Genomic DNA, 141,845 nt, shown 5'->3' with positions numbered 1-141,845 from the left:
TTCCTGTGTAATTTTTTGTTTATTGGTGGCTCATTTAACTTAGAATAAAATTCAAATTGCACCAAGGCCTATAAGGCTGTGTACATGAGTTGAAGCCTGACATTTCTCTATCCTCTGTTATTTCCCTTCTTATTCATCATGATGTAGCCACCTTAGTCTCTCAGTTTCTTTTTTCTTTTTTTCGGTACCGGATATTGAACTCGGGACCACTGACCTAAATCCCCGGCTCTGATCTCTCAGTTTCCAAGATATCGCACCCTCTTCTCAAACAAGAGTGTCTGTGTATACATTGTTTCCTTTAACCTGAATTCTCTTTCCCAGTTCTTGGCAAAGCTGCACAGGCTGTTCCATATTATTCTGCATATGAAGAAAATGGGGGCTGGGGATTTAGCTCAATGGTGCCACCACCTGCCTCCAAGCACAAGGTCCCGCGTTCAATCCCCAGTACCAAAAAAAAAAAAGAAAATGGGCTGGGTGTGGTGGCGCAGGCCTGTAATCCCAGTACTTGGGAGGCTGAGGCAGAAGGATTGCCAGGAGTTCAAGGCCAGCCTGGGCTACATAGTGAGTTCAAGGCCAGCCTGAACTATATAGCGAGACTCTGTCTCAAAAAAGAAAAGAAAGAAAATGGGGCGGTGATCTGGATAAAGTTGTGAAGAGGGAGCTCCTAGAGGATCTGCATTACATCAGATTTGCACAGCAAACACACTGCCTTTACTTAGATTAAGTACAAAGTCAGTGTTTTCTAAAATGCTCTTATTCATAAGATTAAGAAAATATCATCTGTCCATAAAAGTATAATTTGGAGTACCTTGGGGGAAGTGGCAAGTGATCCAAAGAGGATGAGAGGTTGCTAAGGAGTTTTTCTTATCTTGGTGATAAAAGTCTATTTGCATCTTTTATGAGTGAAGACTGATTAAAGACTGACAGACCAGTAAAAACAATTTTTTTAAAAGAAAGGGTCTCACTACATGGTTTAGCTGTCCTCAAACTCACTATGTAGCCCAGGCTGGCCTCAAACTCACAGCAATCCTCCTGCCTCAGGCTCCCATGTGCTGGGATTACAGGTGTGAACCACCGTGCCCAGCCCCCATTTTAAAGATGAGGGAACAAAGGCACACAGAGCATAAAAGACATAAACTAGTGAACTAGAGCTTAGATTTAGACCCAATGAATCTACCTTCACACAAGGCATAGTGGTGCACACCTGTGATCCCAGCACTCAAGAGGCTGAAGCAGGAGAATAGCCCCAAGTTTGCAGCCAGCCTGAGCTACATAGTGAGTCCAGGGCCAGCCTGAACTGCATAGAGAGAACCTGTCTCAAAAAAAAAAAAAAAAAAAAAAAAAAGAATCTAGCTTCAAACCTTCTGGGTATAGTGCATGGTTGTAATCCCAGCACATGGGAGGCTAAGGCAGGAGCATTCCCATGAGTGTGAGGCCAGCCTGGGCTATATATTTCAAGACCAGCCTGAACTACACAGAGAAACCTTGTCTCAAAAGAAAAAAAAAACCCTCATGCTTTTGGGCTGGGGGTAGAGCTCAGTAGTAGAGCACTTGCCTAGCACAACCAAGACCATGGGTTCAATTCCTAGCAAAATCCTCAAGCTCTTCATCAATATGCTACCAAAACAGGAAATTGAAATTGAAATTGCAAGCACCTGAACTAATTAAAATGACAATAGTGACAGAAAGGTGGGGAGACATTTGAGATTCTAGAAGTAAAAGTGCTGATACTGGGGAACAAGCATGGAACTTAGGAGAGCAGAGTTTAATTTGACTCTCTGACTTCTACCTTAACTGGGTAGTTGATGGGCTAATCATAGAAATGGAAAACACAGGAGAACTCTGGAAAAGAGAGAAATTACTGTTCACTTCATATTTGATATGCCTGTGAGTCAAAAAGCATAGCCAGGAGGCATCAGAGATCGGTGTCTCTAGCCCAACAAAGAGATCTGGGCTAGAACTGTAGATTTTAGAGTTTACAGACTTAGGAAGTGCATGTGGAATCAACAGAGGGCTGAGGGTGCAGTTCTAGGGGACATCAACATTTAGGGAGCAAGAGGGCTGGGGATTTAGCTCAGGGACACAGCGCCTGCCTGGCAAGCTTGAGGTCCTGAGTTCGATCCCCAGTACCAAAATTAATTAATTAATTAATTAAGAACATCTAGGGAGTGAGAAAATTGAAAGCATCCAGCAGAGAAGATTAAAGTAGGTGGTCATGAAGCTCAGATACTGGAAGAGAGTGGTTGTGGAACCCCAGGAGTTTTAACAAGCCTTTGTCTTTAATCCCACTAGAAAGTAAACTCTTGGCTGGGAGTGATGGCACACACCTGTGATCCCAGCACTAGGGAGGCAGGAGGATCACTGTGAGTTTGAGGCCAGCCTGGGTTACACAACAGTGAGTTCAAGCCAGTCTAGACTATATAGCGAGATCTTGTCTCAAAAAAACAACAACAACAACAACAAAAAAGTAAGCTCTATGAAGCCATGGGACATATCTGCTTTATTCAGCAGTGTATCCCAAATGTCTAGAGGCCTGGCACATAATAGATGGTCAAAAACATTTCCTGAATGAATAAGAAAGGAAAGCAGGGCCAGGGATTTAGCTCAGTGGCACCATGCCTGCCTTGCAAGCCCAAGGTTCTGAGTTCCATCCCCAGTACCAAAAAAAAAAAAATATTAAAAAGAAAGGAAAGCAACTATTAAAGACGGATAAGTAGCCGTTTCATTTACCAACCTTGGGTGTCACTGATGATCTCCTGAACAGGTTTATTCAAATAGCGAGGCAAAACAAGGGGGGAATGGCCTAAAAGATTAAATGACAAGAATGCTTTTGTGTATTGTTTTCTACATTTTTTGTTTGTTTTGTTTTTTTGGAGACAGGTTCTTGCTATATGTAGCCCAGGCTGGCCTGGAACTTGTGGCAATCCTCCTGCTTCAGCCTCCGGTGTGTTGGGATCACGGAAGTGCGCCACCATATTCGGTCCTTTTTTTTTTTTTTTTTTAACCTGGTACCAAGGATGGAACTCAGGATCTTGCGCTTGCGAGGCAGGCGCGGCGTCACTGAGCTGAATCCCCGGCCCCTATTTTTTTTTTTTAATATAAAAAAAATCGGACAAGCGGAGTAGCCCAGAAGTAGAACTCTTGCCTATGGGGCCCTGGGTCCCATCTCTAGCACCACAAAAAAGCAAAACGTCTTAAAAGTTATGGAAGCGAAGCCACTGAGAGAGTCCATTCATTCTTGGGTGAAATTCTGCTATGTAGGAAGAGGAGCATGGAACTGCAATTACAAGAGGCATGCAATCAAAAGGGATTTTCCTTAAAATGGGAGGAAACCTGCTTTGTTCACCTCGAAGTCACCTGAGCCCACCGGGCACAAAGCTAGCCACTTTGCAGGCCCATGACAGGATAGTGAGGTGCTGTCGGACACGGATGGGCGCTGGAGTCTGCTTTTACACTAGGCAGAGACAGCGAAGGCTCGGGCTCTGTCCCTCAGTACAGCGCCCAAGCCCTCGGCTCAAGGTGCCCTGGGCTCAAGGGTAGCAGAGACCAGGAGACCGACCGGCCGGGTGCCAGGTGGGGACACCAAGCTCCACCCACCGACCGCAGCTGTCGGCCGCCTCGCCACTCCGCCGTCCCCTCCCTACGCCTCCAATTCCCACTCCCGTCGCACGGAAGGGAAATGACGTCTCGAGCCCCAGCCGATTGGCGGAAGCACAAATTGCTTGGAGGCCGGCACGGAAATTGCTTTCCTTTTGGTTTCCACCCTTGACCCATGTGAGCGATGCAGGCTGCCGAGATGAACGCGATCCGGGCTGCGGAGGGGTAAGGAGTAAAAGGGAAGGGGTTCGGAGCCTCTTTGGGGGCTGCGTTCCCTATCTTTTAGGAAACGGGAGTCACCTTTCAACAAACAGCAGTTGTTCCTCTCATAAGACCTCATTTACTATTTCTGCGAACCAGCCGCTAAAGCCCTTTCATTTCATCTCATTCGTGCCCACGGCTTCTCAGCTTTTAACTGTATCCTTGTTGGCCCTGACGCAGGCTCTTCCTCGGCAGCTAAGTTAATGTGTTACACTTTCCTCGTCACGTGACCCCTCTTCTGCCTGGGCCGCAGCCTGCTTTAACCCTCCGCGTTGACGGTGCTCCGAGTTAGACCGACTCATCCTCGACATTTTCGCAACCCTCTAGTTTTTCATGTGCCCCCCCCCATGGGGAAACCAAATGTAGTGCGTTTGGTAATGTTTGTCTTGCAAATACCTACCGTGTACTGTTAGGTCGTAGTAGATCTGTTTCTGGGTACCAGGCCTAGTCAAACACCTACTTTGTCAAGCAAATCCCTAGAAAAATGGCTTACTCTGTTGCTTTCCACCAGTTCCCTATATCCCCATTCCTGTAAACATGATCAAGGTAACACTTTTGAGTGGGCTGCACCTGTCAAGATGTCTAACGTGTGGAGGATGCCTAGAAATATTAATCATTAACTGTCTTGCCTCAGGAGCCAGAAGCAGTGTCTTTGGCCACCTTACCTAGGTCCCAGAGGTCAATGGGAAATGTAGGTAGCACTAATGGCAAAAATACTGATTCTTTTCCATGGGTATCACCAAGCGCTGCTTACTTTGGAAGCGATGCCTGACTTTAATTTAAATTAGTCTAAATATGATATCGTGACACATTCCCGAAGGCATTCATACTGCTTGGTTTGTACCTGTGTCGAGGGACAGGACTATCCCTTTTGGGGCGGGGAGTACATGTTTGCGATACATAATATACTCATTGAAGGGAGTTGATACATATAGATAGCACGTCTTAGTCTTTTTTATTTCCCCTCCATCTGTAGATTGAGATAGGGCTCTTCTGTGCTGAGAACTAAAGGTACAATGTATTAGAGATTGTTTCATTAGAATAAAAGTTACTTTAAATGTTAATGTTTCTATTACCTTTTTAAAACAGCCTTCTAGCTTTGAGCCAGCAAGAAGAACTAGTGGATTTGCCCAACTATCCCATGAGTGCTAGTGAAGATGAGGTGGGTGAAATTTGCCAAGTCTGAATTTCTGTAGAAATTTATCTGTCTGCAATGTACATACGTATTTTAAGCTAAATTTCAAACAAATACTATAGGAATTTTTAATTTACTTCCCCCAACAAAACTACTTAAATTTTTTTCTAAGTGGGGGGGGTATACACACAGACCAGCTATTTTAATAACAAGGAGTTAGGTTTTTATTGTTGGCTCTTTTTTTCCTGGTGATTGTTATTTTCCCCTTGGAAAAAGCTACCTTGTATTTGTGGCTATGACTTACACTCTATGCCAAGGTTTCTGTGTCAGATCACAACTATTTATCCTGTACAGATACATGATCCTTGTAAACCCTTTTCTTCCACAAACAAGTTAGAAGAGAGTCATGACGTTAACTCTCAAGTTACTAAGGATTTATGTTTCTTAAAGTGAGAGAGTTTAGATTTTGAAATTCTTTGAGCTTGGGCTAGAATGTTTGTGCACAAAACTTTATCAGATTGCCCAGTCCTCCACGCACCAGAAGAACCAGGGCTTTTACATGAGCCTCGATTTCCATGTTGTTGTTTCCCTCCCCTCATTGTTTTAATGGTTTTTCCTTTTCTGTGTTTAGGGGGACAGTGATGGAGAGCGAAAGCATCAAAAGCTTCTGGAATCAATTGGTTCTCTTAATGGAAAGAATAGGTAAATTCCCATCGGCTTGGGCAGATTATAACTAGCTGACTCCATGAGACTTCTCTGCAGTTAACATTTGTCACGTGCCTAATGTAATGATTTAACACCAGTGCCTATTGTATCGTAAGCATTATATAATTGTTGTTAACTGTCATTATCCTTATTACTATTATTGTGTTAGGCCTTCACACATTGGAATTTTTATTTAATCCACACTTAAAAATCTTTTGAGCTGGGCATGGTGGCACATGCCTGTAATCCCAGCACTCAGGAGGCTAAGGCAAGAGGATCACTGGGTTCAGGGCCAGCTTGGGCTACATAGCAAGACCCTATCTCAGGGCCAGGGATTTAGCTCAGTGGCTCTGCCGCCTGCCTCACAAGCGCAAGGTCCCGAGTTCGATCCCTGGTACCAAAAAAAAAAAAAAGACCCCTATCTCAAAAAACAAAAAAATCTTCTGAAGCATTGATTATGCATTTACTTAACCCCTTTAGAAAAGTTAATTGAATTACTCCCAAGGTCACCCAGCTCATGAGACTCAGATCCAGGATTCAAATCCAGATGTGTTTGAATCCAAATCCAATGTGTTTGCCATTATGCTTTCTTTGTATTGCCTTGTGTTTATGACAGGCTGATTCTACATAAAGAGAGGAGATGAAGGTTAGATTACCAAGTCCCTATTAGGAGCGGATTTATTGATTGATTTGTGACAAAACCTGAGCCTAGGGCCGGGGATTTAGCTCAGTGGCTCTGCGCCTGCCTTGCAAGTGCAAGGTCCTGAGTTCGATCCCCAGTACCAAAAAAAAAAAAACCTGAGCCTAGTAGAAAAATGCATGAAACCAAAGCCTTCTTTGAAGAGAGAAGTATTTGTTTTCCCTCATTTCTATTACATTGTTTTGCCTAATTTTAGGTGGAAATTGGCGGAGAGATCTGAGGCTAGTTTGAAGGTATCAGAGTTCAATGTCAGTTCTGAAGGTAAGTTGAACAAAGGAAGATATCTATACATGGCAGCTTATGGGTTCCAAAATCATAGTGGTCACCTCAGCCCCTAGAAACTGCTTTTAATGTGATTACTGTTGTCATACTATAAATGTTCACCTGGGAGAGTGGGTTGAGAAGGGTGGTCAGATACCCTTGAGTTTCATCCATTTTTTTTAGAAGAAAGCCTAGGAATCCAAACTCAAAATCTTTTATGAAGATTGATGAGATTATTCTAGGATAAGGGAACATGAATGAAGACAGTGCCCTCAGCTGGGTGTAATAATGCACACCTGTAATCCCAGCACTCTGGGAGGCTGAGGCAGGGGGATCACAAGTTCGAACCCAGCCTGGATAATTTGGAATTCAGTGAGACCCTGTCTCAGAATAACATTTTTTAAAGGGCTGGGGGTATGGCTCAGTATGACAGCCCTGGGTTTAACCCCCAGTACTGGAGGGAAAAAGTCAGCTGTCTCTTACTTAGTCATACTACATATTTGTGTGGCTCTTTAATGACCAGTTTCTTTTCTTTTATGCAGACCTGGGGATTAAACTGACCTATGTCTCTAGCTTTTTTCTTTTGTTTTTTCTTGAAGACAGGGTATTACAAGTTCCCTAGGCTAGGCTCAAACTTTTGATCTTGTTGCCTTGGCCTCCAGAATAGCTGGGATTACAGGGCCATGTGCCACTATGCCCAACACAATTTCCTTGTATTTCAGTTCTTATAACACTGAGTTAGAACAGACAGATATTCTCATTAGCTGGAGCTCAGTAAAGTCAGGTTATGTATTCAAGGGGCTTCACCTAGACCAGTGGTGGCGAACCACTGTGCCACAGTGGGCTGATTTAAGTTTTGGGGTTTTTTTTATTGGTTTGGTTTGGTTTGGTTTTTTGAAACAGGGTCTCAGGTCTATGTAGTTCAGGCTAGCCTCTAGTTTGTAGCAATCTTCTTGGCTCTACCTCCAGAGTGCTAGGATTACAGACAAACATGCACCACAACAGTTTAAGGATTGAGATTTTGTTTGACACATTGAGCCTTGGTGGTACACAAAAATTTTGTAATATCTAAGATTTTTTTCATTTTTTTATCCTCCCCACCCTGGTTGGGGGGGGGGGGTAAAGGGGAAACATCATCCTTGTTGAAAATACATGACGAGTAAATGGCATTGTTGAAATTTTGACCTCATACCAAAACTAGACATCAATTTCATCACTGTAGTCACAATTTTGGTAGCTTGAATGAAGTTTGTGTTTGTAGTAAACTCTCAGAGCTGGTAACCATGTATTCATTCCAAGCTGACTCATTCAGCAGATAGTGTGTTTCTATGAAGTCTGAGATGCCAAGGCTACAGTGAAGCGAAAGACATGATCACATGGACCTTGCTGGGGGGGCAGATATAAGAATTGATACAGAGTAGCACGATCAGGGAACTGTGTGGCTACTTTATATTGGCTGGTCATGAAAGGTCCCGAAAGAGGCAGAATTGAAGCTGAGATCTGAATGACAAGAAATGATGCAAAGATGAGAGAACACAGTGCAGGCAAGGGAACAGCTGTGTAAGGCTTTCAGGAAAAAGCACACAGCATGTTGGAACAGTAGGAAGAAGGCTGATGTAACTAGAGCATAACAAAGTGACATGAGGTTGGAGAGGCAGACAGAGACTGAATCTCATATCCTGTCATTTAGGTTGATGAGATTCCACATATACTGAGGAGGCATTTTCAGCAGGACCATGACATGCTGTGATACCCATTTTTAAAAGATCACTTTAGCTATTATGCAGAGAATGAATTGTAATAGGGCAAGAGTGGAAGCAGAAAGGCTAGGGGAAAAGTAAGAGACTATAGTTAGAGTAAATATTTTCCTCCTCTCCCATCCCCCAGCACATTTGAGGATGTTGGACAGTGATGATGTCAGGATTGCTAGGAATAAGGGAGTAAAGTAAGAATTATCCCTGCTTCCCTGCACATTTGCCAATCAACAGGATTTTCTACTGAGCTGCTTCCTACATTATGTTGAGATTTTTGCCTGTCTTAGTCTGACAAGAAAATTTGGCCTTTCCTCAGGATCAGGAGAAAAGCTGGTCCTTTCAGATCTTCTTGAGCCTGTTAAAACTTCATCTTCATTGGCTGCTGTGAAAAAGCAACTGAGTAGAGTTAAATCCAAGAAAGCTGTGGAATTGCCCCTTGACAAAGAGGAGGTTGAAAGGGTAAGTGACTGAGAAGTGAGTTAAGGAGAAGGAAGTGAATAGACCAGGGAAAATAGGGTGATACAGGAGGGGAGGAGAGGCCTGGAAAATGGGAGGAGGGAGGATTATGATTTCTTTCCCAAGGAAAAGATTAAAAATAAGCTCAGGAGGTGTGGGAGCAGAATAGGAGCTAGGGTGTGGGACCCTGGTGACTTCCTGGGCCCCATAGCCATGACTGCAGCAAGGAGCAGTGTCAGGAGCTGGAAGGGCATTTCAGGATGGACAGGTGCCCCTCTCCTGGGGTCCAGGAGGCCCTGGCTGCCAGGTCAACCTGAAGGAGTTCCACGCGCAGGTGTGGTTTGAGAGGCACAGGGCCGCCTGCCCTCCACAGAAGCTTGGTGCCAAGGGTGCAGTGTTTACAGGGTCAGTACCCCCTCCCGTGCCCAGCCGAGTGCACCCACTTCCTCCTCTGCTCGGGCCCCCAAGGCTGATCAGCTCTTGCCCCACACGAGAGGCCAGGGCTTAAGGGTGAGGGGAGCCCTAGGGCCGCACCCCCAGCCCCTGAGGCCCAGAACACTTTCAGGACCCCCGGATTCCAGGAGGGGGTGATCTCTGAGGACCAGGAGAAGTCAGGCCCAGGAAGGCTGGGCTTCAACTCATGATCCTTGTGCCCCAGCCTCCTTCAGTGCTGTGATTACAGTTGTGTGCCACCTCACCTGGCTCCTTTTTAGTATTTTTTATTTTGATATGAAGTCTTGCCAAAATGCCTACACTGCTCAAATGTGCAATCTTTTTTTTTTCTTTTTTTTTTGAGACACGGTCTTACTTTGTAGTTCAGGCTGACCTCAAACTCGAAGCCTCTCGAGTACTGAGATAACAGGCATAACAGGAGTGCGCCACCACACCCAGCAATGTGCAGTCCTTCTTCCTGGCTTCCCAGAGTTGCTGAGATCACCGGCCTATGCCACCATGACTGCCTCTTGTTCATTTTGAAACAGGGCCTCACTAAATTGCCCAAGCTGGCCGTGAATTTGAAATTCTCTTGTCCTGCCTCACCCTCCCATGTAGCTAGGATTACATGCAGGTGCCACCTCCACTCAGTTTCTCTTATTTTAGCTGCTGCTGCTTTTTTTTTTTTTTTGAGACAAGGTCTCACTAGATAGTTCAAGCTGGCCATGAACTTACTGTGTAGCCCAGGCTAAAACTTGAGTGATCCTCCTGCCACAACCTCCGAGTGCTAGGACTACAGGCATATGCCACCACTCTCAGCTAATGCTTTTGGTTTTTCTCCCCTTATTTAAGAAATCTACGGGGGCTGGGGATTTAGCTTAGTGGTGCTGCTGCCTGACTCGCAAGTGAAAGGTCCTGAGTTCGATCCCTGGTACCAAAAAAAAAAATCTTCCTCACATAGCCACAAGGGTATTCTGTAATCTGTATATTCTGCCTGTCACAAGAAGGCTGCCCTGTAGAGTGGATTGTGTACAGTGTGGGATAGGGACTCTGCCTCCATGGGTTTCCAACTGAGAACCCATAATTACTTTGTCATAAATCAAAGCTCCTTCCAAAAAAAAAAGCTAGGAACAGCCAGGCATGATGGCACATCCCTATAATCCTAGCATCCTGGCCAGTAAGGCAGGAGGATAAGTTCACGTACACCCTGAGCAATTTAGCGACTTAGCAAGACTCTGTCTCAAAATAAAAATTTTAGAAGGGCTGGGAATATAGCTCAGTGTGAAGGCCTTCTAGATTCAATCCCCAGTATTACCACTGAAAATAACAGTAATGATAATAAAATAAAAATAGGAGCAAGGGCCAGGGATTTAGCTCAGTGACACTGTGCCTGCCTTACAAGTGCAAGGTCCTGAGTTCAATCCCCAGTACCAAGGGGGGGGGCAGTTGCAGTCCTGAGAAGTAACCAAGAGTTAACCTCTAGCATCCTGATGCTTTCTTGGGCTAAGAAACATTGCCTCCTGACCTGATCTCATGTTAGTCTTTTGAGTTTAATGCATAATCTCATGACTCTTTCCTTTTATGTACTGTACTTTTGCCTGCTTCAGATCCACCGAGAAATAGCTTTCAATAAAACATCACAAACCCTCTCCAAATGGGATCCTATCGTTCTGAAGAACCGGCAAGCAGAGCAGCTGGTGTTTCCCCTGGAGAAGGAGCAATCAGACTCTGTTCCCATTGAACACGTGTTCAGTAGCTGGAAGGTGAGTATCACAAAATAAAACCCAACCTTGAAAGGTGAGATTGGACAACTTGGAGATTTCAGACCCTAAAACTGATTTGAATGAACATGTTAAGCCTAAGTAACAATTTTAAGACATTTTACCTTAGTAATCAGAAAGGGAGAGAGGGGCCAGGGATTTAGCTCAGTGGTTCCGGCGCCTGCCTGGAAAGCACAAGGTCCCGAGTTCGATCCCCGGTACCAAAAAACGAAAGAAAGGGAGAGAGGTACTGGGTGGGATGACACACGCCTATAATCCCAGCCCATTGGAAGGTAGAGGCAGGAGTATTACAAGTTCAAGCCAACCCTGGGCAACTTAGTCCCTGTCCCAAATTTGGGGTGGTGGGCGGGGTGTAGGCAAGGATGTAGCTCAACGTTAGAGCCCTTACCTAATAGCATGCACAAGGCCCTGGGTTCAATCCTCAGTACTGCAGAAAAAGAAAAGGAGAAAGGTAGCATATCTTCATTATCTGTCATGCAAAAGTCAATCCAGGGCCAGGGATTTAGCTCAATAGTTCCGCGCCCTGTCCCACAAGCTCAAGGTCCTGAGTTCGATCCCTGGTACCAAAAAAAAAAAAGTCAATCCAGTAGCTCTATAGTCATTTTTCGTTCACTTACAGTATACAGTACTTGGCTATTTCTAAGTTTTTGTGTTAGCATCTGACTGCCAAGATAGAGGGAGCATACTATGTTTTCTTTCTTATCCCCTTGTTTTGTTGTACTGGGTGGTAGAACTGAGGGCCTCACACATGCTAGGCAAGCACTCTACCACTGAGCTACATCCCCAGCCCGCTTATTCACTACTTTTTTAAAAACCACTTAAAACCTCATTCCAAAGGTTAGCATCATTAGAAATGCCTTTGTGAAGATACAGCCTGTGAACAAGTGGTTTAAAGTTGTTGGTGCTATGTAGTTCGTAATGGGACTGTCTGTCTTCAATAAAAATAGTCCAAAACACCAGCACCCAGACCATGTATAGATGCCTCTTTTTGCTTCTCCTCTGTGCTTTCTGCAAACCCAGGAATGATAGTGTCTTCATGTTGGGAAGTTGAGCTAATTAAAGTTAATCAAAATAAAATTGCTTGCCATGATAGCTTGAAATTAAGTAGTCACTTATTATGGGGATAAGCTGTATTTTCTGGTGTTGTTTTTGAAGTCACTACCATTCTCTTTCTAGGATGCGTCCTTTTCCACATGAAAAAGAGGTCAGGTATAAAGTGTGGCTGCAGAATGAAGGGAGACTTTAGGAAGAGGTAATATAATTTGCAGGCTCAAAAATAAAAAGTATAGAAGATATATAGTGACAAGTCCAGCCCCACCCATCCCTGTATGCTCATTTTTATCCCCAAAGCCACCCAGAAGTAACTACTTTGATAAGTTTTTTATTGTTATTCACTTAAGAGTTTTTGTTTTGTTTTGTTTTTTGGGACCGGGGATTGAACTCAGGACCTTTCGCTTACGAGGCAGGCAGCAGCACCACTGAGCTAAATCCCTGGCCCTGGAGTTTTATTTATACATGCATGTTTACCTCCTTTTTAAATTGGAAAAGTAGTAGTATGCTACCATGCACTGTTCTGCACCTTGCTTTTCCAAATGACTGTAATCTTGGAGACAGCAGGAAAACGCTGAGTTGGTTGTTAAAGGCAAAATACTGGTAAAACAGGTTGCACTGAGAATGACACAACCTCTTCAAGATGGAGTGGGGCCCAGATGCCATACTTTGGGTATATTATGCCCCTCGTTCACTCTGAGATTTATTTTTGAGAAATTTCACCAGTGTGGCTTAGAAGTACAGAACAGAAAGTAAGTCTTCACTATAATTTTGACCTATTTTCTAGAATGTCATTTAACTGTAGCTCAAACGTGTTAAATGGGATGATGTGTGAGAAAGTATTTGTAAACTGCAAAGTGCTAGAAATGATGTAAGGTAACTTCTTCCACCCTCCCCCTTTCCTCTATTATGAGTCAACACTAGCATTTCCCAAAGCATTCTCCTCTAAATCTTGGCCTCTCAATATGCTCTCAAGGCAGGTGGGGTGTCCATTGCTTCCCACACACACACTGGGGATCGAACTCAGTACCTTGTTCTTGGGAGGCAGATGCAGCGCCACTGAGCTAAATCCCCAGCCCCAAGGGTGTCCATTGCTTAGACAGTGCTGCAAGCCCTCCCTGGAGATTGGAGAGTCTCGTGGTATACTAGCATTTTAAAGGCTGTAAACAAATAATTAAGGCACCTGTTGGACCTAATCTGACCCAGGGTGTACAAACTTGATTTTATTAAGTTGAATTTTAAGCTTTTCAGAAATGAAGTAAAGCTTGTTATTGCGCTGGTGTCTACCTTCTCACCTTCCCCTGCTGAAACTTCTCTCAAAGAAAATTAGTGACGGGCCTCCAAATCGATACATCCCAAGCCCTCTTAATCTTCAACCTTTATGACAACACTATTGGCACGTCACATCCTCAGAAACTCTCCTGCTGGGCATGGTGGCGCATGCCTGTGATCCCAGCTATTCAGGAGGCTAAGGCAAGGTCACAATTTTGAGGCCAAACTGGGCAAGACCTTTAGCAAGGCCCTGTCTCAAAATTAAAAAAAAAAAATCTAAAAGGGCTGGGGGATGTACCTCAGTGGTAGAGTGCTTTTGTGTTCTGTGACATACTTCTGGTGCTTTATTTTTATGAGTTTTCTTGGGGCTTTTATTTTTGCTCTGTAAACTCCATGGCTTGTTTGGTTGGTTCTTTTTTTTTTTTCTGCAAGCTAGTTGTTTATTTTCATTTACATTAGAAAATAAGATGACCCCCCTCCTGGCTTGATTTTACATGTGTAAGGATGGTTACATGAGTGACAGAATCATTCCAGGTGGCATTTCAACAGCTCTGTTCAATTGTTTTTTGTGTTTTGTTTTGTTTTTTGGTACCGGGGATCAAACTTGGGACCTTGCGCTTGCAAGGCAGGTGGCACCATTGAGCTAAATCCCTGGCCTACTGTTCAATTGTTTATAATCAGCAACCTGTGTTTTATATGCCCAGGACAGCAAATCCCTGGCTGAGATAGTTTAATATAAACAGTGTCGCTCACAGTCTGTTTCTGCTTAGAGTGCTCCATTTTGTACTGTGTCACCAGCACATAGTTGTTATGTGTATGGGTTTTCTGCTGCTATGACAGATAATCCCAACCCCGGTCTTATGATTCTGGAGAAATCGGTCTCACTGACTTGGCTAAAATCACAGTGCTGGCAAAGCTGGCTCCTTCCTTCATCATGTGGTTGTTGGTGGAACATGGTTCCTTGTAGTGGTAGGACTAAGTTCTCTGTCCCCTGCCATTTGAAACCACCACCTTCCTAGACCTGTGGTCCTTCCCCTAAGGCCAGCAATGCAGGTGAGTCCCTCTCAGTCCTGCAGTCCCTCCTGCCTCTTCTATCTCCCAGGATTGCTGCCAAGACAAACCTGGATGACCCTCCACAGGAGGCCACTGTCTGCTTACCTCACTGTTTCCATGGCATCTGACTTCCTAATAAAAAAGCTAAAACTGGGCTGGGGATTTAGCTCAGTGGCACCGTGCCTGCCTTGCAAGCGCAAGGTCCTGAGTTTGATCCCTGGTTCTGAAAAAAAAAAAAAGCTAAAACTGCTAGAAGGTGTAGTAAGCTAGACGATGGCACCTGCCAGCTCACAGCCTGCCTGACTGCACTCATACCTGCTCACTCCTCACGTATTTTTTAGCAAATATCAGATATTGTGTAAACTTTTTCAGGAGATTTTGCTAGAAAGGCCCTTTTGAAAAGGAACCAAAACCAACCATAATGCCATTACCTCACCTAAACACAAGGATACTTTCTCATTAAATGTGTAATCTGTCAGATTTTCCTGGCTGCCTCAGAAATCTTTTGATTCAGAGCCCCTCTCTGTGATAGTATTCCCCACCGCACAGCAATGCCCTGTTTCCTGCTGTGTTGACAGATCCTGGCACCTTCCAAACGTGGCCAGGTAGGGGCTGCTGTTTAGGGCACTCTTTGAGTAGCCAGACATGGTCAATGATCATCCTTACCATGCACCAGCTGCTTGGTCTGTGGATAGGGCCTCTCAAGGGGACTCTGATTAATGATATTAGATTGATCACCTCAGCATCTCACCCTCCAGTAGGTCAGGGTGGTACGGTGCAGCCTCTGTGACTCTTGCTCAGACCTGGAGGCAGCCCTTTTCTCAAGACGCTGAGCTCCTGAGCTGGTCACACAGCTAATCTCAATTCTCTTGTCCTATGTGCTGGCTGTACCTCAACACTATACATTCCAGGCTTTTGGGTCTGCCCTCCAGGTCAGACAGTACCACAGTGACAGTAACAGGGACCCAGCAGTGATGCATGCTCTGCTTCATTGTGGATACAATCACTCACCAAAGGGGGACCCTGTGATGTGCCTAGGTGTGTCCTCAGACCTGTGGAGGCTGGCCAGGCGCTGGCCAGAGCAAAGAAGTGAGGGGCACACAGGGACAACAGGGCCTTTAAAGTAGGGGTGACAAAAACTCCTCAATGCCCAGAAAATGTGAAGGCTAGCTAGGACAGAGAAACATGAAGCTGGGGGGTCATCCAGAAGTTAGAGGGCAAAGCAGATGTGTGAGGGCTTCTAGGGAGATACTGGCCTTGTAGTGGCTGTTGGTGGCATTGCATTGCTTAAGGTCATGTGGTCATCTAGGCCCAAGATGTTCACCCTGCACTTGTGGCCAGCAGTGCTTGGTGACACTGTAGTATCCCCAGTTGTATAGCTCATGCAGCACTGTCCAGGCTGCAAAGTCCTTGATGCTGATGTCCATGTTCTCACAGACAAGCTACCTGATGCACTGCACACCCGCCCCCCATAGTGGCATGGTGCAAGTGGGTCTCTCCTCACTCAGTTTTCTTATTCACTTTATGTTTGATTTGTGGGGCAGAGTCGTACAACCCCTTCTGACACTGTAGAAGGGGGAGTGCTTTGCTGTTGGGTCTACTGGGCTGTGTGAGGAGAACCACCTGCTGGAACTTGGAGAGAGTTAGCGGGCTTGGGTGCCAGACAGCCCCACTGCTCCTAGGAATCTCCGTTTCATGGCATGGTGCTTCCAGGAGCAGCATAGCAGCCTTACGGTTCACAACATGGACTGAGCTGCTGCATCTGCTTTCCATTGGCCCCCACAGTGAAGGGCAGCTTCCACTTATTTGCTGTCTCACTTCTTTCCCTCCATCATTGTGGTCTAGCTTGGGGTCTTGGTTAGAGAATCCTTTTTCCCAGTTTCTTTCTCCCCAGTGTTGTTGCTGAGAGTAGAATACCCACCCTTTGAGCATCGTTCCACTCCTATCACTTGGTCTTCATTTATACTGCCGTCACTTCATTGTCAACTGTCAGCTCCACATCGGGAAGTCAGCATTGCTGAGCACTGTGTGTCAACTGCAGCAGGGTCGTGTGTTCAGCTCCATCACAGCTGGGCGTCAGGTGCCGGCCATGCAGCCTGTAGCCATGGTTTGCGTGCTCAGGCAGGAAAGGATCAGCTTGGGCTGCAGGGAGTGGCCAGGTCCATGCTGGGGGGCGGGGTGTGGAGTGAGCCCACCAACAGCATGCACCAGCTGGCAAAGTAGCCTCTAGCTCTGGTTGGTTGACTTTTTTTTTTTTTTGGTATCGGGGATTGAACTCGGGTCATTGTGCTTGCACAGCAGGCGGCAAAACCACTGAGCTAAATCCCCGGCCCTGGTTAGTTGGCTTTTTGAGACAGGGTCTCACCAACTACTCCAGGCAAGCTATGAACTCACTATGTAGCCAGGAGTACTGGGATTATACTCATGCACCACCAAGCATGACATAAACTCCATGGCTTTTGGTTTTTTGAGACAGTCTTGCTATGTTCAAGCTGGCCTTAAACTCAGTATATAGCCCAGGCTGGCCTTGAACTCATGGTGATCCTCCTGCCTCAGCCTCCCAAGTGCTGATATTACAGGTGTGCACCACCATGCCCAGCTAAACTCCATGACTTTTGACTGTCATTCTGAATCCCTTCTAAGCTGCAGTCTCATATTCCTTGTGACTAACAGGCGTCCCCTGGGTCTCCCATATGCATCTTAAACTTGGCGCAGTCCAAATTGAGTTTCATATTTCCTTTCCCCAGACTCACTAAACCTTTACTACCACCTTCATTTTATGATTCAGTTAATTGCTTAACTCTTACCCTGGTCACTTAGGTTGGAAACCTCAGTCATCTGCTTCTACTTGTCCCCTTAACTGTTCTTTCCCTAGCCCATACAATGGGCTAATCCTGTAAACTTTGTCTCTGCTATGACTACTGGATTCCTGTTTTCATTTTCACACCCTATTTGAGACCCTCATCACCGTTCATTTAGAACTTTACCCATATCCTTCACACAGTCATCAGGATTTTCTTTCTGAAACACAAAACTGATTATCACTCTTCTACTCAAAATTCATCAAAGGCTCCTCAATTAAAGACCATACTGGGCAAACACATTTTTCTCTTACATGCCACTTGTTTTCTGATACCTGTTTTGCTTATGCTTATTTCTGTTTTGAGTTTTTTCCCCTCCTGAAAGAATTATACTTCAGCCTTAAAGCCTAATTCAAAAAGTCACTTCCTTTCCCCACTCCTAATCAGAATTAATGGTTCCTTTTTCCATGTTTACCCCTAGAAAATAACATTTAACCTGTTATCTTATTAGTAGCATATGTGTCTCTGTGCTCTGAAAGGTTGTGAGCTCTATGAGGACAGGAACTGTCTTAAACAATTGTGTATTCCTAGCATCCCACGCAAGTGCCTGGAATGTAGCTGCAATCAATAAATGTTGGTAAATTGAATTGAATTGAAGAGAGATTACAACATTGTAATATAAATCACCTTGTAGCGTGTGATTGATCACTACTACAAATACTAAAAATGGAAGAACATGCACATTTACTATTCAGTAGAATAGGTTTATGGGTAAATCAATGGCATTGTGTAACACGTGATGATGTGTGTTTATATGTTTGTCTAGATATTTGTAAGTTTAATACTGGCCATGATGAATACGGCTGTTGAAGAAAAACACACACAATGTATGTGTGAGGTTTGAAATTGGCTCTGTTGCCTTGGGCTGTCTTTGTGACTTGTCAGGGGGGACCATGGCATGATCAGTCTTATTTTAGCCATCCTCACAATGTCAGTCAAGCACCAAATGGGGTCTTTTGCTGACATGTGGATAATTAGTTTACAGTTCATTCATTTTATACATACAGACACTACCTACCATGCAAAATTAAATGGAAACTAAGGAATTGGAGCCAAAGTTAGAAAAGAGTACTTAAATTTCTGTGGGGTTTATTTTGCATATCTAATTTTTTATTGGTATATGTTTGTGTTACATAATAATTTCAATCATCTTGGGAAAGAGTTAAATTTGAACTGTCAAGAAGCAGGCTAATTACATGATAATCATTTTTTAAGGCAGTGTCCTTTTTGTGTTTAAGAAATGAAACTAAATTTGTAGAATGTGCATAAGAATGCCATGTTTTTCCTTTCATCAGTAATTAATGATACCAAGAACACTTACATAACATGATTTGCAACAGTTGGCTGTGGTTTTAAAAGATGAGGTTCCCCTCTGAGGTCTAGTTCCTTTTTTTTTTTTTTTTTTTTTTGGTACCAGGGATCGAACTTGGGTCCTTGCGCTTGTAAGGCAGGCGACGGAACCACTGAGCTAAATCCCTGGCCCTCTAGTTCCTTTTTATAACATCAGTGGTAAATAATGCTTAAGATCTGACCTCTTCTTCCTTCTAGAAGTATTCCTTAAAAGAACTTATATAGGGCCGGGGATTTAGCTCAGTGGTTCCGGTGCCTGCCTCACAAGCACAAGGTCCCGAGTTCAATCCCCGGTACCAAAAAAAAAAAAAGAGTTTATATGAATCTGAGACTCCTAACTATAAAGTAATAGTTGTATGCTTCAAATACACATAGTATTACAAAGACCACTTTGTTTCTGACTATCAAAATTGTAAGTCTGGTACATCTGTTTCTCTGTCCTGCCATCAGTTATCTTAATGGCATCCTGCTTAGATTCTTAAGAGACTAGAATTCTGTTTTACATGCTGTATTGATAACCTGAACACAGGGTGATCCCCCTCAGTAATATTAGAGTAGCCTTGGAATCCCCATGCTGAAGTTGTCTTCCATCAGGATTTTTTTTAATTAGTCATAGAAATGTATAGAGAGAAAACCGTAAGAGGATGGCATAAGAGTTAAAATGTTTCGTTACCTCCTTAAGCCAAGAACCCCCCTGGAGCAAGAAGTTTTCAACCTTCTGCATAAAAACAAGCAGCCAGTGACAGACCCTTTATTGACTCCCATGGAAAAAGCCTCTCTCAAGGCCATGAGTCTGGAAGAGGTAAGTGTCACTGGCCCTTTCACACCTAGGCATGCTATGCTTCTCCCAGCATCTGCCTTCAAGTCCAGGAGGGCACTGTGTAATCACTGTAAATGCCATTGGTTGCAGGCTAAGATGCGCCGAGCAGAGCTTCAGAGGGCCCGGGCTCTGCAGTCCTACTATGAAGCCAGGGCTCGAAGAGAGAAGAAAATCAAAAGTAAAAAGTAAGGAGGCCCATGGATGAAAATGATACAGCTAATGATGAGTTCTTTAACATGGCAATTAGGGTCATGTTCAGTGCTATGGCACAGGTCTATAATCCCAACTACTGGGGAGGCTGAAGTAGGAGGATTACATGTTTGAGGCCAGCCTGGGCTACATAGCAAGATTCCATCTCTAAAATAAAACATTTAAAAAGAAAGGTTCCAAATAAGAAAGATTAGCCTCTTTTGCCCCAAGCCAACCTGATAGTTTTGCCTGCTTTGTTAATATCCACTCTTCTGGCTTTGGCTTCCATGCTTGACTTTGCCAAAAAGAGGACTATTTAGTTGCTTTCTCTTCCTTCTACCTTTTGCCTCTCTGGAACTCTTTTATTCCTCTCTTGGGCTATAGAAGCAGAGGGGACTGTGCTCTGTAGAAATCTGTCCCCGGGGCTGGCTGCAAAGACCAAAAGTCCAGCCAATCCTCTCAGATCCCAAAGTGGATCACTACAGTCAGCTAGCTTCGAGGTAGCCATTCTAGAAATTCAGAGGGTTAACCCTTAGGTAGCATGGGCACTTTGGTGTCTGACATCAGTGCTTCAGCTAAATCTATTAAATTCTTCCCTCCTACTCCTCTCTACCCTGTAGGTATCACAAAATCGTAAAGAAAGGAAAGGCCAAGAAAGCCCTAAAAGAGTTTGAGCAGCTGTGGAAGGTCAATCCTGTTGCTGCAATAAAAGAACTGGAAAAAATTGAAAAGGCCAGAATGATGGTGCGACTGCCTCTTGCCTCCCAACCCTTTGAGTCAGCTTCCCCTGCAAAGTGCTAAAGATCTCACTCTGTCCTTCCTTTCCAGGAGCGAATGAGCCTTAAACACCAGAACAGTGGGAAATGGGCGAAGTCAAAGGCAATTATGGCCAAATATGATCTGGAGGTAAGAGACCATCAGGGTAAAGGAAGAAATGAAATTGGAGGAAAGAAAACAGGAATCTATAAAGGCATCAGAAAAATCACTAAGGCAGAGAAGAAAATGATCAGAAACAAGGTGGAAAAAGAGAGATAAAAGGGAAACAGTATTGAAGGAAAGTCCAGTAAAGCAGAGAAGAGCTTTTTTAAAATTATGTTTCACGTATTGGTTTCCTTTTTTTTTTTTTTTTGGTACCGGGATCAAACAGGTTCTTGCAATTGTGGGGCAGGTGGCAGAACCACTGAACTAAATCCCCAGCCCGACATATTGGTTTCTTGAGAACAAAGAATCTATCTTCCATTTTATTTCACAGCTATTGATACAGTAATATATGTGCAGTTTCAACATTAGATATCAGTAAAAAAATACTTAACAAGTTAAATGAAGAGGCAGCTTTAAGAAATGGAGCAGGGTGGTACAACCCTGTAACCCTAGCACTGAAGGAGACTGAGACAGGAGGATCACAAGTTTGAGCCCAGCCTGGATAATGTAGAAGATCTTGTCTCAAAACAAAAGGGAGGGGAAGGGGCTAGGGATGTAGCTCAGTATGAAGGCTCTGAGTTTGATCTCCAGTACCTCAAAAAAAAGATTGAAAGATAGAGGAAGGGACAAACAGACGGATGTATGGACAGATGGACCAGAAAAGGTGTTACTGTGGTCACTAATGACAGGGCATTCTGCTGTTGTAACTCTTTTCCTCCAGGCTCGCCAAGCTATGCAAGAACAGTTGGCTAAGAACAAAGAACTAACACAGAAACTCCAAGTAGTCTCAGAGAGTGAGGAAGAGGAAAAAGGTGCAGAAGAGGAAGAACTTCTTGTCCCTGATGTAGTGAATGAAGTACAGATGTTTGCAGATGGATCAAATCCTTGGATGCTCAGGAATTGTAACAGTGATGCAAAAGGTGAAATCCAGAAGCCTGAACAACCACCTGAGCCTGTGGTACAGGAGTTTTCTGAAAGTGAAGAAGATGAAAGACCAGGAGCAGAGGAAGAAATTCTGTTACAGGAGTTTGAGGAAAGGCGATCTCTCAGAAAAAGGTCTGAGCTCAACCAGAATGCTGAGCCAGTGGGCAGTCAGGAAACAAAAGGTGAGCTGTGATGAAATAGGACAACTTCATATTGTTAGGGACAGGTAAGAGAAAAGCTGTGTCCACCCACACATGCTGCCTAGTGATTAGGCTCTGCGGACTTTCAAAAGTGAGTGTGCTGGGTCCTTCAAGTGAAATTAGATTCATGATAACCATTTTTCTTCATTTTTCTTCTACATTTAATAAGCAGTCGTCAGTATGACTGTACAGTGTGTTCGGACAGTTTTCTGCTCTGGGGGCTCAAGTCTTCAGAGAGATAACTGTACCATCCTTGAAATAAGGGCATGACTTAGCATTCCTGGTACGTATGAATCAGAAAGACACATCTAATAAAATGGTAAATCTGAAAATCCGTTCGCACTTACATATCCAAGTGGCTTTTGAGACATTATAAGACTTCAGACTTCTAGAGTTTGTCTTGTTTTTAAAGTAGGAGTGGCATCTTTAGCATTTCATATTGCTACATTATATGTATTTGTCTATATAGGGTGAGACTTTACAAGAATGAATAACTCCACAGGCTGCTTGGTAAATTAGAGTTGTGGCTTTGTGCTCAGACTTTATGAATGTTTTCTACCTGTTATTTGTTTGGCTATCTGGGCAAATTCTCGGGCTTGATTTGATTTTATAGAGGAACAATACATTCAAATGACAGCAGAAATCTCTTTCTTGTGGTAAATTTTATTTTAAAAGAGCTATCATTTAGAATGTATTGTAAGGACCTTAAGTGCTCTCAGCTGCAGATTTCTGGGGACTAATAGTTATAAGTAGTCATTTCTGGAAGGATTTTGGAAAGTAGCACTGCAGGCTGAGATTGTGGGCTGTTCTCTATACAACCACAGGACAATAGCTGTGTCCTGAGCCCACTCAAAAACTGATCGTCTAGCCAGGCACAGTAGCACACACCTGAAGTCTCAGCTACCCGGGAGGCCAAGACAGGAGGAACCCTTGAGCTGAGGAGTTCAAAGCCAGTCTGGGGAACATAGCAAGACTCCCATCTCTTAAAAGAAAAAGAAAAACTGATCATTTAGCTCTTGGTTGTAGTATGAACATATGAAAGGTGGATTTGTATTTCTGTGAATCATATGTAATAGAATGTTCCCAAACCTTCTATGAAACAGTGTCATTCAATATCAGGAAGTCATGGGTCACCACCAAGATGAGCAAGAGAACTTGATTTTTTTTTTTTTGAAACTTGATTCTTAGTCCAAAGGCTAGATCTGAGAAGTTGCAGTGGCCTCAAGCCAAAGCTAGAGAGCAGGATCTACTTGAGAATGGAGGCAGCTTGAGTCATCACAAAGGGCAATTCGGAAGAACTGTGTGTTTCTGCCGTGTTTCCCTCAAGGCTCTTGAGACTAGAGATGTTTGCTCAGATTTTGCCAGTAGCTGGAAAGTGCGAGCTGTATTCAGTATAGAAAGTAGCTACTTATCTCTTCTTGACTAGGCCACAGCAGATTATGAAATACTCCTTTAAGATATGAAGATTCTTGTGTCAAGACAAAACTATCCCAGAGAAAGTTTTCATAAGCAGTAAAGCAAACGATGAAGTTATACTCAGAGTCTACCTGTTAAAATGGCTCCACCTCCTCCTTTTTCTTTCTTTCTTTATTCATCTATTCATCAATTTATTTATTTTGGCAGTACTTGGAATTTGAACCCAGGGCCTCTGTACTAAGCTTCATCCTCAGTCCTTTTTTATTTTGAGACAGGGCCTTGCTAATTTGTCCAGGCTGGTTTCAAACTTGCAGTCCTCCTGCCTCAGTCTGCCAGAGTACTGGGATCTCCAGGCATGTGCCATTATGTCTGCCCAAAATATCTACTTTTTTAAAAAAAATTGTGAACATGGGGAGATCTTCCCTTACAGGGCTTGCTATAACTGGGAAATTAAGCCCCTATCCCAGTTGTACAGCAAGTCTCTGGCAAAGCTGGGAACGGGACCCAGGACATCTGCTTCCCAGTGTGGTTCTTTTTAACTCCCCAAATCCATTACCCTGCTGCTTGGCAGGTAGCACTTCGTGAACTCTCCAAGAGATCCATCCTGTGGAGTCTTCTCTTTCCTGCTTTTCCATGTTAGAATGCCTTCTGTGATGTCTGGCCCCCATGAGGGCTCAACAAATGTTCACTGACTGGGGAACTGCCAAGCTCCTTTGCCGACGGCTCTCATTTCTTCTCCTCAGATTCTGGCACCCAGGAGGTATTATCTGAATTGAAGGCATTGACTCAGAAACTCAAACAAAAAAAACATCAATCCAGCAAGCAAAAAGTGAGTTCAGGGGGGACTATTCTCCAGGTCCAGAGAGAGGAATGTGCCCTGGAGGAAGAGGAACCTCTGTTGCTGCAGAGGCCAGAGAGAGCACAGACACTGGAAGATCTAGAAGACATAGCCCACGAAAAATATTCTCAAAATAAGGAGCTTCCCAGACCTGTGTTAAAAGGGGATCGAACAGAGAGAAACCCAAATAACCAGACTGATGCCCCTAAGGGGAAGAAAAAGAAGGAGCAAATGATTGATCTTCAGAATCTGCTAACTACAAAATCTCCTTCCGTGAAGTCATTGGCAGTTCCCACAGCAATAGAGGAATTGGTGAGCAGACCCTGGGTGGTGGGTACTGTAGGGGTTGGAGCTGGTGTAGAAAATGTCCTTCCTCTTTGGGGAGTGGAATGAGCCAAGCTTTGTTCTGCTGGAGGCAAATTTCAGTAGTTGTGAGGTCTGGAATACTTAATACTGTGAGGTCAGATTGGTCCCACTGACAGTTTAATAAATGCAAATATATAGGTGCTGCTGAAAACCCCCCTCGTCCTAAACTCTGAGCTGCCAAAACCTCCCAGGGGTGACTCTAAAACTGCCCTCAGGGGAAGGAGAGATCCACTCAAAGTTCTGACTAAATCTGAGGCAGGACAATTTGAAGTAAATCATTGACCTTTTTTACTCCACTCAGGAGGATCTTGTATGGTCGGGGACTCTCCAGTTAGGTAACTGAAGCTGCTAAAGGCAAGACGTCCTGGCACCTGCTTTTTTAGCGATTTAAGTTGGAGGAAGCCCACATTCCTGCCTCCACTCTGAAGTTTCCTTACTGAAAGTTTAAAATTATGTCAATTGATTATGAGTTAGAGATATTTACCCCCAAAGAGAAGGAAACTGGAACAGGACTGGCTACTGATTGGTTTGTATTGCAAGACCCTCATTGTTCAGCACTTCCCCCTAGGGGGCGCTAAAATGTCATGACCCAAAATTCAAACATTCATGATCCGCACGCTCAAGGTGAGCTGTAGCTTGCTTTCTTGTTTCTTCCCAGGAAGATGAAGAGGAGAAACACCAAAAGCAGATAATAAAGGAGGCCTTCGCTGGGGACGATGTCATCAAAGATTTCTTGAAAGAGAAGAAGGAGGCTGTGGAAGCAAGTAAGCCAAAGGATGTAGACCTGACGCTTCCTGGCTGGGGCGAGTGGGGTGGTATAGGCCTGAAGCCCAGTGCCAAGAAGAGACGCCGGTAAGAGCAAGGAAGATAGCCTGGCAACAGGCACTATCACCCACCTCTCCTTTTAGTGTCCTCCCTGCTCTTTTGGCTAAGTCCTTAAAACTCCTGGTCCTGCCATTTTGCTTTCCAGATTTCTCATTAAAGCCCCTAAAGGCCCTCCAAGAAAAGACAAGAATTTGCCAAATGTGATTATCAATGAGAAGCGCAACATCCATGCAGCAGCTCATCAGGTGAGGTTTAGAAAGCTTGCAATGGCTTGAAAGGAGCATTCTGTAACCTGTGGCCAAGGGGGATGTGTGATCTTGACCACAGAATCAAATCCATGGTTTTCACTGACAGGCTATAAGGTAAAAAGTTACAGATACATTTGTGTTATTCTAATTTCTGACTGGGAGGAAAGTTTAGACTGAAAGGAAAATCTTTGCAAGCATTTTCAACTGATACTTCAAATCATTCTGTTACAAATGAGTCTCACTAATTACTATTTTGTAGGCTTTGGGGTGGGGGCAGTACTGGGAATTGAACCCAGGGTCTTCACACTGAGCTACATCCCCAGCTCCTTTTTAAATTTTGACACAGGCTCCTCCTAAGTTCCCTGGGCTGGGCTCAAACTTGAGATCTTACCTTAGCATCCCAGAGTGCTGGGATCACAGGTGTGTACCACCATGCCCGGCTTACAGGCATGTATTTTAATCAAGGTAACATTCAAACAAGCCATAAGGTTTGAGCTACATGTTTTTTAAAAAAAGAACAAATCAGAACCTGTTCAGGGCAGTAAAAGGATTTTAAGTCATGTCATATGATAAACTAGGGATATTTATAAGACAGAAGAAAATTTGAACATGATCATGGCCTTCAAGAGTGTTAAAGGTATCCAGGCATGCTATCACATGCCTGTAATCCCAGCACACTAGGAGGCTAAGACAAGAGAAGATCACAAGTTCAAGCCCAGCCTGGGTAACTCAGCAATGGTAAGACCCTGCCTCAAAATAAAAAATACAAAAAAGGTCTGGGGATGTGGCTCAATGCAAAGACCCTGGGTTTAATCCCTTGTAGCTTAAGAAAGGGAAGAAAAGAAAAGGTGCTTTCTGTCCTGAAACAGAAAGAACCATTTAATTGTTAAACAAAACAGTGGTTAAAAAAAATACACATTTCAATAATACTGTATTTGATCTCATTTGTGAACCAGTCATTGCAAAAATTATAGCTACTGTGATCCGAGTTGAAGATACATAACTAGAAAATAAGCATTGGCCAGGCAGTTAGAGATGAGGGGAGAGAGGGTGCTTTGACAGGCCAGGATTCCAGGGGACGGAAGATCACCATTCCCTTCCAGAGCTCTTACTTGATTTTTAAATACAGTCACAGCAAGCTGACAAGTGGTTTTCCAAAAACCCCCCTTGATTTTGCTCATCAGTTTAATAAGCAATACACTGCAGGTTCCAATGTGCAGTAGAATAAAGTGCTTCAAGGTGGTGGGGGGTGACTTTTATTCCTTGCCCTGCAGGAGATACATAGATCAAGCATTGACCCAAGTAAGACATTCTCTGGTATAACCTGAAAAGAATCTATTTCCTTCACTACTACCAGGACCACTGAGCTTCTCTTGAGAGTTCCATTGACTAGCTCCAAAGAATACCAACTGTAACGTCCCCATTTTTCTACTTATGGTTTTTCCCTCCTTGGACCATTGGGGGAAGTGTTTACAGATTGTTTACATGTCTGAAGCTGAAGGTAATGCTGTGGTGGAATGGAGAAGAGCACTAGGCAAGGAAACACCCCTGGGGTCTGTTTTACTTAGGTAAATCACCTCCCTTCCCTAAGCCAAATCATTGATCAAGGAGAAAGAAGTAGGGAATGCAGACCATGAGGAGGGTAGAGAGGTCATCAAATCCATATGAATACACAACTGTCCCGGCACTTCATGCAGCCAGTGTTCTATAGGAACAGCAGCCTTGGAGTAACTAAAGCTAGAGAAGAGCTATCTTGGGTCGTCTTTCAATCCCTACATTGCTGGGTAAACCTTGGAAGGTCCCAATCCAATGTAGGCCCTTCTGCTCCCAGATGTCCTCAAGTAGACCGGGACTCCTAAGGTTAGATGGGAATGTCGGATGCCTTGGCCTCTCAGAAGCTTCTGTGGGTGTCACATAGGACTGTGCCTGTGCCAAAACAGTATATGCTGTGCTGTGGTTAGAGGCTACTGTCTCGGCCTGGCTCACCACCTTGCTCTTCCTTTCCAGGTGCGGGTACTTCCATACCCATTCACCCACCATAAACAATTTGAAAGGACCATCCAGACCCCTATAGGATCTACGTGGAACACCCAGAGGGCCTTCCAAAAGCTCACCACTCCCAGGGTTGTGACCAAGCCAGGCCATATCATTAAGCCCATAAAAGCAGAGGATGTGGGCTACAGCTCTTCCTCAAGGTCGGACCTCTCTGTCACACAGAGCAATCCAAAATGACCCACGGGAATCACAAGAAACGGCTGAAGAAAAACTGTAGATTGAATTGCCACAGGAATGACACCTTGGTGCCCGGGACCAGGAGACCTGACTATGCTCCTCCTCTGGTTGCTCTGTGCTGCAGGATCACTTCCAAAACCAGCTTAGCACATTGGGAGTGTAATTAAGCCACATTTTAGAAATAAAGGCATTTTTATCTATTTAACCGGACAGCATCTGTGTTAGCTCCTACTTAAATCATTTTCTTTGAATCTGACACCTCTGGATGCACCAGCTTTGCATTTCTTTAGTTGCACTTTTCAGACCAACCTCATTCCTTACCAAGACATATGTCATCAGATATATATATATAATTTTTTTTTTTAACTCAGGACCTTGCACTTTCGAGGCAGGTGGCGGCACTACTGAGCTAAATCCCCAGCCCCATTGTATATTTTAATCTCTGAATTTAGGTGCTGGATACAGTTGGATTCTGCCCTAGACCGATCCTGAGGTCAATATGGTGCTGAAGCTCAGGGTTCTATACCCCAGGAGTCTAGCTACTGTCATTTGTGAGTGGGAGCTCCCCAGCTCACACAGGTGGCTGTCTCAGGTGTTACTTTCACATTCTTTCCTCAAGAGGATAGGTTTTATCATTACTTTTTAGGTACAGTGGATACAATCAGAATGAAACCTCCATTCCCTTTCTTTTCTAACTCCGAGCCAACTCTTATTGATTCAAACTAGAGTTTAGTTAAGTAGTACCTGCCTGTATGATAGTTTACAGGGGCTTCTTAGCTCCAAGGAACTTGCCTTCCTTTGAATGGCAAGAAATATATGGAAAGAGCCTCCTTAACCCCTTAACCGACATGCCTAACAAGGAATTTGGGAAACTCCTTATTCCAAAAGGAATGCCAAACTGCATGCACTGCACTTTCTGCCCTGGAGGTTCACCTCCCACCACTTTTGGGGCCAAAACAGGGCTTAATTTGTCTTTCTCACAGGCCTCTCAGAATTTGCCAAAAGTTATATGAACCCTCCCCAGAAAAATGCACAAACATGCAGCATTTTACATAGAATTTCAGGAGCTTTAGAGACATTTGGGATCTCTGGATCTATCACTCCCAAGGTTTTTTGTTCTTTGTTTGCAATCCCCCTCCCCATATGGCCCCCTTTTGCCAAGCATACCACTCTCCAGATCAGTTCCAAAATGGCTACACTTTAAAGTTAGCGAGTCCCAATACCTTTATTTTATAGATGAAAGATAAAGTGATGTATCCATTAATACAACACAGTGAACTAGTCAGTGAGTAGGGACTAGGACCCTAGGTTAACTCTGAAGCCAAAAGCCACGCTATAAATTTCTAGGAATTTCCCACTGGTTACTGTGGGTTCCTACCATGCATATCCTTAAGAATTACCCGGGACTGGCAGGCAAGGGTAATGAATATGTTGAACAGTGTTCAGTGCCCAAAGGGCATTTTTAAATTATCCACTGGCTTGAGATTATCCATGATCCACAATCCACTTGCTGGTTGACACGTCAGTAGCCAGTGGTGGGGAGTGGGGACCTCTGCCCACTCCTGCCTCCGATTAAGACATCTCAACATTTTCCTTCGCTCTTTTAAGCACAAAACTGCCACCTCCGTCTCACCCACCCGCTAAGTGGAAGTGCTCCATCGAGTGTCCCCCAGTCGGCTAATATCCTTGTCTACTTTCCCGGGACCCTCCTTAGCTCCATTTGCTCCCCACTATCCAGGAGTGATGCAAGCGACCCCATCCTTCAAATGGGAGAGCAGGCACCTGAACGTCCCAAAAATGACGCCCGCTCCCAGACTTCCAAGCCCCCAAACGGGTTCGATTGTTGTTGCGTGGGGCTTTTATTTCTTTTCTTCCTCTGAACCTCCGAAGTGTTCTCCCTTCCCATTGGCCGAAGCTGCCCCTTGACGCCACCCTGGCCTTGCTCGCTGATTGGTCCATTCTGGATGTGCCCAAGCCTTTTTCCCAGGGTGTGGCGCACCCCCACCCCACCCCCCGTCCCCAACAGGGTTCTGACCCCTGGCTCCTCCCTTCCCCCCAAGCCCCCCTCTCCGTTCCGAATGGTACCGCCCTGGCTCGGCTCCCCCACGGCCCAGGCCGCTGCCCCTAGGGCCCCCGGACGGGGCGGGGCACGCTGGGGACGGGCAGAGGGCGGTGGTGGCGCCTTCCTGCCGAGCTCTGGGCCGCCCCCGCCACCCTTCTCCAGCCCTCATAGATCCCACTTTCCTCTGGGCAGTTTTCTCTTGCCTGGGTAGTCCCGTCCCGTCTGTGTAGCCCCGCTCCCCGTGGTCTTTCGCCCATCCCGAACTGCAGCATTAAGTCCCAGCCCACAGCGCTCCACACACGCCCATCCGCCTCCACCCTGGGGTTCTCGCAGCACTCCCCTTCCCCGTGTCCGCCAACCCTTCCCCTCCCGAGCCCGCGGAAGCCCTGGCCCCCTTTCTCAGGGACTGTCCCTCGCCGGTACCCCCTCCCCGTGTGTGGCCGGTCCTCGCAGCGGCCTCCCCTCCCCTTCGTGGCCGGCGTGGTGGAGTGCTCCTGGCCCCCCTTCTCCGTTCCCCCTCGCTCCCTTCTGTTGGCCCTTCACGTCCCTCTCTAAGTCCCTCCCACACCATCCCACACCAGGCCCCCCTACACACACACACACACACACACACATACCCCTCCCTCCCTCTCTCTCTCTCCCAGGCGTCCCCCGGTGCCCCTCCCCTACTCGGCTTGTCTATGCCCCTCCCACCCACCTCGTCCTTTTGTCTCCTCTTTGGTCTCTAAGTCCCCCGCCCCTCCCTCACTCCCGCCCTCGCTCCCAGTGAGCAAGCTCTTATCTTCCCCAGGTCTCGGCGCCCCGCCTCCTGGCCGCGCCCCGCTGGCCCCCTCCCTCCCGCCGCCCCATCTCCGCCCTCGGCGCTCCACTCCCCCCCCCCCCCGCGGCTCTGGCCCGCCAGCCGGGCCAGCCTGCCCCGTTCCCCGATCGCTCCTCCCGCCGCTGCCGCCGCCGTTCCGACCCACCCTTCCCAGCCAGGGCTCGCGCTCCCGCGCGCTCTCCCTACACACGCGCTCCCTCCGCCCTGCCTCGCTAATTCCCTCGCCCAGGCCCTGCAGCGGCCCGGCCCGGCCCGGCGCTGCGCTGCGCTGCGCAGTGCCCGCCCTCGGGGAGCCACGGGCATCTCACGGGCGGGCGCTGGGCCCGGGAGCGCGAACCTGGGCCGGGCCCAGACGCTCCCGCTCAGCCCATCCCTTGGAAGCCGGCCGGGGTACAGGCTTCCGTCGGAAGTGTTGGAGGGACAGGCCGCCTGCGGCTCCTCCCGCCGCCCAGGCCAGGCCAGCGTGCCCTAGGCGACGCGGCGACCTGACCGACAGGGACGACTTTACCCGGAGCCTCCTCAGGGTTCCCACCCCAAACCTGTGCCTTCAGTGCGCATCACGCATCTGGGACTAGCACCTGGCAGGGCGGTTGAGGTTGGGAGGATTGTCCTGAAAATGCCCGAGCCTTGAGGGTCCTTAGCTGAGGACGGTCAGGCCCCGGGTGGGGTGGCAAAGGCCAGTGACACCCCCAGGGCACCCAGGGAGACAGGGCAAGCCTACACCTAGCGCCTTGGCCCCTGCCTCCCCTCCTGGAGTTCCCACTATGCGTGCAGAGCCAGAGCGACTCTGCCTCTGGCCTTTTGTACGGACCCTCTGGGTGCAGGGCTGGAACTAAACCCTCGACCCCAAAAGAGGGACATAGCCCAAGTACATACACAGAAAACCCAGCCACATGCCAGTAGGTACTTTAAAAAAAAAGTCTACTTGATAAGCCAAGATGCCCACGTTAACCGTATTCCCTCACCTGAATCTCTTCTCCCAAACCCTCCGTCTGTCTTAATCTATTTACTCACCAGACTGGAAGCTCTTTGAAGGGGGCCCCAGTTCGTCACAGCGGCTCTCTCAGTGGATCCCTTGTGATTGGCCGTTAAGTAGATGTATTTGTTAGCTGCCCGCCTTTGGGATCTGTTATTACTGTGTTGCTTAAGGTTGTAAACTCGCGAGGGCGGGAGGGCCGGACCGGGTCAGGATTACTAGCTCATGCCAGGCACAGCATGATGCCCAGAGGGACTGGCCACCAATGCATATTGCAACTGATGTGACTGTGCAGGAGGCAGGCGCCTGCCTCTTGGTCTGGAGAACTTTGTCGCGTGGCAGTGCGTCCTGAGTGAGGAGGAAACTTAGAAGCTGCCTTTGCTCATCCCCAATTGAAGGCACATTTGCCAGTGCCAGATGTGCCTGCAATCACCATCAGAATACAATGGACAATGTGACTGTCCATTACTGAGAATGGGTTTGCAGGGAGCCATAACTCTGGATTTTAATTCCAGTTTGCAACTGGAGCTGGGAGGGGGAAAGTAGTCAGGTTTTTCTCAGTGTGAAGTGAACTGTCCCATATAAGGATGAAACCTGTGGCTTTTCATCTATTTACCCCAAGGTCGAGCTGAACCCCAAGCTGTCAGAAGAGGGAGGCTGCAAACAAACTGGACTCCATCAACAGCAATTGTCCCAGGGGAGGGGGACAGCGGAAGGGCTCCTTGCTCCCATTTATGGATGCAAGATTCACCCTGTACTTTTCAGCAGCTTATTTGTAACCTAATCACTTTACAGTTAGTTCAGCTCCCTGCCCACTTCACACCCAGAGCCCAGGACTATGGGTCTTCTCTGTCCTTCCTCAGACCTACCCTGTCTTCACCCAAGCCAGCCTGCTCTAAATGGACAGGGTCAGTGACCCAGGCAGAAACTGAAACAGTAACAATTGGACAGTGTCAAAAGACTCAGGCAGAGATGCCTCGGGATTGCCCGGCCTCCTCTGCCCTTGGCACAGATCTTCTTATTGTCCTGGACAGAAATACCAAATGCTCTCCCCTAGTGTGGAGGGGCAACACTCCAGGGCTTAGCCACCAAGGTCAGAGCCTGCCTGCCCAACCCACTTCCGGTTCCCCCTGATTACATAGGTTGAGACTGTCACTATCCCTCTTGCCTAAACTAGCCAAGACATCTCCTGCTCAACAAGGAGATGAAGGGAGGTGGAACTGGAGCTGCACAAGAAGATACTAAACCATTCTGCAGTTCTCTTTAGGGACTGTTAGCACATCAAAATATATATTGGAAAATGCTCACATTAACACTGGGAGAAAAATAGTAAACACGGTGTCACTTTGCCAGGCTCAACAGTTTTGTTTAAATGCTAATGGCCTCAAATGGGGACCAGCATCCATCGGTTAAATAAACAAGCCATTAGACTGAGGCTAGAAGTGTCAACACATGACTAATCTACTAATTGGGAGAAGGCTTCATGGAATGAGGAACAAGACAGCAAAGCATGCTGGAGGCTGTGTAGTGGATGGACAGTGCAAGCACCAGGGGGCTCGGAGCCAACAAGACCTGAGTTTGAATCCTGCTTCTACCACTTGTTAGCTGTATGGCCTTCACTGAGTTGTTTCATTTCTCTGAATCTCTTGTTTCCCATTCTGTAAAATAGGATATTGATGGTACCTACATCACAGAATTGTTATGGGGATGAGCTGAGATGATACGAGTAAAGCACTTGGTACTGAGCCTTTAAGCATTCAGTGTGTTTGTTGTTGGATATTATTGATAATATAAGGTAGCTTGTACATAGTAGACAAAAAGGATGAAAATAATTGACTTACGATTGCTAGATATTAGTCATAAAAGGTAGACAGTCTGCAAGTACAGACATCTGGTGCCCCCCCCCGCCCCAGCCAGGTACTTTTGGGATAACCGATTTTTGGTTAATTTCGTTTTTCTTTTTTTTTCTTTTTTTTTTTTTTTTTGCCATGCTGGGACTGAACCCAGAGCTTCACACATGCTAGGCAAGTGCTGTACCACTGAGCCACATCACTAGCCCTTTCTTTTAAATTTTATTTTGAGATAGAGTCACTGAATTGCTCAGGCTGGCCTTACACTTGTGATCCTCCTGCTTCAGTCTCCTGAGTAGCTGGGATTACAAGTGTGTGACTCCATACCTGGATAATTCCAATGTTTTAAGGCCATCCTTTAACCCGGAATTCACCCAGCCCTGAAGGACCAATTGTCCTGTCCCAGGGTTGCTGTACTCCGGGGTCTTCGGTCCTGGCACCTGTGTAAGAGGCTTGGGGTAAGCTGGCCCTCCTGGTGGGGACCAGCTAGGTATCGTCCTAGGTGTCCTCCCCCAGCCAGTCAGATGCACCCTCCTAGAGAGTGTTGTAGAGTGTTCCTGGATGTCTCCTTCCTATTGTGTGTGACAAGGAGAGGCACACGGGAGCCTCAGAAAAAATAACTGTGACCTAGACAAAGAAAGTGTTGGTCTTTGCCACCTTGCCCCACCCTCTCCTTCTGAAGCCACTGTCCTCCCAGGCACCCGCCTAGAAGGCCTGTCCTCAGCCAAATCCCTCTTCACCTACCAGCTTTGTGCTCCTTCATGAACATTCTGTCGCCTTCTCTCCTCCTTTCTACCTGAAAGGTTGGAAAGTTGGAGGATTCCTTCTGCACAGCTAGGAGGTGAAGCTGACAATTGGCTTAACCAGCCACTCCCTTCTCAGGTCTTACAAAAAAAGCCATAATGTGCCCAGAAAGGAAGGAAAACAGATTTTGAGGGATTGCTGTCCTTCTGACAGGTTGAAAGACATGGGCAGGAGAAAAGTTTTACCCTCCAGGGCCCATCATGCTATCTTGGCTCCTTGAAAATTGGTCCTGAACTCAGGCTCCTGAGCAGATGCCCAGCGATACCAATAGGCACTCTCTTCTCCAGCTCCACACCTGGGGTATCTCCTCCCCAGCACCTAGATTAGTTCTCAAACTCACTTCTTCAGCCACATCGCCCAGCTGAGCCTCCCTCCCGAAATGAAATAGGTCCCCTCCTGGCTTTGCACTTAGCTAGCAAACAGCAGGCTTACCTAATCCATTGAGGCCTCTCTCCGGGCTAAGGGGTTATTGTGCTCTCTCTCCCATCACACCCAGCTGAAGCACACTTGTTCTGCACCAGAGTCTGTGCTATTGGCAACTGTTCTCCAACCTGGACCAAGGAAAGGCAACCTTTACACTCCTACCTTGTTCTCTCCAAATTTTAAAAAAAAAAAAAGGTTTTTTTGTTGTTTTGTTTGCAGTTCTGGGGATGGAACCTAAGGCCTTATGTATGCTAGGCAACCTCTGTACCACTGAGCTACACTCAGTCCCTGCAAATCAAATTGTCCTCCACAAAGGACCAGCTGACCTGGCTTTGCCTCCGGGAAGCTGCCCCCAGCCCTCCAGGCGAAGTGGGCTTCCCACCACCTATGGGTTTGCATCCCCTTTGAGGTTTCCTTGCACATTTAGCCTGATGCAAAAACTATTTTTTTTCCTGAGACAGATGTAACCTTTTTAAGGACTCAAAGTGCTTCCACTGCTTTCTGTAAGTTTGTTTGTTTCAAAGCTACACAAGGGAGCGGATGGCGCCACCATCCCCTATCACCTAGACTCCCTAACTGTCAAGATTGGCCACATTTGTATCTGCTACGCGCGCGCGCATGCACGCACACACACACACACACACTCACACAAATGCGTGCACACACACAGAGTGCCTAGCACCATCTTGAACAACATTTTGAGCAAAGCAGCCAGGACATGGGGGAAAAAGAAGGGTGTTCAGGCTTGCAGCACAGGTTCCTGGGGGCAACACGAAATGAGGGAGTGGGGAACTAATCTAAAAGGTTGCCCATGCTTCAGTACTTCTCACGAGCAGGTGCTTGGCAGGTTATCTCTCATGCCCCCTCACCACAACTTTGTGGAATAGGTATTAGTATGTCCATTTTACAGATGAGAAACAGAAGCTCAGGGAGGTGAAGGCACTTACCTGGAGTCACCCAGATAGGGATTTGAATCCAAGCCCTATGCCCTTCTCACTGTGCCCTGCAGCCAGCCTCAGAGGTTGCCAAGCAGGCTGCCACCTGCCCTGCTTCCATTTTGCAGCGTACAAGACATACTTTGTGTGTGCCCTTGAGAGAATAGTATGCACGTGCACACATACATGCACACCCATGCAGTGACCTGCATGCTCACAGTGTGATTGTAAAATAATGTCTGTGGGATCGGTCTCCTTGTACAAGTCACCTCTTAGCCCTGCAAGTGTGAAGAAGAAGGGGAGAGAGACAGGGGGCTGGGCCCAGGAGTTGAGGGGAGAGGGACACCCCCTCCTAGGACCATAAAGTTCCCCAAAGGAGTGCAAACTCCTTCCTTTCCTCATCCTCACGGTACAGTACACCCTACAGTGCCCTTATGCCTGCAGCTCCTTGTGCAGCCATGCTAGCTGCCAGCGCCCTTGCTCTTTGCAACCTTTGTTTCATTGCTTTATTGTACCCCTTGCATGGATTCATGATGGTCCAATAGCCTGGGGTGCTTTCCCCACCATTCTCTATAGCTAAATTCTCCAAGTCAAGGTTCAAGTCTCACCTCCTTCTAGAAGCTTGGCCTCCTTTCTGACCACCTCAACTTTTTGATCCAGTCTGGATTTTTAAACCTGAATCTAAGCCAGGTGTCGTGGTGCATGCCTATCCCAGCACTTGGGAGGCTGAAGCAGGAGGATCTCTGTGAGTTCAAGGCCATCCCGGGCTACATAGTGAGTGTGAGGCCAGCCTGAACTACATAACAAGACCCTGCCTCAATAAATAAATAAATAAACCTGAATCTTGATGCTCTGCCCTCTCTTCTTGTTCTCTACTTGGTTCTTATAAGCTGTTTCCTTGGCCACACCGTGAGCTCCTTGAGCTCAGTTTCAACTAGAGAGAAATAAAGTCTTTCAAGTAAAACATGCGGCCAGCTGCCTTTTTCTTCCCATGATCTTTGATTCCTCCATATTGTCTCCTGGGTTTCTATCTTTGCTGCCACCAGTATCTCAGAGACCATTAGGTAAAAAGGAGATTCACATGTTTACCTTGATCTCTCCTTTTAATTTTTTTTATTCTTATCTTTCATTTGCCCAGGTAGGCAGAGGGCTAACTGGGATCTGAAAAACCTTAAACCACAGAAAATTCACCCTAAAACCACTCTGAGGCTTTTTTGGGAGGGTCTTTTCGAAGTATTTGTAGGAGGGGAAACAAAATACTGGGCATGTTAATGCCTGCCACACCACCTCTCTCCTTGCTTCCTTTATCTACTTCACCTCCTCTCCCCACATGTTCCCCCCAAAACAACCCATATACAGACACACATGCACATGAACATCCATATACACATACTCAGTTCCATCCCGGCACCAAGATTGAGGTGGGGAGTCCATTTTCTACATGGCAAATGCTGGGGACAAAGGGGTCACATTAATCTTTGAGCAGTGACAATACAGATCTAGGACCCCCCCAACACACCAGGCCAGGAGGAGTGAGAGAAGTAAGGCTTGCTGAGCCCACCCACCCCCCGCCCCACCCCCCACAAAGTTTAAACCCAGGAAGGTAGGGAGCAGTGTCCTAGACCTTAAAAGAGTCCCAGGCCAGCTAGGCATGGTGGCTCAAGCCTGTAATCCTAACACTCTGGGAGGCTGAGGCAGGAGGATTGCAATTTGGAGCCCAGCCTGGGCAATTTAGCAAGACACTGTCTCAAAAAATGGCTGACTATGTAGCTAAGTGTGAAGGCCCTGAGTTCAACCTTCAGTAGCACAAAAAGAAAAAAAAAGCCAAAATGCCCAGCCTTCTAGTGCCTGTCAGGAAGTGACTGCCTGGAAAGCACAAGGTCCTGGGTTCAATTTCCAATACTGAAAAACAAACAAACAAACTGTGCTGGGCATGTAGCTCAGTGGTGCCGGTCCTGCCTACCACCTATCAGTAAAGGAGCCAAAACTAAACTCTTGGTGCTATCCTGCCTCACAGTTGGGTCTGAAACTAGAAATACTTCAAGCCTGCCATAGGCAATTCTGTCTTATGCATTCTCACAAAGTCCTGCTCCCACCCCTAACCCCAACTACAAAACACAGGAGGAGCAGGAAGGCTCTTGGCATTCCATTGTACAGATAGGGGAACTGAGGCAATGAGGGATGACATGAGTGGTCCAGTTTTCCCTCAGGAAGGGAACTTCCTTTCCAGTTTTGGAGACCTCCTTATCCCTGGTGAGCCCCAGTCATCTCTCCTGAGCTTCCTAGCACTGAGGAGTTCTGCCAGAGCTGCTGAGACTGAAGCTAGAGATGAGAAGGCCTGTTCTTTTCTGTCACTCCAGTCCCGTTATGCAGGCATCACAGATCGAATCTTCTTTTCCCTCCATCTCTTCTGGCACGGGTCCAACAGTTCTCTCAACACTCTCTGCCCTGTGCCCCGCCCCTGCTTCCCAAAGGCCTTTCAAGAAGCTCCCAGATCTGGGCTGCTCCCTTCTCTCTGCCAACTCAGGGGATGTAGGAAAAGTAAGTCCTCTGAGCCCGGCCCTTCTGATCTAGCAGGCCGACAGCTCTCAGTATCCACATGGACTGGTCAGAGAGATTTTCTCAAGAGAAGCCAGGTTCTCCCCAAATTTGATGCTGGCTCAGAGCATCCTCTATTGGAGCTCTGCACTTGCCCTCACCCCTCTAATTAACAGGTGCCTGCTCACCTATAAGAAAATACCACCCTTGACCCTAAAAGGCGATTGTGTTGGTTCACCCATGTTCTGCCCAGTACTCATTTCAACCATAGGATTTGTATGATGGGGGCCCAGGGGTGGAGAAGGGGCTCATTGTGTGACACAGATCAGGAGTCAGACTGGTCAGGTTGGGGAGACTGGTCTGTTTAGGGTATGTTGTGGCCTGGATTAGAAGTCAGAGCAGGTGTCCTTCTTCGGGTCACCATATTCAAGGTGTCAGTCATAGGGCTGAGGATGTAGGTCAGTGACAGAGCATTTGCCTAGCATGGGCTGGGTTCAATCCTCAGCCCAGGGTGGGGTGGGGTGTCAGTCATGGTCCCTGTCAGGAACTGGGTTTAACTGAGACCCCTTGTTCTATGAGGCAGTGAATGGTCCCTGGAGTCAGCCTCAAGGGGTTTAGCTTCTAGTCCTGGCTTTGACACCAATGCTTTATTGATTGATTGATTGATTATTTTTTTATATATATATCAGGGATCGAACTCAGAACCTTGCGCTTTCAAGGCAGGCGCGACGTGACTGAGCTAAATCCCTGGCGACACCAAGACTTCAATATTTTCTGTGGTCATGAGCAAATCACTTCCCCTCTCTGATCTTCAGTGTCCTCATCTAAACACTGGAGAATCAGTCTTAGTCTCTAAGGTGCCATCTAGCTCTGAAAATACACTATTTTCCATCTATGAGCATATAATAAGAGCTATTCAACAAATTTCATGGAGTTACAGATAAGATGCTGTAAGAGAAAAGAACCTAGAAAAATGCAAAGTAGCAAAAAGAAATGAAAGACTATCTTCCTCCATTAAATATATAAAAGTATCACATGCTCATTGTACAAGTTTTGAAAATATAGGAAACCATAAAGATTATAAAACTCAGTTGTAAGCCAGACATGATGGTCCATGCCTGTGATCCCAGCATTCTGAGAGGATGAGGCAGGAAAACTAAAAGTTCAAGCCCTGCCTGGGCAACTTAATGACTTAGTGATACCTGTCTCAAAATTTAAAAATAAAATAAAAATGGGTTGGGAATGTAGCTCAGTGCAAAGGCCCTGGGTTCAATTCGCAGTGCTGAAAAAAATCAGTTGTAATCCTACCACAGAGCTGGGTGTGGTGGCACATGCCTGTAATCCTGACACTTGGGAGACTGAGCCAAGAGGATAGCAGGGAGGTCAAGGCCAGCCTAGACACAGCAAGACTAGATCTCAAAAAAATAAAAATCCTACCACATCGAGTTTACCACTGTTAACATTCCAGTATTTCATTTATATTTGAATGAAAGTAAATCATGCTGTACATGACTTTTATAACCTGCATTTTTCATATCATATAAAATATATATTGCATTTTTCAATGTCATTAAATATCCTTTGAAAACAAGATATTTTTTCTGTGTACTGGGGATTGATCCCAGGGCCTTCATACTGAGCTACATTGCCAGTGCTTTATTTGTTTATTTATTTTAATTTTTGAGACAGGGACTTGCAAGTTGCCCAGGCTGGGCTTGAACTTGCCAGCTCCTGCCTCAGGCTCCCAGAGTGCTGGGACGACAGGTGTGTGCTACCATGCCCTAGTGAAAACATGATTTTTAAGACTCCATATGTTCCCTTAATGAATGTGCCATAATTTATTTACCCTATCTTTTGCTGTGTTTTTTGAGGTACTGAGGATTGATCTCAGCACTTTTTATTTTGATTTTGAGACAAGGTCTTGCTAAGTTGCCCGACTCTAACTGCAATCCTCCTGCCTCAGTCTCCCAAGTAGCTGGGATTCAGGTGTGTGCCACCATGCCAGCCTCATTGGGTGCATAGGTTGTTTATCTTTTCCCCTTACTATAAATATAATTTCTTATTAACACCCTTTGTACATTTGTGATTTTAGAAACAACTAGATCCAAGGTATGTTTATTAAAATTTATCATGAGAGGCTGGAGGCATAGTTCAATTGTAAAGCTCTTACCTAGCATCTGTGAGGCCTTGGGTTTGATCCTCAGCACTTCAAAAAAAAACAAAGTATGACAAACATATGCAAAAATAAATACAGTGGTACCTTAAGCTCTCAAACTTAATTCTTTATTTTTTTAAAATTTTATTTCATTTTTATTTTTTGGTACCGGGGATTGAACTCGGGTCCTTGCACTTTCAGGGCAGGCAGCGGAACCACTGAGCTAAATCCCTGGCCCACAAACTTAATTCTTTCCATGATTCTGGTCACAAACTGAACTGCACGAGAACCAAGTCAAATTTCCCAACAAGATCAACATTGAACCTAACCATTGAATTTGGTTCAGTTCTCGTCCAACTTGGTTCAGGACCAGAATCGTGGAAAGAATTAAGTTTGTGAACTGAGGCACCACTGTAGTTAAATCAACCCCCATCTTGTTTCATCTATATTCTCACTCATTTGCCCCTGCCAGTAGATTTTTTTTTATGCTGGGGATTGAACCTGGGACCTTGTGCATGCTAAGCATTTGCTCTACCCCTAAACTATAACCCCCACCTCCATAATGAATTATTATTATTATTATTATTTTTTTTTGGTACCGGGGATTGAACTTGGGTCCTTGCACTTGCGAAGCAGGCTGCGAAACCACTGAGCTAAATCCCCAGCCCTGAATTATTTTTTAATGAGATCCTGGGCACCCTTATAATTCTGCATACACATTTTAACATGTATAATCCCATTATATAAAATTCTAGAAAAGGCAAACAAAAACATAGTGATGGAAGACAGATCAATGGTTGTCTGGGGATAGAGCCAGAGGAAGAGATAAACCATCAAGGGGCATGAGCAGTTTTGGGGGTGATGGATAGGTTCTGTATCTTTTTTTTTTTAGTACTGGAACATTTTTTATTTAATGCATAAACATATAACTCCCTTTATTAGAGAAATTGTACATATTGGTAAATATGGTCAATGGTCACATCTATGGGTTAATTCTTTAAAAATCAGAATCAATAATTAAGATAGATTCTACATTCTCTTTGTTACATTGTGAAGTGTCTTGTGTAGTCATATTCTATTGTTGGAATGACAGCTTGTACAAATTTCAAAAAAATTAGCAGATACATATGAACACCAAGCTCTCCCCTTCCTTCTTCAACTGTCTCAATGATTTTCTTTATCACGTCAGCATGCCTGCATGGGTGAACGGAACACATGGGAGATGGTGGGAGATGAGGGTGATTTTCAGTGGTCACTGTTTTCTTCACATGATCTTGACTGATGTCTTCATATACGTGCTCAACTCTTAAAGGTTGCCGTTGCTCATCATAGCCAAACAACCATAGTCGTGGTGTCTGGTAATATTTATCATAAGTGATGTATAAGTCATAAGTTCTGGTCTGTAAAATAGCATCTTCACCTCCTGCATCAGTTTTAGCTTTACAAGCTTCTACTATTTTCCTTGTATCTATAGTAGCCTCATCTGTTTCCAAAAATCCACTTTCTTCATATCCTTCCATGTCTGCAGCTTCTCCTTCATCTTCCTCTTCTTCCTCTTCACAGAGTGCTGAGCAATCTTGGAGTTTTATACTGTCCTTGTTTTCCAATGTAATCTCCTTAACTGCTGCAGTTATTCCTGCAATACCTGTGTTGTGATATGTATCTACCCATCCCCCATCACCATCATCTTCTTCAATGATAGCTTTCAATTCATCTGAATATTCCATCTGTTTGCAATGTTTGTAGCGTGGCACATTTTTGGTTACCAAAAATTGTTTGCCTGTTGGTAGGTATGCTTTCACTTTTAATTCTTCCCCTGTAGACCATTGCCATGTTGGGCAGTGGTGGACTAAGTGATCTCCAGCTGCCACAAACTCTTCTGGGGTGATTACTCCTGTTTCCTTAAATTTTGATTCCTTCAGGACTGGGGTCAGGTACTCAGCCACTTCCAGTGCCTTTCCCTTCACTGTGTTAATCATATTCTGCATCCTGGGGCCAGAGCAGCAGCCAGCCCCAAGATACTGTGGGGAGGGCAGCGGAGAGGGACCGGTGAGTCAAGAAGTGTCCCCTATGCTAGGTTCTGTATCTTGATTGTTATTTCAAGAGTTGAATTGAATGATTTTTTGTTTGTTTGTTTGTTTTGGTACCGGGGATCGAACTCAGGACCTTGCGCATGAGAGGCAGGCGCGGTGCCACTGAGCTAAATCCCCGGCCCTGAATTGTACGATTTAAATGGACTAAGCTGACTGAAGATATAGTGCAGTGGTAGAGGCTTTCCTCATATGCATGAGAACTTGAGTTCCATCCCCAGCACCAACAAAAATGAAATAAAATAAATGGACTCAGTTACTTGTAGCTAAATTACCTAAACAAAGCTGATTTTTAAAATGTGCATCCCCAAACTCTGACACTGCATATTATTAAAATAAACAACCCGGACATGGTGGCATATGCCTATAATCGCAGTTCTCACTGGGGAGGCTGGGGCAGTTGGATTCCTGAGAATTCAAGGCTAGCCTGGACTACATAGTGAGTTCAAGGCCAGCCTGAGCTATATAAAGAGATCTTGTCTCATAAAACTAACTAACTAACTAAATATTATTAAAATGAGAAACATACACAAATTTTTCCAACTTCATACGTAAAATAATTGCATGATGATAACGAATTTATACTTTTAGTCAAATTGAATGTTTTCTTTACTTTGTTGACCATTAGTATGTCCTGTACCTAATTCCTCCGCCTTTTTTTTTTTTGTGGAACCAGGGATTGAATTCAGGACCTTGCGCTTGCAAGGCTGGCGGAGGCACTACTGAGCTAAATCCCAGCCCGTCCTCCCCCCACACACTTTGGTTTTTGAAACTTGGTTTCACTGTGAAGTTCAGGGTGGCCTTGAAATTGAAGCGATCCTTCGAGAGTGCTAGGATTATAGATGTGTGCCACCATGCCCAACTCCTTTCTCTACTTTTCTAATGAGATGTTCATCTTTTACTTTTGGATTTGTAGATTCTTACACCAAGGGTACTAAAATTTTGTAACATAAAGCAAATACTTCTTACCCATTGGCCTTCTGATTTTGCTTGTGGTGTTTTTGTTTTTAAAATAAGTTTTACATTTTTTACATTGCCAAATCACTTATTTCCTCTTCCTCTTCCTTCTGTTCCTCCTCCTCCTCCTTCTTTCTCTCTCTCTCCTTCTCCCTCTCCTGCTTCTTTTTTGAGACATGGTCTCCCCATGCAGTTCAGGCTGGCCTTGAACTCACTATGTAGCCCAGGCTGACCTCGACCTCACAGCAATCCTCCTGCCTCAGCCTCCTCAATGCTGGGATTACAGGTGTGTGTCACCACACCAAGCTTATTCCATTCTTTATTGTTTCTTCCTTTACCTTTATGCTTGAAAAGACTTTCCTTCTCCCAGGATCAGAACATTCATCTATTTTCTTCTAGTTTGCTTATGGTTTGGCTTTGGGCCATTCTTGACCACTGTGAAACATAGTAGATAAGAGCAAGCAAAGGCACTGGGGTCAGATGAAACTGGAACCAATTCTCAGCTCCACCTCTTACCTACTAGCTGTTTGACCAAAGGGATCTTCAGCTTCTTTGTTTATAAAATGAAGATTATGGTCAGGTGTGGTGGTACACACCTGCAATCCCAGCACTTGGGAGGCTGAGGCAGGAGGATCACCTCTAGTTTAAGGCCAGTCTGGGCTACATAGTGAGTTCAAGGACATCCTGAACTACATAGTGAGACCTTGTCTCAAAATAAATGAATAAATAAAATGAGGATGCTAATAGTTTCCAATGTGGCATTGTTTTAAGGATTAAATGAAACAATATGTGTAGAGTACTAGGCCAGTCACCTCAAACATAGCTAGTGCTCAAGAAACACCAGCAACATCGGGGTGCTGAGGCGGGAGGACCGCCGCAAGTTCAAGGCCAGCCTGAACCACACAAGGGAGACCCTGTCTCAAAAAAAAAAAATCAGCAACTGTAATTGATATTTTGGGTTTGGGTTGCTCATTATCTAAACAGCCTGATTATTTGAAGCAAATGATGACAAACATGGATGTCAGATATTGCCCCTCTCTCCACTGGCAGCTAGGTAGAGAGGATGTGACCCAGCTTTGCCAGACATTCATTCTCTCTCTCTCTCTCTCTCTCTCTCTCTCTCTCTCTCTCTCTCTCTCTCTCGGCTTGATCATTACAGTACCGCAGGGGATAGCTTCTCGGCCTTTTGGCTAAAATCAAGTTTAGTACCACAGGGACAGCAGCAGCTACTCTTGGAGGTCTCCATAGCCAGGTGTTCAGAAGTGTCGAGAAGAGTCTCTGAAGGGGGCTATACCTTCAGGGCATCCTAAGCAAGCCAGGCCTGTGCCTTGATCCTGATTGCTTGCTTCCCGTGCTTCCTTCACCCTTCCCAAGGCTGGTTCTTCATGTTTCCAATCACAGAGAGATCCCTGATAGCCTTCAGCAAAATCCTTTTCTGCTTAAATTAAAATTAGATTGTGATTTGCAACCAAGAAGCTGACTGAGAACCTCAGTGGTAGAGTGCATGCTTAGCATAAAAAAAAAAAAAGATTAAGTAGTTCTGCTGCCTGCCTCAAAAGTGCAAGGGCCTGAGTTCAATCCCTGGTACAAAAAAAAAAAATTAAGCCACCCTTGGATATGCTTTGGCAGATGGCATGAGGTGTTACCTTTCCCTAAATATTCATATCTCCAAACCATTCATTAAATAATACAGTCTTTCTCCACTGATTTCAGATGGGTGACATTTTCCACTGATATGAGTGCTTGCCCTTGGGATTGTCCCTGTTGACTAGAATCCCATGCCTCTCCTGGAACCCTAGTATGGTTTTTGTTCTATTTGCCACAAGGACAGTCTCATGTTCTAGAGTCCAAATCATGCTGCTTGATACTGGGCCCTCTGGATAGATAAGAATTACTGGATCTGCAAGCTGGAGGTCTGCCAATTTGGAACATGCCTGAGCTCCTGGTCCCCCACAACAAGCCATCTATTTTACAGTCTTAGCCCCAGTTTGGAAAAACTTAAAGGCATAAGAAGAGTTTATCTAGCAAAAGCAATCTTGAGAAACAAGAGCAAAGCAGAAGACATTACAATCCCGGATTTCAACTTATATTACAAAGATACAGTGATAAAAACAGCATGGTACCAGCATGAAAACAGGTATGTGGACCAATGGGAAAGAACAGAGGCCACAGAAACATCCCCAGGCATATGCAGCCATCTGACATTTGACAAGGGAGCTAAAAACATACACTGGAGAGAAGAGAGCCTCTTTAGCAAATGGTACTGGGAAAACTGGCTATAAAAACACAGAAGATTGACACTAGACCCATATCTCTCCCCATGTACTAAACTAAAATCAAAATGGATTAAAGATTTAATGTTAAAACAGAAACACTGGATCTGCTGGAAGATAAAATAGATAAAACTTTTGAAGTCATAGGTGTAGGCAAGGACTTTCTGAGGAGAACCCCAGTTGCACAAGAAATAACATCAAGAATCAACAAATGGCCAGGCATGGTGGTGCACGCCTGTAATTCCACTCGGGAGGCAGAGGCAGGAGGGTATCTGCGAGTTACAGGCCAGCCTAGGCTACATAGTGAGTTCAAGGCCAGCCTGAACTACATAGTGAGACTCTCCTTGTCTCAAAAAAAAAAAATAAACAAAAAGAATAAACAAATGGGATCACATCAAATTAAAAAGCTTCTCCACAGCAAAGGAAACATCCAACACAATGAAGAGACAACCTATAGAATGAGGAAAAATTTTTGCCAGCTACACCTGGGACAGAAGGCTAATATCTAGAATATATAAAGAATTCAAGGCCGGGGATGTAGCTCAGTGATGCCACACCTGCCTGGCAAATTTAAGGTCCTGAGTTCAATCCCCACCACACATACACAAAAAAATCCCTCAAAAAAATTAGACCCCCCAAACAATAAAAGACCCAATCAAAACATGGGCAACTGAAATGAACAGACACTTCTCAGAAGCACAAATAGTTCATAAATACAGGAAAAAAATGTTCAACATCACTGACCATTAGAGAAATGCTAATTAAAACAACACCAAGATTCTATCTTACTCCAGAAAGAATGGTTATCATCAAGAAATCAAATAATAGGGCTGGGGATTTAGCTCAGTAGTGCCATGCCTGCCTCACATGTGCAAAGTCCTGAGTTTGATCCCTGGTATCAAAAAAACCCAAAACAAAAATCAAATTACCGAGGGCCTTCACACTGAGCCTCATCCCAAGCTCCCTTTTTTTTTTTAATGTTTTTGAGACAAATTCTCACTAAGTTACCAAGTTTCCTAGGCTGGACTTGAACTTGCAATCCTCCTACTTCAGCCACCCAGAGGTCTGGGAATACAGAGATGCACCAACATCATTTGTTTGTTTGTTTGTTTGTCTGAGACTGGATCTTGCTATGTAGTCTAGGCTGGTCTTGAATGCTCTATGTAGCTCAGACTGGCCTGGTACTCTTGATCCTCCTACAAAGGCCTCAGTGCACTGAGACTAAGGCACATGCAGCCATGCCCGATCAAGGAATCCTTCAGGAACCTCCCAGCCCAGGGTCAGAGGCTAGGACCTGGGAAGAAGCAAGGTGGTGAAGGGAAGCAGAAGGTTCTCTGAGGCCAAAGTTGAGTTGAGTTACAACATGGTACCACAAAGTCTCAGACTGTCTTAGCTGCCACCAATGTAAGGATAGACAACTGTGAAAATGCCTAAGTGAACATACGGATCTCAGTCAATGTCTTGGTAAATAATTGGATCTGAATGTGGCAGACAGGAAACAGGTAGTTCCATGATTGTCTTTGGCAAAGACCTGTCATCAGGGGCATTGCTGGGGTGGTCATGAATGTAGGACAAAGGAGACAGTAGGCCTGGGAGCTTTTTAAAAGCTACAGGAGGGCCAGGGGCCCCACCACCTGCCTCGAAAGCACAAGGTCCCAAGTTTGATCCCTGGTACCAAAAAAAAAAAAAAAAAACCCAAAAAAGTAAAAAACGTCTTTGTAAACATCATTTTAGTGGGCACATAATAGTCCATTGTGTAGATTCCTATAGCTTTTTTTGGGGGGGGGTACTGGGGATCAAACTCAGGACCTTATGCTTTCGAGGCAGGCACCAGAACCACTGAGCTAAATCCCCAGCTGCAAAGACCTTTTTTAATAACATGAGGAAATTCTTGCTACAATTTTAAGTAAAAAAAGGCAAGCTATAAAATTGTGTATTGAGTTGAATCACAAACTATGTGGGGAAAATATGCATTAAAAAAAAATTAGAGTGGAAGGAAATGCACCAAAGGTTAACAGCAGTTGATTGTCTTTGAATCACAGTTATGTAACAATAAACTCAAAAAAATGGTTAGGAGCTATTGAGACCTAAATTCTTTGTTTAGCATTTTTTTACATAAATTATCACCATGGGCCAGGGATTTAGCTTAGTGGTTCTGGCGCCTGCCTCGAAAGCGCAAGGTCCCAAGTTCGATCCCCAGTACAAAAAAAAAAAAAAAGTTTGGGCATAAATGGGAATATGGTGATATTGAATAGCTAGCTGTTTGTGGAATAAGGGACTGAACAAAGGAATAAATTAGTAACAGTCACAGAAAGGTTGTTTGTGATGATGTTAATCCCTTGTATATAAAGATTGAGAAGGGTGATCTTAGTCCAAAAAACTTCCTTGGCCTTTGGTTCCCTTGTTCTGAACAACCCAGCCAGCCATTTCTCAAATGGTAATCCTACCCTTGGGGACCCCTTGTTCTGGGCCTGCCACTGAAGGTTTGTAACTGCCATGTCCCTTTTCCCACTAAAATATCCTTGCTCCTTGTTCGCCCTTTGTTGGGTCCCAACTTTTAGCTTCAACGAGAAAGGGGGGCAGTCTAATATTAGGGAGATTCGGGGTTCTCAGGCCCCTTTCAAGCTTCCTGTGGATAATGGGGAGTATTTAGCCAAGACAGTAGGATAACAAATAAAGGAATTCACATGAATAAGATGTCAATAAGAAAGAGCCAGGATGCCCAAGGAACACCTGATCTGCTCACAGGGACCTAGAATGTGGAATTAGAGATCCTGTCCTTGCTGTTCACCTTCAAGCACTCCAGTGGCACTCCTTAGCCCGGCTGTCCAACCCCAGTGATTTCCATGGTGAGACCCTGAGTGCATGAGTGTGTGTGTGTGTGTGTGTGTGTGTGTGTGTGTGTGTGTGAGAGAGAGAGAGAGAGAGAGAGAGAGAGAGAGAGAGAGAGAGATGAGCCCAGAAGGCAATGCCAGGGAAAACCTCTCAGTGCCCCTGGGCCATACTCACTGAGTGGATGGCCACCTTCTATCCTTGTGGGGCAGGGGCACAGGATACTGACTTCATTTCCTCCTGGCCCTCACTTCCTCAATGGGAAAAGCAGGCAGAAAAAGTTTTCATTGAATTGGTAGCACTTTGGAAAATTATAGCCAATTCCCAGTAATCAGCACCAACAAGGGGCCAGCAGTAGGCCCTGCAATTAGATAAAGAAAAATAGCAATGTTTACAATCCAATTTGCTTTAAAACGACAGATTTACCTTTATAATTATGAACTAGTAATTGGCTAGAGGGAGCTGGCCTTTGCTCCAGCCCTTCTGCTCAGAATAATCCCTCCACCTGCCTGCCCCTAATTCCCGTGGACTCCAGAGCACTCCTTACCCTTCAAGGCCTTGCTCAAATCCCACTTCCCCCAAGAAGACTTTGGTGGGTACCTCTGACATTTCTAGTCCCTTTCACAATTAGTGTTTTCTGTCTGTCTGTCTAACTGAAACCTCTTCTTCTAGAACAAAAGCTCCCAGGAGCTTCTCAGCAGGACCTAGCACAGTGCTTGGTGCAGTAGCCAAAGCTTCATTTATTGTTGCCCAGTGGAATGGACTGGGCCTACCCAGGGTCCCAAATCCCCGTGGACTTGAAGGAGACTCTAACGTCAGGGGGATTCTAGATTCCAAGGGTCCGGAGGAAAAGCCCCTTGTGGATAACAGAAACCTGCCTGTATTTTGCAAGCTAAAAGGGAGTATTGACCAGGTCCAATTACAGCCCATTTCGTTGTTCCCTGTTGTTCTCCGTTCCAGCAGTGGGGAAGCCTCAAATGCAGTCACATGGACAGAGTGAGAGAGTGGGGAATCTGGCAGGAGGACAGGGCCTCCAGCCCCCTGCACTGGGTCACTGGGTCCCCAAGTGACACCAGAGAGTTGAAGCTGGGGAGGAGAAGGAAAAAGACGGGAAGGCCCAGGGCCGCATTTCCCTCCTCCCTCCTGCCCCTCCTTTCTCTCACGGTCCAGGCTGGCCTCTCTCTTGGGGTCTTTGTCGGTCTGTCCGTAGGCTTTTTATTGCGCTGGCTTTCCAGCGCTCTCTCTCGCTCTCTCTCTCTCGCTCTCTCTCTCTCTCGCTCTCTCTCTCTCTCTCTCTCTCTCTCTCTCTCTCTCTCTCTCTCTCTCTCTCTCTCTCTCTCTCTCTCTCTCTCTCTCTCTCTCTCTCTCTCTCTCTCTCTCTCTCTCTCTCTCTCTCTCTCTCTCGGTTCATGTGACCCGCCTGCTCTCAACGGCTCTGATCACCTCTTCCTGAGGCAGCACCTTTCGGTTGGTAACAGGAGACACACTCGGGTGTTGAGGGCAGGATGGGTTTCCTTCCTTCGCTTTTTCCTCCGCGCTTTCTCGGGCTGCTCAGGCCGCTCTTCAGCGCTCGGCCTCGGCCCTCCACCCCTCCAGTGTCTCCCAGCCCCCACGGCGCCCAGCCCTCTCCCACCCCTCCCGCCCTCCTCCCGGGCAGCCAGCCCTCTTTGGGGAGAGGGCTTCGGCGCAGGGGACAGACAAAAGGACCTGGAGGGACTCGGGGCACCCCTCGGCAGCTCCCCACCACGTGGCTCCTCCCTCTTCGGGCTACGGGCAACTCCCCCGCTCTCCTCCCCAGCCAGAGGTCTGGGGAGTTCGGGCCCCAGGCTTCCATTCCGGGTCCAGTGCGCTCTGATCGCTCCGCTGCGGGGTGCAGAGCCTCCGGCTTTTAGAACACCGAGGAATGCGCGGGGCTAGGGTGGGGGAGTCGCTCCACGAGCGAGCGCAGAGGCTCGGTTCCCTGGCTGGAGAAAGGCCAGCCTAAGGGAGGAGACTCGGGCCCGCCTTCAGAAGGCTCCCCGGTCCTGAGGGGGTGACAGGGTCTTCAACCTCAGGGCGCCCTGAGTCTGATGAGAGACACCCAGCCACTCTCCACTTTGTAGGCAAACCCAATAAACAAGGACTGATCCCAAAGAGCGCTGAAAGCGCCCATGTGAAAATAAAGCTGGACCTACACATCCGTGAACTCCTGGCAGAACTGGATTGTGTTCCCCTGTCATCTTGCCCAGCACTAAAGAAGCTGCTGCTCCCCATTCTACCAAGCCCCACCCCCACCCCCGCGCGCGCCCTGGCAAAATTTGGAATCAAAAGTGAACTTCTCATTCTCTACCAGGGTAAATTTTTAAACAAAAGCTATTGAAGATCGACGTTATCAAGCGAATCAAAGAAAGCATTTCCAAAGCTGCCTTGGTAAATAAATGTACTCTTAGCTAGTGGGGAAAGCCAGAGTACTAGCCTAGTTCTAGATACCAGACCCTATGGAGGGCCTATTTCCCTGGGCCCCCAGCTGACCACATAAACCAGTTTGGTCAACAAAGCTAAGTCCCCTCAGGTGATACTGCCTGTAGCCATCACCACACTTGCTGCACCTTAAGCAGAGCTCTGGCCAATCCCAGAATAAATGACCCAAATGCTGGGAGGGGAGGAGTGCCAGAAGGAATCCCATCTCTCCAGGATCTTGGGGAGGGACTTGAGCTGAGAAGTGCCCCAGGACAAGTACCAGGCAGAGCAGTACTTGTTTGCAACAAAACTACAAAGAACGGCCATCACAGCTAATATTTCTTGAGAGGTTCCAAAGTCCCAGTACATCAAATGGCACACATCATATTGAATCCCAATAATAGTCTTATGTGATAGGTACTATTATTATGCCCGTTTAACAGATAAGGAAATTATGGCTCAGAGAAGGTAATTGAGGAGGTAACACAGCTGGTTAGTGGCAGAGCTGGGTTTAGAATCTGGCTAATGCCCAAATCCGGGCCTTTAACCACTACACTATCCCACCTCTCCCATATGGAGTGATTCTAAAACTCTCCCAGAAGGAACAGAGACAATGATGTGCCAGGTGAAATCTTGCTGGAAACTTGGAGGGGTCAGCGGGGGCCCAAAGTCATCCTGCTGGCTCTCTGCAGACATCCTGTGGCTCTGCCACAGTCTCCTAGATTCCTCACCTAGAAAGCAAGGGAGATGTCCAAATGCTCAGCCCCATAGAAATCATCCCACTTCTGGTTTCTGCCTTTTCTGGGTAGTAGTGAGATTTGCAGGATCCCAGGCCTGGGTTGAGCTTCTCAGAGACAGTGTTGTGGGGGTGGGCTTGATAATAGACCCCCACTGCCCTACCCCCAGTTTCCCTGGAGGGAGGACAAATAGGCCCATTGATTCAGAACTCTCCCAGAGGGCATTAGAGTAATGACTCTGGACTGTGTGATGCCCACACCCCCTTTGACCTCCTGACTGACCCCTGCCCTGGGAGGTTCCAAAGGCCACAAATCTCTGTTGCTTGTGGGCCATGTGGTTTGTGGCTGTTTGTAGTTTTGGAGGGGAGGGGGAAATGAGGTGGGTAGGGGAGATTACTTCTCACTGTTCTGGGCTTCCCAAGAGAGCCAGCAAGTGTTGGCCAGGGCCCCTTCCAAACCCTGCCAAAACACACTGCAACTACTGATATGGGCTCCATCATTTATTTTTGAAAGCAGCAGGGCTCTTGGCTCATTTGCATCAATTTGCCCAGCCTGTTACATTTTGGGATGGGAGAAGGGCACCAGGGCACAGAACGGACAAAAGAGATTTGTAACTGGGCTCCTTGATCCTGCCCCTGGCTACTTGAACTAACCAACCAGCCACACATGGCTCCTCACCATCTGTGTATCTTTGAAAGTCCCTCAAAGTGCAAAGCCCAGCACCAGGGCAATGAAGCAATGGAAAGATCTTTCCCCTCAGGTAGTACTAAGCCAGGTGTGTAGGTGGATGGGTAGATAAGGCAGCATTTTGACTTGAAAATGTCCTGGGAGTCCACTTCTAATTTTGATTGTTCAAGAAAGAAATATGCATTGAGTCTCTTCTACGTGCCAGGCATTTTACTAGGCACTGAGATAAGCGTTCAAGTTTATGATGGGTCCTATGTCCATCATTGAGGTATTCAGAATCTAACGAAATGACAGAAATATAATCAAATAGCTCCATTGGCCAGTTGGGGTGGGGATCTGGAGTCTTAAGAATTAAGCCCCCTCTTGTTCACAAGCCATCTTTTTAAGTTCTATTACTAACTCCCTGTATGAGTTCAGCAAATGATTAGGCTCTCCGGGCAACCTCAGCTTCTTCATCTTTAAAACGGGGACAATAATCTGTAGAGTGGGCCCTTGTGTGTCCTGCATGCCCTTTCTGTCATTTTGGTGCTATATTCAACGTCCATGCCCGAGTTAGGTTGTGTAACACTAGTTTCCTCCATACACCTAACAGTAATCTCAGAGCTGAAGAAAGAGTATGGGAAATTGGGAGGTGGTAGGAGTGGCTGGGAGATTCGGTTGCCGGCAGGGGATTTGGCCCTAAAGAAAGATGAGAGTAGAGGTGACAGTTAAACGTGTACAGTATTCCGATTTAAGTATCTTTACATATTTGATCATCCTTGCAAAGCCCCTCTTCTTCCCCACTGTTGAAGCCGGAGCTGAGCAGCGGCGACGCCCCCTCCTCCCCACGAAGTCCATCTGGAGGACGAAGGCACTGAGTTATGCACTGCCTTTTCAGATCTCAGTCCCTCAGAGGTTGGGATTGCCTTCCTCTCACTGTGCAGTCGAACCGACCGGAGCACTTGCCTGCACTTTTTTTTTCAATCCCAAGTGTGATCCACCTTTGGGGAGGGGTTACCAGTTGCCTTAAGTTTTGTCCTCGCTGAGTAAAGAAGGACTTCCTCTTACTTGTCCTTTCCTATCCCTTTGGGACTTTAAAGGGGCGCGAGAGCTCCGGTCTGGTCCAGGGCCGAGCAGGCTGCGTTGCTCCTCCAGGATTTCCTGCGCTCGGCGCGGCGAGGTCGGCTCGAACTTCGGCCTGGCCTCCGAAGTAGGCGACTGGGCTTCCCTTTAAAATGCAGAAACTCCCGACCCACACCCCCGCCCCTTGGGCCGCCTCCTCCCTCTTCCCCCTCCGCCCGCGCCCCAGCTCAGGCTCCTCCCAGAGCCCTCAGCGTGGGGGCCTCTCTGCCACCTGCCCGCTGCCCATCCCACATGCAAAGCGTGACCGCCGGGGAAGGAAGCCGAGCGCGCGCCCACACCGGCCCCGCGCCGGGCGGCAGTGAGCAGCTCGCCTACTCCGTCCGTCTGCGCTTACCCAGCATGCACTTCCAGGCCCTGAGCTATCTCAGAGCCGCAGCCCTGGGGTCAGGGCGGCCGGAAGAAACAGGAAGTTTGGGACGGTCCTAGTCGTGGGGCCGGCAGTCCTAAACGGCAAGCCCTTCGCTTGCGCTGCCTCTCCTTTTCTCCGCTCCCTCCCTCTGGCGCACTTCCCTGGGGTCCCTTTCGGGGGCTGGCCTGAACTCCAAAAATCCAGATGTGTTTGGGGGTCATTCAAGGCACACTCCCAGGGTTCCCTTCGCGGTAGCATCTCCTGGCTTTATGGATCCAGGGGTGGGAGGGGAGGGAGTGCTCAGGTCCTGACAGGGTGGCAGGGCCCGGGGCGGAGAGGGGAAAGGACGGGGGCTGTTGGGGTGGGGGTGGGCGTGAGGGTGGCGGGTGGAGATTCCCCTCCCTCTGCCATGCCTTGGGTAGGTAGGGCAGTGGTTAGAGACTGGCACGGAGTCTAGGGTTATTGTTCTTCCTTCCCTATTGCCAGTTAGCTTCGCCCTCCACACTGCCCTCCGCACTGACTTGGGCTGCCCCTTCATCCTCAGCGACCATTTCACAAATGTGCACTGCTGTTCACCAGGGGCGTGAGGCAAGGGAGTGAGGATACTTAATGCTGCATCCTCGTCCCTGTGCAGAGGACACAAAGGGTATGCCCTGTTGAAGGCAACGTCTGTTCGTTCGCACACCCTTTGGACAGGCAGGAAGCACTGGCCTCTTTCTCAGTCCCCACCCCTACCTTAGCACTAGCTAAAGCAGTGACACAGATATCCTTAACTGTTCCCACTCGAGCTTCTCACTGGCCCACAGCTGAGAGAGGTAAGGATCACAGTTGCTCCCAGTGAGCTATTTGATCCCAGTATGCCATTTGGTCTGTCCTTTTCAAATTGTGAAAACAGGCGCTTTGTATGGTCACACTCTTTCCATAACTTGACACTTCCTGCCGGGGACTTCTTCTCTGCTTCCTAGAGGTTTCTAGGTTCTCCTCAGTGCCTGGACTCTGCATCTTCCTAGATTTGCTGGGAGATGGGGAGAGGTGAAGAACAACGTGAATATTTTGGAAGCAGGATCTTGAGGGTGTACACTCATTGGCTATAGAATTATTGTAAAGTAAAACTGTCACAAGCATAGTTTCAGTCTCAGACACCTCTAGGCAGAACTAATTGGTCTTTCCCCTGTGCTACTCTATATTGCAGGATTTATACCTCTATTATCACATTGTATTGTAATTATTTGTTTATGCGTTTCTCTTTCCATAGAAGGTGAGCTCTTGGAGGGCAGAAACTGTGCCTTATTTATCTCTGCAGCGCTCTGCATAGATCTAGCTCAAAAAAGCACTGTTGAATAACTGAACTAGAAATGGATCTCATTTGGCTCTCGTATTCTGTGATGCAGTTTAAACAAGCATGGATACACTCACATTTGTGTAAATGCACAAGTATAGCAAAAACACAAATACCATCACACCACAGTCTGGGTGTCCACAGAAGACCACTCCTTGGAAAATGAGCAGATGTTACATGATGCCAAGTAACTGGTCTTTTGAAAGTTGAATCTCCAAACCTAAACATCTGAGGTGTCGACAGCCAACATCACAACTGGTTTGGCTGATTTTTTTTTCCACTGCCCTGACTTTTTAAGCAGCCACAGCTGTATGTGTAAAAGCATTGAATATTCAAGCTAAAAGGGCGCTCTGAGCTGTTCTAGTACAAATCTCTTTATTTTTCAGATGAGAAGTTCCTGGTCCAAAGTCAGAAAGGAGCAGAAATATCAGTCTTGTATTGTCCATACCTGGAGCATGCACACGTGTGGCACATGTTTGTATGTACATACTTGCCTGGACCTGTGCACATGGCTACTGACATCTATAGATTTGGGTGCATCCTGAAACATGTCCCACCACTACACATGGGCAAACCCTCCCCCCAACACCCACTAAGCATGTGAGGGTGGCCCCATCTACTTGTGGAAGGAGGCAGGGCTCCTGAAGACTAGAGAAGGGAGGACAGGGGTCACCAGTACAGGCGGGGCAGCCGTAGCCAGAGTGCAAAAGGGATAAAGAACCCTACAGGTTTGCAGCTGTCATTTAACATGCTCAGCTCACCCAGCTCTCTTCTGCTCAGCTCTCCGCTGTCTGCAGAGGGCGAGGAGAGGAGACATTCCCTGCTCATTCCAGCGAGCATGTGCGTGCTGCAGGCTTGGTATGCAAGTAAGCGTCGCACTTCCAGCTGCCGCCTTACACTCTGAGGGCTGACAGGCCACCCCCTCCCCCCAAAGGAAACTCATTACCCCTCGATGGCCTCTCTTCACCTGGGCATGATTAAGGCAACCAGGACCATGGCAACCCCTTCTCCAGAGAAGTATTATGGCTTTTTCTCCACCTAGCCTGCTGGCCTTTCCCTTGGGGATCTTTTCATCCAGACCCACCTCCAACTGGAAGCCTAGATGGGCTTAGCCCCCACCTCTGATAGCCCACTATAGGGAGCCCGGGCATTGTCTGCCCTGGTGCCTGCTCCTATTTCTCCATTAGGGCCCTCTCTCCCATCTCCACCCCATTGAATGTCATCATCCATTCCTTGCCTTTGCATAGTGTTTTAGTGTTCAAAGCACTTTCCCACTTTTACCACAACCTTGTAAGGCCAGTAGTAGTAGCTTTATTTTACCAAGCAGGAGGCTGAAGCTTGGAGAAGATAAGCAAAGCTGTCCAAGGTCACACAGCTAATACAAGGGGGTGGGGCGGGGCTGTGGTATCCATCCTTGATTACAAAGAGCATGCTTTCACTACTCCGCCACCCTAATGCCCAATTGATGTCCAGGCCCCCCAAAGGTAGGGGGCTGTCTTTCTGCTTCTTTGGTGCCTCCAAGGTGCCTGATGGAGGACTAGCTCCATACATACTGGGCAGTATGAGGCCAGAGTAGCCAGAAAAAAAAGAGGATATAACATGCCAGCGAGTTCTGGAAACTCCAAGAAAGGAAAGGCACTTGCAGACTAGTGGGGTGGTGCACCCCCAGTCTTTTCAGCAGCGCCTGCCCCTTGCCCCTCTTCTCTGCCCTGGAGTTGCTCAGAGCGACAGCATGGGAGCATAGGACAGGAAGGAAAGTATTTCTCTGTGTAGACCCCTGCTAGTCCCTCCTCCCCTCGTCTGGGGCTTCCCAGTGTCCAGAGCCCATGAATAAAACTAATATTGGAATTAGAGACGAAGGGAGGACTGTTGTCTAGCTCCTTCCCTTCGAGGACAGGTTGTACCAACAGAATGCCTCAGGCCCCTTTCGTGCCAGGGGGCTCAAGCTGTGGGCACCTCCTTCACCCTTTTGTGAGCCTCAGCTAATTTCCCTTGAGGGCAAGCACCACTAGGCAGCGGCCCCCACCCCCACAGACTCCCTTACTGTACCTGGGCCCCGCCCCGACTGTCCTCAGGGGCGGGGCCAGCCCTAGGGCAAGCTGGGGCAGGAAGTGGTTGCAATTACACACTCCGCCCGCCCGGCACTGGCTGCTACTACCAGAGCGACAAAGCAAACTCGGCCAGCCCCAAACCTCAGGACAGGGGCTGCAAGAGAGTCTGGCCAGGGCCTCCTGGGCTGGAATGAAGCTCCTTTCCAGAGGGAAGGGAGTTCCCAAGCCTAGGAGAAGCTAGAAGCCTCAGTGACTGCACTATCATCCAGGGGAATGGGGAGGGGGTCGTGGGTCCCTATCCCTACCCCAGTGAGACAGCCACTGGGTACCCCTCATCCCTTTTTAACCTTCCCATTAGCTTAAAAAAGCAGCCTTCCCCTGCTCTTTGGGCCTCCTGCTCGAAACTGCCAAGATAGACCACTTGGATCCCTCCTACCAGGAGGGGACAGGCTTTGATTCTCTGCTACTGCAAGCCACCAAGCACAGTGGTTTTATATCCCCTATTCCTTAGTCTTTTTCTAGGCATTCTCAGCTCTGGGCCAGGTGGAGGGTGGGGCTGGTGGGGCCACAGCCATGAGGTTTGGAACCATCTAGAGAGAAAGGGATGGCTGGTGGAGTTTGAAAATGTTTGTCTGAGGTGGCTTGGGGACTCTAGGGCGGGCTTTCACCAAAACCGTTTTTGTTTTTTTTTTGTACTGGGGATTGAACTTGGGACCTTGTACCTACAAGGCAGGCAGCGAAACCACTAAGCTAAATCCCTGGCCCTTGTTTTGTTTTTTGAGACAGAGTGTCAGTCACTATAGTTCAGGCTGGCCTTGGACTCACTAGAAAGCTTAGGCTGGCCTCGAGTCACAGTGATCCTCCTGCCTCAGCTTCCCAAGTGCTGGGATTACAGCTGTGTGCCACCATTTCCAGCTGAAAGCATCTTCAGTTAAGAAAACTAGGGCTACGTTAGAGGAATGGAGGTAGAAGGCTACTCACTGAAGAAGTTGGACAGGGGAGTCTGGGGGCCGGGGATTTAACTCAGTGGTACCGCCGCCACCTGCCTTGCAAGCACAAGGTCCCAAATTCGATCCCTAGTACCCCCCCAAAAAAAGGGGGCAGTCTGTGAGGAAATGGGGATGAGTTGAGTAGTTAGGTTTAAAAAGGCCTAGAACCCCAGGAAATACCATGGGCTCTCCTGTTGTGCAGTAGGATCCTCTCCTGGGAGCCTAGGTTTCCTGTGTATGTCTGCACCCTGCAAAGCCTGAACTTGCTAGCAGTTATGTCTCAGCTTCAGAGCCCCATTTCACATCTTCCTAACAGCTCTGCGGTTCTATGGAAACTGCTCCCTTTCTCCCAAATCAGGTCTGTGCAATTTGCCAAGGTGAGCTGGGGCTTGCCCAAAGACGAGGGTCCCCCTACCCAGTGCCCCCATCATTGTAGGAGCCAAAGGTTCTGCATTTCAGCTTGAGGGGCTAGCTGCCCTTTTCCCCAGGGTCCCCCTCCCCCCAACAGAGGCTGGGAACCTGAGTCACAGGCAACTGCAGGCTCCACAGGCAGCACAACAGAAACAAGAGAAGAGAAAAGGACTAAAAAAGAAAAACCCACGGTGATATCTGCTGCCCCTTGATCTCACCTTAGTTTTGCTTCACTACTCCCAGATCGAGATCACAATCAGGAGCTTGTCTTTGAATATGAAGGAAGACGACAGGGCACCAGATCAAACAAGGGAATAGGGGTGGAAGTGTTTTGTAAACTATTAAGTTCTATATAGATGTCAGGGATTATTAGTGTGATTACTATGCATTCTAAATGTTCATTTTTCTCCCGTGGATCTGGTTTATTCACTATTCTCCTTAATACAGGAGCATGACAGAGCCTTTGGGGGCCCTGGGTAAAGTGAAATATTATGTGCATGTGGGAGAGAGGGGAAGGAAGAGGACCAGGAGCAGGAGGGAGATGAGAGGGAGCAATTGGGTAGGACATCTTCCCTTAACATTTGTACCTTGGAAAAATGGGATTATAGTGAGCAAGAGTGAGAAGACCTCACAAATCATACAGCCAGTACCCTCAGTACCCAGAAGAAGCTGGGGCAAGGGGCTCAACCCCTCAATGTCTGCTGACCCAATGACTGCTAGAAGGAAATCGCCGAGGCCACTCCAACCTCTTGGCCTCCTTTGCTGCTGCTACAGTACTGGTTTTGTGCAGATAGGTCTCAACTCCTTTCAGCTGCAGGAGTCCTGTCGTCCTAGCCTAGTTCCCTAGTGCTGGTGGTCTCTGCAAGCCCTTGGCAGCCGGCACCATACCCCTGTCCTTGTGTGCAGAGGCCCCGCACCCAGCCAGGGCCACTCACACCATACATGTCACTGCTATTTGAGTCTTCAAAAGCCCTTCAGGATCCTCAGGACAAGTCGAACTTAAATCAACAAACAAATGGGGTCATGGATGGAGAAGCATTTTGTGACCTTCAAAGGCCCATCCAAATGTTAAGAGAGTACTGCATTCCATTGAAAAGAGACCACTGACAGGCAGGCCTGGTGGCGCAGGCCTGTGATCCCAGCACTCTGAGAGGCTGAGGCAGGAGGATTACAAGTTCGAGCCCAACCTGGGTGACTTAGTAACTTAGCAAAACCCAGTCTCAAAATAAAAAATAGAAAGGGGCGGGCGGGGATTTAGCTCAGTGGCACCATGCCTGCTTTGCAAGCGCAAGGTCCTGAGTTCGATCTCCGGTGCTACCAAAAATATAAATAAATAAATAAATAAATAAATAAATAAATATAAAAAGGGCTGGGGATGTAGTTCAGTGCAAAGGCCCTGGGTTCAATCTCCAGTACCCCCCCCCAAAAAAAGTACTCAGATTCTTGGAGGATTGTGGTTACTTGGATTTTGGCAAACAAGAATTTACTACGTTATGAAATGTATATGTGTAGGGGTGTCTGCTGCACACATGAGTGTTTAGTATTAAGGCCCTGAGACAGAAACCTACCTGGCCAAATGGGATGTACAGTACAAGGAGCCACCTGGACCATGTAAAGCCAATATTGGTGAGTTAACCAGAATTCCTTGTCCTCTGTCTTTTTCAGTATGCTTTTATGTAGGTGTTCTCCTTGGATTCTCCCCACAACACTATGCCACTGTTACGTCCCACTGAGCTGAGTCCAATAGAATAAAGTACACAGTGAGCTTGAAGGAATCTACTTTTGAGATTTGCAAGCTCTTCAAACTTTGCCTGGGAGAAATTTTCAGGCAGAGAAAAACATGGCCTGTGTAGGTCCTGGCAGGGCACCCCAGGCCCATGCCTTCCTTCCATTCTCTATGCCCACAGAACAGCTCCAAGAGGCCTGAATATGATTTCCAAAATCAAGAAGGCTCTCTTTTAGTCAGTCATTCAACCAACAAACAAGAGTTGAGGAAGCTATCTCATCAGCACCAGGTCTTCTGGTAGGCCCTGGGGCAACAGAGATGAACCCTTCACCCATCAGGCACCTCTAATCTCTCAAGTGATGTGTGTTTTGTGGCACCTTTCCCCCTTCAAGGCTGCCCTTGGTGATCATTTGAGTCTGCTGAGGGAAGTCAAGACTAATGGTTTTGAGTACCGCCCAGTCTCTGACAGGATAACAAGGGATCCCCCTGGGGAAGGCGATGCTCAGCACATCAAATGGCGCTCTCAGACATGGGCCAACTTAGAAGAGGTGCAAGTGTGCTTTTTTTTTTTCTTTTGTCCATACCCTTAGGAAGTCAGGAGAAAAATCACGCGATCAGTGCTGTGTTGGAATAGCAATCTCACCTCAGGTTCTGTCGTGTCTGGAAGATCTCTGGTCCAGCTTAGGCTGTCACCAGTCAAAGGGAAGTTGAAGGGCTGCCTTACCAGCCCCCTGGACATAGCCAGTGCACCCTTTTTTTTCCTCGGTGCTGGGAATTTGTCCTGGGCTTCCTGCATGCTAAACCAGCGTTCTGGCCCTGAGCCACGCCCCCAGCCTCCAAGTACTTTTTTTTTAGTACTGGGGATTGAACCCCAGGGCTTCACACACTCAAGGCAAGCGCTCTGCCACTGAGCTACAATCCCAGGCTTTGGAAAATTCTCATTTTGAGACAGTCTCATTAAGCTGCCCAGGCTGGCCTTGAACTTGCAAACTTCTTGTCTGATCCTCTCTTTTATGTTTGTTTGTTTTTTATTTTTTATTTTTTTGTTTACTTTTTGAAACAAGGTCTCTCACTATGTAGCCCAGGCTGGTTTTTATTTTTTGGTACCAGGGATCGAACTCATGACCTTGCGCTTGTGAGGCAGGTGCAGTGCCACTGAGCTAAATCCTGGCCCTGTTTTTTATTTTTTTGAGACAGGGTCTCCCTATGTAGTTCAGACTGGCCTCAAACTCACAGTGATCCTCTTGCCTCAGCCTCCTGAGTGCTGGAATTACAGGCATGCACCACCAGGCCCAGCCTGTTTGTTTTTTGAGACAGGGTCTCACTATATAGTAAAGGCCAGCGTTGAACTCATTATGTAGCCCAAGCAAGCCTTGAACTAGCAGTGAACCTCTTGCCTCAGCCTCCCAAGTGCTGGGCTTACAGGCATGGGCCACCACACCCGGTTCCAGCCTCTTGAGTAGCTGGGATTACAGCCATACACCACCATTTGTGGTCCACACTTAGTGGTGAAGCTCCAGTTTACTAGAACACGAAGGCACTTACCGGATTTTGGAATTTTCTAATTTGCTGAAGGTTAATCTCCAACTCCTTTTTGTTTAGCTGTTTGGTGTGGAAAATCTTTCTAACACGCCTGAGCTCACTTGCTGGATTGTCATTACAGTCTACTGAACAACTTGATGGAAACTCTTTGTTGACTAGATGTCTTATAGGGACCCGAAAAATGTTTGTGGGAGTGTCTATAAATTATGTCTCGTATTCCACAAAATCTAGGGAACTATACACGAATGTGCCTGAGGTCGCAGAAGTTAATGACAACATCAAGTGTTTTGCGTTTTTGGCTGGAATTAATGATCTCAGTGTGGCAAATTTCTGATGCAGTTATATATATACTTGAGGACACCCCCACCCAAGTACTGGGGGTTGAACCCAGGGCTTCTTCTGTGAGCTACATACCCAGCCCTTTTTTATTTTTTTACTTTGAGACAGGTCCTCACAAATTCACAAAGTTGTCTTGGCTGGGCTCGAGCTTGCAGTCCTCCTGCCTCAGCCCCCCAGAGTGCTGGTATTACAGGCATGTGTTACTGGCTCAGTTTGATACATTTTAAAGTGGCAAATTAATTATTACTTGAAAATACATCCTCTTTAAGTAGAAACATTTGTTTTATTGGTACTGGGGGTTGAACCCAGGGTCTTCATATGGAGCTGCATCCCCAGCCCTATAGTGTTTTCCTTTTTATTTTGAGATAGAGTCTAAATTGCTAAATTGCTCAGGCTGGGTTCAAACTTGTAATCCTCTTGCCCCAGCCTCTCAGAATGTTGGGATTTAGATAAATATTTTGTATCCAGGAGATAAGAGCACAGATGCTGGAGTCAGACTGGCTGGATTCAAATCCTAATTTCAAAATTTACTAGTTGGGAATAGGTAAACAAATTGTGGCCCATCCATATAATAGAATATAATTCAGGCACAAAAACGAAAGAAGTATTGATACATGTTATAACATGGATGAAGCTTCTAAGTGAAAGAAGCCAGATACAGTTGGGTGTGGTGGTGCACACCTGTAACCTCAGCTATTTGGCAAGAGAGTTGCAAGTTCAAGGACAGCCTGGGCAATTTAGTAAGACTTTGTCTCAAAATAAAAATTAAGGGCCAGGGATTTAGCTCAGTGGTTCTGTTGCCTGCTTCGCAAGTGGAAGGTCCAAAGTTCAATCCCCAATACAAAAAAAAAAAATTCAAAAGGGCTGAAGAGGTAGCTCAGTGATAGACCACCTCTGGGTTCTATCCCAGTACTGACAAACAAACAAACAAAAAAGCCGGGGGGCCGGGGATTTAGCTCAGTGGTTCTGCCGCCTGCCTTGCAAGTGCAAGGACCGGAGTTCGATCCCCGGTACCAAAAAAAACACAAAACCACAAAAAACAAACAAACAAACAAAAAAAGCCAGATACAAAAGGCCACTTATTATAATTCCATTTAAGTGAAATATTTAGAATAGGTAAATCAATACAAACAAAACAGGTAGGGGTTTCCAGAGGCTGGAGGTAGAGGGAAATGGGAACCACTGTTTAGCAAGAATGAAGTTTCATTTGTGGATAATAAAAACATTTTGAAACTAGATAGACGTTGTGGTTACACAGTGTAGTGAATGTACTAAATGTCACTGAACTGTATACTTTAAAATACTAACATTCTATAGAATTTGACTTTGATTGAAAAAAACTTACTATTGGATGACCTTGGGCAAGTCACTCAATCTCCCTGTACCTTCATTTCTTCATTTCTAAAAGGGGGGAAATAATCAGGTGTGGTAGGGCATGCCTGTAATCTCAGCTGCTTAGCAGGCAGGAAGCTCAAAAGTTTAAGCCCAGCCTGGGTAGCTCAGCGAGAGCCTGTCAAAAAAAGGAAAGATGGAAAGATAGGAAGGAACGAAGGGAGGGAGGGAGGGAGGACATGAAAGAAGGGAGGGAAGGAAGGAAGAGAGGGAGGGAGGGAAGAAAGGAAGCTAGGGAGGCAAGGAAGGAAGAAAGGGCTGGGAATGTAGGTCAGTGATAGAGCCCTGGGATTAATACTCAGTACTGCAAAAACAAAAAAGGAGAAAATAATAGTGTCTACACTATGGGGTAGTTATGAGGGGGTCTTTTTTGTTTTTGTTTTTATTTTTGCAGACAATGTCTCGTTATATAGTTCCGGCTGGCCTCAAACTATGGTGATCCTCCTGCCTCAGCCTCCCAAGTGCTGCGATTATATAGGCCTATGCCACCATGCTCAGCAGTTGTGAGTATTAAATGAGTTAATATTTGTAAAATCCTTAGAACAGTGTCTGGTACGTACTAAGCAATATATAACTGTGCGTTAAATGGGAAGAGAAATAATCAAACCCTTAGTGGTACCAAGCATGGTAGCACACACCTGTAATCCCAGCACTCTGGGAGGCTGAGGCAGGAGAATCACAAATTCGAGCCCAGCCTGGGCAACTTTGTGAGACCCTGTCTCAAAATTTAAAAAAAAAATTAAAAGAAAGAAAGGAAGAAGTGAAGAGCAGAAGGCATCACCCCAGCCCTATTCAATAAAACCTTGTGGAGCAAGGGTACTTTGGAACCTGAATTATTTTTTGAGTGTTGGGAGTCAAACCCAGGGCCTTGCACACACTAAGCACATGCTCTACCTCACCTTTTTTTTTTTTGGTACCAGGGATCGAACTCAGGACCTTGCGCTTTCGAGGCAGGTGTCAGAACCACTGAGCTAAATCCCCAGCCCAAGCACATGCTCTACCACTGAGCTACATCCCTAGACCTGGAATGTAAATTTAATCAGGCTCTCCACCCCCCAGCACTGGTGATTCTGCTGTGTATTAAAGTTTGAGAAAATTTGGTGTGAGACCATGAACTGAATATGTACTACAGGCAAGACACACATTCCCTGGACTTTGAAAAAAAATCCAAATCCCAGGTTTTAACTTGTTTTCAAATCATCTTCTGACTTTTTCACAAAATAGATAATTCCTCCTCTAGAGTCTCTTGTAGTTTGATGAGCAAGAGCAGACACATGAGAATACATATAAACACACACACCCAAAATAAGAATGGTATCTTTACCGAGTTATCTATAGCAGCAAGAAACTATGTGCTTACACAATGCTGTGAATGTCAGAAGCTCTAGGCTGGGCTATGTGGACCACACAGTAAAACATGGCCCTTGCTGTCTAGGTGCAAATTCCCTATGATGAGTGTTATCATTATGTATGCCTAAAATATACAAATAAATGTTGTGCTGTCCAGAGCCCTAGAGATTCTTTTTTTTTTTTTTTTTAAACAGGGTCTCACTATGTAATTCAGGCTGGCCTTGAACTCACTACTAGCCCAGGCTGGCCTCAAACTCATGGTGATCCTCCTACCTCAGCCTCCTGAGCTCTGGGATTACAGGGGTGCGCCACCACATCTCAGAGCCTTAGAAATTCTAAGAGACAAGATGGCTGGAGCTTCGTGCAGGCAGTGGGTTTGAGAAGTGTGGTGCTGGGGCGAAGGATGGAAGGTCAGTAGGAGGCATGGTAGGCAGGACTCAGGGGACCTGTGCCCTCGTTGCTCCCAATGGCACCTACTTGTCAGTCAGCCCCAAAGCACTCATCAAAAGCACTCAAGTGCTGTCTCCTCAAAGGCTCCCCAGCATGGCAGGGGTGGGGGGTCACTGCCTTCTCTAACAAGGTACATGGTCCCAGAGGCACAGAGCATGGAAAAGCACTAGGTGCCAAAATGTACAATATTTAGCTGCAGGGCCAAGAGATCAGAAATAAGAGAGCTTCTCAGAGGCAAAAGCAGGAGGAAGTTTCATGGAGGTAGGGCTCAAAGGACTTGGCCAGGTGGAAGGGAGCTCAGGCAGAGACACATGGAAAGGATCAAGAATGGTGTGTGTGGGAACACTACATGCTGTATGCTTTTTTTTTGGTACCAAGGATGGAACTCCGGACCTTGCACTTGTGAGGCAGGCAGTGGAACCACTGAGCTAAATCCCTGGCCCCCATGCTGTATGCTTTTATAAAAAAATAGTATATGTAGAGTCATACCGCCATTCAAAGCCTATAAAGAGGGTTCCTGGAGGGTGCAGTTGCACATGCCTATAATCTCAGCTACTCAGGAGGCTGAGGCAGGAGCATCACAAGTTCAAGACCAGCCCGGGAAATTTAGCAAGAACCTGTCTCAAAATAGAAAAAAATTTTAAAGGGATGGGACTCAGTTCAGTGGTGAAGTGCTTGCCCTGAACACATGAAGCCCTAGGTTCAATCCCTAGTACCACTAAAAAAAAGGGTTCTTAAACTTATACTGTAGAACCACTTCCACAGCCAAGAGGAATGCACCACCTCCAAGTTCAGTGGAACTCGGTGAGTGTCCACTAACAGGGGCTCCTGATCTGGGTTCCCTTCTCCATTTCCTTTAGGTCTTTTAGGGGAAGAGGTAATAGTCTTAGTGAAAGGTCTTGCTCAATCTTATTCCATTCCCCTTGCTAAATATACCCCATTTTTTCTTTATGTTCAGGTTGTAGTGTTTATTCCTGTGTTCCAATGAAGCAGATGCTCTCAAATTCTGAACTTTTAAAAAACTCCTTCCGTTAAAAATTAAAAAAAATAAAAAACTACAGGGGACGTGGCTCAGCGGCACCGTACCTGCCTCACAAGTGCAAGGTCCCGAGTTCAATCCCCGGTACCAAAAAAAAAAACCTACCATAGAGCATCCACTGGGTTCCAGGCACTGTTCAAAATGCTTAAGAACCAGGTGTGCTGGTGCATGCTTATAATCCCAGCACTCAGGAGGCTGAGGCAGGAGGACTGCCATGAGTTCAAGGTCAGCCTGGGCTACATAGTGAGACCCTGTTTCACAAATACGAAAACCAAAACCCAAAATGCTTAACACAGAAGAATTTATCTGATCCTTGCAATATTTGCAGGAGGTATTGTCCTTCATTTTATGAAAGAGGAAACTGAGGCTCAGAAAGGTTAAATGTCCAAGTCAGTGTCACCAAGAAGTGGCAGAGCTAGGATTCCACTCCTGTCTATTTAACTTCAGAGATTGTGTGCATAACCACTAAATGGGAAGAAAAAGACTAAAAGAGACCAAGACTTAAAATGAGTCTTTGGCAAAAAGGGACACCAGGTTTGGATCTCAGTTTTCCCACTATAAGAGGAATGGAATTTTCTGAGTGTGGTGGCACACACCTATAATCCCAGCACTCAGGAGGCTGATCCAGGAGGATCACCTGAGTTTGAGGCCAGCCTGGGTTACATAGTGAGTTCAAGGACAGCCTGAACTATAAATTAAAAGGGGGGTGGGTGGAATCCATCATCCATTCATCCATTTATTTGCTTACCAAGCATTTGTAGAGGTCCTGCTGTGTGCCAAGGCAAGGAATGTTGAGGGGGAGAGAAGCAAAGTCTGTTACACAGACGAGAAATACTGGGTCCCTTTATCCAAAGAATTTAAGACCAATTTGGAGAAATAGTTAGGCAGAGAGTAGAAGTGCCAACAAAGGGATCAGGTAAATAGTGTGGGGGAACCAGGAAGGAGCACTTAACTTCCACAGAGAGGGCACAGGGGTCAGGGAGGGTGGCATGAATAGCCTGAGGAAGTGCAGATCCTGTCTAAGGAATGGCAAAGGGACTGCTTTGGTCAGAATAGAAGGCTTGTGGGCTGGGGATTTAGCTCAGTGGCACTTTGCCTGCCTCACAAACAAAAGGTCCTGAGTTCAGTCCCCTGGTACTGCCAAAAAAAAAAAAAAAAGAAGAAGAAGAAGAAGAAGAAGAAGAAGAAGAAGAAGAAGAAGAAGAAGAAGAAGAAGAAGAAGAAGAAGAAGGTTTTTGAGGGACATGGAAGGAAAGGAGGCTGCAACCAGACCAGGGAGGGCCCAGAGAGCAAGGTGAAGGCTCATGGACTTGATTTTTGTCAGGAGTGGGCAGCCACGGCCAGTTTTTCAGAAGGACAGATCATTTCTTAGGGTCCCATCCACCTCTGACACAGTATTTTGTTTAAGAACGCTAAGAGTCTAGGAGCCATAGGGAAGAGGGGGAGTAGTCAGCAAGCTTGGGGGCTTGACCTGGTGAGGTCTCTGGGGCAACTTTCCCCTCATTTGCTATAAAATCCAGAAATGTTGTTTATTTACAAAGTTGGATTTAACCAGACACCATGCTGTCTCCCCATTCAGACTCCGGTCTATGAGAGGGAGGAGATCAGGCCTTCCTTAGCTGTTTGCTCTCAGGGAGCCAGTACTTAGTCCTCTACACTCAGTGGCTAGTGGAATGCATCTTCTGCACCAGCCCTGCCTTGCAAGAGTTGTTTGTGCAGTTGAGGTTTAGGAACAGCAAATAGGGACAAGGAATCCTCCTCCACTCCTATTCCCCAACATAAAGTGAAACACCAGAGAGCACATGGTGCAACACAGAAGCACTCCCCAAATGAACCTTTAAGCTGTCCAGACACTGTATTCTGCATCTGACTTCACCTCCAATTGACCTATCTTTCTTTCTTTCTTTCTTTCTTTCTTTCTGAGATGAGGTCTCACTATGTAGCTCAAACTGGCCTTGAACTCACTTTGATTTTCCTGCCTCAGCCTACAGAGTGTTGGGATTACAGGCATGCGCCACCAAGCCTGGCTCTACAATTGAATGAGGTGCTGCAAATCAAGGGACATTCAGAAGTTCCAAATTGCTTTATTCTGATAACTCTAAAGATTTGAACCAGTGGGATTTTTTTTTTTGGTCATAGAGATATGTTGTTTTACTAGTGAGACAAGGCTTCTGATTGCAGAACAAAGCAGAGAATTAACATATTTATCCCGTGGATTTTAGCCAGAGGTTTGTTTGGATCCTAAATTACTCTGGGACCCTCAAATGCCCTGTTTTGTCTAGTAGGTCTCTGCTACACCTAGGGAGGCTTCGATGCCAGTGCGAATAATAACAACTCTTGCTGAAGTCCAATCGCTTACAGGGTGCTAGACTCTTTCCCACCCATACCTCATTTGGTGTTCATGGGGTATCCCTGTGAGGGAAGTGGGTAGGTACCCTCAGTTCCATATTCTAGAAGGAGGGAGGAAGGATGACCCAAAGCACAGTATCTGGGATCAGGCTGGCACTACTCAATTAAACGTAAGGGCTTTCGGGACATGGTGATGCACGCTTGTAATCCCAGCACTTGGGAGGCTGAGGCAGGAGGATTGCCACAAGTTCCAGGCCAGCCTGGACTACACAGCGAGACTCTGTCAAAAAACAAAAACAAAAACAAAAACAAAAAAACAAAACACCAAGATATAAAAAAAAAAGTTAAGGCTTGCTTGAGGTCCTGCTGCTAGCTCTTCACAAGATAGGTCTAGGGCTGGGGATTTAGCTCAGTGGTTCTGGCGCCTGCCTCGCAAGTGCAAGGTCCTGAGTTCGATCCCTGGTACCAAAAAAAAAAAAAAAAAAGACAAAACAGGTCTAGGATCTGGTTCTCAGAACTTCCCCAGACAAGTTGAGTGTGGTGGCGCACACCTATAGTCCCAGAACTCAGGAGGCTGAGGCAGGAGTACTGCCTGAGTTTGGGGCCAGCCTGGGCTACACAGTGAGTTCAAGGGCAGCGTGAACTACATAGCAAGACCCTGTATCAAAAAACCAAAACCAAAACCCAAACAAAAAACAAATAAACTAAAAACCTCCCCCAGACAATCTTCCTTCCATTGCACCAAGTTGCCTCTGTAAATATCCCAGCCTGGGTCAGTAGATGCAGTAGATATTATCGATGGGAGAAATAATCAAGAAGAACAATCTGCCTGGAAAAAAACCATTGTGGAATTAAGTGGAGATGCTATGTATGCCACACTGAAAAGAACTCTGGATAGAGGCAGGACTACTGAGGTTGAGTCCTGGCTCAAGAACTAACTACCCATGAGCAAGCCACTCATAGAGGCCCAGAGACTCAGTTTCCTCAATTACAAAATCAAAAGTTGCAGTGAGGCGAACAACAAATGAAGTAGCAAGAGTGAAAGGACTCCGTAAACACTCTGATGCTGTACAAAGGTGAGATATTGTTATGGTTATGTTGTGGTTCTAGCCTCAAATAAAACAATCATTAATATCTACATTCACTACAGGGTTTCCTACAGCCCTCTCCACCCAGCTCCTTGGTTTCCCATCATCTCCTATAGGGCAGGAAGCCTGGCCCCCAACAGGAAAGGGCTCAGAGAAGCTAGAGCTTCAGCCAGGAAACAACCATCTTGCCCCAACCTTCATTTCGCCGGATAAATGATGCAGCCAAATGGTGAGACACAGATTAGTGCAAACTGAAGTGTCCGGGATCCCTTTCAGCCGCAAAGCAAGGAGCTAAGTTGCCCTAAAATCCTAGGACCTTAAGAGAAGTAGTTATTTAGTAATTACTAGATTACTTAAAATCAGTGAAGACAATCAACTTAAATCAAAGCAGAATTGGCAGGGTCTGCATTATCAGGCCTCATAGAGGCGATTTCCCCCTTAGTAATGTATTTTGAGTTTATATGTCAATTAGTTTAAGCACACCATTTCCAAATCTTCACTTTCCTTTGGTGCAATTTAGGCCAAACATTTTTTTTTTTTTTGGTATCGGGGATCGAACTCAGGTCCTTCCACCTGAGAGGCAGGCCCTGGAACCACTGAGCTAAATCCCCGGCCCCAGGCCAAACATTTTTTTTAAGGAGTGGGTATATGGAGTGGGGAGTGCATGGGAGAGTAGGTGTGGCCAGTTAAAACAGCTAGTGAAGCGGTTCCCAAATCAAAACACAATGGCCAGGGCTAGGTCCATGTTGCTGGCAATAGATTTAGAGGCTATCGAGGACAAGTAAGGGGGTGGGATATAGAACACCAGGCCTCAGGCAACAGCAAAGCCACTGCAGCCTCAGCTTGCTCCTCTACTCATGCACATCCCTCAGACCAGGTGATGGAGACATACCAGGCAAGTCTCAACTGCCACCTGTGAAGTCCTTCCAAAGGAGAGAGGACACCCCCTAGCTTAGAGATGGAACCTCTAAGACTTAGCAATGGCAAAAGGGGGCAGGGAGGAGGAAGAGGGAGACAGTAATCCCACAGGGCTTCCTTCTAGTTCAAATGGCCCTCTGGATTCCTAGGTACAGATAAACATAACAAATAATATCAATATATCTGCACATAATTTTTTTTCAAAATCCTGCTATTCATTTCACGTTCTGTTTACAAAGCAACAAATCCTCCAGGAACTGCTGGGCACTTCCCCTAATACCATCTAGGCAGAGGCGATGCCTTTGAAGTCCTCACCACCGGCTCAGGGTTGGAGCTGCTAAGAAACACCCTACGACTGAAAGCAAGTCAGCCTGCAGAGTCAGCTTGTTCGCAAGCTGCTCTCCTCGGAGTTATTGTAAAGTCACCAGAGTTAGAATGTGGACCGCAAGCTTCTCAGCCCTTCAGTCCCAGGGATGGCCTGGGATGTAAACACACCGGGGGATTTATTCCTTTGGCCAGGCGGGGAAGTCATTAGGGTAAAGGGTAAGGGTCAAGGGGCTCAGATTGGTGCCTGATGGACAAGGGGAAAGTAGAGCAGAACCCAGTCCTTTCGGAGGGGGCTTTCGCTCCAGTAGTGCTGGCTTCCCCCTTTACAGACCTTTCATCCCCCTCTTCCTCCTCCTCCCTCTCTCGGGTCTCTCCCCCATTCCCCAACCTCTGGCTTCCCCCTTTACAGACCTTTCATCCCCCTCTTCCTCCTCCTCCCTCTCTCGGGTCTCTCCCCCATTCCCCAACCTCGGATGCCTCCAAGCCTGGGCAGGGCCTGTCCATTGACAGTGGCCCAAGGGATTTGCAGCCTGGGAGATTGTCACTGAAGGCGGACCGGCCCGAGTCTCCAGGCGAGGCTTCGAGCCCCCGGCATTTTCCCTTCTCCAGCACCTGTCCCACTTCGGCGCCGAGGCTGGGGCTGTGCCTGTGAGCGGCCTCAGTACTGGAGCGCCCCAACCACGCAACAAAGTCGCCCAGGGTGGGGAAGTGCGGGGCTGGAGAAGGGGCGGGTCGTTCGGTGGGGGCGTCCTGCCTCAAAGGAGACCCCCGTCCTCCTACATAGACCGAGGCAAATCGGGGAGAGTCACACATAAAGCGGGAGTGAAAACGCTCGCTCCGCGACCCCTTACGGCATTGCATGCCTCGCTCCCTTCTTGGAGCCAGGGGCTGGCCGGGGAAGGTGGCTCCGTTCTTCCTCCGTGGCCAGTGCGGGGTCTGCGGCTGCCGGGCGAGGTTCCGGCTTCCCCAGGGCTGGCAGGGGGAGCCCCGAGAACTGCAGGCCCGCCCCCCTTCCTCCTCCTCCTTCCCTTCCTCCCCCACGTGTCCTTTCGGAGCCCAGAGGCCTGATCCCAGCACCCCCCCACCCCGCGCCACCTCCCTCCTCCTCCCGCTTCGTCCGCTTTCCCCGCGGCGTGGAGGAGAGCAAAGTTGCGACAGCGGCCAGGGGGCTCTGCCCAGGTGAAGGGGGGCGCTGTGAGCGGGGGCGGGAGGGGGGACGGCGTGGCCCTGCGGCGAGGGCGGGGGCGGGGGGAGGATAAAGAAACTTGCTTCCCGTGGCCCCCACCCTGCGCGGGTTCGGATCTTGCGTGATCCGAGCCCTCGTGGCGAGACGCGGCAACGCCGGGGAGACCAAGGCCGGCACCAGGATCTGGACCCGGGCCGGGACCGCGCGCTTTGGTCGGATCGGTGGGTGCAGGCAGCGGGCCAGACCCGCACCCAGGCAAGGGCGGGGTGGGTGGCCCCGGACCGAACCAGGGACTCTGGTGGCGTGGGCGCGGGCCGAACCCGGACCGGGCCGAGTTGGGTGGCTAAGTAGGACGTGGATTCGGGGACGGGGCGCGGCGGAAGGGGGAACCAGGCCCTGCCGGACTAGCCTGGGCGTGGGGGCGGGGGGCGAGTTCGGGGCACTTGCTGGGCTAGGGACCGAGCGGTAGGGCGGGGCGGCGCAAGGGGCTGGGCCGGACCGGCGGGAGAGGCGAGGGGAGGGGGAACCGGGGGTGGAGTAGGGGCGTGGAGTTGTGAGCGGGGTCTGGCCTCGGCCGGGGGCGAAGGTAGATCCGCGGGGCCGAGAGTGGAGGGAGGGAGGCCCGCGGCAGCGCGGCGGCGGCGAAGGCCAGCTTCCGCGGAGTTTGTGCCCAGGCTTCCCGGCCGAGCTCCGGCCGCCTCTCGCGCACAAATGGGGCTAGGGGACTGACTGGTAAGCAACTCCGAGTGTTAGACGGTGTTCAGTGGCGATTCCGGGAAAAGCGAGGAGAGACACCGTCTGAAATTACGCCGCACCCCCACCCACCCACCTCTTAGCATCTGGATTCGTTCTCTGGGGGCCGCGGACCCTCTCCCTCACAATCCTTTCACTCCCCAGCAATCCCCACCACCACCAAACTGACCCTTCTAGGGGTATGTGTTTAGGGGTGGATGGCAATGGGGGGGTATACTTTCCTTCCCGTGGTGACAGTCTAGTTCGTATTTTATTCCTACAAGGTAGCGTCTTGTCGGGTCGTGTGGACATTGGGGTTTCGATAATTTACAGCCTCCCTCCCCCAGCTATTTGATGGCTTGTATGGTAAGGAACGAATCCTTAGATTTTCAATGCTGGGATGGGGTTTAAGAATTGGTATCCACCTCCAGCTCACTTCCATTACCGATCTCTCTTTACTGTGAGCCACTTCCAGTGGGATCCAAACCTGGTGGTGGTGGTGGTGGTGGTGGGGAACGGGAGTATTAATGTGCTTCTCTATCTCTACACAGGGTCGGCCTGGCGAAGGACAGCTAGCCTGAGAGGAAAAATAGCCACCAGTCCAACTCGGGTCGCCCCCACTATTACTTCGGTGAGGGGGGCAACGTTAAGGGGATACTGGTGGGTAGGAACCCAGTATAGGGGAAGCGGTGAGTAGTCGCCCCCAGAGAGAACCTTCCTTGGCAGGGTGAGAGAGGCGAGCCCCGGCTTCGAGGGAGGGGTTCCGGGGAGGGAGATGGGGGGTGGCGACGACGGGGCGGGGGGGGGGGGGACGGACGGGAAGAAAGGGAGAGTCACACCCTGCTAGCTAGCAAGGGGAGCCTCCCTCAGGCCCCTGGGAGAAGGGAACTGAGGGGGACGGAATGCCTGGCCGGGGAGATGTGGGGGTCTCGGGATTTGCACACTAGATCGGGCACCACTGGCCTGAGAAAGTCAGGTCTGGGCACAAGGTAGAGAGCAGAGGAAGAAAGGAAGAGCTAAACCCCTGGCCGCCGCGCACAGAGGAGCTCCCTTTTTCAACCTCCCCCTTGAGGGGCGTCGGGGGTGGGGGTCGTAGGGCTCTTGCAGCCCCACGGATTGAATGCCTCCGCCTCTCCCGGGAGTGTAGCTTTTTGCCCGGCTTGCTGCAGCCACCACTGCCTGCCTCTCCGGAATCCGCTCGGTTCTCGCAGCGATCCCCTCCTCCTCCCCTCCCCTCCCCTCCCCTCCCCTCCCCTCCCAGTGTCACCGGGGCTGCTTGGCTCTGCCCCCTTCGCCGCCGCTTGCTCCCTGCTTTCGTCCCTCCCTCTCTTGCTTGCTCCCTCCCTTCTCCTCCTCCTCCCCATGCCCCCCCGCGTAGGTGGCATTCTGGGAATTGTAGTTGGGTGGTGCGAGGGCTGACGCCGCCCGCAAACCGGGCTAGACTCCACTTCCCGTCGAGCCCTGCGACCGGCACCCACTCCACCAGGCTTCGTTTGCTCACACCGACACACACACACATCGCTCTCCCCCTCACTCTTTCGCTCGCCGCGGCTGCTGCCAGTGTGTGGCTCTGTCTCTCCTCCGCTTTGCTGAGCCCTCCCTTCTTCCTCTCAGTTCCTAGAGTCCGACCGCTGCCGCCGGGAAAGAGGAGAAGGAGGTCGGTGGCGATAAGGGGCGGAGGGAGGCATCAGATCGGGGCAGTATTAGGAGGGTGACGGTTCCTAGGGAGTAAGAGGGAGCCCGGGTGGCGGCCCGAGCCTCCCCGCGGAGCCGACCCGGGAACAGGTGCGTCTTTTTTTTCTCTCCCCCAATCCCTCCACCCCTTTGACTCCCCGGCTTTTTTGTATTCCCCCACCCGCTTTTTTCTATCTTAAGCCTTTCCTCAACCCTGTCGCTTCTTCGCCCCGCGGCCGCTCTGCTTGCCCCCCGGGGGCACCGTCCTCTTCGTGTCCCCGGACGTAGCGCTCCATAGAGCTCGCTCTGTCCTCGCCCCTCCCTTCGGGACAGCTCCCCTCCACTTCCCACCTTCGCACCCCATCCCTGCCCTGCCCTACCCCCTCCTCGACCCCCTTCTGTCTTAGCCAGGTGAGACTAGTTCACCACGATCCCGGAGAGTCTTCTTCCTGGCTGGGCGGGGGTCTCCATGGAAACAGGGGTCGGTAGATCCTGGGGGGGAAACCATAGGAATTACCCCACTCCTCCGAAAGGGAGGTGGACACTACGGTCTTGTTAACTACCTGGCCTCAACCCCGGATACAGGGATCCGACGATCCGAAGGGAGCCTGGCCGGCAGGGCAGGGCGAGAAAAGGCTTGTTTTCTTTTTTTTGGTGGGGGGTGTCCGTGATGAAGTCTTGAAGAGACCAGGAGAAAATACCCTCCAACCTCAGAGAGAGCTGCGACGGCTGCTCTTTCAGGTCTGCTTTCTCCCCGGTGCTGGGGTGTGGGAACGGTGGGGTAAGGGGTACCCCTAGGTGGCGGCGGGGCCTGGGTTCGGGAGTGGGAGTGCTGTGATGGGGGCAGGGGCAATTATCCGAGTCCCTGGAAAAAAGGCGGGGGATGACTTCTGAGCGCCCTGGCTCTGCTGCCCTCGCTCTAGGGGCGGGGGCAGCCGGGCCAGCCGCGGCAGGGAGGGGACTTAAATTGAAGGAGAACGAGGTGGGGGCAATTCATACTAGCCCCAGTAAGCCAGGGGGGAGATCCGGCGTGCAAACCCTCCACCCGCTTCGCGCCAGGCCTGGAGGCTAGGGGTCTGAGAGCAAAGCCAAAGGCTGGAAAGAGGGAGGCTCTGGTTACGGGGCTGGGTTTCGGGATCGGGGGCAATCCCCCAGCTCTTGGAGAAGGAGGGAGGGGAATGACCGCGAACCCCGGGGCTCCCCCACCGCAGGTTCCAAGGGGCGTGAGGAACGGACAGCAGGCCCAGCGGAGCTGGATTCGAGAGGATTGCGGCCGGGGAGTGGGGGGCCTTAGTGGTGGGTTTCGGGGGGAGCAGTCCGGCGGCGGGGCGAGCGGGCGGGGCATGGGGCTCCGGCGGGCGGCGGGGCGGGGCCGAGGCGGCGCGGCTGCCGCCGCCGCTGCTGCTCTTGCTGGGGCCGCCGCCGCCGTTGCCGCCGCCGCCGCCGCCGCCGCTTCTGGGCGGGGAACGGAGGCCAAAGAGAGTCCCGTGCCGGGGCAGAGGGCGCAGGCGGCGCGCCTTGGGGAGGGGGCCGTCCTGGGGGCGGGGGCAGGCGGGGGGGTGGAGCCCCCGACGGGGGGGGCGGTACGAGCCTGGACTACAACGACGAGGCGCCCCGGGGGCCGGGTGCTTGGAGGACGAGGTGCTGGGAGAAGGGGGGGGGGGAGCTGGGTCCCACGACGAGCCTCGTGGGCTGGGCTCCTCGAGGTTCAGCTTCGGGACAGAGCCCTGCAGGGGCGCCCAGAGGCCCAAGAAGGGATAGGGAGGTGAACTGGAAGGTGGAGGGGGCCCTCCTCGCTGGGGTCCCGCCAAGAGGAAGGCTGGGCCAGAGGGACGTCCGGGGCAAGGCTGGGAGGAGCCGTCCGCACCAAGGCTGGGGATTTCGCTTTATGGAGGTGCAGGAGATCGTTGTTGGCAAAGATGTGGTCAAGCGGAAAGGCGGAAAGGCGGGAGGGAAGCAAACCGCAAACCCTGGAGGCCACAGGCCGGTGGGGGTGCCCCTCTTTTCTTTTCGCATCTTCCCCCTCCCCCAGTAGAAACACTGTGTTTTTGTTTTATTGTTATGAAATTTTCAGTGTTGGCTGATTGAAACTGTTGACGTGGTGATACTTAATTCTTTCTTGGTGTTTCCTACAGTAGCTAGTAAGGACAGCGTCTTGGTGAGCACCCATCTAGCCCAGGGTTTAGGGGCTCTTTGCATAAGTGTGGGAAAGGGTCCCAGACTTCAGGGCTACAGCTGAATACTTGGAAGGCGATTTGGAGGTTGTCTCTGTGACACAGAGGTGGAGCACAGATGCAAAAAGCTTTGGTGAGACTTTTGGGGGTGCACTTATAGGTTACATTGGTCAGCCCCATGGTCCTTTCAAATTAGGAGGCAGTTTCTCAAAATCACACTGCTGAAACGTTTTACAGGGAAATAACTGGTGAGTGCATTTGGAGTTGGAAAGGAATTAGGTTGATAATAAAATTCCAAGAATGGAGGGAAACTTTAAAGGTCATCTAGTTCTCTGCTTACCTAGGAGCTTTATTATGGGGGAGATGGTAGTTTGCACAAAGGAGGATGTTTGGGACAGAGTTTAGGGGACAGAAGTTGAATGGTGATGTCAATGTGTAGAAAAGAAATTTGGAAGATTCCATGGAGATTAAATGGGATAATCTTAATCTAATTCTGAGAATCACCCAGAGGCTACAAACAGAAGAGAAACTGTTAAAATTTTGATGGAGAAGCAAAAGTTAGTAGGAAAGACTGGCAGAGTTGTGGAGGAACTGGAAGGAGCAGGGTTAAGAGTTATCTGAAGGTTGAAAATAGAGTTTAGGGGGACATGGCCATCTTGAGTAAGTCAGGAGGATATTGATAGTCAGACATCTCTTAATGGGGCAATTGAGGCAGCTGCCTTTGGGGTGGACTTTGGAGATGAGAGTCAAGGGCCTTGGTGCACAGAGCCTTACTAAAAGTGACTTTGAAAGATTGAACCTATTATCAGTTTTGCAACAGGGGTAGGTAGGGTTCTTTTTTTGTTCTGGCTTCAGAAGTTGAGTACTGCATATGTCACTGAGGAAGGAAGGGAAGGGGATGCCAGTGTCTGGGCTATGGAGGACCAGTTCTTTAGAACAGAGCAATAAGGAAGGGAAAATGGCTGATTGTTACAAGAGGGTAGAGGAAAACTAAGGCCCGGGGAAACTCTGCTCTTGGAATCTGGATTGGACAGAGTGGTGGAGAGTTCCAGAAGAAATGGTGGCTGTACCAAGGGTGCTAACATGGGTCTGGCTATTTTGATTTGCCAGGAAAAGCTAGAGAGAGAGAGAGACAGAGAGAGAGAGATCTTTTTCTTCGCTTGCCTAGGTGATCTTGGGCAGTAAAGGGTGTAAAACAATTAGTACGGGTAGCAGAGGATCTCATGGTATGATTAGTCTGGATAATGGGCTTGAATGAGGGGCTTCTTTGAGAGAAACAATCACGGGAGGAGAGGACTTTAACACTAGAAGGAAGGGACACAAAAAAGTCAGGAAGAGGGTTGGTTGGGCAATGAAGGGCAATCGCTGGTTTTGTGTTAGGGTCAGTGAAGGAAAAAAATGGCACCTTGAATTCTCCATGATAGTGTTTTCCAAATAAAACTTTGAGGAATCTTTAGAGTTCTTTACACTTCCTGCTGGAAACACTAAGGTTAGGGTAAGAAAGAAGATCTTGGGTAAAAGTAGGATTGGGAGAAACTAGCATTTAGGAAATAATATAAATGTGTTTACCCATAAGGAAATAGAGAACTTAGAGATAGTGTATAGATTACAAAATGTACAACTTGAAAGCAAAGGGAATAAAGGGCCAAAGGAGGAAGACATTTACTTATGTCTGGAGCTGGTCTTGGACAATGTAAAAACTCACCTTTGATACCCACTGCTCTTGGGAGGGCCCAGGAAGCAGGGTAGTTGGGATCCAGGGCTTGTAAGTCTAACTATTCATTAGGAAATCTAGACGAAAGTAAAGATACTGAATGAGGGAGGGGATTCACTGTCCTAAATAGAATGGCCTTGAAAGAAGGAAAAAGTGGGAATGCACTAGTTTTTCCAGTCTGCAAGTGGGGAAGGATTCTAGACATAAGGAGGTAAGGGATGGAAATGCCATAGTGAAACAGGAAAAAGAACAGGGGCAGAGAACCTTAGGCCAGAATTGAAAGGTGGAGCAGGGGCACAGAGGAAAGGTTCTAATCAGGATTTGGTCTGGATGACCCTTGCAATGGCTTATTGATTCTAAGCTGAGCTAAGTTTGGGATGGAGTAGAATAGCCACAGGCAGTACAGAGCTGTTTTCCAGGGCCAATCAGTCTGAGATTCCAAAGAAATAATTTTGTGGTTGAATTTGGGTGGGGAAGTGAACACTAGAGGGAAATGGAGAGGGGTGCAAGGGAAAGTGAAAATTGTTGGGATAAAATAGAAAAGAAGAGAAGACACTGATCATGATATGAGGGTGAGGAAAGAACCTAGACCTTGAGTGTGCAGAAGAAAGGAAATTTCTTAATGCTAGAGTTCAAAATTACTGTGAGTCCATGCTTAACAGAATAGCATCAGGACATCCAAAGAGGGAGGAAATAAAGTAATCTACCTTTCTGCCCCTAGGATGCTAGAACAATATTTTATGTGATCTCACATATGAATTAGGCTTTATTAATGGTAGTTTTTGAATGATCATTCTTAAAATAATATAGAAACTGTTCTCTTTCTAAATCATACCTTTTCCCACTGTTCATAATGTAAAACCAATCTTCTATGATGCAAACTTTCTTTGGTGAACTAAAGTTGGCTTTCTGGTTCAAGAGGAATATTTAACTCTGTTTCTAGAGTTAATTCAAATAAGTTGATCTAGCTTCCTCTGTTTTTTCTTTTTAAGCAAAAACCACTCTTTTCACAAAGCATTTAGAAATGGATCATCTTTTAAAAAGTAACTGCAGGCTGCATGTCAAGGTCATATTTTCCTTGGTTAGTGAATTATGATGAATTTGAAGAGAGACGACTTATTTGTAAAATGGGGTTATTTTCAGATTTATCCATCAGAGTATGTGAGGCAGGATGCATCTTCATTTGGATTTGAAGAAGACTCTAAGCTAAGGGTCTGTGAAGATTGCAGATTACTAAAGAGCAGGCAGAGCTTTGTGCTTTGGGCTTCTTTACCAACAGTCTTCTAAGAAACAAAATTTGGTTACCTCATTACTAAGGTATGCCTAGAAATCATAGTGTTAGTGCCATTTAAGGGTACAGTTGAGTTTTAATCCAGTCCTGGTTTTGGGGGACAAAAAGAACCAGCAGATTTTGTTTCTCTGAGTTCTGTGAAATACTCAGCATATGACTGATCCTGAGGGAAATCAATGCAACCTGAATCCATGAGGTGATTAGGTATCTTCTTATGATGAGGTTTTACTTGGTTTAATGTGGTGGTTCTCAAACTTTAGCCTGCATCTGAATTAACCTATGCCTTTGGAGACAGCTGTAAGTTGGAGTCCTTGCTCTTGAGCTCCCTAGCTATTTGGCAGGAAGCAAGTCACTTAACTTTCTTGAGCCTCAGTGTTCTCATCTATACAATGAAGATTATAATAACTCTTTCACAGGGCAGTGAGGATTATATGAGATAAAGTATATATAGTGCCAGCCTCATAGCAGGTACCCAGTAAATGGAATCTATTTTTTCCTTATTCACTTTTATCCTATGGCATTACCTTTTACATTACATTGTAGTAAACAGGGTAACAGAATGAAAACTATCAATAGCTCCTGCGCCCCCTCCCCACCTTACAGCTTAATTCTCTATCCTCTTTCTCCATATTCCTGTTGGATTCGTACACATTTAGCATTTACAATGTGATAATAAGAAATAGCTTGACTGATCACTGCATCCACCTCTGCGGTGGAAGTGGCAGCTTCTTTCACAGCTGTGCTGTGGCATTGCTCAGTATTTCGGGGCAAGAACTGAAGAGTGTATAGCCAATTGAAACTAGGGGACATTTTGGGCTGTGGGTGACTTTTTCTCTTTTTTGAGACAGGGTCTCACTTTGTAGTACAAGCTGGCCTTGAACTCACTATGTAGTCCAGGCTGGCCTCAAACTCAGACTTGTGGTGATCCTCTTGCCTTGGCCACTAGAGTGCTGGGATTACAGGCATGCACCACCATGTCTGGCTGGGTGACTTTTTTTTTTTTTTTTTTTTTTTTTTTTTTTTTGCGGTACAGGGGATCAAACTCAGGACTTTGGACTTGTGAGGTAGGCTCAGCACCACTGAGCTAAATCCCCGGCCCTGGGTGACATTTTTTTTTTTAAACCTTGCCTTCTGAAAAGGGCCACTGTGCTTAATTGTGACTGGTTGGGCTTTCCAGCTGTTTCCGACATCTGGAAATTTTATAAAAGCTGATAGATCAAGCATGGGTCTGCTATGGCTCTATGATAAGGATGTTCATCAATGATTGAATAGGAGAGAATAATACCCCAAATAGCTCTGGGTTCCCCAAACCAAACTTCTGAGCCGAAGAAAGTAGTGGACTATTAACTAGATTTCCTAGCTAGAGTAGACTATGGTGCCAAAAGTTGCTCTGTTAGCTGTGCAAGTGTAGGGAAAAACAGATGATAGGCCAAACAAAAACTATAGATTGTCTGACAAATTAATAATTTCTGCTTGATTTGGGAAATACATTATTCTCTACCTGCCCCTCTCTCCAGCAGATTTACCTGCCTATTTATATTCTGGTTAGGCAAATACTAAAATGAGTTGTTCCCTGAACAAACAGCTACTGACAGTGGCAGAAGGCAGTTCATAAACTGGCTGGATTTCAAAATTAGCTGTGGCTAAAGCACACTCAGAAGTTGATTTTATTATTTTTCCTGATCCAGTCTTATTTATGTTTATTGTCTTTATCGAGGAGATAAAGAAAACAGAAGTAAAACCCTATGTGAGACAAAGGAAGATGCTTTTTACATGAGATGTTTGGTCTCCATATGACATAGAGAGGGTTTTGGTTTTCCCCAGTAGTTTAGTAAGTTATTTACTGAATACATACTGTATCCCTTTTATCATTATGGACACTATTGGGATGGGGTATTAAGCCTGTGGATTGGTAGCAGGTTGAGTTAATACTGATTTGAAATTCTTTGAGTGAATGCTGTATAATGAAAAGGATATAGATTTACCTTGGATAAATAATATATTTAAAATTAGTTGAACTCATAGCTGAGTCTGATCTGGGGTGACAGAATAGAAAAAAATAACCTGATAGTGATCTCTCCAAATATTTGTGCACAAGGTCCTGGACACTTTAAAAGAAAAAAGCAAAAGTTGAGTGAGGAAGAATCCTCTTTAGATGAAAAATGTCATATCATAAACGTAGTGTACTGAAATGGAGACACTAGAGGGCTGTCACAGTCTGTGGTAAGCAGGATGCAGAAGCATCACAAAAGGGATTCAAGTGTCATATTAAAATGATTCCATGCGCCCACTTTGCAAGCACAAGGTCCTGAGTTTGATCCCTGGTACAAATAAATAAATAAATAAATAAATAAATGAATTTAAAAAACAAAATGATTTCACCCTTGAGTGTAAAAGATACACTAAATATTCACAGGGTCCTGTGGAAGACCAAGACTAAGGAAAGCCAACTGTTTATTTTTGGTCTAACAGAAATTAAAAGTACTAAAAAAAAAAAAAAAACTCTAGTTAACTTAGGGTGACATTTTGAGGTGGCTTTGCATTTTGAAAAGAACTGATTAATTTCACAATGATTGTTTTAAGTTTTGTAGATATTTTTGGCATATAGGAGTTGTACAAAATCATAACTAGACCCTAAGTCTAGTATAAAGCTGTGATGAGGTGTTTTCCTTAAATGCAGTAATTTCTTTACAGCAAGAAATGAAAGTGTGTACTATTTGTTATGCTTGGTTTTGGGCAGAAACTAGCTTACCCCACTTTGGCATATGCTGTGGTAAATGGACTGATGATGTGAGGTTGCTAAGTGAGGACTGGCAGTGCTCTCCAAGGTTTCTACCCCAATTTAGGCTGTGAGTCTTGGAGTGTATCACTTTCCAAGGTGCTGCTTGATTAGATGGTTGTGTTTAACACTGCTGCTATTCAATTAGGTGCTTCCCAGTGGGTTTTGGATGTTCCTGAACATCAAATCACCCATAAAAGGATGGGACTCAGCACCAATAGTGAGAAGATTGAAAAGGCTATGGATAGGTTCAGCTGGTATTGCTATTAGGAGGTCCAGAGACATTGAAACTTTGGCCACTCAGTTACTGAATGAATGAATGTCCAGCCTTCCAAGGTGACTACGTTGGAGGTAACTACATTTATTTGAATGAATAAACTCTCGTGTTTAACAGACAGTTAACGTTCCTTTGTATCCAATCTCATAAATGTTTATAGGCAAGATTTTTAAACACAGAGCTACCCAAACAGTCTTTGAAGGTGTCTGTGCTAGAACTATGTGCAGGCAACTACTTAAGACTTCTTGGTAAATATAGGAATTAGTATATCTGGGAACAGGATACAATGTCCCTGATAAATCTGATCCCTTGGGATAGACACCAGTGGAAATATTTGGATAGGAAAAAAAATAACTCAGAGGAACTAGAAAGTGGTAGAATAGATTTAGTCAGGCAGAAGGTTAGAAATAGCACAAAGGGACTTAGTCCTCCTTTACACTAGCTGATGGATTGTTTCCAGTTGATTTTATGTGTGTGAGTGCACGGTTGTGTGTGGTGGTAGAGGAACCTGCTTTGCATGAAGGGAAGCAGAATGAAGTGATTGCGGCATGTATATGGGACTCTTGAGTTTCAGGGAATGATAGTTGGTTAGTGATAGGAAAAGATGGGGGGGTATAATTATTGGGGGGGGCAAGCCCAAAGAGAATATAAGAATATTTTTCTGTGGGAAGTCATTAAAATAGAACAATTTAGGGCCAGGGATTTAGCTCAGTGGTTCCGCCGCCGGCCTTGCAAGTGCAAGGACCCGCGTTCGATCCCCGGTACTAAAAAAAAAAGAACAATTTAAAGGGCTGGGGATTAAACTCAGTGGTGCCGCGCCTGCCTTGCAAATGCAAGGTCCTGAGTTTGATCCTCAGTACCAAACCCCCCCCCAAGACAAAAACCACAGAACAGTTTAAATTGAGAGGACTTTCTCATTAGGAAGTAGAGTTTGGGGTATGTTATAAAGGAGGGGAAACAGGAATGTGTCTCCTGCTGAATATACATGGAAGGAGGCAGAGCAATGAGGAGTATGAGATCTCTGGTAAGAACTTCTCTTCGAAAGCCAGGGAGAGTTGATTTTGAGAAGTTCTGATTTCTCTTGAGGGTCTTGCAATGACTGGGTGGAAGTCATGGCCTTTTCATTGTAGCCCTGGAATCTCAATGTCTCCTGGATCTCTGGTCATCTCGAGGGTGTCTTTCTTTGATGTGCTTCCCCAAAGTGGGATAATGGGGTGGCCTCTCCTTTGCTTCTGTGAAGTTTGTCTCTGTCTTATGGAGCTTAACCCAGAGATCTGGTTTTCGATTGGATCATTAAGTCCCAAAGTTGGTTTTCTTTGCTTATTAGTCATCACTGACCCAACCCTCCTTCTTAAACTGTCTACTGGCCACGCCTGTCCTCTTGAGGGCAGATTCAGGGCCAGACTTCAAGATGAATATTTTCCAGCTCTTTCATTTTTTAGTCATAATTGCTTCCAGGTCACCAGGCTGTGTAAGTCAAAAGGAGCCTGGGAGAATGGTACCAGGTTTAGTTTAACTGAGATCTTCTTAATCTTGGGTTTCTTTACTTTTTGGTTTTGTTTGGTTTTGGTTTTGGTTTTGGTTTTAGTTTTAGTTTTGGTTTTTTTGAGACAGAGTCATGCAGTGTAGTTCAGGCTGGCCTTGAACTCTCTATGTCACCTAGACTGGCCTTGTACTCACAGCAGTCATTTTGCTTCAGCTTCCCAAGTGCTGGGATTACTGACTGGCATGCACCACTGTGCCCCACTCTACTTTACCTGCTTGATGGTAGAGTCCAACCATGAAGAAGCAGGCAGCTTTCGTGTGGGACGACAAGGGCACAGCTGGGTCCTATACGTTGCCAGCTTTGTTCAGTACTTACAGGGTATTTGGCCACAGAGGGTGTTATATGATTCTGGAACACTTATTAACTGGATGACCACTCTGGTCATTTTCAAGGTTAAAAACTTTAAAAATAATGTCTTCTTGGGTTTAAAACATTTGTTAGATAGATGGTCTGTCACTTCCTTTTATGACCTTCTCTTCCTCATATGCACAGTGATGACCATACTTTTGCTTGTAATTATTGTGAAATCTGCTGGTTTTGGCATCTTTGTTTCAAAACAACAACAAAAAAAACCAAAACAAAATAATTCTACCCCATCGGTAAAATCTTTGGGTTTTAGCGCTACCCATCCCCTATTAGTAACTCCTCCAACATGGACTTGGGCTACAATTTGATGTTGTACTTCCCCTTTTGGTAGCATATGCTCTCTAAACTTTTCTAAGATGTCTGTCTTCAGAGCTTCCCCACAGTGTTTCAGTTTGGCCCATGATGGTGAAATATTTCAGGTTCCCCTATTTCACGTTTTCCCTTTTGGTTGTTGTATGTCATGGGCTTCTCTTTTATGTCATTCATACCTGCTCTTGTATTCTAGTTGAGTTTATTTTTTTTTCTATTGGATTTTAAAAAAATATCTCGGTAGGGGGCTGGGGATTTAGCTCAGTGGTTCCGGTGCCTGCCTCGCAAGCGCAAGGTCCCGAGTCCAATCCCCAGTACCAAAAAAAAAAAAAAAGAAAAGAAAGAAAAAAAATCTCGGTATTATTATGGTTTCTTTTCTACTACCTGCTTGCCTTCAACTTAGCTGCTGTTTTTGCCATTGTGAAGTTATTGCTCTGCCACGTAGTCTGTTCTCTTCTTGGTTTCCTCTGTTCCATAGAGTGATGATTAGGTCTGACTACCTGCTCTCTGTTGCCTGCTTGTTGCATGTGTTTCCTTGGCTCTCAGTTGGTCCTTCTGCTTCTATGTGCATGTGTCTGCTAACTGAAATTTTTCATTTCTATTTTTTCAGCCATGTTTATTGCTTTGAGTTGTTGGAACTTGTGTTCTCCGTTGTGCTCACCATGAGTTGGATATGACTTTTGAACTATTTGCCCCGAAGTGGGGATACCTCACAGTGGTCCTACATGCAGTGACCAGCATTTGATTCTTGGGCCATGCAGCTGTTCATTTCTTAACAATTACATGGTTGTGATATCTGGGAAACTCCTTTGCGGTATTTCATATCCCTGTGCCTGTGCTTCCTGGGTCATTTGGGATTACCAGGTTTCTTCCAAGTTCTTTTTTAGAACTTTGCCTTTGATGTGATGCTTCCCACACATGAGACAGGGGGGTGGGGACACATGCGTGCGAGTGCCTTGAATGAAAGCAGGCTGGTACGAAAGTGTGTACACTGCTGGAACTCACTGAGTGTGGCATAGAGTGTAGGAGTATATCTGGAAGCTTTTCCCTCTTTGCTCACCTCCTCCTGAGCAGTTTGAAGTTGGTAGTAGTTTACATTGGATATGATGTAATAAAACAAAACCCTAAGCCAACTGAATCAAAATGTCCAAGACTGAGACCTGTAAACCTGTTTGGAACAAGCCCCTTAGTGATTCTGACTTGGGAAACATTGGTTATCATTGTACATCCCAGCTCCCCTTGTTGTCAGGAATCTGTTCTCTAGTGCCACATTAGATGGTCCCTTGGTTTTCTTTCTGACTAGAGTGATTTTGCCTTCTTCTGTGGACAGCTTAGCTCTGTGTTCTCCTCCCCGTGCTTCCACCCTCCCCTCCACTCATCCACAAAGGCTCTTGTTAAACAGTGGACAGTGAGCTTCAGATGGATGGGGGGGGTGCTGCTCTGATAAAATCATGATATAAGTTTGGGAGGCCAAGCTTTATGTGGATGCACCATCATCAGCACCTGTGAAAATGGAGATATCTAGTATCATTTTTGCTCTCTAGGTAGTCATAAAATCTGTATCATGTCCATGTTTGGTTTTAATTTGGTTTTCCTTTTCTGTTTGGCCTAAAAACTTTATTGATGGATATTGTATATTGATCTGTTTCTGAATACTGGGATTTCCCCACTGGTTTCTGTCCCAGGCCCTACAAACTACTAATTCCTTCTAAAAAGAACAAAAATAAATCCAAGAGTGAAAAATCCTTGATCACTGACAAACCTGCTGCCAATAGATATTTAGGTAGCAACTTAAAATTGTACTTCATGTTGAAATTCATCTTATGGTGAGAGCGACCTCTTCCATGGCCCAAGTCCTTTAATGCTTCATAGAGAGAAAAGATGAAAAAGTGCCTGGTGTATAGGCCAACAGGCTAAGCTGTTGGTTCTTAATCTTGGGATATTCCAAGATATTCTAAGAAAAAGTCAAAACTTCATTAACCAGGATGTTTAGGGGATGGGGTCCTGGTTAAAAATCTTTCTAAAATTATGCTAAGCCACATAACTGTCTTAGTAATGATTTTTTTTATTAAATTCTTTTATTGGTACATTGTAGGTATACAACACAATTACATTTCTCATTGGGAAAACACATCTTGGTTCTTATTTTTTCCCCATTCCTAGCCCTCCCTTCACGCCCTCCACCCTTCCCTATTTACAAAGACTTTATTTACATTTTTTCCATTTCTCATCATTTTTCCTTTCCCTTCTTTCCTTTCCCCTGCCCCTCCCACTACCCCTACCCCTTTGGACCTTTTCTTCCTATTTTACATTATCGATTATTCATTCTAATCATTGGTACATTTTAGGTATACAATATAATGACATTCATCATTGGAAATTTGCACCTTTACATAGTCTCTCTTGGTTCTTATTTTTCACCCTTGCCCAGCCCTCCCTTCAACCCCTCCAGTCCTCCCTATTTACAAAGATTTTGTTCCTAGTTTTCCATTTTCTCATATTAATCCCATTCCCTTCTATCCTTTCCCCTAGCCCCTCCCACTTCCTTCCCCTTTGCCCCTTTTCTTCCTATTTCACATGACCTATTATACATTTAGTCCTTATTTACACTTTCAGTTTCTCACACCAGAGAAACTATTCATTATTTACACATGTGTGTCCTATTTATTTCACTTAAGATTATCACCTCACTGTGCATCCACTTAGCCATAAATGTCTCTAATTTCTCATTTTTGATGGCTGAGTAGTACTCCATTTTATAAAAAAACCACATTTTCTTTATCCAGTCTCCAGTTGAAGGGCATTTGGGCTGTTTCCAAGATTTAGCTATTACAAACTGTGCTGCTATGAACATGGCACACATATATCACTGTGGTATGATTCTTTTAATTCTTTGGGGAAGATCCCCAGCAGTGGAATAGCTGGGTCAAATGGGACTTCCAGTCCTAGTTCTTTCAGGTATCTCCATACTGATTTCCACAGTGGTTGCACCAGTCTACAATTCCAGCAGCAGTGGAGCAGGGTTCCTCTTTCCCCACAGCCCCGCCAGCATTTGTTATTGGTTGATTTCATGATAGCAGCCATTCTTTCTGGAGTGAAGTGGAATCTCAGCATTGTTTTCATTTGCATCTCTCGAATGACCAGTGATGTTGAACATTTTTTCATGTATTTATTTGCTATTTCTACTTCTTTGTCTGAGAAATGTCTGTTCATTTCAGATGCCCATTTTCGGATTGGGTCTTTAAATTTGGGAGGTCTGATCTTTTTAAGTTCTTTATAGATTTGAGATAGTAGACCTTTGTCTGAGGAAGAGCACGTGAAGATTTTTTCCCACATTGTGGGTTGTCTCTTCACACTGCTGCTGGTGGTTTCTCTTGCTGTGCAGAAGCCTTTTAATAAGAAGAGATCCCACTTGTTGATTGTTTGTGCTAGTTCACGGGCAACTGAGGTTTTGTTCATAAAATCTTTTCCTACACCGATGTCTTCAAGGGTTCTACCTAACCTCTGTTCCAACTGGTACAGAGTTTCTATTTTAATATTTAGATCTTTAATCCATTTTGATTTTAGTTTAGTGCATGGTGAGAGATACAGGTCTAGTTTTAATCTTTGGCAAGTTGAAGCCCAATTTTTCCAGCACCATTTATTCAAGAGGTTATCTTTCGTCCAGTGAGGGTGTTTGGCTCCTTTGTCAAAGATGAGATGGCTGAGTGTGTCTGGCGTTGTTTCTACATCTTCTAATCTGTTCCACTGGTCCTCAGGTCTGTTTCTTTGCCAGTACCATGCTATGCTATTTTTATCACAGTAGCTTTGTAGTAGAGTTGCAGGTTGGGGATTGTGATACCCCCTGCCATGTCTCTGTTACCTAGAATTGCTTTTGCTATTCTGGGTCTCTTCTTGTTCCAAATGAATTTTTGGATTGTTTTCTCAAGATCTATGAAGTATGCTGCTGGGATCTCAATTGGAATTGCATTAAATCTATATAGCAGTTTTGGAAGTATGGCCATTTTCACTATATTAATCCTTCCTACCCAGGAGCAGGGGATGTCTGTCCATTTTCTGATATCATCTTCAATCTCTCTTTTCAGAGTGCCATAGTTTTCAGAGAAAAGGTCTTTGATTCCTTTCGTTAGGATGATTCCTAGGTATTTCAGTTTTTTGGATGCTATTGTGAAAGGAATTATTTGCCCTATTTCTCTCTCAGTGAGTCTGTCATTTGTGTAGAGGAAAGCTATTGATTTTTGTGTGTTGACATTGTAACCAGCTACTTGACTGAATTTGGTTATTAAGTCTAGAAGACTTTTGGTGGAGTTCTTGGGGTCTTCTATATAGAGTATCATGTCATCTGCAAATAATGACAATTTGACTTCTTCATTACCTGCCTTTATTCCTTTTATTTCTTTCTCTTGTCTAATTGCCGTGGCTAATGTTTCCAGAACTATATTGAACAAGAGTGGTGATAGCGGACATCCTTGTATTGCTCCTGATTTTAGTGTGAAGGATTTCAGTTTTTGACCATTTAGTATGATATTGGCTGTTGGTTTTTCATGGATGGCTTCTATCAGTTTGAGATAGAGACCATCTATTCCAATTTTTTGTAGGGTTTTTATCATCAATGCATGTTGGATTTTTTCAAATGCTTTTTCTGCATCTATGGAGATAATCATATGGTTTTTGTCTTTGGCTCTATTGATATAGTGTATTCCATTGATTGATTTGCGTATATTGAACCATCCCTGCATCCCTGGGATGAATCCCACTTGATCAGGGTGTATGATCTTCTTGATGATCTTCTGCATTCTGTTTGCCAGTATCTTATTAAGGATTTTTGCATCTATGTTCATTAGTGAGATTGGCCTATAGTGCTCCTTTTCGGTTGGGTCTTTCTCTGCTTTGGGGATCAAGGTGATGCTTGCTTCCAGGAATGAATTCAGGAGTATTGCTTCCCTTTCAATTTCATTGAAGAGCTTAAACAGTAGTGGCAGCAGTTCTTCTCTAAATGTCTTGTAGAATTCAGCAGTGAAGCCATCAGGGTGCAGGGTTTTCTTAGTTGATAAGTTTTCAATTACATTTTCAATTTCATTGTTTGATATTGGGTTGTTCAGAATGTTTAGGTCTTCTTTGTTCAACTTTGGTAATTCATATGTATCTAGGAATCTGTCCATTTCTTCTGTGTTGTCCATCTTGTTGGCGTATAGGTTCTGGAAGTAGGTATTGATGATCCTCTGGATTTCTGCTGGGTCTGTTGTAATTTCACCCTTTTCATTCCTAATTGCATGGATTTAGGTCTTTTCTTTCCTTTTTCTGACAAGGTTGGCTAAAGGTTTGTCAATTTTGTTGATTCTTTCGCAGAACCACCTGTTGACTTCATTGATTTTTTTGTATCATTCTCTTAGTCTCCATTGCATTGATTTCTGTTCTGATCTTTATAATTTCCTCCCTTGGATGAGCTTTGGGGTTGTCCTGCTTTTCTTTTTCTAGAAGCTTGAGGTTCAGCATCAGGTTGTTTAATTGGGCTCGTTCTGTTTTCCTAATATGCGTATTCACTGCTATGAATTTCCCTCGTAAGACTGCTTTCATTGTGTTCCATAGATTCCGATATGTTGTATTGTCATTGTCATTTAATTGAAGGAACTGTCTGATTTCTTCTTTAATTTCCTCTGTGACCTATTGGTTATTCAGAAGTGTGTTGTTCAATTTCCCCGTGTTTATGAAATTTTTCCAGTTTCTTTTGCTATGGATCTCCAGTTTCATGGCACTATGGTCTGATAATATACAGGGGATAACTTCAATTCCTTTGCACTTACTTAAGCATGTTCTATGTGTGAGTATGTGGTCTATTTTTGAGAATGACCCATGTGCAGCTGAGAAGAATGTGTATTCTGATTTTGTGGGGTGGAACACTCTGTATACATCTGTTAAGTTCATTTGTTCAAGAGTTCGATTGAGTTCTAGTATTTCATTACTTATTTTTAGTCTAGTTGCTCTATCTATTTGTGACAGTGGGGTGTTGAGGTCCCCCACTCCAATTGTATTAGTGCATATATGACTTTTCATGTCCGTTAGTATTTGTTTTATATATTTGGGTGCACTAGTGTTTGGTGCATAGATATTTATGATTGTCATCTCTTCCTCTTGGATTGTTCCCTTTACAAGGATGTAGTGTCCTTCTTCGTCTCTCTTAATCAGTGTTTGTTTGAAATCTACTTGATCTGCAAAGAGGATAGCTACTCCTGCTTTTTTTCAGGTTCCTGTTGCATGGAGTATTGTTTTCCAGCCTTTAACTTTCAGTCTATGAGTTTCTTTTTGAATTAAGTGTGTTTCTTGTATGCAGCATATTGTTGGATTTTGCTTCTTGACCCATTCTGCCAGTCTATTTCTTTTGATTGGTCAATTGAGACCATTAACGTTGATGGTTATAACTGAAACATATTGACTTGTCATTGCCATGACTGTTTCTTTTTGTTGGGTTCTCCCCCTTTCCATTTAATTTCTTGTCATGCCAGATGGGTTCATTCTGCTTTGCTTCCTGGGGTTGTGATCCTCAATGTCTGTTCCTAGGCTATTGTGTAAAATTCTTTGGAGTGCTGGTTTGCTATTCATGAAGTTCCTAAGGTGCTCTTTGTCATGAAAGTATCTTATTTCTCCATCCATTTTGAAAGATAGTTTTGCAGGGTACATCCATCTGGGTTGGAGGCTGTTTTCTTTTAGGGCTTGGAATATGTCACTCCAAGCTCTTCTTGCCTTGATGGTTTGTGTTGAGAAGTCTGCTGTGATTCTGATGGGCTTTCCTTTGTATGTGATTTGTTTCTTTTCTCTGACTGCTTGGAGAACTTTGTTCTTCTGTTGTGTTTCTGGAATCTTAACAATTATATGCCTATGGGTAGATTTTTTTTGATCAGGGCTATTTGGAGTCCTATATGCCTCACTCATCTGTATGTCAAGCTCTCTTCCCCTGCTTGGGAAGTTTTCTGCCATTATTTCTGTGAAGAGATTTTTTTATGTCATCTGCACTCTCTCCTGTTTCTTCATTGACTCCAATCAGTCTTATGTTATTCTTCTTTGCATCATCTGGCAGCTGCTGGATTGATTTCTCATGTTCCCTTATAATTTTGAAGCAATTTTTCTTTTCCTGGTCACTAATTGCAATCTTATCTTCTATATCTGAAATTCTGTCCTCACAGTGGCTCATTCTGCTGTGTAGACTTTCAATGGAGTTTTTCATGTCCTGGAAATCTATTTGCATCTGTTTTATGGATTCCATTTGTTTCTTATGTTGGGATTCCATCCTGTTCCTGAGCTCCTCTCTAGATTTATTAATCATGTCTTGCACTAGGGGCACAATTTCTCCTGTTATCTGAGAAATTATTTCTGATTTCATTTTTTCCAGATCTCCTTTTGTTGCCAGTTCAGTGGGTCCAGGTCATTGAGTATCAGAGTGTTCCATCTCATTTCCCTTTGGGGTTGCTGTAGGTGATCTGGAAGTGTGGTTTTGAGACTTATTTATGTGTTTTCTCATTTCGACTGGGGTGGGGGGCTGTTAACGCCTGCGTGGATTACCTCCTTTGAGCTGGGTGAGGTGGGACAGTGGCTGGGAGCAGCAGTAGGGATGGTGACCCAAAAGCCCTTTCCTGTGGGCTGGGAGCAGTGGGAGGGATGGTGGCCAGGAAGCCCCTTCCTCTCGACCAGGAGCAGTGGGACAGCGGCTCAAAAGCCCCTCCCTCTGGGCCGGGAGCAGCAGGATACCGTACCTTGGTCTGGTAGTCTGATGTGCTCTGTGTCTTTGTAGTGTGGAACCAGGTGGCTGCCTGTCTGCAGCGGGGTGATTCGGCATCTTCCGTGTGACTCGTAACCTCGGTAGGGCGTGCACAGACCTGCCTGTCTGCAGCAGGCTGATTCAGAGTCTTCCGTGGGACTCGGGACCTTGGTAGGGCATGGGCAGACCTGCCTGTCTGCAGCGGGCTGATTCGGCATATTCCGGGGGACTGGGGACCTCGGTAGGGCGTGCTGTCTTAGTAATGTTAAGGGATTATTTTTAGAAAAGGTAAAAAATCGTGACTCTTGTACAGATATAAAAACGAACACATGTTAGAGATTTTATTTTACTCATTAATCAACATGTGAACCAGACAGATGTTATAAGGAGTTCAAAGAAAAAGTCAAAAAGCACAAATTTATATGGAGTAAAGGAATTGAATTGCAAATGGAGGCAAAACTGATTTTTTTCCACAGTAGGGAGGGAAGTCAATCCAAACTATGGGATAAGACTGAGTTTCCATAGCCATTAGTTACCTGCCCTTTACGGGGGGGGGGGGGGGGGGAGCTCAAAGATGCTGGAGTAGAATCAGGCAGCCTGGGAAGGTGTGCTTTACGTAATGCATAATTTTTCTATAGTAAGCAAGCATGGTGGCCTTTTTGGGGGGTTGATTTTGCTTCCTGTGATTTCTCAGGGTCGTCATCTCAATGCTCTTCTAGAATTCAGTTCTGAATAACATCCGTTTTCTGAGTACTTTCTATGTGTAAGGTATTCCTGAGGATCCAGAGACAAAGAACAATTATTTCTTACCACAAGTAGTTGGTTGTCTGGTGGGGCAGACAGACATGCCACACCTCCAGGTAACCACACTGAAGAGGAGAATCAGGCTGGGCTGAGGTAGGAATTAAAATGTTTGAGGAGAATCTAAGAAGGAGGGGTTAACTCATCAGGGGCTGGGGCTTTGTGGGGGGTAGTGAGACAGTGGCATTAAACTAGGCCTTGGGGATGATAGAAGAAGAAGGGACAGGGGTAGAGGCCATTTCAGAGTGAGGAAGCAGCATAGTCCTGAAACTAGATGATTTATGTAGGGCCAGGTCAGGAGCTAGCATGGTAGGGAGATGGTAGGATGTGACAGAAGAGGAGCCTGGAGAGGAGGTTTGAGGCTCCTGAAGCTCCTGAGGCTCCTGAGGGCCCTGAGGGCCCTGAAGGCTGTGCTAAGAATTTGGGCTTGATTCTGATGGCTTTTGATGAGGAAGACAAGGGAGGGGGAGGCCTGATCGAACTGCCGCTTTAGAAGATGAATTCATTGTAGAATCAAGAGATGGGAGGCCGAAGGAGCTGTTAAGAGGCCAGCATGATGTTCCTGGTGAGAGACGATGAGGGCCTGCACCAGACTAGTGGCAAGAGGGGAGAAGGAGAGAAGGAAGATGGCCTTATCAGGGCTTGACTCCTGATTGGACCTGGGCCGTGGGGGAGAGGAGTTAAAGAAATTTCCAGGCTAGGGGATAGTTATGATATTAACTAAGATAGGAAATGTGCTGGGTGTGGAGTTGGGGGTAGGGAGAGGTTTATGGGAACAGATAATGGTTTGAGGCCTGTTGGGGGGTTTGAGGGGCTCTGTGGACATCCAATTAACAGCATGTTGCTGGAAGCTGAGAATTCTGATATGGGCCTAAGGAAAGAGGTCAGGGCTAGAGATACAGACCTGGAAGTCATCTGTATACTCAAGGGTGAGTTGAAACTCTGAGAGCTCATAGATGAAAGAGAAGGAGGGCCTAGGCTGAAATACAGTATACACACAGGGAGAGAGGCATGGGGAAGAGCCAGGAAGGCCGAAGGAGGAAGAGGATGGAGAGAGAGACTAGAGAGGGAGACTGAATGCAAGGGTGGGGGACCAGAGTGGAGGGGGGCAACCAAGGAGGGAGAAAGGGAAGGAGGAGGAGAAACTCATTGGAGACCCAGGAAAATGGGAAAGGTGAGATGAGGGAGAGACTGGAAAGAAAAGTTGGATGAAAGAAAAAGTTGGAGGAGAAAGGATTGTACCCATAGAGAGAAATGAGGGAGAGAGACAGCTGGGAGAATAATAGGGGAAGGATGTGGGAGAGAAGCTAGGATGAGGAATAGAGTGAACAGGGGAAGATAAATGGGGAGGGAAAGAAATGGGAGAAGGTGGCAGAGGCAAGGAGAGATGAAGAGCCAGGGCTCAAGACCTTAACGAATGCCCAGGTTTCTAGGGTAGGTATTGGGAAAGATGGGTCTCAGAGGGGCCAGCCAGCCTTGGGCTAGGAAAACGAAGAGAGGAGACGTACAAAGAAAAGGTGAGGGCAGCGATGTCCCTCGGCTGGCACAGAGATGGGAGTAGTATGAGGCCCATGAAGGGAGTGGGTGGCTGCATCTCTGCTATCCTTTTTCCCTAGCACCTCCCTCCCTCAGGTCCAGCCACATGGGCCTCCTGGCTTTTCCTTGGTCTTAGCAGGCAGCCTCCTGCCTTAGGATCTTTGCTCTCCCTGGAATGCTCTTCCCCTAGATACCTACATTGCTTGCTCCTTCACCTCCTTTAGGTTGTTGAAATGTTTCCTTCTCAGCAAGGCCTACCATGACCACCTTATTTCAAATCAACGCATTCACTCACACACACCCTGTGCTGTCCCCATCCCCCTGAGCCTGTGCTGTAGCTCTTCTAAATTGCTGTGACATAGAATGGTTTAACATACTTATTTTCATCTCATCTTTCTAGAATGTAAGCACTCTGCAGGCATGATTTTGGTCTGTTTTGTTAATTGTCGAGTCCCAGTACCTAGGACCCAGTACCCAGGACCCAGGACCCAGGACAGTTCTGGCACATGGAGGAGCTTAGTAGATATTTGTTGAATAAGTGAATTAAGTTGAGTAAGAACCGTCTCTGAAAATTGAAAAAAGGGTAAACGGAGTAAGACCTGGATGTGACTTTTACCATGGTCTGCCTCTTTGGAAAGTTGGAAAACAGCAGAAAATTCTGATCACTGTAGGGTTCTGTTCATTTGAGCTTTGATAAATAAGGGTTTAGCTAGTAAAAACTCAAAACTCAAAGAGTTTCAGGGTCTCAAGACAGGCTCACTGAATAAAGCTGTTTTTGTGACACCCTTTTTTCTCTAGAAAGCTAATTGCCTTTGCAGTGGCTGTCAGCAGCGAGAGCGAGACATTGGCTGGTGCAGGGGGTGGTAGGTCATAGGATAGCAGGCTGGTAGGAAGGGACAAGACAGAAGGTTCTTGATAGAACCTTGTTTGTTATTTGCTTGCTTAGGGTCAGAATACAAGGAGCCTTCACCTGATTTGAAGGGAGCTTTCTACCACATTAGATGGATGCATTGTGTCCAGACTTGGAGGCAGAATAGAGTACTTTTGAAGGCCTTTAAAGAAAGTGTCTGCTTCCTCTGGAGAGCTTAAATTGGCTGTGTCAATCAAGTCCTTCAGTACTCTGAGAGCAGAAGAAAAAAGGACCCCCAATTGTCTTTCCATGCACTCAGTACTCATGTGGGTGTGACCTTCTAATTCTAGTTGCTTAGGCCAAACATGTGCAGAAAAATATACTGTCATCTCATTTGTTTGCAGTAGATTGAATTTCCTCAAACACTCATGCATATACAGTATGTCTTGGAAGAAAATTTAAGAATAACTGTAGGCCAGTGGTGGTCAACCTATGGCACTCATGCCGCAGCTGACTGTTTGTTATCACTGAAAGCTCTAAAAGTTTCACCATCACTGTTCTAGGTGATTAACAGTGTCTTTTTATGCCATCCTGAAATGGATAGATTCCTAGAGAACTGGTGCATTCTTGTCCCTATTTGGACCTATATTTTCTTTAGTAGGCTGGCTTGTGAGAGAGACTAGTTTAACATTTTGATGCTCTAATTACTTTTGTCTAAACATTTCTGTGAAGCTGGGTGTGGTGGCTCACATCTGTAATTCCAGCACTCTGGGAAGCTGAGGCAGAAGGATCACATGTTAGAGCCCAGCCTGGGCAACTTAGTGGCTTATCAAAATCTTGCCTCAAAATAAAAAATAAAAAGGGGGCCAGTGGTATAGCTCTGTGTGAACACCTTTGGTTTAATTTCCCAGTGACACACACACACACACTCGCGCACGCGCGCACACACACACACACACACACACAACTCTGTGAAATCAGCTGTCCCCATTCTGAGTTTTGCCTTTATGGGATTCTTTTTCCCCAGGGGGAGTGGCCACAGCAGGTCCTATTTGGTGGTGAGTGGCTGTCATGATCTCTACAGCACCGCTCTACAGCGGCGTGCACAACTGGACCAGTTCTGACCGGATTCGCATGTGTGGCATCAACGAAGAAAGGTGAGAAGACTTTGAAGGTGGCTACTGCTAGCCTTCAAGTAGCTATAGCTGGTCACAGCGGGTAGCCACATGCCCCAGGGCCTGGGAAAGAGGCTCTTGGTTGTTTCTCATTTTCTTGAGATGAGACGGGGCTGGGGCTGTGGGACTGACCTGCCCTGCCATGCTTTCCCTGTTCAGATGAAGGCAAAAGAGGCTAGCAGGTGACCTTTGCCAGTTAGCATTTGTCTACTCCTTAGGAACTGTCAGATTGTAGAGTAAGGCGAAGCTCAGGCAATTGCAGTTTTTATTTTCTACAGCAAAGTTTGGTGCTCAAGGATATGTGTAAGATAATTTGTGGTCCTTGGCCTAGGCCTGGATGGAAGGTGGTTTCATCATGTAGCTTTGTATTGGAGACTACCAGTGGGCATTCATTCAGGTGGCCGGTGCTTCCCCGCCCCTCAAGGCTAACAGCAATTCGGTATCATTGGGAAGCATCAGAGGAAGATGAGACTGCTGAACGTAGTTTTGATACAGAATTGAGAGTTGGTGATGCCTGCCTGATCTGTGTGTTTTCAGGTTTTGTCCATCAAAATATTTGGTTGACCAAGGTAGGCCATTTCTTGATCATGCCACATACTAAGGGCATCTGAATTTTTTATTTATTTATTTGTTTGTTTATTTATTTATTTTTTGATGCCGGGGATTGAACCCAGGTCCTTGCGCTTTCGAGGCAGGCGGCAGAACCACTGAGCTAAATCGCCGGCCCCGCACCTGAATTTTATACGGTATTTGACTTTCTTAGCTTTGGCTATGTGTGAAAGCTGAACGATAGGACTTTTCCAGGGATCCAAGATCTAGCTGGGCATGGTGGCACAGGCCTGTAATCCTAGCACCCAGGAGGCTGAAGCAGGAGGATCACTGAGCTGGAGGCCAGGTTGGACTACCTAGTAAGTTCAAGGTCAGCCTGGAATACACAGTGAGACTCTGTCTCAAAAGAGAGAGAAAAAAGATGTACTATTTATTAGGTAAATCCAAGAAGCATTTGTGTATCAGGGAGGAGGGTATATTGCTAATTTAGAAGGGGAAAGGAATGAATGTCTTTGTTTTTAGTCTACTTTTTTCTTTTGTGATGCTGGGGATCGAACCAAAGGCCTTGCAAATGCTAAGCGCCCATTTTACCACTTAGCACTACCCTCAGCTACATGTTTTTAATGTACTTTTTCTTTCTGTTCCCAATTGCACAAGTGTGTACTTGTCTGAGGTTAAGGTTAGGAGAATAGACCTTTTTATTTTCTGAAGCCATTAGCTTCTGATAGCTTAATGTTCTCTGTACTAAGGAACAAGTTAGAAATGGACTTAAAAGGAATTTAATTTTAGAATCTAAAAGTCAAGACCAAGTAAAAGACAGAATTTTTCTGAGAGGCAGAAGAAATGTATTTCCCTTGCATATGAGGTATGTCCTTAGATGATTATGGCAAGCCAAGGTGCTGGGGTTGGTTAGTGTGAATATTAACTGGCAGATTATGTTGATCTAGTTGTAAGTAATTTAGGCTTTGATGCAGAGATGTGGACCAGAGCCTTCGAAAAAGCAGTAGACAAGTTACCTTGGTTCGCCATCCACTCTACGTTCCTGCCAAGAGAGGAGCAGGAAGTGGGCTCAAAATCTGGATTTTCCTCCTTATGTACCTTTCCTGAGGTGCTAAATTACCATATATGCCCGGTGGTTGGGATGGCCTTTTAAATTTTTTTTTTTTTGATACCGGGGATCGAACTTGGGTCCTTCTGCTTTCGAGGCAGACAGCGAAACCACTGAGCTAAATCCCTGGTCCCTAGGGATGGCCTTTTAAATGTTGTCATTTCCGATCTCATCCATCCGTTAATGTCACCTTCTTGCCACAGTCCAGGCCGTGCTACAGCTGATTTCTAAAATGCAATCTCACTGTATTTAAAAGCCGTTTTCTTCCACCCTTTCCTTTCCTAGAACTTAGGAACTTTGAGTATTAACTTGCATCGATGCCAGGCGTAGTGGCGCACGCTTGTAATCCCAGAACTCGGGAGGCTGAGGCAGGAGGATCGCCGTGAGTTCGAGGCCAGCCTGGGCTACATAGTGAGTTGAAGGTCAGCCTGAACTATATAGTGAGACCCTGTCTCAAAAAACAAAACAAAAATTTGCTTCGAGGGGTTAACTCTTAAAGTTGTGCTGTAGAAGAAGCCTGCCTGCCTTTACCAGCTGTAATTGAGGACAGTGGAATGGCGTCGTGGGCTTTTTGCTGGCCCTGAGTGGCTGGCTGCAGTCAAACTTCCAGCTAAATTTGCTTGCTTGCTTCCTTTCTAGTATTACTTCATTACTTCATTTAACAAATGTTTTTCAAACACAATGAGTGCAAACTAATGTCACAATACACTGATGGTGAGAACCATAGAGTGGCATGGACAGGTCTTACAGAAGTCTAGATGCAAGAATGACAGACTTTTTGCTCCCAAGTCTTAGTGTTTAAAAAAATGACAGGCTTCCCTGGGGATAAGTGAAGCTGGTGTGGTCTGAGCCTGGGCTACAGAAGGGCTGAATTGGAGCTTGAAGCGAAGCTCCGTATTTCCCTGGGACAGGAAGAGGATGGTGGGTATGGGGAAGGCCGCTCAAGTGAAGGGGTCTTTGAGGGACGGTGGAGCTCCAGGCAGGGAGAGCCTGCAGAGGCTGGGAGGTAGGAGCCTTGTGCATGCTGGGCTGCATATTTCCCTTACAAGGAGCACAGGCCCAACAGGAAGTGAAAAAGGTCCAATTTGACAGTGGTGCTGGCCCATGATAATTAGCCAGATGACCCCAAGACGTTGTGGCTGCTTCTAGTTTAAATTCAACAAAACCTTGAGCGTCCCAGCCCAGTGTCCTCTGGCTCTGGCGAGGAGAGCGGAACTGGTTTTCAGTCCTGAATGGAGCCTGCTTTGACTCCTGGAGCCTCCATCCTCACTTGGACCCTCATAACTGCCCAGTGGACCCGCTGTCCCCAGGTCCCACTCCCCTGCAAGCCATTCTGTCCCAGGCTCTTTTCTCAATAGAGCAATTTAAACATTTGCTGGCTTCTGTATCTCCCTCTGCTCAATGAGTTTGAACAGTGGCTGCATGACATTTTCCCCAGCCTCGGGCATGGTATGGATATGGGTATGGCTGGAGTAGCCAGGACTGCTGCTCCTGCTGCGACCACCAGACTCTGTCAGCCTGGCACTGTGGTTCTCTGGTGGCTGCTTGCTTGCAAGAGCAGGGTTTCTGTTGTCAAGTGTGATTTCAGGCAGGGTGGGAGCCCAGCAAGGGGGAGTGAGCATGCAGCTTGTTCCCTTTTGTATGATCAGGAAGGGAAAGAATGTAAATAAATAGCACCTTTCTGAGAGGGGTGGTGAGGGGGGCTGCTGCTTGTTTCCCCTCATACCACCACCATCCTGCTCCAGAACCGTCCCTGGGAAGTCTAGTCGGAACATGCTTCCCCCTGGCCCAAGGCTGGGTGGAGGTCCTGCTTTTCTGGTCTCTCAGGAGTTGATATGAAAGTATGTTTTCCCTTTCCCCCAGGCCATCCCTTCCTCCTTTTCCCCAAGACCCCCCCCCCCACTATCTCTCGAAAGCCCTCCCTTACAGTCATTTCTGTTTGTCACCAACAGTCACTTCCAGCAGTGGAACCCTCCCACTTCTGCCAGCCTAGCTGCCTTTTAAAGGGGACAAGCCTTTCCCCTCCATTAGCCCCTTCTGGATCCCTGAAAAGATGGGGAGAGGCCCGCGATGATCCCCCTTGTCTTTTTTGCTTCTCTTGCCCCAGGTACAATTTGGGAGCCCCTGTGTCAGTGGGAGGGAGGGAGTTCTTAGCAGGGCCCTCCTCCTTCATATTGGCACACCTTGTCTTCCCTTTCGATAGGGTGGCTGGGGTAGGGGGGTGGCATCTTCAGGGGCTGTCTTAGAGCCTGGTGAGGTGCCTAAGATGGGCACACCCAGCGAAGTACATCTCCCCAAGGGCTCACAGAGCAGTCCTGGGCTTTGCACAGCTTTCATGTTGGGGGTTTATTCTTTGACCCAAGTGGCCTCCTCGGCCCCTCCCACCCAGGCATGTGCCCTGCTGGCCTCCTCTCTAGGGCAGGCATAGTATGTTCTTGCTATTTTTCTTTTTTTTTTTTTTTGAGACAGGATCTCGCTATGTGGTTCAGGCTGGCCTTGAACTCACTATGTAGTTCAGTCTGGCCTCAAACTCACAGCAATCCTCTTGCCTCAGCCTCCGAGTGCTGAGATTACAATGTGCCACCACGCCCGCCTGGCTTGTTCTTGGTATTCTTAAAATATCAAACTTTTAAGCAGCTATGTTAGCACACACCTGTAACCACAGTGCTCTGGGAGGCTGAGTCAGGAAGATGTCAAGTTTAAGCCCCTCCTGAGCAACTTAGGGAAACCCTGTCTCACAATAAAGGAGATACTGGGGATGTAACTCAATGGGAAGCCCTGAGTTCAATCTGTAGTACTGTTAATTAATTAGCAAAACAAAAGGGGCTGGGATGTGGCTCTGGGGTGGAACACATGGGTAGCATGTGCAGTGCCCTGTGTTTATTCCCTAGTACTGCACAAAAGCCACTGAATTTTGAGTGGGTATTTGTCTTCTCTTCAACTTCACCTTCACAGTCTGCACCATTTTGGGGGGTTGAACACGTGCCATTTTTCTGATTTTTACCCAAGTTATGTAGAAGACTGAGCAGTGATGGGAGAGCTGAGTTTCCCTCTTTGGAACCCAGCTTTGTTTGGCCTCTGGGCTATGCTGACCTGAACTGGGTGTCTGGCCTGAGGGCCTCCCTTGGGGATGAGAGAATATGTGGGTGCTGAGAGGCCAGAAGGAGGGTGGGGAACCGATGAGGTAGGGGTAGGTGAGGAAAGAAGAGTGGAGCCAGGCAGAACTGTAAAAGAAAGGGAAATGTCCTTATTGTGCCTCTCGGTGCCCAGTGACCTGGTGGCCCCGAGTTAGTATTTTTGCTTGTGTTAGTAAAGGGGTATTGGCCCTAGGCAGGCTCATCAAGGGGAGAGGTGATGATTTTGATTTAGACTAGACCTGAAAGCACGATGGGGATGGTGACTTGTTTCAGAAAAGGATTACCCACCCACACGGTGCCTTCAGTCTACTTCCCTTATAGACTTTTTTTTTTTTCCTTATAGACTTTAAATAAGATTCTATGTAAAAGGAAAATGGTTTATATGCCTTCTGAGACCCGAGGTGGTTCACATCTTGCTCCCCTTAGGGCAATGTTCTGTACATCCTGGATAGTCACCTTGATGAGTAAGTTCTGGGAAAAAGGTGAAGGTACTGGGGTCCTCCACACGCTTGGCAAGATCCTTAGAAAACAGGACAAGCAGCCCAAAGAGGGGAGTATGGTCAGACTTGGCTACTTTACAGAAACTTGCAAAGCTGTGTGTGGAGGTCTGGACCGCCCCCCCCCCCAGTATCTTGTGATCCCCCCAAACCACCACAGAAAGTGAGACAAGGTTTACTGAAAACCAGGGTAAGCAGGGGCCATGGTGGCTCCAAGATTGATCTCATGTCCCTCCTCTGGTTCTGTCTCCATGCCAGAAGAGCACCTCTTTCTGATGAGGAGTCCACGACAGGTGACTGCCAGCACTTTGGGTCTCAGGAGTTTTGTGTCGGCAGCAGTTTTTCCAAGGTAAGGGGCTGTATGGTGCTGCATACAGCCCACCAAAGGGTACGGTTGAGCTGCTTGGAAGATGTGCCCAGCCTGCCATCCCGACAAGGGGGCCAGGAAGCAATGGGGTATTTCCTGGGATTTGCTGTAGGTGGGACAGGAATTGGCCACTGCCCTTTGCTTCTACCAAGACTTAGTTGGTTGAGTTGCAGAAAGGACTAGCAGTTGCCTCTCCGGGGCCTCAGGACACTTGCGCCAGCCCCAGGGAACTCGGCGAGATTGTCATACTGTTCTGTCATTGCAGGTGGAGCTCACAGCAGTTGGAAGTGGCAGCAATGCCCGGGGGGCAGACCCAGATGGCAGTTCGACAGAGAAACTTGGGCACAAGTCAGAAGACCAGCCTGATGATCCCCAGCCAAAAATGGACTATGCTGGGAACGCAGCAGAAGCTGAGGGCCTCCTGGTGCCACTGAGCAGCCCAGGAGACGGCCTCAAGCTGCCCACTCCTGACTGCCCCGAGGCCAGCAACAGCAGGGCCGAGTGCTCCTGGACTCCCCTCAGCACCCAGATGAGCAAACAGGTTGACTGCTCACCACCTGGGGTAAAGGCTTTGGACTCTCGACACGGTGTTGGGGACAAGAACACTTTCATTTTGGCTACTCTGGGAACGGGAGTCCCCGTGGAGGGGACCTTGCCTCTGGTTACCACTAACTTCAGTCCGTTGCCAGCCCCTGTCTGTCCCCCTGCTCCCGGTTCGGCCTCTGTTCCCCCATCTGTTCCTGATCCGTTCCAGGTTCCCCTTTCTGTCCCAGCCCCGGTGCCCCATTCTGGGCTGGTTCCAGTCCAAGTTGCCACTTCAGTCTCAGCTCCTTCCTCTCCCCTAGCACCAGTTCCAGCTCTGGCTCCGGCACCTCCCTCAGTGCCCACCCTCATCTCGGATTCGAACCCCCTTTCCGTGTCAGCCTCGGTCTTGGTGCCTGTGCCAGCATCCGCTCCCCCATCGGGCCCAGTACCCCTGCCGGCTCCCGCTCCTACCCCTCTCTCTGTCCCCGCTTCAGCACCTCCCTTGGCTCTCATCCAGGCTCCCGTGCCTCCTTCAGCGCCCACCTTGCTCCTTGCTCCCGTCCCCGCTCCGGTCCTGGCTCCCATGCCGGCATCGACACCTCCAGCAGCTCCTGCCCCTCCGTCTGTGCCGATGCCCACCCCAACCCCCTCCTCTGGCCCACCATCTACCCCCACCCTTATTCCTGCCTTTGCTCCTACGCCAGTGCCTGCCCCCACCCCTGCCCCCATCTTTACTCCGGCCCCTACGCCCATGCCGGCTGCCACACCAACTGCCGTTCCCACCTCGGCACCCATACCAGCCTCCTTCAGTTTGAGTCGAGTGTGTTTTCCTGCAGCTCAGGCACCAGCTATGCAAAAAGTCCCCCTGTCCTTTCAACCAGGGACAGTGCTGACCCCGAGCCAGCCACTGGTATATATTCCACCTCCGAGCTGTGGGCAGCCCCTCAGTGTGGCCACACTGCCAACCACCTTGGGGGTCTCCTCCACTCTTACGCTTCCTGTCCTGCCATCCTACCTGCAGGACAGGTGTCTCCCGGGCGTGCTGGCATCCCCGGAGCTCCGGTCTTACCCATATGCATTTTCTGTGGCCCGGCCTCTGACTTCTGATTCCAAGCTGGTGTCTCTGGAGGTGAACAGGCTCCCCTGCACTTCCCCGTCCAGCAGCACCACCACCCAGCCGGCCCCCGAAGGGGTCCCCGGGCCTTTGGCAGATACCTCCCTCACCACTGCTTCTGCCAAGGTGCTTCCAACTCCACAGCCTTTGCTGCCAGCCCCCAGCGGGAGCTCTGCCCCACCACATCCCACTAAGATGCCAGGTGGTGGTGAGCAGCAAACAGAAGGGGCTTCTGTTACCTTCTCTCCCCTCAAGTCACCTCCACAGCTGGAGCGAGAGATGGCCTCTCCACCCGAGTGCAGCGAGATGCCCCTTGACCTCTCTTCCAAGTCCAACCGCCAGAAGCTTCCTTTGCCGAACCAGCGCAAAACGCCTCCCATGCCCGTGTTGACCCCTGTGCACACCAGCAGCAAGGCCCTCCTCTCCACAGTCCTGTCCAGGTCTCAGCGCACAACCCAGGCTGCTGGCAGCAACGTCACCTCCTGCCTGGGTTCTACTTCCTCACCCTTCGTCATCTTCCCCGAGATCGTGAGGAATGGGGACCCGAGCACCTGGGTGAAAAACTCCACTGCGCTCATCAGCACCATTCCTGGCACCTATGTGGGAGTGGCTAACCCAGTGCCTGCGTCTCTGCTGCTGAACAAGGATCCTAACCTGGGCCTCAACCGAGATCCCCGCCATCTCCCCAAGCAGGAGCCCATCTCCATCATTGATCAAGGAGAGCCTAAGAGCACTGGTGCCACGTGTGGCAAGAAGGGCAGCCAGTCCGGTGCTGAGGGACAGCCAAGCACAGTGAAAACACGTTATACCCCAGCCCGTATTGCCCCCGGGCTGCCGGGGTGCCAAAGCAAGGAGCTCTCTCTGTGGAAACCTACAGGGCCAGCAAATATTTATCCACGGTGTTCAGTCAATGGGAAACCCACCAGCACCCAGGTCCTGCCTGTTGGCTGGTCACCATACCACCAAACGTCTCTGCTTTCCATTGGCATTTCCAGTGCCGGGCAGCTGACCCCCAGTCAGGGGGTGCCCATCAGGCCCACCAGCGTTGTTTCTGAGTTTTCTGGTGTGCCATCTGTTGGTTCCAGTGAAGCTGTACATGGACTAACTGAGGGGCAGCCACGGTCCGGGGGCCCCTTTACTTCTGAGCAGGACACTGTCACAAAGAACAAAACTTGCCGGATTGCTGCCAAGCCTTATGAAGAACAAGTTAACCCTGTCCTCCTGACTCTCAGTCCTCAGACAGGGACTCTGGCGCTATCTGTTCAGCCTAGCAGTGGGGACATCCGAGTGAATCAGGGGTCTGAGGAATCAGAGAGCCACCTGTGCTCTGATAGCACTCCTAAGATGGAAGGCTCCCAGGCTGCTTGCAGCCTGAAACTGGCAGGAGACACAAAGCCTAAGAACCAAGTGCTGGCTACCTACATGTCCCACGAGCTGGTCCTGGCCACCCCCCAGAACCTGCGCAAGGTGCCTGAGCTGCCTTTGCTACCTCATGACAGCCACCCCCAGGAGCTCATCTTGGATGTGGTTCCGAGCAGCAAGAGGGGCTCCAGCACAGAGCTTTCGCAGCTTGGAAGCCAGGTGGACCTGGGGCGGGTGAAAATGGAGAAGGTGGATGGTGATGTGGTCTTCAATTTAGCCACCTGCTTCCGGGCTGATGGACTCCCAGCAGCTCCCCAGAGGGGCCAAGCCGAAGCACGGGCTAAGACCATGCAGGCTCAAGTAAAACGGGAAAGTGTCGGGGTCTTTGCTTGCAAGAGCAAGTGGCAGCCAGATGAAGTGCCAGAATCTCCGCCACCCAAGAAGATGAAGTGTGGCAAAGAGAAGGAAGGAGAGGAACAGCAGCAGCTGCCACAAGCCAAGCCCACAGTCCAGAGTTCCCTGGGCTCCAAGGTGAGTCTCAGTGCCTGAGCTCAGGTGAAGGGTGGGGCGGAGACCCTGCTGGTCTGCTTCACTCTGCAGGTCTCTACTGTGTTGGTGCCCTACCCTGAGCACAGTATCCTTGAGTGGCTGAGTGAACTGCCCAGATTGGAGGAAGGCTTTTGTAAAGTGAATGTGACCTGCACCTGCTGACTGCTTTCTAAATCACATTCTCTATATATGATGTTTTTGTCTGGGGTGGGGCTGGCTTATATTTCTTTTTTGTTTGTTTGTTTGCTTGAGACAGGGTCTCACTGTGTAATTCAGGCTGGCCTTGAGCTCACTGTGTAGCCCAGGCTAGCCTCCAACTCAAAGCGATCCTCCTGTCTCAGCCGCCCAGGTGCCGGGATTACAGGCATGCACCACCATGCCCAGCTAAGGCTGGCTAGTATTTTGTAGGCTGTAGAAAATAATTCCATCCTGGAGCTAGGGAAGCCATTGTTCCAGATGAGATTGGAAAGCAGAAGGTTAGGTGAGGGAAATCAGTGAACAGCCTCTTCCCTGAATAGCCGCTCTTCCTTGACTTTTAAGGAGATGACTGACTACTGACCTTGAGAACCTGGAGCTTGGGGAGGAAAGGGGCCTTTGACAGGTTCATTCCTTGTAACAGTGCGGAACCCTGCTTATGATTCGCATGGAGTCTTGTGGGGTCAGAGCCAGTTGGCTTTCCGGCTAATCCACCAATTTCCTTTCCTTTCCATGCTTGAGTGGCAACTTTGTGTTTGAAGACATTGACAGTGTGGTGGAGAAGGCAGATAGGTGTCTGGGTCTTGATCCATGCTAGGCTATGGATGGCAGCAGAGCCCTCAGCAAAAAGGTGGGCCTGGAGCATTCAGCTTGAATCCATGGGTCCTCCCAAGGCCATTGGTGATCTAAGGAAATTCTGGAAATATTGAGGGTAGGGTTCATTGAATATGCAGAGCAATTTGAAGTTCTGTTGACAGGACTTCATATTGGATGTTACTATGTGCTAAGGAACATTTCCTGCATGAGGGCCACTAAGTTGTTTGTGGCACAAATTCTTAGTCACTTACGAACTGTAGAAGTCTTTGAGAAGTTGATGAGACCGATGGACTTGTCCCCAGAAACATGGCTTCAGAATGTTGCCAATAATTGCAGGGGCTTTGCAGACCTCCCTCCCTCCAGAAAGCTCACCCACAGACTCCAGGTTAAGAACTCCTGGGATCAAGTTTTGGTAGGTTTTCCTCAGTGACCTAAGACATGACATAGTAGAGCTATGGCTTTTGGTCAGGTTAATTGCAGTCTGCTTGGTGATACTAACTTATACCATTGAACTCCTACTTACATGAAGTGTTTTCTACACGTTGCCTGATTTAATTCATAGAATAATCCCATGAGGTGAATGTTACACCCAATTTACAGGTGAGCAAATGAAAGAGACAGGCTCCAAAAGGCTACATAACCCAAGTGATACAGCTGTTAAATGGCACGGCTGGAACTCAAACTCTAGTTCCAGAACTGGGGAGTTGGTGATGGTTGTATACCTCTGTGACTCCATGAATTCACTCGTACCTTTAAATAAATAAGTGAATTCAATGGCATGTCTCAATAAAGCTTTTGTTAAGTTTAAATGAGGTAATATCCAAGTGCCTAAAACAGTACCTGGCGAATACTAAGTGCTCAGTTAAGGTTAGTGGCTGCTGTTTTTATTACTCATATTACAACAGATGTGGCTCCTGTCCTTCTAGAGCCTATGTTTTTCTGATGACTCAATGACAGGCAGGCACCATCCCTTCCTCTCTATGAGATGAACAGTTCACAGACCAATCCAGGGGGCAGAGAATAAAGTTACAGGATGAGGGGTCCAGCAAGCAGTCCTTTGCCACTGCCTGTGATGATCTAGTAAATGTCCACTTTTCAGGAGCACAAATAACTTAGCTCTTTCTTTTGTTATGTTTTGTCTTCCTGATGAAGAAACTCTTGAAAAGCAAACTAAGATCAGGGTTAATTCAAAACAGCTCCTTCAGGTCTGGCCAGAGAAAAACGTTTTTTCTCCTGTCACCTGTATCACCTGCCCAAGGTCTCTTAGAACCCTAAGGGGCCTTCCGGATCAGCAGCAAAGAGGGTTGTGTTGTTTTCTTTTTCTCCCCCCACCCACCTTTTTTTTTTTTTCCGGTACTGGGAATTGTACCCAGGACCTTACACGTATTAGACAAGCACTCTACTACATAGCTACATCCCCAGTCCTTTTTCTCTTTTTCTTTTCTCTTCTTTTCTTTTCTTTACCTTGGCAATATTGAGGATTGAACCTAGGACCTTACACTGAGCTACATCCCTGTTCATTCATCTACCTACCTACCTATCTGTGTTACTGGGGATTGAACCTAGGGCCTTCACTCTGAGATACATCCCCTTCCCTTTTAAAATTTTGATACAGGGTCTCCCTAACTTTCCTGGGCTGGCTTCAGATTTGTGATCCTTCTGCTTCAGCCTCCTGAGTAGCTAGAATTACAGGCATAAGCTCCCACACCTAGCAGAAAATTGTGCCTCATTTGATGCTGAGTGTATTTTATTGTGTTCTTGTTCTTTTTGAAAATTCATTGGAAAATACATCAAAACTCTGGGTTTTTTTGGTTTTTTTTTTTGGCACTCGGGACCTTGCACTTGCAAGGCAGGCAGTGGAACCACTGAGCTAAATCCCTGGCCCTAAAACTCTGGTTTGGTTTGGTTTGGTTTCTTTGTACTGGGGATTGAACTCGGGACCTTGCACTTGCGGAGCAGGCGGCAGAACCACTGAGCTAAATCCCAAGGCAAAACTCTGTTAACCAGAACATTCATCTTACACAATCTCCCCATCCTCAAAACTTTTCATGTGAATTGGAGTGCACTACATATTTTTACTTTGACCGCTGCCCTTGTAGGTGATAAGACAGAAATCCTTTTCAGATGTTCTGTTTTACTTGTTTTTGTCTGTCTTAGGAAGTTAAAGTTAATGATCTATAATTGAAACAGCCAGCTAAAAATGATATTCAGAAATAAATAAGACATGTTCAGATTTATGTGCATTTAGCTTTGTTCCCCCCTGATTTAAAATAGTTTTTCTCTGACCATACCTGAAGGTCAGATTTTAAGCAGCTGTTTCCTATCTTCCTTTTTCCTCCCTAGTTCTTTCCTTCTCCTGCCACTTGATTCGTAGGAACTGGCAGCGAGCAAAAGGAGAAACTGAACTTGAATTTCAGCTCAGCCTTCTCCTGAATAAGAAACAGGACGAGTTCATGGAATAGGGGAGTTCTTGGAATCTGATTGGTAATAGGGACTCCCTGTGGCTGGAGAATTGAGACCCCTCAACAGTCTAGCCACAAGATATCTGCTATCCCCTCAGCTGGATCTAGCCTGTGACTAACTTTCTAGAAGGTGAGGTGGGTCTGCTTTAGGAGAAAAACAACTCTAGCAGGTTTAATTCTTCCTTTTCTTCTAAGACCTGCTTTCTTTGTTCAAAAGTTTTGCTTATTCCATACTCCCTGGATACTAGGATGCTAGAAATCCCTACCTTGTCTCTTTTCTTGTTTAGTGGCACAGAGGGCCCTCAAAGCATTTGAGAATCTGTGACTGGTAAGCCAAGTGTGTGAGCACAGCCGTAAGATGGGATGCCCCTGGCAGTTGGCGGGAAGGAGCTAAACAAAAGCAGCGGAGGATGCAAGTGGGGAAGGAGAGTAGTGAGAGTTGGTACAGAGGGGCAGTGGTGGCAGTGGCGGGAGGTCTGGGGTTTCAGCCAGCTCCAGGGCTTCCTCGCTGCACGTGCAACTGAGCTAACTAGTAGGGTGGCCTGGTAAATGGCAGCCCCTAAGTGACTACCCAGACTGGGCCATGTGCTGCTCTGGAAAAGTCATTCAGCCTTTTGTCTTGGAGCCTCAGTTTTCTCTCTGTTCTGTGGGATAATGTTAGCTTCTCTTCTCGGGGTTGTTGGGAAGATAAAATCAGATAATAGAGACGAGATACTTTTGAGAAGTTGAAAGTGTTGCAGAGTATGGGGTGGTGGTATTAACCATTCCTGGACCTTTTTATTGTGTTTCATAAATATGGGGAGATGGGAATTACCCCTGTGTTGTTTTCTGCTTGCCTTAGTTAAATCTGTTTTCTGGTATTAATTTACACATCAAAATAGACAGTTTTTCTTGACCTGGCCCAAACTGAGAATTATTTTCAGTTGTTGGTGTCTGTACCATTCACAATGAAGTTATTTAAACAATGCAGTCACCCAGCTGGCAGAAGAGGCATTTTTATTTTATTTTTTTGGTACCAGGGATGGAACACGGGTCCTTGCACTTACGAGGCAGGCGGCGGAACCACTGAGCTAAATCCCCAGCCCCAGAAGAGGCATTTTTGTTTCATGCCCATCTGTCCACTGGTGTTTGGGTATAGAAAGAATGGGGCCTGACTTTGGACCTTTTATTTTATTTTATTTTTATTTTTAAACATTTTTTTATTTTTATTTTTTTTGGTACCAGGAATTGAACTTGGAACCTTGTACTTGCGAGGCAGGACTGAGCTAAATCCCCGGCCCTATTTATTTTTCTTGAGACCGGGTTTTGCTATGTAGTTCTGGCTGGCCTTGAACTCCCTCTGTAGCCCAGTCAGGCCTCGAACTCATGGCAGTCCTCCTGCCTAAGCCTCCCAAGTACTGGGATCACAGGCATGCGCTACCATGTCTGTCCTGCACCTTTTCAAATGACTTTGGGTATGTGTTCAGTGGTTTGTGAATTCAGATTCTGTAGACCTTTTCAACGTGATGGGGTGTTGATTCCTACGGGGACCAGCAAGGGCCCTGGCTCACTCCAGGGGGGCCTCTGTAGCCCACTGGGGCCCCTGCCCTCTTGGTCCCCAGCCTGGGCACTTTGTGTCCATGTGTCAGAAACAGGCATATGGCTCAACTCTGGGAGCTTTCTCAAGAACCAAAACTGACATCAGACCTGACTCTCTATACCTTTCCACAGTGCCGGAAGCCACCCGGCGACCCCCAGGAACCAACCAAGAAAAGCCCCAGGGGCACTTCAGATTCAGGAAAAGAGCACAATGGAGTCAGGGGAAAGCACAAGCACCGGAAGCCAACAAAGCCGGAGTCCCAGTCTCCAGGAAAACGAGCCGATGGCCATGAGGAAGGTAGGTCCCTGAGGCCCTGGCCCTCCAGGCTGGGCTGTAGAGAGGTCCCTGTGGCATGCTGGTGTGGGTAGGACTGAGACTGGAAAAGTGAACCTTCTTCACTCTGGAAGGGAGATAGAATTGACACTTCTGGTTTTCCTAAAGGGCATTAATTATACTGAGTAGTGGGTTTTATTGTGGCATTTTCTTTTTTTTGGTACCCAGGATCGAACTTGGGACCTTGTGCTTGCGAGGCAAGCGGTGGCACCACTGAGTTAAATCCCCGGCCCTCATTGTGGCATTTTCATACATGTATATAACATGCTTTGTTCATATCCGTCTCCCATTACACCCCTTCCCCTTCTCTCCCCCTTCCCTGCCCCTCCTTCATCTCCTTTCTCTTCCCTAATAGTTGACACCTCTGAAATCAAAGACAAGGGAGGAGGGAGCAGAGGCATGTTCTGCCCAGCGCACTAGCATACAGCACATTTTGAAGGCCAGAGGAGGGGCTCACACACCAGCAGATGGCATTCCTACAGCAGAGTAGCCAGCCCATTCCCTGCAGTGGGTCTAGGCTCAAAGAAGAAACAGGTGTAGGAGGAATTAGACAACAACAGCAGAATGAGGGTTCATTATACTATTTTCTCTACTTTTGAATATACTGGAAAACTTCCATTTCAAAAAGAAATCGCTAGTTAGCTAGGATGAAGGCTTTGGAGATATCCTAAACCCTCATCATTTAGGGACCCACAGGATATTTGGGATGTGTGCTCTGCCATAGATGGTCCCTCTTGTGTCCTCATCAGGGAGAGAAGGTCAGGCATTCCTGATGGCGTGGTCCCTGTCCATGGGCTTGCCCCTCTGACATGACCTGCTTCTTCTAGTCTGCTCTCAGGTAGTAGTTTTCCTGTATTCAATGTTCCCTGCTCCCATCTTCCCACCTCACTAGGATTCATCAAGGCTGCCTCCTCTGGGATGTGCTCCAGCCGAGTTATAACTTCATGGAGGTACAGCAGCCTCTGAGTCATGCAGGTAGCCAGGTCTTCTACTTTCTGGCACGGTGTCTGATTGATTCTGTGTTCCCTTTTTTGGTGTCAGTGAAAATGATCCAACTCCCAGTTTTCAAAAACCAACAGGACAGGGCCAGGGATTTAGCTCAGTGGTGCCACCGCCTGCCTTGCAAGCACAAGGTCCTGAGTTCCATCTCCATACCAAAAAAAAAAAAAAAAAAAAACCAGGACAGCTGGGTGTGGTGGCACACACCTATAATCCCAGCACTCAGGAGGCTGAGGCGGGAAGATCACTGAGAATTTGAGGCCATCCTGGGCTACATAAGGAGTTCAAGACTAGCCTGAACTACATAGTGAGACTGTCTCAAAAACAAAACAAAGAACAACAGGACAGCTGGGTGTGATGGTACACGCCTGTAATCCCAGTACTTGAGATCACCATGAGTTCGAGGCCAGCCTGGGCTACAGTGTATTCAAGGCCAGCCTGAACTACATAGTGAGACCCTGCCTCAAGAAACAAGACCAAAGAACCACCCCCAAAACCGAACAGGATGCACTTATTCCCTAAAGGAGATACTATATGATAGCAGCATAAGGTGAGTGGATGGGGTAACCCAGGGTGACTGTAGAGTCAGTATGAACCCTCAGAGTTGGGCATGATGGCACATGCCTGTAATCCTAGCACTTGGGACCCTGAGGCTCCCATGAGTTTAAGGGCAGTTTAGACTACATAGTGAGACTCTGTCTCAAAAGCAAACAAATAAATAAACTCTCCATGATTATTCTACCTGATCCTCTCAGGTGACCTTTCCCATTTTTTTTTTTTTTAGACGCTGGTTGTGATATTTCTGCCTTCTGCCCTGAAACTATGCATACAGGTTCCTTGGAAAAGAAAGCAAAGAGCAGTTTCCGTGACTTCATCCCAGTGGTTCTGAGCACCCGGACACGCAGTCAGTCTGGTGAGTGAGACCAAGGCCATAGCCCATCCTCGTACCTTTATAAAAAGGGGACAACATCTGGTTGAATAATATTGCTGTTGGCCCAGGTGGAGAATTGGGAATTTGCTTCCTTGTGCCAAGGCTCTGTGCAGAGACAAAAGAGCCCTGGGCAGGGGCATTGCCCATTGCCCATGGTTTTAGGACTATTTGCTTAGCTTTTTGGAGCAGAAACCTGACATCTCTTGTTGGGAGCTGATGGTGGAAAGACTATGCCACTCAAGAAAGCTGGTTCTCCTCTAAGAATGGGCATCTCGTGATCACTGGGACCCATGTAAGGCACAGACATTTAACCTCTGGGCCTTGGTCTTACTGCTCTTTGTGGCAGGCATCATCAATATTGGGAAAACCACTATGTTGTCAGGGCTGGCAGACTCACTTTTGGCATCCTGAAATGTATCAGTCAATCCCAGGGGTCTAGAACATTTAGTCCTTTCCAGCCTCCACTCCTTTGCTGATTTTATGTTGGTACAGGTGGCTGGAGAAGGTTTCCCTGCTTCACCTGGATTTCCATGCAAATTGGATGGAATGGGGACATGGGGCATAATGGGAACTCAATCTGACATTCTCTTAACTGGCACCTCAGCACATGGCCAGCACAATGGTAATTGGGCCTCATGATGATTGATGGCCTGGGGACCTTACAAAATCCTGAAGTGTCTTCTGAATCATCAAAGAGTGATTACATCACACCCAGCCCCATTTTCACGTTAAACACATTGTACTGTATTTGATTCTTTGGAAAGCGGTGATCCCTGTGTGATCTCTATGGTGATTGTGCATTAAGTAGAATATTAGATCAACCAGAACACTTCATTCCCTGCCTGGTCCACACAATAGCAAGTTTACTGGATAGTTGCTGTCTTTAAATGGTCTGACCAACTTGAAGCTTTGATCAAGGGCAATTCTGTTTGCCCTAACCCATGTCTTTCTGCTACTGACCTTGCTAAGATCTGAGGATTGTTGAGTTAACAGCCAGGCCTCGGGAGAAAGATGGTAGTGTCTCACAGCTGCTTCCAAGGAAGGTGTCAGATCTCCTGTAGTGTGAAACCAGGCCAATTTTGGATTGTACTTTTGTTGTTAGCACAGTTGAAGGAAAGAGTCGGGGGAAAAATGACCTCTTGGCAAGGTGGCCCAGGAGGACAGGAAAGGTGCCATCTTCCTGAGGTGGTCAGGAGTGGAGGGGGAAGTGCCTGCCCAGTGGTGAGGAACAACTGCAGTGGCATTGGGGGAGGGGCCAGGGAGAGACCTCCTCCCTGGAACTCTTGGCAGCTCAGCAGGAGGTGGGGTCAGATTAAGGGAAGAGGGCCTGCTGTATTGCATTTGGGCGTCACTGAGCCCTGCCTGTCATGGGAAAGGGACTCTGCTTCACTATTCATGGACTCTTCTTTCGTGGTGGCTGTGCTTCTCAGCGAGATCGGTGAGGCTGCAGAGTGAGCAGGAGCTGGGGAGGGCTGCCAGGCTGTCCTCCCTCACCCTCTTCTTAGCCGTCATTTCCCAAGCACAGAGACCTGTGGCTCTCTCTTGCTGCTCACACATTTTTGGTACCTTGTAAGTGCTAAGCAAGAATTTGTGAAATGGATCCAAGCGCCATGACACCATAGATGAATAAGGGTGTGTGTGTGTGTTTTGTTGTTTTTTTCCGGTACCAGGGATTGAACTCAGTACCTTGTGCTTACAAGGCAGGCGCGGCGCCACTGAGCTAAATCCCCGGCCAAGGATGTGTGTTTTCAATTCTTGAAAGTTGGTATATATCCATATATCAGACTATGAAAAGCACTTATGGGCGAAGGAGCTCATTTAAGACCCAGAACAGCTCTGGTGAAGTCAGTGAGGAGAGAACGGTACCCCCGTTTTATAGAAGAGGACACAGAAGTGAAAGAACGTTCCTAAAGTATACAACTAATAACTGGCACAGCCTGAACTTGAACCCAGACCTTCAGACTCCTAGTCCAGGGCACTCATGCCAACACCATACTTAGTTCTTTGAAGAGGTACCTGACCGTCCTCTGTACGTCCCATCCACAGGAAGCATCTGTAGCTCCTTTGCTGGTGTGGCAGACAGTGACATGGGAAGCCAGGAAGTCTTCCCCACAGAAGAAGAGGAGGAGGTGACCCCCACCCCAGCTAAGCGTCGAAAGGTGAGAAAGACCCAGCGGGACACTCAGTATCGCAGCCATCATGCCCAAGACAAGACTCTGCTGAGCCAGGGCCGCAGACATCTGTGGCGAGCCCGAGAGATGCCCTGGAGGACAGAGGCCGCCCGGCAAATGTGGGATACCAATGAAGAGGAGGAGGAAGATGAGGAGGAGGGCCTGGTGAAGAGGAAGAAACGGAGACGGCAGAAGAGCCGAAAATATCAGACTGGGGAGTACCTGACAGAGCAAGAAGAAGAGCAGCGGAGGAAAGGGAGAGCAGGTAAGGCTGGCCAGGGTGCTGCTGTCCCCACAGCCCCTCTCTTGGGCATCATGGTGGTCACAGCTCTGTCTGCTCTACACCAGCCAAAGGCCTCTGGACCCATAGAATCCTGGTGCTCTGACCTCCAGCTACCAGAGGAGGTCACACAACTCCAGCCCCAAGCTTTTGGCTTTATGTTGAGATGGAAGGAATTTGGACTGGCCTACAGGTGAGCTGAGGATACAAAGGCCTAAGCCTCCTGCTTTCTTACAGACGTCTGAACCCATTGGTCTGGTCACAGTGACATCCTTGGCGTGTACCACTGCCGTACCAGGGAGTTTTCTGGTTGGCTTGAGGGAGTTGGGTCTGGTGAGGATAGATTCTCTCTCCTAGAATCTTGGGTTCAAGAAGAAAGAGGGTATCGGCTGCCTTTCATGGGATGCCCTCAGTCCCTAAACTAAAAAGAAGTACAGTGGTTCCCTCAAACCAACGGAAGAACTTCAAGTAAAAGCAGCCACAACTTTGTTGTCTCAGATAAAGCCATAAAGGTTATCCAGAGGTGGAGTGAAGCTTTGAGGTGACCCAAGGTGGCATCTTTTCTGTTGGATCTCAATTGGGAAAGCAGATAGCCCGAAGACAAAACCAGGCATTCTTTGGCCGCATCAACTGCTATAAAACATGGTCACAGACCGTCACAAGAGGCTAATGTCGATATTCTCCACTAAATACTGCTCAGGCCCATTTCTGTAGTGGATTTCTCACTGAGCAAAAAGCACATCTCTGGGTTCCATAACACTTCTGCCTCTTCCTCTCATTCTCTAACCTGTACCCTTGGAGTGATAATTGATCATCTCCTATATTGTGTTCACGCTGAGTTGCTGATAAACATCTGTGGTCCCTTTGTTAGCTAAAACAGAATAAACTCACGTCGAGTGGGTAATAGATTCTTGGTTTGCTATAATGCAAAGAAGGCTTAACCTCATTTCCGGCTCTGTTTCAGTGAAGATATATATAACTGTCTTTATGCTCAAGAGAGTAATTGAGCTAATTTTCTTCAACTGTGTGAGTGAGTGGGGACAATTTTTCCTTTCTTTTGCCAGAATCATAGTGGATTAGTTGTGAATGAGGTGTCAAACCATTGGCCCCAGTCACTTAGGATGAAGAGGAGATTTTGTATCAGCAGATTTTCTCTAGTAAGGGCTGGTTGCATAGCTTGGAAGCTCCTCAGGGAGCTGTTGGGCCTTGGAACCAGAAGGACCTTTGACGTGGCCTGGTCCAGTTGCCACCTATGTAGACAGAGAGAGAGATCTCCACTACATTTGTGACAGAGAGCTAGCTAGAATCACCTGAGTGCCAGCAGTAGCATGGAGAATAACAGTGACCAGGACATCCTGTCGGACTTGGGGGCAGGTTCAATTGTTGGAAAGTAGGCCATTCTCCCTCCGTAGATGTGTCTAAGGGTTTTGCATTGAGGCAGCTGGCTTTGGCATGTGGTCTCATCACCTTCCCACAGAGATGACATCTTCATGCAGGAATTGCCTGACAAATATCTCTCTCCTCAGCAAGGGCCAATCTCTCCTGCTACTACTGTCTCTCAGGTCAACAGAGAAGCAGGCAACAGCCAAACTAGGCGGGTCACCTTCTTCCTGTCTTCACTTCTTCCATGACCTTTCCTTTCATCCTGGGCTTAGCTGGGTTCCTTCTTGACTTGAGGAGAGGTTAGGAAGAGCCACTTCTACTCCCACACCTGTTACCTCTACTCCCTGTTCCTACTCTAAAACCCTTGTTCCTCTGCAACTCCAGAGCCTGTCCTTCCCTGGATAAATAGGGTGCAAGGCAGTTTTTCCTGTGGCAGTGGATGCTATAATGTGGCTTCTCCATGCTTCCTGAGGTCCTTGCAAGGCATAGTTCTGTTCCTTCCTCTTTTACCACAGCCCAGACTTGTTGCATCAGAAGGCCAGCTTTAGAATGTTCTGGCTGGACCTGCAGTTAGAGACCATCTAGCACAGCAATTCTGAGCAGGTTGTGGGGACCTACTAGTGGGCTGGGGCTAGCTTGGGAAAATGGATGGTATGATAGCCAGCTTCTCAATGGCTGTGCATAAGCTACAGCCAGTTGCTCATACTAGATGGGTGACTTTTATATCTAGATCTGCCCTTGGTAATGTCACACACAGAGTCCATGTCATGGTCAGGGGAGATGAGGTGAGAACTCTCGGATCTCAGTGACTTCATTTCAAATGGAGAAACTGAGGCTGCAGTTAATTCATTTCACAGACATACTGATCTTTTACCATGTGCTAGGCCTGGTGTCCAGTCCCGTGGGCAGACAGTACACAGCCATGGCCTTCCCTCAAGAGTTTGCACTTGAGTAACACAATAATGATGCCTTACTCTTTGTAACTTGATAAAAGGTTTTGCACATGTTAAACTCATTTAATTCTCCTACCACTCATGGAGTGTATATTCTCCCTATTTATAGATACTGAAACTGAGGCTCAGAGAGATTATGGCTTGTTTTTGTCTAATCACACAGTGGCCAAGCCATATAGTACCAATGTTAAGAGATCAGGGCAAGCAGTCTGTCACCCTTACACATGGGGTTTAGGCCAGACTCTGTGGGATGAGGCACTTGCTAGCGGAGTTCCCAGTAGATCTTTTAAAATTTTTTTCAGTGACCTGTAGCTAGAATCAGAGATGCTGCCTGTGTGTTCCAGTGAGAACACTGACTTGAATTTCAACCAGGGGAGGTGGCAGGTTTCTGCCATCGCCCACCAGCACATTTGGCCCATGGCACCTTCTCATCTTGGGGAGGTTCTGTTACTTTGATCGTGGTGTCCTCAGACAGTGACAGGGACAGTCAGGTGGGTAGAACTGGAGCCATAAAAGCAGCCTTCAATATCAGGTACTCTCTGCCCCAGTGTACTTGATACTTTAGCATGGCTACTAAATTTGTTTTCATATTGGAGACAAAGGGGATGAAGAAACGGTTAAAAAAGTTCTGATTTGCTCTCAGCTAGGGGAAAATCTTTTAAGAATTGCCCCCATCTTAGGGACAGGTAGATGGGCTGCCCCCTGCTGGCAGGGCTGGGAGCTATCTCCTGCTTGCAGAGGAGGGACTTGTGTCCATTCAGGAAGCATTGAGTGGAAGAGTCAACACTGCTGCGCTGCATGCTGCTAGCCGATAGTTACACAGCTTCGCACTGCAATTCAAATCCCCAAATTTCTCTGATTCATCTTAGGGGATGGTGTTGCTTTTTTAGTGTTCCACTTCTGTGACACCCATTCTTTCTTGTCTCTTGCTCAGATCTAAAGGCCCGTAAGCAGAAGACTTCCTCCCAAAGTTCGGAGCACCGCCTCAGGAACAGGAACCTTCTCTTGCCCAGCAAAGCCCAGGGGATTTCGGAGTCACCAAATGGTTTCCTTCCAAACAACCTGGAAGAGCCAGCCTGCCTTGAAAATCCTGAAAAGCCATCAGGAAAACGAAAGTGCAAGACCAAGCACATGTCAAACGTCTCAGAAGAGGCAAAGGTACATGGCCACCAAGGGGAGCCGGACATGGGACAGAGTGGGCAAGAGAAGACAGGGAGAGTGGCAGGGAGGGAGTGTATGGATCAGATTAACCCACGAGCATTAAAGTCTTCCAAACTAGTTCGAGAAGGGTTGGGAATAGCATTTGAAGAATGGAAACTAAAGGTACAGCTGGCTGTAAGGTTTGCCCCGTGATGGCTTTTCCTCTATGATCCTTGAGTCTCCTCTGAGTTAAGGAAGAATTAAAGAATATGACAGGATATTAGCCTGAATAAGTTTGTTAACATCTGATCAAGAAGCTTTTGTCTGGGCTTAACTCACTGGAAACCAAGCATGGAGCTTTCTGAGTCAGTCAAGGTACAAAACAACTTGTAGAAGTCGGGATTTTGATGTCTAGACAAAGGTTGCTTGAGGGAAGGGCTGGCTGAAGAAATTCCACTTGGGCCCAGGTTGTAGCACCCCAGCCCACCCTCATTTCCTGTTCCTTTGCATCCCGGAGCCTAGGAGTCAGAGAGTGGCCACTTACCAATCAGCCAGGTCAGCATTGTAGCGCCCTGCTTGAAAATCTACATCTCATTTGTGTCTGATGTTCGTGGTATCCATGTTAGGTTCTACATTGTATTAGGGTAAGTGCTGTCCTCTGAGGGCTGGTGCACATCCTCATACTTCAGACAGTGGCAGGAATGAGGGGACGGAGGCACGGTGTGGCATGGTATATGTGGCATCCATTCCCTCTGTCCCCAGAATGGGAGAAAGACAGGGAACCCTGGTCTGTGCTAAGGGCTTTGTTCATATTTTTGCTTTTAATTCCTGCAGTGGCTCTTTTAGGTAGGCACCTTTATTAACCTTTATTTACTGTGAGGAAACTGAGGCTCAGGGAGGTGAGGGACCTGTGTGAGATCACTGAGTGGCCCTAAGTGCCGGAGTAGGGAAGTGTGAATCAGGCTTCTCTGCCTCTGGGGCGCAGTTCCATGTGCCTCACAGGCTCTGAATGGGTGGCTTCTGTCTGGATCCTGGAGGTACTGGGGGAGGGGGTGGTTGAGCAGGAAACACTGCAACCCTGGCAGCTCTGCCAAAAGGTGGGGTTTCCAGGCTCCTACTGCCCCCTGCCCTTCCCCCTGCTCTGCCCCAGACACTCCCATGGTCCTGTTCCATACAAAGGTAACCAGCTGCCTGGCATTCAGCAGGACACTCCAGTGCTTCTGTCTTGTTCTGCCTGGCAGTGTGTCCGCTGCAGTGTTCTCCAGGAGAGGGTTTTGTCCCTCCCCAGGGCCTCCCTTTTTCCCTCCTGCCTTTCTTTCTCTTCCAGTCTCCACCACCTGCTCCAGTTGCCCCCATGGCACGGGGCTTTGTAGTGGGAGGCAAGGCGGGGGGAGGGCGGGGGGCCATCCTGCAACACTGAAGTGGGGCATTGGCCAAGGGCTTCTTCCCGCAGGGGCTCAGAGCCAGGCGGAAGGGAGGGGGAGGGCTCCCCGTATTTATTCTTGCTCCTCCCTCTCTGAGGCAGCCTCCCTTGCTGTGCCCTGGCAGCGCTGGCCCCTATAAAGAAAGTCACCCTTTGACTCCTGACTTGGCTTAGAGAAAACTTGAGTATTTTACCTAGCATCCTCCAGTCCTGCCATTGTATGCCCCATCCTCCTGGCTATACAGCAGCATTATCCCTTCACAGACAGTGTCTTCCTGCTAGGGACTGTATCTCTGCCCTAGGGATAGGGACTAATGTTGGCACCTTGTGACCTTGCGAGTTTTTGGAGGAAACAAATACTCTGGGCCCTCATCTTTTTTCTGCTGGGTTTTTTTTTTCCCGACTTGATAACTTTCTAGGTAACTTTTCAGGCCGCCAATGACTCTGCACATGACTGGCTTGAATAAAGTCACCACGTATTTGTTGTGATAGTGTGCCCAGCCCTGAGCCTGGAAGAGAAAGTAACAATATGAACAATTTGAATCCAAAGAGCTTAAGACCTAGCACAGGAGCCAGGTGCAGAGGCTAAGACTAAGCGTTCCCTGAGCTCAGGAACTGGAGGGCAACCTGGGCAATGCAGTGATTCTTTGTCTCAAAAAAAATTTAAAACAAAAAGCAAAACAACAAAAAAATTAAAACAAAAACCTAGCAGGGGAGTCGAGACTTACCCTTAGCCATGGAACACTGGAAGGAAAGAAGAAAGTGAGGCCTTATGCATCAGACTAATATGAGTCAGAGTGGGTGCTGTGGATATGCAGAGGAAGAGGGTGGTAGAATAGTGTAGAAGCCATGGGCTTTAAGTGAGATCTTGATGCCCTGTGGGATGTGTGTGTATGTATGCATATATAGATGGAAGGCTCAGTTGGACAGCAAATCACTCTAGAACATAGTAGCTGACTGTAATAAGCATATATTGTCTCCCAGTTTCTGGGGCTCAGGAATTCAAGAGTAGTGTATTAGTCCAGCTTGGGGTCTCTCATGAGGTTGCAGTCCAGGTGTCAGCCAGGGCTGCATTCCTTCAAAGACTTGACTGGGACCAGAAGATCTGTGTCCAGGATAGCTCGCTCACATGGCTGGTGAGTTTGCTGGCTCTGGGCAGCCTCCTTTCCTCACCCCACGGAACTCCTCAGAGAGCTACGTAAGTGTCCTCATGACATGGGGCGGCTGCCCTTCCCCACAGCAAGTGATGCAAAAGACAACAAAGCAGAAGCCACAATGTCTTTTAGGACCTGGCTTTGGAAGTCACATACTGTCACTTCTGCAGTCTCCGCTTAGGTATGTTATATAGGTCAGCACTGTCCCATGTTGGAAGGGGCTACCCAAGAGCACAAATAAAGGGATATGGGATCCTCAGGAGCCATCTTGGAGATTATTCTCTGGCTTCCAGTGATTCACGTCCCTTCCACATGTAAAGTATACTCACCCCTCCCAAGACCCCCAAACTCTCACCCAATTATGGTACCAGCCCCAAGTTTAGAATTGTGTCATCTAACTTATTAGGTCAGGTGCACATGAGGCTCTTCCATTTGGTTCCTGGAGTGCAGCTTTTCATTCACAGTCCTGCTAATCGAAGCCCCTTGAATTAGAGACAAGTTTCCTGCCCCCATGGACCCAATATGCAGTAGGACTGGCATGGGAATCCACTGTAGACATTCCAGCTCGACATGGAGGACAAGGGAGGCACCCAGTGATCACTCATGAGAGCAGGACTCTCCTGCCATTCTGTGAGCACCTGCCTGTTCATTGTTCTGCAGCCTTTGCAGCGTTGCATTATCTCAAAGGCCCTGCAAGGGACAGAGGGAGGTTTGGGGGTTATTGGGCTGGGCCCTGGCTCTCATGGCTGATGGATAGCAGAGACAAGCCTCAAACCCAGCCTATCTGGTTCCCAATCCTCAGCTCCTTTCACCATCCAAGATGTGCCTGAGTATGATCTGGGGACAGGTGTGGCAAAAGATAGGAAGGGCCTGTGAGGTTGATTGGCAGGGGAGGTTTTGAAGCAAGAGTGAAGGCATTAGGACATGTGACTTTAGTCAAAGACAGCTATTTCTGCTTCTCTTTGCCATTATTGCTTGCAGGTATGGCTTATCCAAACCTCAGTAAACAGGGATTGAGGCAGGTAGAGAAGGCATACCCAGTGCATGGGGGAGCTGGGATGTCCCCTCCACCTCTGGTTTCCAAACCCTTCATCATTCTGTGGTTTATGGGCTGAGGATCTGATGCTTTTTGGATCCCCCCCACCCCAGGTGGATCCTGGAAATATTATACATGGCTAGTGACCAGCCCAGCCTCTAGCCTTAAAGCTGACAGTGTTCTGAGCCACTTGGGGTACTGTCAGCAAATCACCACATGGGCACAGAGGAGGTGAAATGGCCCTGGCAGCCAAGTGTTGTGATGATGGATGGGACATGTTACCTGGCCTGACCTAGCCCTGCATCTGCTTTCCAGGGCAAAGGCCGTTGGAGCCAGCAGAAGACACGGTCTTCCAAATCCCCCACCCCTGCAAAGTTCACAGAACCATGTACACCTTCTAAGTCCCGAAGTGCCGGCCCAGAGGAGGCCTCGGAGTCACCTACAGCCCGGCAAATCCCCCCAGAAGCACGGCGACTCATAGTGAACAAAAATGCCGGTGAGACCCTCTTGCAGCGGGCGGCACGCCTGGGCTATAAGGTGAGTGAGCTCCCTAAGTGGGTGTTCACAGGATGACACTAGCCTAGGCTGGTAGAGGAGCTTCTTGCCTTGGCTCCTCTAGGGCTTGAGTCCAGGCTGGCCTCCTTCCACTACTCCCGCATGGCCTCTAGGGCTGCCTAGCCCCTGTCTGATCTCAGGGTCTGGGAATGCAAGCCCATTTGAATATCATCAGTTTGGGATCAGTGCAGTTGAAATGGTGGCAGCATCATCCACTGCATTCCTAAGCCAGGAGGAGGATTTGGGGATTTTCAGTGACTGTTAAATTTCCCAATGTGGTAGCTCCCCACTCAGAGAAGAACAAGGGGTGAATGTTGTTGCTCACCCTTCATCTCCTCCTGCAGCTTCCCCTCATGTTGGCTTCTGGTATAGGGAACAGGAGCAGGTTCAAAGGGCAAAGCTGAGCCAACCCCACCTGTACTACTTCCTTATACATTGGAAAAAAGGCAGGAGAGACCACTGGCATTTATTGGGCACCCCTTTTGACATGTTAGAGCTTGGATTACAGTAAGCCTGTGGAGGTAGATTTAATTAGGCCCATTTCACAGATGAGAAAATGAAGGCTTAACAATGTTAAATGGTGTGTCCAAGATCACTCAGTACTACAAATATATACATCTATATTCAAATATATATGTCAGTATTCAAATATATTTTGATTCCTGAGTGCCAGGGTAGAGGTGAAAAACTGCGTTCACTGTGGTTAAATTATATTGTCACACGTTTTTGTCATCTCCCCCTTTTTGTTGATAAGTGCTCCCCTGACTGTGTACCTTGGTCCCCACCCTGATGATGTCCTAGGATTTGCTCCTAGCAATGGAGTTGCTTGCTTATAGAGTATACAGTTGATTTTTTTAAAAGGCTCTCAGTGACTCAAACAGCCACTCTCAACCAGGCTGGTCAGCACAGGGGAGCTGACTTGAGAGCGCATTCCCGTCAAGCAATCCATCTTTTTTGAATGCATAGTGTGGGTGTCTGCATGGCTGCCAAGGGACACCTGGACAGACAGTGATGACCAGTCCCTGCCCTGCCTGCTGAGGCCAGTATCCAGGGATAGTACTTAAAACAATTCTTTCTTCCTTGTTCTTGAATTACCACCAGAAGCTGCGCTCGCCACCACATGTGCCTGGGCCTAGCTGCAGGAGTCCAGGTCTGGGCATGTAAGCTCTGGGTGGCAGGGGAACTTCTCTGGGGACTGCACCCCAACAACAACCACCCAAATGAGTGTTCTTGGCCATAAGAAATGTCTCCCCACTGCCAAAGAAACTGCCTAGAGCTGGCAATGGCAGCTCAGGACTAACTTTGTTCACAAAAGATTTTGAGACACATCAGTCAGTCCCTGGTATAAAGGGCTGGCTCTGAGGCTCCCTGACCCTTGGGGGCTTCGAGTCTAACTGAGATGATCCTAAGAATTAGACCTCTCTGCTCACGGAGCTGCCCCTGTCCCCACAGGACGTTGTTCTGTACTGCCTCCAGAAGGATAGTGAGGATGTGAATCACCGCGATAATGCTGGCTACACAGCCCTGCATGAGGCCTGTTCTCGCGGATGGACCGATATCCTGAACATCCTCCTGCAGCATGGAGCCAATGTGAACTGCAGTGCGCAGGATGGCACGAGGCAAGCACCCCAGCATCCAGCCCAGCCCCTCACTGAAAATAACTTGCCCCAGCCCCAACCTTTGCAGCACACGAAGTTGCGAGCTGCTGGGAGGCCAGTTCTGTACACTGTAGAGGTAACCAGTTGAGGGCAGGAGCTGATGAGTCCTTGGGTGGCCAGTCTACCCTGGTTATTAAGGGCAGGCTGAGGTTATCCAGGGCTCATCCCATCCCATGCAGTTGTCGCCAGGAAGACTTCTCAGCCTTCCTTCATATATTCCTGGGGGAGGCACCTGTCTTGGGAGGAGTGTAGGGCCTTAGGAACTAACTGGAAAGCTGACCTTAGGGTAACATTACAGACTTGATTATTCTAATTTGATCCCCATGCACTTAAAAAAATATACCTGCTGCTGGGGATTTAGCTCAGTGGTTCCACTGCCTGCCTCGCAAGCACAAGGTCCCAAGTTCGATCCCTGGTACCAAAAAAAAAATATATATATATATATATACACACACACACACACACACACACACACACACCTGCTGTGTCTTAAATTTACCCGCTCTCCTTTATTCTGCCAGAGGACCTACTTCCTGGGCAGAATAGACATGAGTTATGTACCAAGTAGGAGGACGCAGACCAAAAGGCCAGGCTACACCTGGCAACTGGTGTGTGAAGCCCCACTCTGTCCATCCCTGCTCTCTGGCAGTCACCTGGATCCTTCCATTCTTGCTCCCTGTATTGCTTTAACTTTGACCTCCATCAGTGTCTTGTTTTCTGCTAAAGTGTAGAACTACCAGTAGAGCTGCATTGTACCTTAGGGACTGTCCCAAGATGTTAGGGGAATGAGAGGGAGGGAAAGAGAGAGGGGGAGAGAGAGGGAGAGAGGATAAATAAAAGGCTCCAGAAAAAGGAAAAGAAGGTGGACAGATGGTATGGGGGATTACAGGCCAGAGGTGCTTCCCTGCCCTAAGTCTCAGCACACATTACTGAAATAGGTTACCGGGAGTTATGTCTCTTTTTCCCTGACCGGAGCCCAAAGCTTAAACATCACAGTTCCCTTGTGGCCCTGTTGTCCTCACCCTGTGTCACCTCCACAGGCCAGTTCATGATGCAGTGGTCAATGACAACCTGGAGACCATCTGGCTCTTGCTGTCGTATGGGGCTGATCCCACACTGGCCACCTACTCGGGTCAGACAGCCTTGAAGCTGGCCAGCAGTGACGCCATGAAGCGCTTTCTCAGTGGTAAGTGTGGCTCAGACTTGCAGCTGGCAGCCTTGGGGCTGACCTTTGGACTCCTGAACCTGTCATGGAATCCTCTTCATTGCCTCCCATCCACCTCTTTACATCTTTCCCTCAGCCTCTCAGACATCCCTAGCTACTTTTTTTTTTTTTTTTGGTACTGGGGATTGAAGTCGGGACCTTGCACTTTTGAGGCAGGCGCTGGAACCACTGAGCTAAATCCCCGGCCCTTCCCTAGCTACTTTAAAAAGCCCCATGGCTATGAGTATCCGTATTGCATCTGCTGCAGGGCCCTGGCACCACACAGGAACTCATTCACTGCTAGGTGTCTGAGGTAGACCACCATCCAGAGCGATAGCAGCCCCACTAATAGATCTGTTTGGGGTCAAATGTGTTGATCTGTGCTATGAATGGGATTTTAGTGGCAGAGAAATGACTCTTAGCATTTTGTTGTTTGTAATCAAGTAGAACCCCTGGGACCCTCCCTGAAACTTTATTCCCTGAAACTTTATTCCCGCATCCTTTGCATCCTAGGGTCTGCCTTCTTTCCATTCCCCTTCCTTCCTCCCTCACCTGCTGCTTCTGGAAAAGTAGCTGGTGTTCAGGGCCATGGTGGGGGCCCCAAGCCTACACGCATTTGTTTTCTCATGTGTGGGCAGCACTGTTTATCTGCAGGTAGATAGATCCAGATCTACTGAGCTGGGCAGGGGTGGGGGAGGGTAGTCTAGCTTGGGCATGTTCAGTAGGAAACTCTTCAGACTTCACCATAGAGTTCCAGGGACCCCCAATCTCTCGGTGATATCACAGCTTGGCCCTTGGAATTACTTCTTCAGATTGCCCAAGTGACAGAGCAGCTGGGACTTGGATCTCTGAACTTCCTCAGAGGCTTCTGTGTTGGCAGGAAAGCCCCTCTCAGACTAGGAGCTGACTAGCCTAAGATGGCTCCGGCCTCCCACATGGTTTTGACCCCAGTTATTCCCAAGCCCCCACCCAGCAGAGAAAGAATCCCCAGCTCCCACCAAGGCATTCATTTGTTTATTGAACAAACGTTAATGAAGTAGCTGATAATAGAGGAAGAAAGAGGGACCTTTACCGAAGGTTCTGGTGGAGTAGGGACAGGTAGAGAACACTACCTTTATACTGTGGAAGCTGGCGGTGCAGGGGGTTATGTGAGGCTACCGAGGGAGGGTGACTTCTGCCCAGCCAGTCTCCAGTCAGGTCCCAGTCAACCAGACAGAACCCTGGAGTGCAGGCTTCAGGCTGGAGGGCTTCTTTTCCATTTTTCTCCCTCAGCTCTGGATCCCCAGGCCCATGTCCTTGAGGGACAAGAGGGAGCATTGGGATGTTCGTTCAGGCATTTGGCCTGGGCCAGTGATGACTGCTTAAGCTGAGCATCACCAGGGGTGCGCCCTTTTGATGCCTTGAACTGAGTATTTCCTCTGATTTTTCATCCTGGAATGACTCCTTGCGGACTCTCAGGGACCTCTGGGCAGATGGGATGATGGCTACAGGGAGCGAGGTTGGAGGCTAGGGAACCCTCCCCTCTGCTACCCTCCTCTCCAGCCCCTGCACCCGGATCTGCTGTGTTGACTTTTTTCTTTTTAAAGTGGATTTTTTTCGTTTTAACATTATCTGTCTAGCTGAGGTATTTAAAAAGCTTTTTGCTTTTCATCCCCAAGCCATTGCCAGGCCAGACTCGCTAGATTAATTGTCTTCATCTTCCCTCAGTGGAGGTCTCCCTGGGCAGTAAACGGAGGTGAGTCCCTGTAGGGTGCAAAGAGCTCCATTTCCTGCAGGCAGACAAGGCGAGCCTGAGTGTCAGAGTTGTGCCTCGTGGACAGCTGCTCTGGCTTTGTACAAGGCCCCTATTCTGGAAGAGTTATCTGGGACTCGAGTCTTTTTTTTTTTTTTTGGTACTGGAGATCCAACTCAGGTCCTTGCTCTTGCAAGGCAGACAGAGGAACCACTGAGCTAAATCCCCAGCGCCCCCCCTCCTTTTTCTTTTTGAGACAGGGTCTCCCTATGTAGCCCAGGCTGGCCTTGAACTCAAGGTGATCCTCCTGCTTCAGCTTCCCAGTGCTGGGATTACAGGCGTGAGCCACCACACCCAGCTCCAGTCTTCTAAGTACACAAAGGAACTCATTATTTGTAGGTACCCTCCAGTACATCCTTTCTTAAAGCAGAAGATGCTGGTAATTCATGCTGGTTGTAAATGTGGATTGTCTTACCTGGGGTTGACTTCAGGTGAGGCCCATTTCTTCTGACTCAGGAAGGATAGAGCTACACTCCCTCGCTTGTTTGTCTGTCCTTCCATTTGTTGAGCACCTATTAGGTTCTAGGTGCTATGCTGGGTGCTGCAGGCCAGACAGTAAACCCTTCCTACCTCATTTTCAGGGTCGGAGCTCCAAGTGGCCCAGATCCCCAAGAGGCCTTTGGAAGGCTTTCCCTGCTCAGGCCAAATGATAGCCAGACCTCTGATTGGTTTACCTTTGACCCTTTGAAGAAAAGACCAAGCCAGCCAAAGGAAAACAGATTTGCCTTTCCTTGTCGGTGGGAAGGAATGTGGAGAGGGATGGTGGGGGAGCTTGCTGCAGTTTGGTTGGGAGCATCAGAGGCCTCTCAGGACTGCTTTTCCTCCCACTGCTGAAAGGGTTAGCAGTTTACCACTTGAGGTCACTGAATCTCACGGTTTTGTTTTTCCTGCCAGAAACCTTTGCTGTATGACCCCATGTTGAAGACTGCTTTTTTTTTTTTCTTTCGGTACTGGGGATCAAACTCGGGACCTTGCACTTGTAAGGCAGGCTGCAGAACCACTGAGCTAAATCCCCGGCCCTACTGCCAGCTTTTTGTTTTTCTCTCCTTTTGTGTCCCTCATTTGGTGACTTAGCTAGAGGCAATGGGGAGGGGGATTTGGCACCCTAGGAAATACAGAAACTCTGAGGGCTGCAGCTCACATGGAGGTGGGAGGCTCTGCTTTGAGGCCCTGAGGTGTGTTTGTTTTGTTTTGAGGTGAGATTTATGTAAGATAAAATTAATGATTTAAAAGTGAACAATTCAGTAGTATTTAGTACATTCACTACATTGTGCAAATTCCAAAACATGATTTCATCAGCCCCCAAATGAAACCTTGTACCCATTTAGCACCTGCCCCTTTTCCCTTCCTCTCTGCCCCTGGCAACCACCATTCTCTGTTCTGTCTCCATGGATTTACCTATTGTAGGCATTTTATATAAATAGAATCATACCATCTGGGGCCTTTGTATCTGGCTTCTTTCCAGTAGTATATTGACTTCAGCAGTCATTCCTCTTGATGGCTGAGTAGTAGTCCAATGTGTGTGTATCCCCCGTTTCTTTTATCCCTTCACCCACTGATGGGCATTTGGGCCATCTCTAGCTTCTGGCCATTGTCATTAGTGCCACTGTGGTCCTGCATGTAAAAGTACTTCTTTGATTACCCATTTTCAGTTCTTTGGAATGTATATATAGGAGGGGATTGCAGGGTCCAGGGCACTTTTTCAAGGAAAAGAGAAGAGTGTAGGACGGAAAGTTGTAGCTGGGTGCAGGGATAGGGAGAATCAAGGGAAAGGAAGGTCATGCTTGCTCCTGATGCTATGTGAACATCTATGAGGCACGGGCATTGGTGCTGCCCTGTCAGGCAGGTCCAGAGCTCCTCCTGTGTGCTGCTGCTGGGCCCCTTCGCTCCTGCCAGTTAACTTTGGGCTGCCCGCAAAAGGCAGGCTCACCTGCATGAGACAGATGTGAAGGCAGTGCGAAACTGGAGGAATGTGCTGGGGGCTCCAAAGGCAGTTCCCAGCGAGGAGCCCCAGGAATGTGGTGAGCGCGGCCACTCTGATGGAACCCTTGTGTGACCTCTTGCAGGGGAGGGGCAGCCGGTCTTGAGCGCATGTGTTTCAGCATGCTGCTTGAGCGAGCACTTAAGAGTCTCACCTCTCTGCAATTCTCTCCCTCCCTCCCTCCTCCCCCATATGTCTGTTAGCCCTTACCATGTGCCAGGCACTGGGCTTAGGTGTAGGGGAAGCAGTAGTGAACAAGACTAGCGTGGCCCCTGCCTTCTAGGGACTTAGGTTCTCCTTCCTTTATCTTCCATGACCCCAAGCACAGGTCTGGGCCTGGAGTAGACACCTATCTACCTGGCAGATGCTTCTGGAAGGAACATTGCTGACTCTCTCGTATGGTACAGGGCACAACAGAGCATAGCACCTGGCCATGTGAAAGGATCTGATGTGCATGACTGGTTGCTTGCCCGTTACTTTGAAAGCTTCGCTCTGGCTTCCTTTCCTACTGTGGGAAACCCTTCGACTACTAGAAGATGGCAAAAAAAATGAGTGATTTCAGCAGCTCAATAGCTAAGCTGGGTTCTTCCTGCTAGAATGACCAGAGGCAAGGGATGGCAGGTAGTGCTGGTGTTTTCCACTGGGAAGTTGAGCGCCAAGAATGACTGCCAGCTCCCTCCAGGGAGCACGTCACCTGTGCCCTTTGAACTCGCCTATCCTGTTGTCTAGGTGTCACTTAAGGGCTGGTGGCAACCACGCACAGCTAAGTCAGTGGCATCTTGGCAGCTGCTGGGCCATGAAAGCCAGTGGGCCTGCTTTTTTGTCAGGGTGGGACCAAGAGGTGAAACAGTTCCACTAGATGATGTCTAGCTGGGAAACAAGGAGGCTGAAGGTGACCCGAGATCTGTCTGTGGGGCCAGGGAGTGAAAGGTGATTTTAAAAGTTGTTTTACTATGGTAAAATACACATAACCTAGTTTACTATTTTAGCTATTTTAAAGTATGTAGTTGAGTGACAGGACATTCAATATTGTACAACCCTCACAGCTGTCAAGTTTCAGAACTTTTTCCTGTCCCCGTTAGCGGCCACTGCCCATTCCCCTCTTCCCCTAACCCTGGCAGCCACCAATCTGCTTTTGGTCTCGGTGGACTTCTCTATTCTGGACATTTCATGTAAATGAAATAATCTGTGTGGCCCTTGTGACTGGCTTCTTTCACATAGCATTATATTTTCAAGATTTGTCCATTTTATGATATGTATCAGTATTTTGTTCTTTATGTCTCCTCTTGTTTCTGGCTTTTATCACTTCGCATCAGTATTGCAACCTGTATCAATACTTCATTCCTTTTTATGGCTAAATAATATTCCACCGCATGGATGTATCCTATTTTGTTTATCCACTCATCACTGATGGCCATTTGGGTTGTTTCCACCTTTTGGCTGTCATGAATAGAGCTGCTGTGAAAGTTCATGCTTAAGTTTTTGTTTGAACACCTGTTTTCAGTTCTTTTGGTTATACACCTGGGAACAAAAGGAGAAGAATTTTTATGAGGATAATCCTGGCTATTTTCCCCATGATTTTCAAAGACAAAAGAAAAGGAATTACACTTATTTTTCTTTTGGAGCTGGGACTTAAATCCACAACCTTGCACTTGTTCTACTACTGAGCTACATCCCGGCCACTTATCTTACTTTAATGCATTCCCGCCCCATCAGACAGCTCATGCCACTGGATGGGACAGTCATATATGTTCCACCGGTGGTTCAGAGCTGCCCAGCAGTGAGACATAGAAATTATACGGCCCTGTTGTGAGGTTTAGGGGCGTGTGCCTGTAGTTCCAAGCTACTTGAGAGGCTGAGGTGGGGAGGATCACTTGAATCCAGGAATTCGAGACCAGACTGGGCAGCTAGTGAGATCCTTGTTTCAAAACAGTAAAAGCTATGGGCTGGGGATTTAGCTCAGTGGTTTCACCGCCTGCTGCACAAGCACAAGGACCCGAGTTTGATCCCCGGTACCAAAAAAAACCAAACAAACCAAAAAACAGTAAAAGCTAGATGTGGTGGCACATGCCTAGAATCCCAGTACATGGGAGGTTGAGGCAGGAGGATTGTGAGTTTGAGGTCAGTCTGGGCTTCATAGCAAGTCCAAGACCAGTCTAAGCTAAACAGAAAGACCCTGTTAAAAAATATAATAAGAAAAGCTCAGCGTGGTGGCACACACCTGTGATCCTAGCACTTAGAAAGGTGAGGCAGAAGGTTCTCAAATTTGAGCCTAGTCTGGGCAACTTAGGACTTAGTGAGACCCTGTCTCAAAATAGAAAATGAGAGAGAGACAGAGGGGAAGGGAAGGAGGGCGTGGACACACCAGACAGACAGAGAGACACATAACACGGAGAGAGAGATTGTGATTGGATCTGTTAACATTGGGACCAACAGGGAATGAAAATGCTGGGTGAGTCTAGGATTCTGCTTGTAGAGGAATTCCCTATGCAGTTTGAGGCAGGGGTCCTAAAACTACATGCCCTCAGGCTGATGTATAGGAGGGAAGAGGCTGGGTGGGGACTAGAGCCCGCACATGTCGCAGCTCCCTCTAGCCAACTGTTGACATGAAGGAATGCAGACACAGTGTTGCCAGATCTGATTTTTTTGGGAGGAGTGAAAAGTTGGAAATCCAGATTTTTAAGTGAAATCTCTAAGTTTTAAATTGTTGGAGGTTAAATGTTTTTCTTGTATTGAACACTAGCTCAAACCCCAGGCAGTCGTGGGCTCTATTCGGCTCCTGGCTGTTGCTTTGTAACCTCAACTGGAAGCAGGAAGTGGGTCGCTCCAGGTCCCTTCTTGGCCCTTCTTTCCTCCTCCCATCTTCCAGCTACATATTTGTGGAGCGCTCCTCTTCAGCCTTCCCTCCTGTTCTCACTGCCATCTCTTCTTTCCTCAGATCACCTCTCGGATCTTCAGGGCCGGGCAGAAGGGGATCCAGGTGTATCCTGGGACTTCTACAGCAGTTCTGTGTTGGGTAAGCTTTAAGTGGGAAGAACGCTACCCTTGTATGTGGCTTAGAGATGTAGGATTTGGTTTGGGTTTTACTGATTCTTCAAGATAGGAGTCATCCTATGAGGTAGCCCTTCTTCACCTGCACTAGCCTTTACAGACCCCTTCAGCCCAAACCCTAACCCTCCTTCTACCAGACCTCCAAGTCATTTTGCCTGAATCACAAGATGTAACTTTGATTTGGATGGACAAAGGCCTCCCTCCTTAGTCTGCTACCACTCCCCACTGTGGGTACTTTTAAAATTCTCTCTCTTCTTAATCCCACCAGAAGCCTCCATAAACACTGTCACCTCTCCTGGTATTGCTCATACTCAAGAGGGTGCGATGCATCTGGCAGCTGCCATTCCCTCGCTACCCTGCCCCCATGGTGCACACCTAGTTTTTTGTTTTTGTTTTTTTTGGGTATCGGGATTGAACTCGGGACCTTGCGCTCATGAGGCAGGCGCAGGCATCGGCACCACTGAGCTAAATCCCCAGCCCTCTAGTTTTTGAGATAGCTGGGGTTCTCTGGCCCCTTAGCCTTCTACCCTAAGCTTCATTCACTCTTTTGGAAGATCGGCATGTCTTTGTCTGCAGTGGGCCAGGGGGTAACAATTAAGGGAAGCCCCCACCTCTAAGCTTGGAGGAAACTAGGGCAGCCAAAGGTCAGGATGGAATGCAACAGGCCACACCCAAACCCGCGGCTGGGGGCAAGAAACATCTGAGCCCCAGGCCTCAGAATCACGCAGGGAGGCTGCTTAGGAAAGCTGTAGCCAGGGAAGGGCAGGTGTTTTTACCTTATACTGGACTGCTGGTAGTGTCTTCAGGCTTCCATCTCCAACAGCCGAGCAGCTCATCCTTTGTGTCTCCTTGCTTTTTCCAGTCAGAGGGTGGAAGAATGTAATAAATCTTTGGCCACAAAGTACTTCCTTCCAGGACTAGAGCTTTTACCTGTCCTCTCAATGATGCAAACCGTAGCATCAACAACCGAACCTTGGCATCAGCAACAGCAACCGTTGGGCCAGCCAAAGACCTGTGGCCTTGTTGCTTATCTCCTAAGCACCCCTTCATGTCCCTTTATCTGATTGGAGCATTTCTTCTCTTCAGTATGTTCACGTAGTAGAGTCCCAGGTCTCTGTGTATTATCCTTACAGAGCAAAAAGATGGGTTTACCTGTGACCTCCTACACAATCCTCCTGGGAGCGCTGATCAAGAAGGAGATGATGTGGAAGAGGATGATTTCATGTTTGAACTCTCAGACAAGCCTCTTCTCCCTTGCTACAACCTCCAAGTGTCAGTGTCCCGTGGGTAAGTGTCTAAGAGATCCACAGGGACTGTGTACCCCGATCCTGGCAACCCCCAGCCCCCGCTTCTGGGGAAGGTGAAGCTGTCTGGGAAGAGGCAAAGACTGGAGCTTGGGAAAGGTCAAATGTGACAAGGGCCAGCCTGATCTCCGAGCCCAGTCTGAACATAACTTGAGTTCAGATTAGAGGTCTGTGGACCTCTAGATCTGCACTATGTCTGGCGGCTGCATGCATTTCCTGAATCCCCTTTGTGCACTGGGTGTAAGAAATTATCTGGGAGATATTTGGGCTGATGAACTATTAGAATCCTTGGAACATTTTTGTAGTTTCTGGAGACAGGCAGACAGAATATTTGCAATTGAGATTCTTAGAAAAGCCAGGACATATGGTTGCCATAGCTGTGGAGCCACTAGGGTCCTTAAGCAATCTGCAGCCTGGGTTCTTGTAGCCTTAATGTTGGCAAGGTGATGGCATCATGCTGGTAGCTCAGATGACTGTGTGTGTGATAATGGGGAGCACCTCTTCACAGAGACTAGAGTATAGCTGACACTTAATATTAGATGGGACCCAACTGGTTCTCTCTTGGATGATTCAGAAGGGAGTTCAACAGCCTGCAGGACTGTGGTTCTTGTTGGGTTTCCCTGCACATCAGCATATGGATGCACTGCTTGGGAAGATGAGAATGCAGGATCGATTTCCCTTTTGTTCCTCCATCATTAAGTATTTTTTTTTAAGTATTTTCACCCCCCCTTTTTTTTTTGGTACCAGGGATCAAACTCAGACCTTGCACTTGCCAGGTAGGCACAGTGCTGCTCAGCTACGTCCCCGGCCCAAAGTATAAGCTTACCTTTTTTTTTTTCCTGTACCGGGAATCAAACTCAGAACCTTGCACTTGCCAGACAGGCACAGCACCACTGAGCTAAATCCCCGGCCCTAAGTATTTTTAAAATGATGTTAAGGATTTTTTTTTTTGGTACCAGGAATAGAATTCGGGACCTTGCACTTTCAAGGCAGTCAGTGGCACCACTGAGCTAAATCCCCGGTCCAGGATTATTTTTCTTTGATACTTGTTTTTTTTTTCTTTTGTTTTGTTTTGTTTAGTGAAGTTTTACATTTATTAAAGGTAGGAAAAGAAACATGCTCTGCAGAGCAACTATGGGCCAATTAAAAGTAGGAAAAGAAGTATACTCTAAGGTGAGAACAGACCACTGTGAAGGAGAGTACAGTGGCCCTTGATACCTGTTTTTAAAATATCAGACCTTTTTTTTTGAGATAGGATCTTGGTGTGTTGCCCAGGCCAGCCTCAAACTCATGATTTTCCTGCCCCAAGTACCTGGGATTCCAGGCATATGTCAGTGTGCCCAGCTCAGTCAAACTCATTTTACTTGTTTTGTTTTGTTTTATTTTTTTGAGACAGAGTCTCACTATGTAACCTAGGCTGGCCTTGAACTCACAATCCTCCTACCTCAGCCTCAAGTGCTGGGATTATAGGCTTGCACCACCTTGCCTGGCTATTAAGCCCTATTTTAAAACCCAAAGAATCAGCACAACATGCACAGGATAGTGAGCAGGGTGAATGACAGATTAGGAATGCATCTAGTGAGTGCCCTCTGTTTATGACACTGGCCCCTAGGCCCCATTTCTTTGCATACCTTCCCCCATGGCCTGATAAGAATAAAAATAGCCTATATGATGACACTAGTAGGGATCAAGTTTCAGGGGCTTTGGTCCTTATTCTTCTGGGCAGAAGCTGATCCCTGTGGGCGGGGCGGGGCCTCTGGGATATAGTATTGCATAGTGAATTAATTCCTCCAAAGTATCCAGCACCTCCTCTGAAACAGGATCTTGGGGCTGCAGGCAGTAAAAGGACCAGGCTAGGCTGCTGTAGGTAAGGACATAACATGGGCGAGCAAGGGCCTTGTGCCACTCTCTGAGCCAGGTGTCAGGCAAGTTGTCAGCTGAGACCTGGCTACTGGGAAAGCTGCCTTCTGTCCTGCAGCGCTTGTTCTGAAACTGCCCTTCCCCACAGCTGCAGCATAATGTAGCTGTGTCAGGTCTTTAAGAAGTCCCCTCTGAATCATCAAAGCAAGACTAGATTCTGATCGCCAGTAGGAATGTTTTGAAGGGGATCAAACTCGGGACCTTGCACTTTCGAGGCAGGCAGTGGAACCACTGAGCTAAATCCCCGGCATTCCCCCATTCTTTGAAAGTGATGGTCTAAGTGTATGGTAGGGATGGGGATTTAGCTCAGTGGTTTCACTGCCTGCTGCACAAGCGCAAGGACCCGAGTTCGATTCCCGGTACCAAAAAAAACCTGGGGCCTAAGTGTATGGCATCAGTGGTCCCTTTCTCTTAGCCTGGAACACTCCATTCCCTAATCACATGAAATGACCATCATTTGGAAGAAATGTTGCATGTGCATTTTAAGGATAAAGATTGTAGGTCTGGCTAGATGTTTTAAGTGCTGTACAAAACATTCGATATCATAATATGTCTTAAGCAGCTGCAGTAGGTCAAACCCTGCCGACCAGAACACAGCTCTGGCCTTCAAAGAATCTAGAGTCTAATGTAATAAACAGACAAATATATAATAACTCTAATAAAAGACCAAATGTTCTAAGCAGGTTTATTATAAAAAGCTTAAACAGTTCAGAAGGTGTCTATTGAAAAATAAAAGTTCCAGTCCACCCCTAACCCCTCATCCCGAGGCCCCATTTTGTGTTGCTTCTGCAGCCCTTCCAAGTGGCTCTTTTGGAAATCAGTATTGTGATACAGGGGTGTGGAGCAGGCACCATGAGGCTTGGGCGGGGGGGATGAGCACAGAGTCATGGGTGATGTGGCATATGAGCTGGGCCAGGAAGGTGAGAAGGGAACATGGCATGGCACGAGCAGAGCCACTGAGACACACTAGTTGAGGAGGTTGCAAAAGCAGGAGTAGTCCTGATCATGTGGCTGGCACATGAGGTATGGGATACAGTGTATGCTGGGGGTCATGGGTGTGGATGAAGATTGGGTTGAAGAGGTCACATGGAGTCATCTTTGGAAGGTCTTATTTAATATCTTGCTAAAGAATTTGGAGCTTTTTCCTGGAGGCACTGGGGATCTGTCTGGAAGCTGTTCAAAAAGTGGAGTGGAGAGTCAGATTTTCTTTGTAGAAAACTAATTGTTACAGAGGATCCAGTGAGGGTGGGTGGGGTGCAGAAGAGTGATTCTGGACAAAAGGAAGCCAGTCAGGGACTCATACAATACAGCCTAGACAAGAGGAGTCCAAGGCTGGAGCTGGGGCAGCCCTGGAAACGGGAAGACTAACACGAGGAGGCAGTGTTTCTTCCTGCTTTAGTCAGTGTAGGCTATTGGCCTGTGACCTGCCTCTCTAGCACCCCTCCCAGCTGTCCCCAGGCTGCTGCCCAGTCGGGTGTGCTAAGCAATGGCAGACTCTATGTAATGTGAGCTCCAGACTGCAGAAACATTGGTGCTGCCGCTGCTGCTGCTGCCGCTGCTGGAAAACAAACTTGTCTAATGCATTCCAGAGCCAAACAGAAATGCCTTTTGGATTACCCGAAGTTTAGGCCTTTCTCCACGGCTCCCTTTCTGCTGGGGATGATCTTGGAGAACAAGGAGGCCAGGGAAGCAGGAGTGAGAACAGGAAAGGGAAACCAGACGAGGTGGGCAGGGGCAAGGCGTCGGGAAGAAATGGTCCTGGCAGATGGGAAATCCCAGGTCACGGGTGCAGACAAAGCCCTGGGGAAGCCTGCTACGAGGTTTGGGTTCTGGCAGGCCTGGCTCCCTCCTGCTAGCTCTCCTTGGAAGAGCTGGGTCACAGGTTGAGTACTCACTGATTTTCAGCTTGGCTAGGAGAAAATATTTGTCTCAGTCTCACCCAGTGAGAATGTGGTTTAGTGAGAGGTAGCTAGACTAGCACTAAGTTTCTTTGGGAGGACCAGGGCCAAGTTAGACTGCAGGGCTCACTCAGCCTTCTCCGGTCATCTGCAGTGCTTCTGGCAGTGCCAGCCAAGCCCCCTGAGCCTCCCTTCTTAACCCCCACCCTTGCCTTTTCAGGCCCTGCAACTGGTTCCTCTTCACCGATGTCCTCAAACGGCTGAAGCTCTCCTCAAGGATATTTCAGGCCCGTTTCCCGCACTTTGAAATCACCACCCTGCCCAAGGCAGAGTTCTACCGGCAGGTAGCCTCCAGTCAGCTGCTGACCCCTGCTGAGAGGCCTGGTGGCGTGGAGGACAGATCTCCCCCTGGCTCCTCTGAGACTGTGGAGCTGGTTGCTTACGGGCCCGAGCTCCTTCGGCTCCTAGGGTCTGAGGTGGAATTCCAGTCTTGGAACAGTTGACCAGGAAAACGGCACCCCCTCTTCTTTCTCCTCCCAAGTTCACCCTTCCCCCACCTCCCCTGTCCCCCCACCGAGCACCAGACTGCAGAATGAGGCAATAATATGGACCAACAAGAAGCCGCCTTATCAATGCCAGCATTAGTGACTGGATTCTTTTTGTTTTTTGGTTACAGTTAGTTCTCATCTCCCTGTCATCATTGTCATTGTGGTTGGTGATGGGGGTGGAAAGTTGAACTCCATGTCTGAAGACAAGAGGTCCGGCGGGGGGTGGGGGTGGTAGGAGGTGGCGCCAGGGTCCCTTGGACTGGAACCTTTGCATATGACCGAGACCAAACATGGGCCTGGGTGGCTGTGGCCTGTTCCAAGGAGAAATGAGAAAAGCCTAACCCTGAGCGACCCCTTGTCCCCCTGTGTTCTTCTGTCTTCCATAGTATTTATTTTATTAGTATTTAATTTGTATTGTTTCATTGGTTTCTGATAAGTCTGTATCACTGTGACGATTTGAGACAACTTGTTGTATTGAGGGACTTTCTTTACCTCCTTTCTGTTTCTTGATAAGCTTTGGGGCTGCTCCCTCCCTCTGACAGAGTTATCCCCAGGTTGCTCCCCCACTCCACCCCGGGAGGGGCCCAGGTGGGCTGGGTGGAGAACATGTGACTAATGAAGCTGGCTCAGAGCTGGGGGCCTGGGGGTAAATCCTGAGGCTTTGGTGCTCCCCTTCCCTTGCCAGTTTTTCTCTTCCCTGTCCTTCACAGAGGACCTGCCATCTTGAGATTAGTGTTTACTGGGGAGAGCAGAATTGGGTAAGGGGCTTGTGAGTTACTCCAGTAAAGGAGAGTTGAGAATGGGCCTGAGGGTTCCCTGCTCCCTTCAAGGTGAACAATATGGGGTTCTTCTTCCATCTTTCCCCACATCCCTACCCATTCCATCCTGTCCTGGCCTCCCCCTCTCCAGATACTGAGCCTCTTGCCTCTGGGCCCTGGACTCCCATCTTCACCCCGCCCCCCACTGTTCTCTTTTGGAATCTGTGGAGGGCTCTGGGGCTGACAGCCTGGTGTGACGTCAGGCAGCGCCAGTGCTTTCCTAGGCGAAGGCAGGAGACCAGTCTGCAGCCCAGGCTCCACTCAGGCTGAGTGTGTGGCCGCCCACCCGCAGCCTCCAGGCCAGGAGAGGAGGAGAAGGAGGAGCTCGGGGTGCTTCCCTGTCCCCAGCCTCTCTGTGGCGTGTCTTTCCCACTCTCTTATTTTTCTACCGATTGCTATTTTTCCGAACAATCCTTGTAGAGAGTCTGTACCATCCAAAGGCAGGAGGGCCTCACTGTGGCTGGCTCTGGTTGGAGATGGTACAGTTTTATTGTACAGGTGCTAAACATCAACAACAAAAGAAGAAAATGGAAAAAAAAAAAGACAAAAAAAGGAAAAAAAAGCCAGTTTGAGGATGGGACAATCTGTTCTCCGGAGGCTCCTGACCCATCTGGGAGCATTGGTGGTTATTTTCTTTGTATTGTGTTTGTTCTTTGTTCCCTGGGGGAATTTCTGGGCCCCCTTCTGTAGGACTGCTCCCCAGCCCCATCATCCTGCCCAGTTGGTTTTGAAGTTGTTCTCCCTTTTTAAAAAAAAAAACAAAAAAACCTAAATATATATATATAAATATATATATATATATATAAAGTTGAGGGGTTTTGGATTTTAATTTTTTGGTTTTGGGGTTCATGGTATCGTGTGGTTTACTTTATGTTTTATGTTTGCCTTTACTTTTTTTGCATTTGGGTGTATATTCTGGCTGCCCTTTATGTTTCATTTTAAGCAACTGGCTGTGGAGTCAAAAAACACTTGCATACTGAAAAACTCGTGTCAGGACCTCTGTCTCCTGTCTCTTCACTCTTCTTCCCCTTCTGGCTTTCTGGAGGTTATGCTGCCCCTACATCATAAATGGGAAACCCCCTGATCCTGCTTGGTAGTTGTGGTCCCCAGGGGCACAGTCACTGGATCATGACCTGGAAAAGAAAAGGAAAGACAAATCCCAGGGCCGGGGCGGGTGGGGCAAACTGAGTATCTAGGTTTGGTTGCACTGGTCTGTGTGGGGGTGTACAGGAGAGTTCTTGTTTGCTAGAGGAGTCGCAGGACCGAGGGGAATAAGCCTCTCTGAGGAAATCGCCTGCCTGCTGGCTCCCCTTCCTGCCCCGGACCACCCACTGGCTGCATGCTCTGCTCAGCTCTGGTCACCATCCTGCCCTCCCTCACGGTTGTGCCAGTGCCTGCCCTGCTCCCCTGCAATGCTGGCCTTCCACACTTCTGATTTCCAATGATCCAGCTACTCTAAAGGCACAATACCCACTCTTGATTTTATGCTTCTGAAAAACAGTGTTAGAAGCTATGAATCTTCTGAGTGTGGGCTCCAGAATGTGCTCTTATATTTGAGGGGAAGGAGATGTTGGAGAGGCCTGGGCTGCAGCATCTCTCGTCTCTCCCTGTGGCTTGTGTGTGTGTGTGTGGGTGAGGGCATTTGTGTGGCTGGCTGGCTGGCTGGAGTCAGGCCTTCCCCTGGAGTTAACTGTGAGCTGCTTTCCTTGTTCAAGCCTCAGGCTTACCCCGACCTAGGTCTTTCTGTGCAGATACAGGGAGCATCATCCTTTTTGAGTTCCAGCATTTATCTTCCTCACTGGCCTTCCTCTCCCTACTTTCTGATTGCAAAGTCCCCCCAAACAACCAACCCTACAGTGGCTCTGATAGCAGGTTGATCCCCTGGAATATGCAGTCAAGAAATCAGACATGTCAGTAGGTCAGGAAAGCCATGTGATGAGTATGAGGATTCAACTGGCTCCAGAATGCTATGGGAGCTCAAGGGATGGGCAAGGGCCCTGGGGTGTCTGGGAAAGACTTCCTCGGAGAAGGGATGCCCAGTTGAATACCTAAGTAAGTAGAAAAGTAGGCATTGGAGGTGGCAGTGAACCGAAGAGACAATTG

The 141,845-nt window shown here is 47.4% G+C and overlaps 2 protein-coding genes and 1 pseudogene across 15 annotated transcripts; 2 read left to right on the top strand and 1 right to left on the bottom strand.

The window, feature by feature from the left end:
* Positions 1-3,630: 3,630 nt before the first annotated feature.
* Utp14a (UTP14A small subunit processome component) lies at positions 3,631-27,857 on the top strand. Of its 2 annotated transcripts, none has more exons than XM_013077904.3 (15): positions 3,631-3,822; positions 4,948-5,020; positions 5,625-5,695; positions 6,595-6,659; positions 8,730-8,872; positions 10,909-11,064; positions 19,351-19,470; positions 19,579-19,673; positions 20,298-20,421; positions 20,506-20,583; positions 21,320-21,704; positions 23,882-24,288; positions 25,001-25,106; positions 25,313-25,412; positions 27,423-27,857. In XM_013077904.3, the coding sequence occupies exons 1-14, from the start codon at positions 3,782-3,784 to the stop codon at positions 25,369-25,371; spliced, it is 1,923 nt and encodes a 640-aa protein (XP_012933358.1). In that variant the 5' UTR covers positions 3,631-3,781; the 3' UTR covers positions 25,372-25,412; positions 27,423-27,857. The 2 variants fall into 2 exon arrangements, with proteins under 2 accessions (XP_012933358.1, XP_004921205.2); XM_004921148.4 differs by having other exon boundaries at positions 25,001-25,194.
* Positions 27,858-41,232: 13,375 nt separating this feature from the next.
* Positions 41,233-42,213, bottom strand: LOC101726581 (ubiquitin-like-conjugating enzyme ATG3 pseudogene; annotated as a pseudogene).
* A 29,818-nt stretch (positions 42,214-72,031) lies between these two features.
* On the top strand, positions 72,032-140,726 carry Bcorl1 (BCL6 corepressor like 1). Of its 13 annotated transcripts, XM_087199796.1 has the most exons (16): positions 72,033-72,185; positions 73,476-73,555; positions 97,022-97,151; positions 100,779-100,933; positions 102,719-102,809; positions 103,093-106,359; positions 111,342-111,507; positions 113,327-113,455; positions 115,520-115,909; positions 119,195-119,418; positions 123,329-123,550; positions 125,021-125,187; positions 126,267-126,412; positions 133,142-133,219; positions 134,388-134,541; positions 138,597-140,726. In XM_087199796.1, the coding sequence occupies exons 6-16, from the start codon at positions 103,210-103,212 to the stop codon at positions 138,877-138,879; spliced, it is 5,109 nt and encodes a 1,702-aa protein (XP_087055922.1). In that variant the 5' UTR covers positions 72,033-72,185; positions 73,476-73,555; positions 97,022-97,151; positions 100,779-100,933; positions 102,719-102,809; positions 103,093-103,209; the 3' UTR covers positions 138,880-140,726. The 13 variants fall into 13 exon arrangements, with proteins under 13 accessions (XP_021096202.1, XP_087055922.1, XP_087055921.1 ...); XM_021240543.2 differs by lacking the exon at positions 100,779-100,933 and having other exon boundaries at positions 72,032-72,185; XM_087199795.1 differs by lacking the exons at positions 72,033-72,185; positions 100,779-100,933 and adding an exon at positions 72,290-72,413.
* Positions 140,727-141,845: the final 1,119 nt, after the last annotated feature.

Source organism: Heterocephalus glaber, unplaced genomic scaffold, assembly GCF_053883595.1.
Source record: "Heterocephalus glaber isolate CG9 unplaced genomic scaffold, H.glaber_assembly_v1.0 deba00001729, whole genome shotgun sequence".
NCBI classification, from domain to species: Eukaryota; Metazoa; Chordata; class Mammalia; order Rodentia; family Bathyergidae; genus Heterocephalus; species Heterocephalus glaber.
Note: the sequence above shows the minus strand (reverse complement) of the source record. Positions and strands in the feature narration are given on the sequence as shown.

What these genes read in the sequence shown, in the direction of transcription:
- Bcorl1 (XM_021240543.2), top strand. Translation starts at nt 97,066, where the DNA reads ATGATCTCTACAGCACCGCTCTACAGCGGCGTGCACAACTGGACCAGT. An exon ending in CGGCACGCCTGGGCTATAAG is followed by an intron (nt 123,551 to 125,020) that starts GTGAGTGAGCTC and finishes CTGTCCCCACAG; the next exon opens with GACGTTGTTCTGTACTGCCT. An exon ending in CATGAAGCGCTTTCTCAGTG is followed by an intron (nt 126,413 to 133,141) that starts GTAAGTGTGGCT and finishes TTCTTTCCTCAG; the next exon opens with ATCACCTCTCGGATCTTCAG.
- Utp14a (XM_004921148.4), top strand. Translation starts at nt 3,782, where the DNA reads ATGCAGGCTGCCGAGATGAACGCGATCCGGGCTGCGGAGGG. An exon ending in GTTCAATGTCAGTTCTGAAG is followed by an intron (nt 6,660 to 8,729) that starts GTAAGTTGAACA and finishes GCCTTTCCTCAG; the next exon opens with GATCAGGAGAAAAGCTGGTC. An exon ending in TTGAAAAGGCCAGAATGATG is followed by an intron (nt 20,422 to 20,505) that starts GTGCGACTGCCT and finishes CTTCCTTTCCAG; the next exon opens with GAGCGAATGAGCCTTAAACA.